This window comes from Hypanus sabinus, chromosome 8, assembly GCF_030144855.1.
Source record: "Hypanus sabinus isolate sHypSab1 chromosome 8, sHypSab1.hap1, whole genome shotgun sequence".
Classification (NCBI taxonomy): domain Eukaryota; kingdom Metazoa; phylum Chordata; class Chondrichthyes; order Myliobatiformes; family Dasyatidae; genus Hypanus; species Hypanus sabinus.
Genome location: NC_082713.1, coordinates 40,049,716 through 40,164,836, shown reverse-complemented (window position 1 = coordinate 40,164,836; position 115,121 = coordinate 40,049,716). Strand labels below are relative to the sequence as shown.

The 115,121-nt window shown below is 39.9% G+C and overlaps 2 protein-coding genes across 2 annotated transcripts; one reads left to right on the top strand and one right to left on the bottom strand.

Moving 5' to 3' along the window:
- Window positions 1–17,009: 17,009 nt before the first annotated feature.
- Window positions 17,010–78,296, bottom strand: cul4b (cullin 4B). The gene is made up of 20 exons (XM_059977001.1): window positions 77,699–78,296; window positions 68,494–68,609; window positions 67,674–67,777; window positions 64,947–65,016; window positions 61,990–62,063; window positions 52,982–53,144; window positions 52,810–52,899; window positions 50,310–50,392; window positions 49,876–49,943; window positions 49,535–49,653; window positions 47,377–47,569; window positions 45,489–45,593; window positions 43,338–43,448; window positions 34,068–34,153; window positions 30,211–30,318; window positions 25,270–25,383; window positions 20,550–20,655; window positions 19,809–19,981; window positions 18,586–18,738; window positions 17,010–18,338 (listed from the first exon to the last, which is right to left on the bottom strand). The coding sequence occupies exons 1-20, from the start codon at window positions 78,087–78,089 to the stop codon at window positions 18,243–18,245; spliced, it is 2,523 nt and encodes an 840-aa protein (XP_059832984.1). The 5' UTR covers window positions 78,090–78,296; the 3' UTR covers window positions 17,010–18,242.
- A 3,991-nt stretch (window positions 78,297–82,287) lies between these two features.
- On the top strand, window positions 82,288–114,725 carry mcts1 (MCTS1 re-initiation and release factor). The gene is made up of 6 exons (XM_059977002.1): window positions 82,288–82,425; window positions 83,228–83,380; window positions 89,339–89,436; window positions 91,475–91,608; window positions 97,217–97,284; window positions 112,414–114,725. Exons 1-6 carry the CDS (start codon window positions 82,415–82,417, stop codon window positions 112,493–112,495), a joined length of 546 nt encoding a protein of 181 aa, XP_059832985.1. The 5' UTR covers window positions 82,288–82,414; the 3' UTR covers window positions 112,496–114,725.
- The last annotated feature ends 396 nt before the right edge of the window (window positions 114,726–115,121 follow it).

Sequence of the window (115,121 nt, the reverse complement as noted above, 5' to 3'; positions counted from 1 at the left end):
TTGAGGAGTCTGATAGCTTGGGGGAAGAAACTGTTATATAGTCTGGTCGTAAGAGCCCGAGTGCTTCGGAGCCTTTTCCCAGACAGCAGGAGGGAGAAGAGATTGTATGACATGTGCATGGAGTCCTTCATAATGCTGTTTCCATTGCGGATGCAGCGTGTAGTGTAAATGTCCATGATGGCGGGAAGAGAGACCCCGTTGATCTTCTCAGCTGACCTCACTACCCGCTGCAGGGTCTTGCGATCCGAGATGGTACAATTTCCGAACCAGGCAGTGATGCAGCTGCTCAGGATGCTCTCAATACAATCCCTGTAGAATGTGATGAGAATGGGGGGTGGGAGATGGACTTTACTCAGCCTTCGCAAAAAGTAGAGACGCTGCTGGGCTTTCTTTGCTATGGAGCTGGTGTTGAGCGACCAGGTGAGATTCTCCATCAGGTGAACACCAAGAAATTTGGTGCTTTTTACGAACTCTACTGAGGAGCCGTCGATGTTCAGTGGGGAGTGGTGGCTCTGTGCCCTCCTGAAGTCAACAACCATCTCTTTTTTTTGTTCCCATTAAGAGACAGGTTGTTGACTCTGCACCAGTCCGTTAGCTGCTGCACCACCTCTCTGTAAGCTGGCTCGTCCTTCTTGCTGATGAGACCCACCACAGTCATGTCTTCGGCGAACTTGATGATGTGGTTTGAGCTGTGTGTTGCAGCACAGGTGTGGGTCAGCAGAGTGAACAGCAGTGGACTGAGCACGCAACCCTGGGGAGCTCCCTGTGCTCAGTGTGATGGTGTTGGAGATGCTGCTCCCGATCCGGACTGACTGAGGTCTCCCAGTCAGGAAGTCTAGGATCCAGTTGCAGAGGGAGGTGTTCAGGCCCAGTAGGCTCAGCTTTCCAATCAGTTTCTGAGGGATGATTGTGTTGAATGCTGAACTGAAGTCTATGAACAGCATCCGAATGTATGTGTCTTTTTTATCCAGGTGGGTTAGGGCCAGGTGGAGAGTGGTGGCAATGGCGTCATCTGTTGAGCGGTTGGGACGGTACGCAAACTGCAAGGGGTACAGTGAGGGGGGCAGCAGGGTCTTGATATGCCTCATGACAAGCCTCTCGAAACACTTCATGATGATGGATGTAAGTGCGATGGGACAGTAGTCATTTAGGCAGAACACTGAAGACTTCTTCAGCACAGGGACGATAGTGGCGGCCTTGAAGCACGTTGGAACAGTGGCGCTGCTCAGGGAGATGTTGAAGATATCAGTGAGAACATCTGCTAGCTGGTCTGCACATCCTCTGAGCACTCTACCAGGGGTGCTGTCTGGTCCAGCAGCCTTCCGTGGGTTATGATTCTGTGATGATTTAAGGTCGCCATCAACTTAGTACTGAAAGTAGATCTATACCATCTTCCCAGGATAGAGGAATTCTTTGCTAACCTTTCTGGAAGAAAATAACTACAGATGGAGATGAAAGAAGAGTAAAGTTCTTCTCACTATAAACCACAAGACAATAAGCTATAGGAGCAGAATCAGGCCATTCAGCCCATCGAGTCTACTCCGCCATTTCAGCATAGCTGCTCCAATTTGCCTCTTAGCCCCAATCTCCTGCCTTCCCCCCCCCCCATATCCCTCCATGCTCCAACCAATTAAGAATTTATTAACATCTTCCCTAAATATACATAAAGACTTGGCATCCACAGCTGCCTGGGGCAACAAATTCCACAGATTCACCACTCCTTAGCTAAAGAAATTCCCACTCCTCTCCATTCTAAAAGAACACTCCTCTATTTTGAGGCTGTGTCCTCGTCTTAGATACACCCACCATATGAAATATCTTCTCTACATCCACTCTATCGAGGCCTTTCACTATTCAATAGGTTCAATTAGGTCATCCCTCATTCTTCTAAATTCCACTGAATACAGGCCCAGAGTCATCAAACACTCTTCATATGACAAGCCTTTCAATCCTAGAATCCTTTTCGTGAACTTTCTTTGAACCCTCTCCAGTTTCAGCACATCTTTTCTAAGATGAGGGGCCTGTGACTAGAGTCCTTAATGAGAATGGCTTGGACCCAAATGCCGAAATATCCAAGGCTAGGATGGAGACGCAGATTCAAACTGGATTGAGAACCTGAGCACAAAGCAAACAAGAGACAAAATCACGAGCTTACAATTGAGCACCTAATCTCAGTTCAGGTGCTCCTTTACTGCTCAATCCTTGGAGCCCAAAACACAATTGCCAATTAGTGGGTCTGTCCTGAATCTTCAAAGGGGCCGTGCTGGCTATCTACACTCCAGGGAGTTAGAACGTCTAAACCTCAGAAGCTGATGGGATGGGTGAGTGTTGTTACAGGGCCCAAAACTGCTCACAATACTCTAAGTGAGGCCTCACCAGTGCTTTATAAAGTCTCAACGTTACATCCTTGTATTCGAGTCCTCTTGAAGCGAATGCTAACATTGCATTTACCCTCCTCACCATAGACTCAACCTGGAATTTAACCTTCAGGAAATTCAGCACAAGGACACCCAAGTCCCTTTGCACTTCAGTTTTTTTTTCTATTTTCTCTCTCTACAGAAAATAGTCAACCCTATTGTTTCTTCGACCAATGTGCCTGACCATACACTTCCCAATACTGTATTCCATCTGCCATTTCTTTACCAATTCTCCTAATCTGTCTGTCCTTCTGTAGCCTCTCTGTTTCCTCAAAACTACTTGCTCCTCCACCTATATTTGTATTGTCTACAAACTTTGCAACAAAGCCACCAATTCCATCATCCAAATCATTAACTTATAACTTAAGAAGAATTGGCTCCAAAACTGACCTCTGTGGAACATCACTTGTCACCAGCAGCCAACCAGAAAAGGCTCCCTTTCTTCCAACTCTTTGCTTCCTGCCAATAAGCCACTGCTTTATCACTGCTAGAATCTTTCCTGAAATACTATGGGCTCATAGCTTGTTAAGCAGCCTCATGTGTGGCACCTTGTCAAAGGCCTTCTGAAAGTCCAAGTACACAATATCAACTGATTTTCCTTTGTCTATCCTCCTTGTTATTTCTTCAAAAGAATTCAGGCAAGATTTTCCTTGAAGAAACCATGCTGACTACGGCCTATTTTATCATGTACCTCCAAGTACCCCAAAACCGCATCCTTAACAATTGACTCCAACATCTTTCCAACCACTGAGGTCAGACTATCTGGCCTATAATTTCCTTCCTTCTGTCTCTCTCCCTTATTGAAAAGTGCAGTGATATTTGTGTTCTTCCAGAACCATTCCAGAATCTAATGATTCTTGAAAGATCATTACTAATGCCTCCACGATCTCTTCGGCCTCTTCTTTCTAAGCCCTGAGATGTATACCATCTGGTCCAGGTGATCTATCTACCTTCAGACCTTTCAGTTTCCCAAGAGCCTTCTCTCTCATAATGGTAACTTCACACATCTCATGGCCCCGACACTTGAAATTTTCACCATATTGCTAGTGTCTTCCACAGTGAAATCAAATGCAAAATACTTATTCAGTTCGTCTGCATTTCCTTGTCCCCCATTACTAGCTCTCCAGTGTCATTTTACAGCAGTCTGATATCCACTCTCACCTCCTTTTTACACTTTATGTATCTGAATAAACTTATGGTATCCTCTTTAATATCATTGGCTAGCTTACTTTGGTATTTCAGCTTTACCTTCTTAATGACTTTTTAGTTACCTTCTATCAGTATTTAAAAGCTTCCCAGTCGCAAACATCCCACTAATTTTTGCTCTATTATATGCCCTCTTATTGGCTGTGATGTTGGCTTTGACTTGTTAGCCATGGTTGTGTCATTTTGCCTTTAGAATACTTCTTCCTCTTTGGGATGCATATATATTCTGTGCCTTCTGCATTGCTTCCAGAAATTCCAGCCATCGCTGCTCTGCCATCATCCTTGCCAGGGTACTTTTCTAATCAGTTCTGGCCAGCCTTTCTCTCATGGCTCTGTCATTCCCTTTACTTCACTGTAATACTGATACATCTGACTATAGCTTCTCCTTCTCAAATTTCAGGGTGAATTTGATCATATTATGATCACTTGCCCCAAAGGTTCTTGCAGTTCCTTAGCTCTATCCACAACGATTCAATACCTTCCAACCCAATGTTACCACTTTCTATTGATTTAATTTCATATTTTACCAAATAAGCCATGCCACTCCCTCTGCCTTCCTGCCTATCCTTTCAATATAATTTGTATCATTGGACATTAAGCTCCCAAGAATATTCTTCTTTCAGACATGATTTAATAATGACTACAACATTATACTTGCCAATCTTTAACTGTGCCAGAAGTTCATTTACCTATTCCATATAGTGCACTCATTCAGATATAACACCTTAAGCCCTGTATTCATCTTTTCTGATTTTGTCTGCCTTTTATGTTGCAACTCATCCTGTTGACTGTGATTTTGCCCTATCATCAGACTCTCCTTCCTAGAAGTCTCACTAAACTTTGCCTCTGTTTGTAAACTGACTACCTCATCTTCAGCACTTTCACTCCAGTTCCCATCTCCCTGTCAAATTAGTTTAAACTCACCTGAACAACTGTAGCCAACCTGCCCATAAGGTTATTTGCCCCCCCCCCTTGGGTTCAGGTGTAATCCTTTCCTTTTGTACTGATCATAGCTTCCCCAGAAGAGATCCCAATGATCCATAAATCTGAACCACTGTTCCCTACATCAGATCTTCAGCCACGCATTCATCTGCGAAATCATCCTACTCTTACTCTCACTGGCGTGCGGCACAGGCAGGAATCCAGAGATTACTACCCTGGAGGTCCTGTTTCTTAGCTTTCTACTTAGCTCCCTAAAATCAGGACCTCCTCAGTTTGTCTGACAATCTACCTCATCCAAGCCTGATGAGCCAAAACCAGTGTAAAGACTGGTAAACTCCAAAAGAGTGGCTGTTTGACCTGCACTTGAATTATTCTTATGGGCCCTTTCTAAAGAATCCCTCTTGCTGATTGGTCACTCCTCAAATCAGAAAAATGAAACTTAGCCACCCTCAATAAACACTCACAATGGGTTTTCTCTCCATAATAGGCTTATTTTTGGAGTAACATCTGTACCTGCACTCTAGGAGAAAGCTGTGGACCAGGTGCTGCAAGGCTGTCCAGATACTCAGTGTTACATGGAAGACATTATTGTTAACAGTAAGGATGACAAGGAACATCTCCAAAATCTCAAGACAGTGCACAAAGATTCGAAGATTATGGGCCTTGGAGCACAACGTGACAAGTGTGAATTCTTTAAACCAAGCATCACTTACTGTGATCACACCATTGATGCACAAGTTTTATATAAGTGTGCTGAGAAAATTCATACAGAGGTGGGTGTCCCAAGGCCAAGGGATGTGTCGCATTTGCAATTCTTTTTAGGATTTGTCAAGTACTGTCTCAGGTTCCTGCAAAACTTAGCTAATGTACTTTATTTCTTGAACTCATTACTGTGATCAGGAAGAAATGGCAATAGACAAAGTGCTTCATTTTGAGTACTGTTGGTGGAGGGGCCTACCTGGAGGAAGCAACAGCAGCCATGGCTCTGGCACTGGCACTGAGTCCGACCCTGTGGCTCAGAAGGGTAGGGAAATGAAGAGGATGGCAGCAGTAATAGACGCCTCTATAGTCAGGGGGACAGACAGGTAATTCTGTGGATATAAAACAGAAACATGGATGGTAGTTTGCCTCCCAGGTGCCAGGGTCCGAGATGTTTCTGAACGCATCCACAATATCCTGAAAAGGGAGGGTGAGCAGCCAGAAGTTGTAGTACATATGGGTACCAACAACATGGGTAGAAGAATGGAGGAGGTCCTAAAAGCAGAATACAGGCATTAGGAAGGAAGCTGAGAAGCAGGACCTCAAGTGTAGAAATCTCAGGATTGCTGCCTGTGCCACATGCTAGTGAGGAGAGGAATAGAATGAGGAGGCAGATAAATGTATGTGTGAAGAATTGGAGCAGGGGGCAGGAATTCAGATTTCTGGATAATTGGGTCCTCTTCTGGGTCAGGTGTGCCCTGTACAAAAGGGATAGGTTGCACTTGAACACAAGGGGGAGCCAATATTCTTGCGGGCAGGTTTACCAGAGCTGTTGGGAGTGGTTTGAACTAATATGGCTAATAATATCAGTATGATAGAGCTGAGGTTGAGCCAGCAGGTTTACAAGTTGATGATGGGTGTAACATGAATGTAAAGACTGACAAACCAGTAATTGGGTACAAATGCAGACAGAGCAAAGAGTTAAATTGTACCACAGAGGCAAAGTTCAAAAGAGTGAAGAACGCAAGTTTGAAGGTGCTATACTCAAATATGCGTAGCATTCAGAATAAGGTGGACGAACTCATGGTGCAATTAGAGATTGGTCGGTATGTTGTTGTGGGCATCACTGAGTCATAGCTGAAAGAAGGCCATAGTTGGGAGCTTAACATCGAAGGATATGATTTGTATCAAAAGGATGGGCAGGAAGGCATAGGCAGTGGTGCGGTCTGTTGGTAAGAGATGGAACTACATCTTTGGAAAGAGGTGACATAGTTTCAGAGAATGTTGAATCTTTGTGGGTGGAGTTAAGAAACTGCAAGGGTTAAAAAAAAAACACCATGATGGGAATCATATATAGGCCTCCAAATAGTAGCCAAGACATGGGGTTGAGATTGCAAAGGGAGGTGGAGAAGGCATGTAATTAGGGTAATGTCACAATTTTAATGGGGGACTTCAAGATGTGAGGGGATTGGGAAAATCAGGTTGGTGTCGGAATGCAAGAGAAGGAATTTGTTAAATACCTATAAGATGGCTTTTTAGAGCAGCTTGTCCTTGAGACGACTCGGGGAGAGGGTGTTGTGTAATAAACCAGACCTTAGTAGAGAGCTTAATGTAAAGGAACCCTTAGGAGATAGTGATGATAATATGATTGAATTCATACTGCAATTTGAGAGGGAGAGGCATAAGTCACAATTATCAGATTAACAATGGAATAAAGGGAATTATAGAGGCACGAGAGAGGAGCTTGCCCAGGTGGATGGGAGGGGGTCACTGGCGGGGATGACAGCAGAGCAGAAGTGCCTTAAGTTTCTGGAAATAGTTTACAAAGTGCAGGACAGATATGTCCCACAGAAGAAGTAGTTCTCAAATGGTGGAAGTAGGCACCTGTGGCTGACAAGGGAAGTTAAGGATTGCATAAAAGCCAAGGAAATGACATATAAGGTAGCAAAAGTGAGTGGGAAGTTGGGTGATTGGGAAGCTTTTAAAATTCACCAAAAGGCAACTAATAAAGCTGTAAGAAGGGAAGGATGAAATATGGAGGCAAACTAGCAAATAGGATAAAACAGGATACTAAAAGTTTTTTCAGTTACATAAAGAATAAAAGAGAGGTGAGAGTTGATATTGGACCACTGATAAAATATGCTGATGAGATAGTAATGGGAGAAAAAGAAATTAAAGATGAAGTTAATGAGCATTTTGCATCAGCCTTCATTCCCAGAGGTCCGTGAGTGTCGGGCAGCGGGAGTGAGTGCCATTGCTATTAAAAAGGAAAGAGTGCTTGGCAAATTCAAAGATCTTAATGTGGCTAAGTCACCTGGACCTGATGGACTACATCCCAAAGTCCTGAGAGAGGTTGCTGAAGAGATAACAGATGTACTGTTCACGGCCTTTCTTTTGGAAGAGGGCAGCAAGGCTTTGAGAGGAAGTGCGGCGGCGGCCATTTTCAAATTGTCCAATTGCGTCTCAGATCAGAGTTCTGAGAGGCGGGACTGCGCAGGCACGTGAGGAGGCCTGGGAAGGAGGGAAGATATAAAAAGAATACAGCCTTAAGAAGCAGGCAGCTTCGTTTGTGGGCAGTGGAGTGCGCTGAGAGCAGAGTGTAGGGCTTGGGCTCAGGGGGCTTGGGTGGAAGAAGGCACAGTAGGCTTATCTTTTAGTTCTTGTTATTTTTCAGTTTTTCAGGAAGTATGAGTGTGAGGGCAGCTTGTTGTTCTTGGTGTCAGATGTGGGAGGTCCTGGAGTCTCCGAGCCTCCAGGACGTCCACATCTGCGCCAGGTGCACCGAACTGCAGCTCCTGAGGGACCGAGTTAGGGAACTGGAGCTGCAGCTCGATCAGGGAGCCTGGTCAGGGAGAGTGAGGAGGTGATAGAGAGGAGTTACAGGCAGGTGGTCACTCCGGGGCCACAGGAAGCAGATAGGTGGGTCACGGTCAGGAAGGGGAAGAGGCAGGTACTAGAGAGTACCCCGGTGGCTGTACCCCTTGACAATTAGTACTCATGTTTGAGTACTGTTGGGGGGGGACAGCCTACCTGGTGGAAGTGACAGTGGCCGGGCCTCCAGCACAGAGGACGGCCCTGTAGCTCAGAAGGGTAGGAATAGAAGAAAGAGGACCATAGTAATAGGGGACTCGATAGTCAGGGGTTCAGACAGGTGGTTCTGTGGAGGTGATCGGGAGTCCCGGATGGTAATTTGCCTCCCTGGTGCCAGGGTTCGGGACGTTTCTGATCGCGTCCAAGATATCCTGAAGTGGGAGGGTGAGGAGCCAGAGGTCGTGGTACATGTAGGTACCAATGACGTAGGTAGGAAAGGGGAAGAGGTCCTGAAACGAGAGTATAGGGAGTTAGGTAGGCAGTTAAGAAGAAGGACCACAAAGGTAGTAATCTCGGGATTACTGCCTGTGCCACGCGACAGTGAGAGTAGGAATAGAATTAGGTGGAGGATGAATGCGTGGCTGTGGGATTGGAGCAGGGGGCATGAATTCAAGTTTCTGGATCATTGGGACCTCTTCTGGGGCAGGCGTGACCTGTTCAAGAAGGACGGGTTACACTTGAATCCTGGGGGGACCAATATCCTAGCGGGGAGGTTTGCTAGGGCTACAGGGCAGACTTTAAACTAGTAAGATGGGGGGGCGGGAATCAATTTGAGGAAATCATGGGAGAGGAGGTTAGTTCACCAGTAGAGCAAGTAAATAGACAGTGTGTAAGGGAAGAAAGGCAGGTGATGGAGAAGGGATGCGCTCAGCCCGAAGATGTAGGGGAGAAGAAAGAAAAGGATAATAAATTTGAATGCATTGTTGGGGATGAAAAGAGAGGAGGGGGTGGAGAGTAACTTAACTGTATCTATTTTAATGCTAGGAGCATTGTAAGAAAGGTGGATGAGCTTAAAGCGTGGATTGATACCTGGAATTATGATGTTGTAGCTATTAGTGAAACATGGTTGCAGGAAGGGTGTGATTGGCAACTAAATATTCCTGGATTTAGTTGCTTCAGGTGTGATAGAGTAGGAGGGGCCAGAGGAGGAGGTGTTGCATTGCTTGTCCGAGAAAATCTTATGGCGGTGCTTTGGAAGGATAGATTAGAGAGCTCCTCTAGGGAGGCTATTTGGGTGGAATTGAGGAATGGGAAGGGTGTAGTAACATTGATAGGAGTGTATTATAGGCCACCTAATGGGGAGCGTGAGTTGGAAGAGCAAATGTGTAAGGAGATAGCAGATATTAGTAGTAAACACAAGGTGGTGATTGTGGGAGATTTTAATTTTCCACACGTAGACTGGGAAGCTCATTCTGTAAAAGGGCTGGATGGTTTAGAGTTTGTGAAATGTGTGCAGGATAGTTTTTTGCAACAATACATAGAAGTACCAACTAGAGATGGGGCAGTGTTGGATCTCCTGTTAGGGAATGCGATAGGTCAGCTGACAGATGTATGTGTTGGGGAGCACTTCGGGTCCAGTGATCACAATAGCATTAGCTTCAATATAATTATGGAGAAGGACAGGACAGGACCTAGAGTTGAGATTTTTGATTGGAGAAAGGCTAACTTTGAGGAGATGTGAAGGAATTTAGAGAGAGTGGATTGGGTCAAGTTGTTTTATGGGAAGGATGTAATAGAGAAATGGAGGTCATTTAAGGGTGAAATTATGAGGGTACAGAATCTTTATGTTCCTGTTAGGTTGAAAGGAAAGGTTAAAGGTTTGAAAGCACCATGGTTTTCAAGGGATATTAGAAATTTGTTTCGGAAAAAGAGTGATGTCTACAATAGATATAGGCAGCATGGAGTAAAGGAATTGCTCGAGGAATATAAAGAATGTAAAAGGAATCTTAAGAAAGAGATTAGAAAAGCTGAAAGAAGATACGAGGTTGGTTTGGCAAATAAGGTAAAAGTAAATCCGAAAGGTTTCTACAGTTATATTAAACGCAAGAGGATAGTGAGGGATAAAATTGGCCCCTTAGAGAATCAGAGTGGTCAGCTATGTGTGGAGCCGAGGGAGATGGGAGAGATTTTGAACGATTTCTTCTCTTTGGTATTCACTAAGGAGAAGGATATTGAATTGTGTAAGGAGTGGGAAACAAGTAAGGAAGTTATGGCACCTATGACAATTAAAGAGGTGGAAGTACTGGCGCTTTTAAGAAATTTAAAAGTGGATAAATCTCCGGGTCCTGACAGGATATTCCCCAGGACCTTGAGGGAAGTTTGTGTAGAAATAGCAGGAGCTCTGACGGAGATCTTTAAGATGTCATTAGAAACAGGGATTGTGCCAGAGGATTGGCGTATTGCTCATGTGGTTCCATTGTTTAAAAAGGGTTCTAGAAGTAAGCCTAGCAATTATAGACCTGTCAGTTTGACATCAGTGATGGGTAAATTAATGGAAAGTATTCTTAGAGATGGTATTAATAATTATCTGGATAGACAGGATCTGATTAGGAGTAGCCAGCATGGATTTGTGCGTGGAAGGTCATGTTTGACAAACCTTATTGAATTTTTTGAAGAAGTTACGAGGAATGTTGACGAGGGTAAGGCAGTGGGTGTAGTCTATATGGACTTCAGCAAAGCCTTTGACAAAGTTCCACATGGAAGGTTAGTTAAGAAGGTTCAGTCGTTAGGTATTAATGCTGGAGTAATAAAATGGATTCAACAGTGGCTAGATGGGAGATGCCAGAGAGTAGTGGTGGATAATTGTTTATCGGGATGGAGGCCGGTGACTAGCGGGGTGCCTCAGGGATCTGTTTTGGGCCCAATGTTGTTTGTAATATACATAAATGATCTGAATGATGGGGTGGTAAATTGGATTAGTAAGTATGCCGATGATACTAAGGTAGGAGGTGTTGTGGATAATGAGGTGGGTTTTCAAAGCTTGCAGGGAGATTTATGCCGGTTAGAAAAATGGGCTGAACGTTGGCAGATGGAGTTTAATGCTGAGAAGTGTGAGGTTCTACATTTTGGCAGGAATAATCCAAATAGAACATACAGGGTAAATGGTAGGGCATTGAGGAACGCAGAGGAACAGAGAGATCTAGGAATAACAGTGCATAGTTCCCTGAAGGTGGAGTCTCATGTAGATAGGGTGGTGAAGAAGGCTTTTGGAACGCTGGTCTTTATAAATCAAAGCATTGAGTACAGAAGTTGGAATGTAATGTTAAAATTGTACAAGGCATTGGTAAGGCCAAATTTGGAATATTGTGTGCAGTTCTGGTCACCGAATTATAGGAAAGATATCAATAAATTAGAGAGAGTGCAGAGACGATTTACTAGGATGTTACCTGGGTTTCAGCACTTAAGTTATAGAGAAAGGTTGAACAAGTTAGGTCTCTATTCATTGGAGCGTAGAAGGTTGAGGGGGGATTTGATCAAGGTATTTAAAATTTTGAGAGGGATAGATAGAGTTGACGTGAATAGGCTGTTTCCATTGAGAGTAGGGGAGATTCAAACAAGAGGACATGATTTGAGAGTTAGGGGGCAGAAGTTTAAGGGAAATACGAGGGGTATTTCTTTACTCAGAGAGTGATAGCTGTGTGGAATGAGCTTCCTGTAGAAGTAGTAGAGGCCAGTTCAGTTGTGTCATTTAAGGTAAAATTGGATAGGTATATGGACAGGAAAGGAGTGGAGGGTTATGGGCTGAGTGCGGGTAGGTGGGACTAGGTGAGATTAAGAGTTCAGCACGGACTAGGAGGGCCGAGATGGCCTGTTTCCGTGCTGTGATTGTTGTATGGTTATAAGAATCACTTGATTCTGGCATGGTCCCAGAGGACTGGAAAATTGCAAATGTCACTTCACTTATTAAAAAGGAAGGAAATTACAGGCCAGGTAGCCTGGCCTCAGTGATTGGGAAAGTGTTGGAGTCTATTATTAAGGTGAGGTTTCAGGGTACTTGGAGATTAATGATAAAATAAGTCAAAGCCATGATAATACATTTTGGTAAAAGGAACAATAGCGTGGACTATTATCTAAATGGGGAGAAGTTTCAAACATCAGAGGTGCAGGGGGACTTGAGAATCCTCGTGCAAGACTCCCAGACGGTTAATTTACAGGTTGTGTCTGTGGTAAAGAAGGCAAATACAATGTTGCCATTTATTTCAATGGGAATAGAATATAAAAGCATGGAGATAACTGTGAGGCTTTATACAACACCTAGTCAGGCCACACTTGGAGTATTGTCAACTGTTTTGGGTTCCATATCTCAGAAAGGATGTGTTGTCATTGGAGAGAGTCCAGAGGAGGTTCACAAGGATGTTTCTCGGAATGAAGGCATTAACATGTGGAATGTTTGGCAGCTTTGGGCCTGTACTCACTGAAATTTAGAAGAATGTGGGGGAAGCTCATTGAGACCTACCAAATGTTGAAAGGACTAGATAGGGTGGATGTGGAGAGAATGCTTCCTCTGGTGGGGGTGTCTAGGACTAAAGGTCACAGCCTCTAAATTGATGGGTGACCTTTTAGAACAGAAGTAAGGAGGAATTTTTTTTAGCTAGAGAGTAGTCAATCTGTGGAATGCTTTGCCACAGACTGTGGTGGAGGCCAGGTCAGGTCCACAGGTATACTTAGAGTGGAAGTTAATGGTTTCCTTAGTGGTCAGGGTATTAAAGGATATGGTGAGAAGGCAGGTGTATGGGGTTGAGTGGGATCCCGGATCAGCCATGATGAAATGGTGGAGCGGACTGAATGGCCTAATTCTGTTCCTATGTCTTATGGCCTAAAGCAGTGTGAGGTGGCTTTCAAGAAGGTAAAGGAAATGGTGACATTAGACACTGTACTCACACATTATGATCCACATCATCCAGTGATGTCTCGCCTTATGGTGTAGGTGCAGTCATGTCACACATTATGAGTGATGGAAATGAATACTCCATAGCCTTTACATCACATTCCTTTACTGCTGCAGAGAAAATTTATGCACAGATTGACAGAGACACCTTCAGTTTGGTATTGTGTAAAATATTTCAACCAGTATTTGTATTGGAGAGAGTTTACCCTCATTACCGATCATCAGCTACTGGTGTCCGTTTTCAGTCCACAGAAGGGTGTTCCACTAACAGCAGCATGAATATTGAGATGGGCTCCATTTCTTGGGAGGACACAACTACAAAATTGAATTCTAGAGGCTGACTAATCATGGAAATGCTGATGGATTGTCTTGCTTACCCTGAGAAAAGGAAACATCTGAAAAATTTACAAACTAAAACACTCTTTTTGACATATTCTCCCCAATGCAAATTGAAAATCTTCCCTATTACAGCAGAGATATTCCAAGGGAATGCAGAAAGGATCCCACACTCTCAGGTCTATGTGGCCATACTAAATGGTTGGAATGTGCAGCAGAAATCCCAGTTCCCCCATTTTTACCATTTTTCAAGGAACTTGCCCTTGGTGGAAGTTGCCTTATGTGGGGATTGAGACTTATTGTACCATCCAGGCTGACAGCTAAAGGTTTAGAGGAACTATATGCCCGTCATCTAGACGTGGTCAAAATGAAAGTGTTGGCTTGAAGCTATGGTAGCCTGGGATAGATCAGTGAATGGAGGAGATTGCCATGCGCTGTTTGGGATGCCAACACGTCCAGAAGATGCCAAGAGCATTTGGGAGAAGAAAGAAGAAAGGTGTCCAGTGCTATCAGAACCATTTCCTGCAGTACCAGAACCAATTCCTATTAGTGCCACTAAAGAGCTCCCAGACCTGAGATTATTTCACAGTCACCAGTTTCCCCTGCCAGGCAGAGTAATCCCAATTGCTTGACAGAAAAGACACCCCGCAGGAGTAAGAAATCTTCCACAGCAATTAAACCTTTTGGCCTCAATGGGAGTTTATATATAAATATAATTATATACATATACACACAGTACCTATAAACAGTATTCGCCCCTCCTTGGAAGTTTTCATATTTTATTGTTTTACAACATTGAATCACAGTGGATTTAATTTGGTTTTTTTACACTTATCAACAGAAAAAGACTCTTTCGTGTCAAAGGGAAACCAGTTCTCTGCAAAGTGATCTCAACTAATTCAAATATAAAACACAAAATAGTTGATTGCTTCAGTATTCTCCCCCTTTAATATGACACACCAAATCATCACTAGTGCAGACAATTGGTTTTGGAAGTCATATAGTTAGTTAAATGGAGAACTGGTTTTGGAGATGTGTGCAGTCGGGGAGTTTTAAATGACTGGTAAAAATACACCTGTGTCTGGGAAGTCCAACTGCTGGTGAGTCAGTATCCTGGCAAAAACTACACCATGAAGAAAAAGGAACACTCCAAGCAACTCCATGGAAAGGTTATTGAAAAGCACAAGTCAGGAGATTTATACACGAAAAATTTCAAGTCACTGAATATCCCTTGGAGTACAGTTAAGTCAATCATCAAGAAATGGAAAGAATATGGTAGTTGTAAATTTGCCTACAGCAGGCCGTCCTCAAAAACTGAGTGACCGTGCAAGAAGGGGACTAGTGTGGGAGGCCACCAAGAGACCTTTGACAACTCTGGAGGAGTTACAGGCTTCAGTGGCTGAGATGGGAGAGACTGTGCATACATCTGTTGCCCGGGTGCTTCACCAGTCACAGCTTTATACGAAGTGTGGAAAAGAGAAAGCCACTGTTGGAAAAAGAATTCAGCAAGAGTTTGCCAGAAGGCACATGGGAGACTCTGAAGTCAGCTGGAAAAAGGTTCTATGGTTTAACAAAAGCAAAATTCAGCTTTTCGGCCATCAGACTATATGCTGTTTAGCGTAAACCAAACACTACACACCATTCCTACCATGTTGGCGGCTGTTTCATGCTGTGGGGATGCTTCACTCCACAGGCCCTGAAAGGCTTGTGAAAGCAGAGGATAAAATTAATGCAACAATATACAGGGAAAACCAGAAGGAAAATCTGATGTAGTCTGCAAGAGAACTGTGACTTGGGCAAAGCTTTGTTTTCCAGCAAGACAATGACTCCAAAACTGCACAGGATTGTTTTAAAATACAACAAAGTTAATCTTTTATAGTGGCCAAGTTTGAGTCCAGACCTCAATCCAATTGAGAATTTGTGGCTGGGCTTGAAAAGGGCTGTTCCCTCACTATCTCTATGCAATTTGACAGAGTTGGCGCAGTTTTGTAAAGAAGAATGGGGAAAAATTGCAGTGTCCAGATGTGCAAAGCTGATAGAGACCTATCCACACAGACTCAAGGTAATGACAAATCAGCATGTAGAATGATTGAATTTCTTGTTGAATGGTGCCATAACACCAATTTCTCACTCAATGTTAACAAAACCAAAGAGGTGATTGTTGACAAGAGGAAGAATCAAGAGATCTATGAACCAATCAGGGGATTGGTGGTGGAGAGGGGGAGTAACTTTAAATTCCTCAGCGTTATCATTTCAGAGGATCGATCCTAGGACCAGCATGTAAGTGCCACTACTTAACTAGAAGTGTGTGCAGATTCAGGATGTCATCTAGAACTTTGTACAGGTGCACATTGGAGGCTATCCTTACTGGTCATAACATGGCTGGGTATGAAATCACTAATGCACATGAAAAAGCCTACAAAAAGTAATAAATGAAGCCCATCATAGAAAAAGCCTTCCCCACCATTGAGCACATCTACAAAGCCCGCTGCCACAAGAAAGCAGCATCAGTTATCAAAGACCCCCCCACCCCCCCATCATCCAGTCCATGTTCTCTTCTCGGTCCCACACCACCAGGTTCAGGAACAGTTATTACCCTTCTACCATCAGGCTCCTGAATCAATGTGGATAACTTCACTCATCTCAACAATGAATTATTCCACAGCCTATGGACCCACTTTCAAGGACACTTAAACTCATGTTTTCAATATAATTAGCATGTCTTCTTATGCATATTAATAGCATCTGTGTAGTTTTTCATTGATTCTACAGTTCTTTGTATCTATGAATGCCTGCAAGAAAATGGGTAGTATATGATGACATATACATGGTTTTATAACAAATTTACTTTGAACTTTTAATATTGAAAATTGCCAAAATGATAGAATAGGATTATAGATCAGTTGCAGATAAGGGTGGAGAGATAAAGTTCAATCTGGCCCAATTTAAAGTGTTGGACTTTGGGCGATCAAATGTGAAGGGCAGGTAGAGTTAATGACAAAACCCTTAAAGTGTTTATGGGATCCTGGTGTTCAAGTCCTAGCTCCCTGAAAATGTTTGCACAAGTTTGTAAGGTGGTATTGATTATTTGCCTTTATTACATGAGGCACCAAGTTCAAGAGTTAGCCCTATAAAACTCCGATTTGGACTATTGCAGCCATTATAGGAAGCATGTGGAGGCTGAGGGGAGATCTAATACAAGTTTATAAAATGATAGACAGTTGTTAATCTTTTATCCAGTGCTGAAACGTCTTGTACCAAGGGACTTACATTGAAAATGGGAGGGTTAATTCACAGAAAATGTGCAGATTTTCTCTCACACCCACAAACTCAAAATGGAGGATATGGAATTTGTGTAAAAAGGAAGATTTAGTTTAACACAATATTGTGGGCTGAAGGCCCTGTTCTTATTCTGTTTGGTTTTATTTTCTATCCCATGATAACCCTACTTGCAACCAGTAGTAAAGTGGTCTTTCTAACAGAAATTTGTACCGTCAGCATTCTGAAGGAGAACCTGACTAATTTTCCCCAAACCAAATTAATTCATAGTTCCAGAGACTTTAGTTACAGCAGAATTAACAAACTCTTCCAAACCTCCTAATCACCTTGGAAGAGAAAGGGGAAATTAATTACACTTATTACACAAAAACTCTTTATTCAATATTTATTCAACACAAAAACCTTGAATATGGACCTCATTCACTTTCGGTAAGGGACACATATGTACATATATAACAATTTCATTTGGAAAAGCCACAGTAGTCTTTGTGCACCTCTGTTGCAAGCTTGTAATTACAAAGGCTTCTTGTTGTGCATTTGATGTTTAGTTTTCACATTCGCCAAAGAACTGAGCAGTTTAACAGACTTTTTTTTAAATCAGGTTCTTCCCCCTATTCCTCCCCTCCAAAGTAAAAAGGTTTAATAGTACAGGAAACGAGCAAGATTTTACACAACCCAAGCTGAGTAAAGGTTGAAAAAAAAACTATTTTTGCAGTCCACACCCTGATAAAGGTTATGTCCGGCCATAAATCTCCAAATGTTGCTGCATTCTCAGTGGTTAAATCTATTACTGTTGTGATAAATGATAAATACAACATGGCAAATGCTTTGGAAATTTCCAGCAGGGTCAAAATACAAAACAGACATCACTGCATTACAGACAATAGTTTATTACCCATGTTCCATTTTGGCACCTCCTTTGTTGTCAAAAATGCTGGCAAAAACTGAACAAAATCCATATTTGTAAAATAAAACATGTAAAGATAATGTTCACAACTAGGGATTGATATCGATTATTCCATTGCAATACTAAAATTAATGTTAAAATAAACTTTCAGAAATAGTGAGCAATTAGGCTTCTCTCAATGTAGTTTCAAGTGTGCATGACACTAGTGGGATGCCTAATGAGGTTAAGTAACTTTGAAGACTCGTGCTCATTTACAAGAAAAAGAGAAAAATAAAACAAGCTCTCCCTCCAATAAACATGGACACAACTCAAAACAATTCGACAATGCTGTGGCTAATCAAGAAGATAAAACTGATGAGGTGTACTGATGAGGTGCAGCTTAGAATTGCATCCGTTCTTCACAATTACCAAATGTTAGTTTGAAACAGGGGGAGGGGTCACACTTGGTTTTGGTGACCACTGCTACCTCAAACATGTTGAAGTCCAATAGCATTAGCAGAGATTCACAAAGTACTCTCTGGGTGGGTGCATTTTCCTTCAGAGAAGTTCTCTCCCATTTATTTCAGTAATGCCATCTTCCATATATTTCTCAGCAATACCAACTAAAAACTCATTTACTGGGATCAGCATCATAGCACTAAGCTATTGATCACCCAAATTTTGAAGTGCTTGATGAAGTTTGTCTTCATCTGAAATTCTACGCCACATAGTTGTATTGGTTGGTATTTTCTTTGTCTCTCTCCATGTAGTCCCTGTCAATTAAACTCTCAATTCTTTTCTTTAGATCAGCAGGCTGAAATAAAAAACAGGAAATGTTATTAATATGGCAGAAAATTATAGCATGATGGACTGTGCCTAACTCTGATTTCATTTAACAGAATTAATGGTTTCTCAACTGATGGCCTACAAGGAACATAACCTCATTTCCTGCATCCACCCACATAATGCCTAGTAATTCACAAACATGATTATCTCTTAACAGTTTGAGGGTGAAAAATTACGTTGACAAATCAATTAAGTAAAATATTCGTAATACATACCTTGACTGGAAATTTCAGCTGGTTATATACTTCAGATACAAGAAGATTGTGGCTCAAAGTTTTTCTCATTTTCATGATTCGCACAATAGCAGCATCTATTTGATACTGCCTATCTTGGAATACTCTCTCAGTGGTGCTGGCCTGCTCTTCAACCTACAAAAAAAGTGTTACAGTTGCAATACTTGACAGATAATATGATCAGGCTAATCTTATTAATACTAGAATTAAATGGAAGTAATGTTTGAAAAGGAAAATATAGTCAAGGGATATTAAAAAACGTTTACAAAAGCAGCGATTGAACTAAACTTTCCACAAGTTTCTTGTATTTCTATAGTGCCCTACATATGATAAAACATTGAAGATGGTAAGGAATTGGGATGGTTAAGAATGGTTTGATTTATCTTTAGGCATTGGCTATCTAAAGTGATGGACGAGATAAATATAAAATTTATTAATTCCATTTTGAAAGCTAGAAGTTTTTCTTTAAATTCCCTTTGAAATTGGGTTTTCCAAATTTTCCTAGTTCCTCAATTGGTTATGACAGTTTATGTCAATGCAGTTCTCAACATTTTGATAGTATCCTCAATGCCAAATAAATTAATTTTAATATGCCCAATGAGCTGAACAAAACTATTTGCATTAATATACAAGAGTTAAGTGGTAAATAGTGTGTTCTTTTACAAGGAAGAAATCTAATATAAATATGAATGTATATATTTAATAATGAAAAAATATAATTGTTATAAAAACCTGCCGGCATTAACTGTGCAGGCTCAAACATCCAGAATGGCCAGTTGTGAATTATAATGAAGGAACATATGCTACTACATACCAGTATTCAGGAAAAGTATAAGGAGGAAATAAAAAAATGTGATTAAAAATTCTTTTAAAAAAAACCTTTCACTTTTGTAGATTATGCGGAATGAGGGAAGCAAAAAAAAAAATTGTAAAGTTCTTTAGCAGAATTTAGTAAGTATTAACAAAAACAGTCTTGCAAATGGCTAAAAATAAGCCTGCAATGCTTCATTAATGGGATAATTTCTGATCTGGATCTGAGCCACTGCTTTGATATAGCATGATTAGGTGCCTTAAAAATACTCCATTCTCCAACATTAGCATTTCTTGTACCTCCAACCGTTAAAAACATTCACATCAACATTACACAATTAGTGTTTATGTATTTTAATTGGTAGCCCTCTCAAGAAATGAGGGGATTTGTGTACCGTTTCTTTCATCTGGATCTGGTTAATCTTGATCCTGAACAATTTATGTTTGAAATCATCATTACAGGTGAACTTATCATAGTCTTCTACATCTTTGCTTTTCGGAGTCTTGGTCAATACACGTGCTTTGCCACATGCCAATGACTGTAATGTTCTTCTTAATTCTCCATCCTCTGATGATAAAATTTTCATAATTAATAACTTTATACAATATTTGAGAGACATCTGTCCCTCCCACCTTCTCATAATTATACTTAAGACATCCTCCAGTATCTTGTGTAATTGGCCATTTTCTTCTGAGCCAAGACAGTGAATGAGAGCAAGCTTTTCAAAGTCACAATAATTCTGGTCTCATCTAATCTCAATATTAGAATGAACACTTAATTTCAAAAAATTCACCAGACAACAGAGAAAAAGAAATGTTTTTTTTCCTTTTACACTGCTCAAGTTAAATTATGTATTTTAATAAGCAGCCTCAACTCAGATCACCTAACCAGTATAAACCAACCAATTGTTTTTTATATTTAGAGCATATTTACAAGAAAACTGATTAATTATTCCAGTATTTAAATAATTGTTCTGTCACCCATTTTATTGGAGAATGACAAATACAAGTTTCTGACACTTGCTTTCTTAGAAATATATTTCTCCATTTTTTTTTAAATCCAGTTTTACAAAAGAATACTTCTGGACATCTTCTACAGCTACATATTTCATTCTGGGGAAAAAAAAAACACAAACCTATTCCAGTAGCAGTTTTAATTTCCTCCAAACTGAACTCTTCCCCTTCATTAAACATGAGTAGAACCAGTGTTTGGAAAAGTGACACTTGAAGCTCTTTCTTACCCTATCATAAAAGGAGAAAACATTTATAAAAATGCTATTTCCTTTATTAAAATGTTGTAACAGTTTATTCAATTTTTAACATATAAATTGAGTTATATAGGTTCAGAAAATGGATGAATTCAATCCTGTAATTTGCCCTGTTAAAATGAAGATAGAAATACATATGTAATGAATAATTATATGTCCTTAAATAGGCTAAATGTCAGTAAATGCAACTTAAAAAAATATTCACAGGATGTGTGCATTGTAGGCTTGGAAAGCACTAAGATGGCAATGGGCAATCTCCAGGTTCAAATTAGAAATGGTGCCATGCATTCTCTGCTATAAGGTAGAAAGTGCAAGTTGGGAGGTGCCGCTGAGTTTGGCAATGAGCCAGTTTCAGTTTTACAATTTTTCCATTTTTGACACGAGTCAAAAATTATCTTCATTCCACACTTCAAAACAAACGTCACGATACCTCTGGAAAAAATATTAAGGCATTTAAAGCAACTACTTGAATTTACAAGGAAGTGATAATGTGGAGATGATTATTCAACAGTAATTCTATAGATGCCTTCCTTCAAATATTTTCACGACCTTGAGTGCAGTATATACAGTTGGCCCTCCTTATTCGCAGGGGATTGGTTCCGGAACCTCCCGCAGATACCAAAAAACGCGGATGCTCAAGTCCTTTATTTAACCTGTCTCAATATGATGGTCTTTAGGACCCAGCGGAACACCGGACCTTATTTAACATGTATCAGTACAGTGGACTTTAGGACCTTGCGCAGCTCTGAATCTGCAGGGTTTCTGTTCACGAAAATAATCACGATCATGATTGAAAATTAAGTGGAAGTAAAGCAATCAGAAAGAGGTGAAGCGCCATTGGTCATTGGAAAAGTGTTAGACTACAGTCGGTCAACGATCGGAACAATTTTAATGGAGCATTTAAAAGGCCCTGCCCCGATGAAAGCTACAATTATTACTAAGCAACACAGTGGTTTAATTATTGAAATTCATATGTTTCTTAAGAGTTTTATATGCATAGAAAGGTAAAATATATACTATATACTAAGACAAACGTTTTTCTTACTGAGGCCACATAATACCGGATGTAGCTGTTCTGACTTCAAATCCAACTTAAAGACGGACACAGGAACAGAACTCGTTCATAACCTGGAGACTGCCTGTACTTTTAAATCATCTCTAGATTACTTATAATACCTAATACAATGTAAATGCTATGTAAATAGTTGTTATACTGTATTGTTTAGGGGAAAATGACAAGAAAAAACAGTCTGTACATGCTCAACAACTAGTGCTGGAGAGAAAACTTCCGGATTTTCCTGCTCCACGGTTGGTTGAATCTGCGGATAAGGAGGGCTGTTGTGATGGAAAAATAACTGGTTCTTTGATTCTCAATAGTAGAGGCCTGGACACACAGTTTTAATAATAAGGAATTTATTTACAAGGGGAAGTCGGGTCAACACAAGCAACTACAATATTCTAACAAAAAACGCTTAGGGTTAACACGTGTGGGGAAGGTCGGGTCGGCTGTACAGTACACAGAAAGCGGTGTGGGGACAGAGTACAGTTACACATACAAAGAACAAGGGAAAAGCACTACGACAGCTATCCCCCTTGACCTTGGATAGCTGCGGCTCCCTTACCAGGACAACCGATAGACCTTCCCAAACATAAATCAATGCACTTACCTTCAATGAGGTGGTCTGTAAGAGAGACCGAGACAGGCACATGTCTCACCTTTTATAGCATGGGGCTGAGCAAGATAATCCAATTAAAGTGGCCAATAATTTAGGTGTGCATTGATTAGTTGGGAGGGACCAAATGTTGATTGGCGTGTGGTGTGTCCTCCGACCAGCCAGACGGCAGTGCGCCTGTCACGGAGCCGGTATCTCTGGATACAAGTGCTGACTGTACTATACAGTTCATCCCAGGATCATTCATAGCTTTCTAAGTCTACCGACATGTTTTTCTGCAAGTCATCACTGGATAGTTGCAGGGCTTAAGAAGCTTTTTCATATAAAATAAATACTGCAATGGCATATCCTGTCAGGCACAGAAAATGTTGTAACTGTCAACTAGATTGTTTTGGTCTTTGCTAGAGTAAACATCATATGAAAAGAAGACATCTTGAGCAACAGCATTTGTGAATTACCTGCGCAAAAAGATCATGCACCTTCCACTTTAGCAATCCTTTTCTCAAGCGTTTTAATGTTAGTCAGTTACCAAGTAAACCTATCATTCTGGCCTAATAATGCACCTAAATGTAGTGCCTGCAGGCTTCCACTGAATCCATCAACTTTCAACACAATCCATCCTGACGGACCTACGTGGTTGAAACCCAAGAAACTGAATTGAGTTCAAAGTTCAAAATACTTATATCACTCTATACCACCCTGAGATCCATTTTCTTGCATTTCCAGTAGAGCAAAAGAAATTAATGAAAATCTGCCAAGTCTAACAAGCAACCAATATGTGAAAAGTGACAAACTGCAAATCAAAGATAAATATATATTAAAAATGTAGTTGCACAATAATACTGAGGTCTTGAAAGCAAGTCCATATGTTGTGTTCAGTTATCAGATCAGTGTTAAGATGAATGAAGTTATCCATGTTTGTTCCAACGCCCGATGGATTAAGGGTAATAACTTCCTGAACCTGGTGGTGGGATCTAAGGCTCCTGTACCTTCTTCCCGATGGCAGCAGCGAGAAGAGAGCATGGGCTGGATAATGGGGGTCCTTGATGATGGATGCTACTTTCTTGTGGCAGAGCTCTGTGTAGATGTGCTCAATGGTGGGGAGGGCTTTTCCTGTCTTGCACTAGGCTGTATTAACTACTCCTTGTAGGCTTTTCTGTTCTTGCACATTGGTGTTTCCATATCAGACCATGATACAACCAGGGTACCTTCCACTGTGCAACTACAGATGTTTTGGTTGTTTTAGATGACATGTCAAATTTGCGCAAACTTCAAAAAAAATGTAGAGCCATTCTTTGGAATGGCATTTACACACTGGTCCCACACAGATCTTCTGACATGATAACGCCAAAGGATTTAAAGTTATGACCTTCTCCACCTCTGATCTCGAATGTGACTGGCTCATGGACTCCTAATTTCTTTCTCTTGTAATCAAAATCAGCTCTTTGGTTTTGCTGATGTTGAATGAGGAGTTGCTGCTGTGGCATCATTCAATAGATTTTCAATCTCCCTCCTATATACCAATTTGTCATCACCTTTGATTCTAAGACTCACCTAAGACTGGTCAAATGCAATCCAATCATAGAAGGTTCTAAATAAGACTAAAAACATTTTTAGTCTACCATTGTGGGCTGAATTTGATCCAGAAGAAAGCTAGTGTCTACAATATTGCACAAGGGTTATATTGTATTAAGATGAAGATTAACTTTATTTGTAGCACGTACGTGGAAACAGTGAAATGAATCATTTACATCAACGGCCAACTTGATCAAAGACGTGTTGTGGGAAGCCTGCAAATATTGAAGAGCTTTCTGTGGCAACATAACATGCCCACAACTTACTAACTCTATTCTGTATGACTTTTTGAAATGTAGGAGGAAACCAGAACACAAGGAGAAAACTCACATGGTCATGGTGAGAATGTACAAACTCCTTACAGACAGTAGTGGGTATTGAACCCCATGCTTCCTGTTGCTAGTGTTATAAAGTATTATGCTAACGATTAAGACACCATGCCGCCCATCTATTAAACGTCTTATTAAAGATAAGACATTAGAGATAAAGAATAGAACTTCAATGGTTTTGTTGAGGTCTGGTATAACAAAAACAAATTGACCAAGATTATAAACACCCAACAGCTAAAATGTTGCTGCCTTTTTTTGGGTCAGGAAGTTGCAGACAATCCTCTCCTTCCCACCTCCTCTCAGGGCATTTCAGACATTTAAAATGAAATTAGCAATTGAACAATCAATACAGATTACATGAGTGAATCTGCAGATGCTGGAAATAAATAAAAACACAAAATGCTGGCAGAACTCAGCAGGCCAGACAGCATCTACGGGAGGAGGTAGTGATGACGTTTGGGGCGAGATTCAACTCAGACCTCCGTTGATACCCCTGCCCCCCCCCCCCCTTATCCCATCCCTATCTATAATTTTAGTCTGGTTCTCTTTCTCTTCCCCCCCCCCCTCACTATAATCTCCCTCCAGCCCTACCTTTCTTTCTCTTTTATTTCCCATAATTCTCCACCTTCCCCCTTGCCCATTTCCCTCCAGCCTATCATTTCCTAGCTCTCTACTTTATCCCTCCCCCCACTTCTTATCCCCCCTCAACCATCCCATGTTACTTCACTCCTGATGAAGGGTTTTGGCCCAAAACGTCGTCACTATCTCCTCCCATAGATGCTGTCTGGCCTGCTGAGTTCTGCCAGCATTTTGTGTTTTTAATCAGCACAGATTATTAGTTTAAAATTCTGGAACTGAGATGAAATCCTTGATATGATCCTTGAAATACCACAAAGCGAATACATAGAAAACAAATATGCTTCGAGCTCAAATTAACCAAATTAAACCATAAATAATTATTTCAGCAGCTAGCTTAATAACTTAATTAAAAGTCCAGATTTTGAAACATACCTCTTTAAATTCTGCTTTCAGTACGCAATGACCCAATGTTGACTGCCACTGTAACTTCCTACCACTGTGCTTGCCCAGATAAAAGGTCTTAAAAATCTCCTGAAGTTTCACCATCTACACAAAAAGAAAACCAGGAGTAATATTTGAGTAATACATAAAACCCTGCAAATCCATTTGTGTTCACATGGCAATGTATCTAGTAGTTTAGTGTGTGATGGAAGTTCACTTTCCACAGCCCAAGAGACTTATTGGTAACCTCAGCTTTCCAGCAGAGTATCCAAGGGTTAAAGAGTTGTTTCTGATTTAGTTAAACTTCCAACAAATACTCCTTGCTCAGCCTCTTGTAGTAAACAAGAGAATAATGAAGTTCTCATTGGCCTATTAGTTAATCAAGAGAAACAATGGGTCCATGCTGGACTAATTAAACATTGCATTCATCTGGCCTAATGAACATAACTGAAAGACATCACATGCAGATGTGTCAACTGGTAGCATAACAGCCAAATTTTTAGAAAACAGTCAGGATTGTTAGGAATGACAAGGTGGAATGACAGAAAGATCTAGAATTCATTCTTCAGCCTTCAGTTTCTGTGACAGATATCTCATTCATTTGCAAGCATTGGCATATCCTTTTGTTGTTAGATCTGTATCTGTTTTTGGAAATTCTTTGTAGTCTAAAAGCCTTCTGTAATTTAGAAACCTGTTGCAAGTCAGAAACCCTCAGAGTTTTAAGGATTATTCTTCTAAATTAAACATGTATCAGCCTCCAAATAGTGATTAACAGCTAAACTGCACTGTGGAGACTAAACAGTGTAGTAAACTAGTCCTTGAAGTGTTACGTACTCGTGACACATGACTGGGGTTGAAACTATACTGGACTTGAGGTAATGGTCTTGTGATGGTGGAGTGACATCATGTTCCCACCAGTAAAGATCATGTGACAGGTTTTTTTTTACAGGTTATAAAAGGAAGACCCCACCCTGTGAGGAGGGACAGTTTGTGGCTGGATTTGCCATGTTGACTTCATGCCACTGTGTGATTTAATGTGATGACGCAGTTTAGTTGAAAGATGAAGTTTTATCTAATGCCTAAAGATAAAAAGGTCATTGCCAGCAGTTTCTTTACAATACTGCTAGTTTGAGAATTAGTGGAGAGTGAAGATCGGAGTTCAGGAGTTAAAGATCGAGGAGAAACTATTTTCGACTGTGAAACGGGTTCGACCTGATTTAATCCTTATTTGAAAGGAATTCGTTGACTGTTCTCGTGTTAATCTCTGCAGGCTAGCAGAAGATTGAGGACAGTGTGATAAAGGAAAGGTCAGTGCCTTTAAGCCGTTTTGTTTCGTAAATTCTTCGTGGGAAAAGTTCGATGTCGTGGATCGAAGCAAAGCGACGTGAAAGAGAATTTAAATCGTCTTATAAAGTCTCTCCTTTTAAATGGACCGTGAGCATTTTGAACTTTTGGCAATACTACTTTAAAGAACTGTTTTTGCGATATCGCTTTAAGAACTGTTTAAGCTCCCGCACAGCAGCTGGTTCTGGTTATGTTAGTGTTTGTTTACTTTTGGGGGGTTTGTTTTCAGTGTTTAATAAAAATGTTATTTGTTATATAAACCCTTGCCGAACTCATATATTTATTGTTGCCTGAATACGTAACAGAAGGGTAGCTTAATACAGTATGATCTCCCTGAAGCAAGGATACTCATAAATACTTAGATTGGATAGGCTTAAAGTCTTCACTGAAGTTTAGAGCTTGCGTACAGTGAACTCTATCACAAATGCTGCTATGTCAGTTATTGGGAAGATCAGGTTGGTTTCCAAGGAAACTTGTATCTACATGGGTGAATGCTCTTGCTCTAGTTAGAGCGTTGTCATTGTATTTGACATTGAGGAAAAACAAATCCATATTTCAATAAAAGCAAAATTGCACTCAAATCATGTTTCTTCAATTCTCTGCCATTCTCCAACATTCATGAACGTATTAAATAATTTCAGATAATCTGGCAATAAACAGTTCAAAGAAACAATTTAAATTCTGTTCAATCATGATAATTACACCATGTAATTTTAAGTTAAATAGGCATTTAAATTAATGCAAATTTCAAAATCCAGTTGAAATGATCTGCAAAGACTACTGTACCCATAGACTACTAATGAATTTTTCAGCACAGAGACTTGGTTCATAAAAGCACTTACTGCATCACTAAATCACAACTAATACTCAAATGACTGAATGACACTCTGTAGGTCAAGTTCTACAGACTGGACAAGTCAATTTTCCAAAATATTTTTGTTCTATCTATTTATAATATGAGTTGTATACATTCAGACCAGGGGTTCTTAACTGGGAGTCTATGAACTTCAATGGGAAAAAAAATTATATAATTATGTTCGGTAACCTCCATCTGAAATTTAGTATTTCCTTCAATTACTGTTATGCCTTCACACTATTGTTTCTTTAAAAAATAAGATTTACTTTTAATTTGCCTATATTTTAAATATAGTCTTGCTATTTAATGTATTAAGGACATATATTACTATTGTCTATTAACACATTAAATAACCTTTTTATATTTTGACATCTCTAATTCAATATAAATTGGTTTCTTTTGTAATCCAGCATATTTTATATTTTTAAATATTTTATTTTTAGAAGGGGTCCAAAGGCTTCACTGAACTCCCAAAGGAGTCGATGGCATAAAGGTTAAGAACCCCTGATTCGGACAGAAGAGGAGACAAAACCTACAATATTAAACTACTTGCAGACTTCAGAATCAAATGTAGTTATTCTCCCTAACTTGTGTTCTTCCAGTAATATCAGTTCCAATTCAATTTGTAGACAATGCAAGTATTTGTAGACAATGAGTTGGTAATCATTTACCAAAACTCTCTAGACTCTGGGCAGGTCCTGGCGGATTGGAAGACAGCAAATGTCATGCCACTTTTTAAAAAAGGATGTAGGCAAAAGAAGGGCAACTATAGGCCAGTTAGCTTAACATGTGTAGTCAGGAAAATGCTTGCAGCTGTCATTAAGGAAGAAATAGCAAAACATTTAGAAAGGTGTGGTTCCAATAGACAGGCGCTGCATGGATTCAGAAAAGGCAGGTCCTGTTTGACAACTTACTGGAGTTCTTTGAGGACATAATGAGTGCAGTGGATAGAGGGGAACAGATGGATGTTGTATACTTGGATTTCCAGGTGGTGTTTGATAAGGTGCTGCACAAGAGACTTATAAATAAGATACGGATGCATGGAGTTGGAATAAGTGTATTGGCATGGATAGTGGATTGGTTAAACATTAGAAGGCAGAGAGTTGGTATAAATGGGTGTTTCTCTGGTTGGCAGTCTGTGGTGAGTGGGGTACCGCTGGGGTCGGTGCTGGGCCCGCAGCTGTTTACCACTTACATTGATGATTTGGAAGAGGAGACTGAGGGTAGTGTAGCAAAATTTGCTGATGACACTAAACTGAGTGGAAAAGCAAATTGTGCCGAGGAGGTGGACAGTCCGCAGAGGGATACAGACAGGTTAAGTGAGTGGGCCAAGGTCTGGCCCCAATGGAATACCACGTTGGTAAATGCGAGATCATCCACTTTGGAAGGAATAATAGAAGAGCAGATTATTATTTAAATGGTGAAAGATTGCAGCATGCTGTTGTGCAGAGGGACTTGTGAGTGCTTGTTCATGAATCACAAAAAGTTGGCTTGCAAGTACAACAGGTTATTAAGGTGGCAAATGGAAAGTTCGCCTTCATTGCTAGAGGGACTGAATTCAAGAGCAGGGAGGTCATGCTGCAACTATACAGGGTACTGGTGAGGCCACACCTGGAGTACTGTGTGCAGTTCTGGTCTCCATACTTGAGGAAGGATATACTGGCTTTGGAGGCAGTACAGAGGAGGTTCACCAGGTTGATTCCAGAGATGAAGGGGTTAACCAATTTGGAGAGATTGAGTCGCCTGGGGCTATACTCTCTGGAGTTCAGAAGAATGAGAGGGGATCTTAAAGAAACATACACATTTTTGAAAGGGATAGATAAGATAGAAGTAGAAGAATTGTTTCCACTGGTAGGTGAGACTAGAGCTAGGGTACATTGCCTCAAGATTCAGGAAGAGTGGTGAATCTGTAGGCTTCTTCACTAAATATATTTAAGATACAGTAAGATAGAGTTTTACATAGGGAAATTAAGGGTTATGGGGAAAAGGCAGATAGATGAGCTGAGTTTACGGACAGATCAGCCATGATCTTATTGAATGGTGGGGTAGGCTTGATGGGCCACTCCTGCTCCTATTTCTTATGTTCTTATGTAGTGTATAATTAAGAGGTTCAAAGTTCAAAGTAAATATGTCACCAAATACATGCCTGAAATCCTTTTCCTGCGGGCACTATCAGCAAAGCTATAAAATAGTCACCGTAACAGGATCACTGACAGATTAACCAGAGCACAGAAGACAATAAACTGTGCAAATACAAATATAAATAAATAGCAATAAATAAAGAGAACGTGAGATGAGATTAAAAAGTCCTTACTGTAAGATCATTGGTTGTTGGAACATTTCAATGATGGGGCAATTGAGTGTAGTTATCTTTTATTCAAGAGCCTGACAGTTGAAGGGTAGTAACTGTTCTTGAACCTGTTGGTGCAAGTCTTGAGGTTCTTGAAGCTTTAACCGATGGCAGCAGCAAGAAGAGAACAAGACCTGGGTGATGGTTATCTCTGATGATGGATGATGCTTTCCTATGACAGCATTTCATGTAAATGTGCTCAATGGCTGGGAGGGCTTTACCCATGATGTACTGGGATATGATGGGAATGCAGAAAGAATAACAATGAATTGGTGTGAATGGGTGCTTGATCATTAGGCGCCGGCTCAGAGAACTGGAGGGAAAATTTCTGCAGCATGTTACTCTATGATCAATTTATTCAAAATTAACATAATACACTAACCTCCAGAGGCAAATGAACTTCCATGGGCACGTATGTTGGCCAGTAACCCATTGTGAGGATGTTTACAGTCAGTTCAAGATTCCCAGGTATGTTCTGATTTTGCATGTACTGGGAAAAATAAAGAAAAGATTAACAATAATCCACACAATAGTTAGATCAAGATCTAAACTTCTTGAACACTGACATATCAAAAGTAAACAAACACAAGATCTCTAAACCATCAACATCTGTAATACTGTATCCATGAAATCTATGCTCTCTCAATTGCCATATCTTAAGTTATTACTATCAAGATCAGCATTGAATGGTTCTTACCTTAATTTACGATCAAAGCAGACAATCCTTATTTGCTCAAGTTTGCTCTGATAACAAATTCATATCCAATTTCATCCTGAATCACCACTTCTTTAATATTTTTGGGCCTTGGTATCCTATTTTGTGCACAATTGCACAGCTGAGGCCTAACTATTAATTTTTAAAGTTCAGCATGACCATTTTGAGTTCTGTACATTTATTAAGTAATTTCTCATATACATAATTACATTGATGATATTAAGACAATAAACATCACTTAAACAACTGTGACCCAATCAGCAGCAGGAGCAAGCCATAGTAACGAGGTTTCCTGCACTTTGTTTGGCAGCACTTGTTTAAAAGTACAGAAGGGACAATCGGAGGGGTCATTGTTGGGAGTAGGTCAGTGGTGAGAGGAGGACTATCAGGCTTTGGCTCTGGGTAAGCTTCTGTTAAATTTCCCTTTCTCCCCCTCTTACTGTACTTAGTGTAGTAAACAAGTGTTGTGTGCTCTTCATGCTGGGTGTTGGAGTCCTGGGAGACCCGGAGTCTCCCAGGGAACTAAGTCTGCATGACGTACATCCAGCTGCAGCTCCTTGAAGACTGTGTTAGGGATCTGGAGCAGCAGCTGGATGACCTTCAGTTTATACGGGAGAGTAAGGAAACCATCAATCGGAGTTACAGGGAAGTAGTCACCCCGAAGCTGCAGGAGGTGAGTAGCTGGGTGACAGTCAGGAGAAACGGAAAGGTGAATCGACAGCGCAGAGTACTCCTGTGGCCATTTCCCTCAATAAGTATACTGCTCTGGATACTGTTATGAGGGATGACCTCCCAGGGTAATGCCAGGACAAACCATTTACTGGCACTCAGCATTTATCTGCGGTGCAGAAGAAAAAGAGGGGAGAGGTAGTGATAGGACTCGATAGTCGGGGAACAGACAGAAGATTATGTGTAAACACAAAGTACACTGCAGATGCTGTAGTCAAATCAACACGTACAAAAGCTGGATGAACTCAGCAGGTCAGGCAGCATCCGTTGAAAGCCATTGATTTCAACGATCAATGGATCGTTGATCCATTGCCAGGATCCAGGGGCAGGGAGGTCTCAGATTGCGTCCACTACATTTTGGAGAGGGAAGGAGAACAGCCAGAAGTCTTGGTACATATTGTAAAGAGCAAAAGCAAAGAGGTCCTGAAAAGAATTGAGAGAGCTAAGTGAAAAGCTGTGAAGCAGGATGCCCTAGATTGTAACTTTTGGATTGCTGCCTGTGCCACATGCCAGCGATGGTAGAAACAGGATGATGTGTGGCTGAGATGCAGATACAGAGGACAGGGCTTCAGGTTCTTGGATCATTGGGATCTCTTTCAGGTGAGGTATGACCTGATCAAAAGTGATGAGCTGCACCTGAACCCGAGGAGGACCAATAAACTCACGAGCAGGTTTGTTAGAGCAGTTGGGGAGAGTTCAAACTAACTTGGCAGGGTGGTCGGAACCAGAGTGAAGGGACTCAGAATAGGCCAGAGGGTTTAAAAAAAAGCAAAGATGGCATCCAGTCAGACTATCAGGAAGGGCAGGCAGATGATAAGACATTACTGCAGCCAGCAGGGTGAATTGGTTGAATGAAAGACACTAGCAATATGCCAGATGTTGATGGGTGCAAGGGTAGAGAAATGAGTGCACTTACTATTACGAGGGAGAAGGTGCTCAAAAAGCTGAAAGTCCTAAGGGAACACAAGTCACTCGGACCACATGAACTGCACACTAGGGTTATGAAAGAGGCAGCGGCCAAGATTGTGGAGGCATTAGTAATGGACTCTGGCCTGGTGTCAAAGGACTGGAAAACTGTAAATGTCACTCCATCTTTAAGAAAGGAAATTACAGACCAGTTAGCCTGACCTCAGTGGTTGGGAAGATATTGGAGTTAACTGTTAAGGATGAGGTTATGGAATACTTGGTGACACAGGACAAGATAGGACAAAGTCAGCATGGCTTCCTTCTGGGAAAATCTTCCCTGATGAACTGTTGGAATTCTTTGAGGAGATTACATGTAGGATAGATAAAGGGGATGCAATGAATGTTGTATATTTGGACTTTCAGAAAAACTTTGACAAGGCAGCACACATGAGGCTGCCTACCACGTTAAGAATCCATGGCACTACAGGGAAGCTACTGGCATGGTTAGAGCATTGGCTGATTGGTAGGAGGCAGTGAGTGGGAATAAAAGGATCCTTTTCTGGTTGGCTGTCAGTGTCTAGTGGTGTTGGGACTGCTTCTTTTTATGCTGTGTATCAATGTCTTAGATGATGGAATAGATGGCTTTTTTTGCCAGGTTTGGAGATGATACTAAGACTGGTGGAGGGCTGGTTGAAGAAACAGGTAGGCTGCAGAAGGATTTAGACAGATTAGAAGAATGGGCAAGAGAGTAGCAAATGAAATATAATTTTGGAAAATACATGGTCATGCACTTTGGTTGTGGAAATAAATGTGCAAACTGTTTTCTAAACGGGAAGAATATCCAAAAATCAGAGATGCAGAAGGATTTGGAAATCCTTGTGCAGAATACCCTAAAAGTTAGCTTGCAGGTAGGGTTGGTGGTGAGGAAGACAAATGGAACGTTAGCATTCATTTCAAGAGGTCCACAATACAGAGCAGGGAAGTGATGCTGAGGCTTTAGAAGGCACTGGTGGGACCTCACTTTGGTTATCGTGAACAGTTCTGGGCTCCTCATCTAAGGAAAGATATGCTGGCATTGGAGAGAGTTCAGAAGAGGTGCACAAGGATGATTCCGGGAATGTAAGGGTTATCATATGAGGAACTTTTGATAAGTCTGGGTCTGCACTCGCTGGAATTTGGAAGGATGAGGGGGGAAAAATCACATTGAAACCTTTCGAATGTTGCAAGGCCTAGACAGGGAAGATGTGAGAAGGACGTTTTCCATGGCGGTGGAGTCTAGGACAAGTGGGCATAGCCTCAGGATAGAAGGGCATCCATTTAAAACAGGGATGTGGAAAAATTTCTTTAGCCATAGGGTGGTGAATTTGTAGATTTGTTTCTGTAGGCAGTTGTGGAGGCATGGTTGTTGGGTGTATTTAAGGTACAGCATGCTCTTGATTAGACACGGCATCAAAGGTTACAAGGAAAAGGCTGGGGAGTGGGACGGAGGAGGGGAACAAAAGGATCAGCTATGATTGAATGGTGAAGCAGACTCACTGGCCCAAATGGCCTAATTCTGCATCTATGTCTTATGGTCTTAAATCTATATTTTTAAAAAAATTAAATTTCTGATACAAAGCTAGAAGTTCAATTTTTTCAAAACTGAATCAATGGCCATAGAAGGACAACAAGAAAATTGGGAAGAAAGCAAGAAATAGATATAGTGAAGGCAGGAAAGGATAACACAAACAGGAACAGTACTATGGTATAACACAATCTAGACATGTGGATTCATTAATACAGAGAAAATACAGTAAGAACCTTAAAATAAGCTCCTGATATGTTTTAAGCAATCACGTGTTAAAACACATGCTTGTACAAAATGCGCCATCTAAATGAAAATGAAATACCTGTTTAAATTGGATCATAATATCTTTTGAGAGCTCCATGTCTCTGAACATTCCTTCCAATTTGCTGGTGAATGCAGCTCCACATTCTTAAAAACAAACAAAAATAGCAACAGATTAGCCAGTAGTAATAAACATGCATTGGACATGTGATCATTTCTAAGATTTAAGAGTGTTATTTCTTTATCTGAGATAATTGATTAGAATAATCCTAGGCGAAAAAGGATGAAACAAATTGTTTGGTATTAAGTCACCCAACATTGGTGGAATACTTAAATTCAGCTGGTTGTATTATTCATGAGAAGGATGTAAGGAACGTACAATATACACAGTGACTTGTTATTAATATAAATATCTAGTCAGTCAAATCATTTGGTATCAACTCAAGGCATACAAGTATACAGACATGATCAAGAGGTTCATTTGCTCAGAACAAACATCAGAATGGGGAAGAAATGTGATCTAAGTAACTTTGTGAAATGAATGTTGGTATCAGATGGGATGGTCTGAGTATCTCAGGAACTGCCAATCTACTGGGATTTTAATACAAACATACAAATGGGTACAAACGTACAATTAACAGGCCTTTTATTAGCTATCTACGGTACCTAATAAAGAGGCCACTATTCCTCCAACTAGAATTTGAAACATTTCATGTCCTAACTGATCAATGGCAGAGTTTCCATTCAATCAAATAAATTTGTATGCCAACTATAGAGAAACATTTTTTGGTATCAATTACACCACCTGATGACAAAGCAGTGAAGGATCTCAAGAAACCTGACACTATCAGCTCAAATGCTCACCTTTCCTTAGTCTATCCTGAAGCTGTGAGCAAGGGGATAATCCTTTTAGAGATTAAGGCTACATGTAAAAATCTAACCAACACCATCCAACTGGAGGTCAAAGGAGTTGACTCTTAAATCTCAGAAATGATTACACATCAAACAGCAGATTCTGGTTAATTGGGACACACTAAGAACAGTACATTTTGGCCCATTTAGCCAAAGTTTCAAGGAAATAATTAAAGAGGTTATAGAGACAAACCACCATTTAAATAACATCATTTATTTTAATTATTGACAGAGGAATTTCATCAGTGTACACTGATGTATTGTTTTGATTGACAGTGTGTGGCTCTCCTTTGGTGGAGGTCGACCATGGATGTTGTGTCCTATCTACCTACATTGTTGGCGCAGTGCTGGTGAGACCAATGCAAGAGTGGCAGCCTCGCTGCAAAGGTTGCATCTATACATAGTCTCAGCTCTGCAGGAGAATCAGTGTTCCTTTATATGGGCCCATTTGTCATTCCTGAAAGTAGCAGAATTTTCCTTGATTTGTTGTTTCAGAACGCTTCTGCTTCTGATGTGGTTGGTTGCAAGATCCTCCCAGGTCTCAGCATTGATCTCCAGTGAATTCACGTCCCATTTGCAGATATCCTTGTACGATGAGTGATTAATATGTTTGTGGCCTAAGGTAGAAGGAGTCAGTTTTAGAAAACCTAGCACATTTATTTTTCAACATAGTCCCCTCCTACACTTACACATTTAATCCAGTGGACGTGAAGCATACAAATCTTGGACCTCCAGAAAGCGTCCACAGCAGGGGTGATTGATAAGTTTGTGGTCTAAGGTAGAAGGAGATGAGTTATACAGGTCTCATTACATGCATGAGCAGTTCAACTCCATGAGTGATTATGCAGAAAGTTTGAAATTAATAACTCATGTCCTTCCACCTTAGGCCATGAACTTATCAATCACCCCTGATGAGTTAATAACTTCAAACTTTCTGCATAATCACTCAAAGAGTTGAACTGCACGTGCATGTAACAACTGTATAACTCATCTCCTTCTACCTCAGACCACAAACTTATCAATCACCCCTGCTTTGGACACTTTCTGGAGGTCCAAGATCTGTATGCTCCATGACTGCTGGACTAAGTGTGTAACTATAGGAGGGGACTAAGTTGAAAAATAAATGTGCTAGGTCTTCTACAATTGACTCCTTCTACCTTAGGCCACAAACTTATCAATCACCCCTTGTAGCACAATTGCAGGTGGCCAGCAATTCTCTTGCCTGAAGCCAGCTCATTGTGGAGGATCCCTTTTGGGATGCAGCCATCCTGCAAGCAGCAGACATGGCCCAGCCAGTGGGAGGCCAGCACGACAGAGAACCTCAGATACTCCCTCTCTCCACAAGATACCCAATGTGTGACAAAGAACCCTTAAATGAAAGGTGTTGAGGCTTCTCTCCTGTTTAGTGCATGTTGTTCAGATCACGCTGTTGTACAGCTGTGTACTGGTGACAAAGGAGTTGAACACTGCCATTTTTTTTTTGAAAGCCTGTAGTTTTCCCAGACTCTTGTCAGACGAGAGTTGTTGCAGCCTTTCCAATGCGCTCATCAATTTTTGAATCCAAGAATTTGCCAATAATGAACCCCAGGCATGTGAACTGATGAACTACATTCAGTTTGTAGTTATCAGTGCTAATGACTGGTGGTACCCTCACGACTTGTCCAAAGAAGTTTGTCAATTTCAGGCTGATAGACCAAATTCCTTGCAGGTCTGGGAAGAGTGATCCATCAAGCTCTGGAGGTGCTGCTGCAGGAGGGTTTTGCAACATCAGCAAACAGCTCGTCTCTGATCAGAGCCTTGCGTATTTTGGTTTTGGCTCTTGGGCAGGTGAGGTTAAAAAACACTGCCACTTGATCTGGTGTGGAGCTATATCCCCCCTGTTACAGTGCCAAATGTGTGCCTCAGAGGAAGGGCAAAGATCTCGAAGAGCGTTGAATTGAGAATACAGCCTTGCTTAATGCCACTGTTTATATCAAAGGGCTATGAAGAGGGTGCTGCACAGTTCCCTTCGTGTTGTTGAGGAAGGAGTTAATCATACTCTGTAGTTTTGGCAGGCAGCCTACCTTGGTGGGGATCTGATATAGCCTGTCTCTGCTGACAGAGTCAAATGCCTTGGTGAGATCAATAAATGCAATGCAGAGGGGCTTCTTTTCATCTCTGCACTTCTCCTGGAGTCGCTAGAGAGACAAAATCACATCCACATTTCACCTTCCAGCATGGAAGCCACTCTGTGACTTTGGGTAGACATGTTCAGCCAATTTCTGTAGGCAGATCAACACAATTCATGCAATGACTTTGCCAACATTCAATAGGGAGATGCCCCTATACTTGTGAGTCACTTCTCTCACCTTTTTGTAGAGAATACTGATCTTGGTCTCCATCAATTCCTGTGGTACAGCTCCTTCCTGCCAGCACTGACTTCATGTAGCGGGTGCAGTAGGGTAGTTATGCAGTGCTTGATCAGCTTTGTAGAAATCCCATCATTACCTGGTGCCTTCCCCGAGACCAAGCTGACTTGAGCCTTGCTGAGCTCCTCTCAGGTTGGCTCTGTATCCAGTTCTTCCATTGTCGACAGGCACTCAATGGTATCCAGGGCTGAGGTGGTGACAGTCTTCACTCAGGAGTAAAGGTCAGAATAACATTCTATCCATCGCCCCATCTGTTTGACCCTGTCTGTGATTATTTTCCTACAGATGGACTTGAAGGTAGCCATCTTGCTGAGAGAGGCTGAGGGCTTTCTTGATGCCACCCCACATACCCCTGATATTGCCCATCAGTGCTATAGATTGGATATCTTCACTGAGCTGCATCCAGTACACATTGGTACAATACCTGGCACTCTGCTTCTAGCCGCCCTGAGGATCCGTAGGTTCCTCGCAGTTGACGAATGCTTATACATGGCTAGGGCAGCATGTTGGCTTTAATGACAGGGGTCACCTCCGTGAATTTGGTTTTGAATCCATCATTTGCTTTCAAAGTCTTCTTCCCAAAGGCAGCTAAGGCTGTGCTATAGATGATATTCAGCAGATTGATAGATGAACAAAATATGTATAGACACCTCGTAGAGAGAGTAGACTGCCTTCAAATAGCGTTTTTGACAATTGCATCATTCATATCTTTATTTTCATTATTATCTCCAAATTCTTCATAGTTCCTAACTCGTTGGTTTCACTCCTGTCTGTTTCTGGCACTTCCAAGTCTGAATGCTTGAAACCATAGTGTGCAAAGCATTCTGAATTGTCTTACTGTTTGTTACTCTCGCTGCTTTTCAGACAGAAACACGCAAGTGACGCTATTTAAAAGCTCTTTGCTCTAAGCACAGTGTAGTGTCTAAATGGCCACACTATCAGCATGCAACCAATGCTAGTTAGAAAATGTTTGGCAACAGTTTCCTGCCCCAATTAAGTGGCATAGTGTCCCAAATAAATGAAGGGAATCCCAGCTATTTGATTATTTGATAGTTGTCCCAAATAATCAGAATCCACTATTTTATTTATTCCAAACATTATTATATCCTCAATGTTTTATTTTCTGTTTGCTATTCCCCTTCTTCCCATTATTTACTTTAAGGGTGGAGGGAAAAATAAAATTCTTGCATTTTCAATGGCCAAATATCAAAAGCATCATAATGACTTGGCACATAATTTTCCTTATTAAATTGAAGGATGAGAAATTTTCAGCGCACAACCCACCAGCTCCACCACGATCATCTGCAAATTTTAGAGCTTAACAGGTAGGTTTTAAAGCCTACAATATTAAAAAGTTAATTTAAAACCCATAGATTCAGTAGACAAGAATACACAAAATGCTGGAGGAACTCGGCAGTCCAGGCAACTTTTATAGAAAAGAGATGAAGGGGCTTGGCTGATTTTCTCCGGCATTTTGTGTATTACTTTGATTTCCAGCATCTGCAGATATTTTCATAAAATTTGAAATCAAAAATAGCCAGTCATGATGAAAATAATCTTTTACTAAACCAATGATTACATTCAAAGTTAATTTATTATCAAAGTACCTGTGTCACCATACACAACCCTGACATTCATTTTCTTGTGGGCATACACAGCGTCCAAGAAACACAAAAGAATCAATATATGAATGTAGCCAACAGGATGGACAAACAACCAATATGCAAAAGCAGCAAACTGCAAGTACAAAATAATTAAAAAAATAATACACAATACGAGGCGAGTCTATAGGTTTTGAAAACAGTTCTGTGATGAGGCAGGTGAAGTTATCTCCTCTGATTTAAAAGCTTGATGGTTGAGGGAAAATAACTTCCTGAACCTGGTGGTAAGGGTCCCGAGTCTCCAGTTCCTTCTTCCTGATGGCAGCAGTGAGAAAAGAACATGGCCTAGATGATGGAAGCTGCTTTCCTGTACAGCACTCTGTGTAGATGTGCTCAATGGTGGGGAGGGTTTTACCCGTGATGCACTGGACTATACCACTACTTTTTGTATGACTTTCTATTCAAGAGCAGGCTGTGATGCAACCATTCAATATAGTCTCCACACATTTTTATAGGTGATGATCCAAGTTTCAGATGTCATGCCAAACCTTTGCAAATTTCTAAGGAAGTAGAGGTGCTGCTGTTCTTCCTTCATAATGGTTTTACATGTTGGACCCAGAACAGATCCTCTGAAATGATTAATTTATGGAATCTGATGTTGCTGACCCTCTCAACCTCTAATCCCCAGTGAGGACTGGCTCATGGACCTCTGGCTTCCACCTCCTGAAGTAAATAATCGGCTCCTTGTTCTTGGTGACATTGGTTGTTATTGAGGCACTACCCAGCCAGCTTTTCAATCTCCCTCCTATATTCTGATTATCATTACCTTTGATTCAGCTCATAGTGGTGTTGTCAGCAAACTTAAATATGGCATTAGAGGTGTACTTAGCCTTACAGTCACAGGTATAAAGTGAGTAGAGCAGGGGGCTAAACACACAGCCTTGTTGCGAACCTGCACTGTTGGAAACTGTGGAAGAGATGTTTTTGTGAATCCAAACTGACTGGGATTTGCAAGAGAGGAAATTGAAGACCAAATTGCACAAGGAGGTATTGAGTGCAAGATCTTGGAGCTTATTAATTTTGAGGGGATGATAACACTGAATGCTGAGCTGCAGTCAATGAAGAGTATCCTGATATATGCACCTTTGCTGTCCAGATGTTCCAGCATTGAATGAAGAGCCAATGAAATAACATTTGCTGCAGACCTGTGTTGTGTTGATAGGCAAATTGGAGTGGATCCAAGACACTTCTCAGGCTTGAGTTTTATATGTTTCATCACAAATCTTTCAAGCACTTCATCACAGTGTACGTAAGTGCTATTGTTGTTAAGGCAGGTTACACATTCTTCTTAACACCAGTATAACTTAAGCCTGCTTGAAGCAGATGGGTACCCCAGACTGCCGAAACGAGATATCGGTGAACACTCCAGTCGCGGGCTGCAGGGTACATGTTGATGATAATTAGGCAGAGATTTCTTTAAACGAGCCTGTCTGAAGTCCCCGACAATGATTTGAAAGGCGTTGGGCTAGGTAGTTTCTTGTTTGCTTATGGCAGCATTCAATATGGGTGCCAAGGTAGAGTCGCAGTGAGTGTGACACTATTAAAACTCGGGGCATTCCAGAATGCGGAGTTCAATTCCGGCACTGTTCAGAAAGGAGTCTCTGTATGTCCTCCTTGTGAAAGGGTTATGGATTTTCCTCGGGCACTCTGGTTTACTCCCACAGTCCAAAGATGTACCAGGTAGGCTAATTAGTCATTGTAAATTATCCTATGTTTAGGTTAGGGTTAATCAGGGTTGTGGTGTTGCTGGGGTGGTGTGGCTCAAGGGGGGGGGGGGGGTGGTGGAGTGAGCCTACTCTGTGCTGTATTGCTCAATAAATACCGAGATTGCTTGGTTAACATCTGCCTTTGCCAGTATGTTAGCTGCAGTCAGGATCAGGGAAAGTCCCTTGTTAAGTAGAATGGTCAGCAATTCATCATTAGATATTCTAGGCTGGGGAAACAAGATTGCAACAAAACCACTGTGTCCAAACACCACAAAGAGCTTATCATGAAGCACAGACCCCACCGTTGTTTGCCTTTTCTGAATCAGCAGTCCAGTTAACCTTGGGTATGGAGAAGTTGTTGGGTCTTACCAACATCTCTAGCATGTTCTGAGTAAGCCATATCTCTGTGAAACACACAATGCAGCAGTTTCTCATTTCCCTCTGATACAGCAACCTTGCCCTAACAAGATAAGAGCTGAAATTTCATTCCCGTGTTTCAGTCTAGCTTGGACTCTTCCCCTCCTTCCTCTCTTATGGCCATGGCGATGTACCTTCATCCACTTAAAGGTGACTTAGCTGCATGCTTGAGAGTTAAGTCTGCCAAGTCCTTCAGAAGATCATGAAATCGCTAGATCTTTAAGACAGTTTGAAAGTATATTACTTAAAGGGAAATTATAGGCTAGAGATTGCAGTGAGAGCAGTTCAGAAGAACGCTTGGAAGTATAATAAACCATCTGCAACATGTTTACCAGTGTCATTTTTCCATTCATTATGCAGTGCAACAGATAACAGTACGTGATTAGGATGGATAATGAGTTAAAATTGCTAACGAAAGAGGTGATAAGATGGGCTGAAACGCCCAAGTTTTAATGCCATGGTTAACAATATGACTTCATTGAGTCTCACTTAAATTCACATACAAAGCAAAATTTGTTCGTGAAATCATATTTGAGCACAAATTTATAGGTTCACATTTAATTTCATGTACAGTATTGCATGAGTTTTGAAAAATTAAACATTATGGGTCAATTGCTAAAATTAATGGAAAATTCACATATTTTAGTTATAATTAAAAAAATTGGGAAAATATCCTCCTTTAACATCTAACCCAAGACATAACTTGGGCTTGACCTCATTAGCACTTATTGCTCATCTCTACGTGCACTCAAAGTTTTATTGAACACTCCTACTGCCTCATCATTTTAATATTTTAAGTGAAATGATTTCTATTGTTGAAAATGTTTTGACATGTTTTTCCTGAGTTCTCTGGCAAATGCTACAGGTGAGTAAAAAAGGATGCACATATTAATTTTGAATAGGTCATTAAAAATGTGCTTAATGGTCCAAACAGCAAAACAGATAATTTGTAGAATTAATTTGTATATCTTATACAAATAGACCAAAGTCAGCATGGTTTCCTTAAGGGGAAACTCTGCCTGACAAATCTATTGGAATTCTTTGAGGAAATAATGCGCAAGATAGACAATGGCAAGTCAGTGTATATTGTTTATTAGGATTTTCAGGTCTTTGACAAAGTATCACAAATGAGGCCGTTTGACAACATAAGAGCCCATGGTATTACAGGAAAGATACTAGCATGGATAGAAGATTGGCTGACTGGCAGGAGACAAGGAATGGAAATAAAGGGGGGGGTCTTTCTGGTTGGTTGTTAGTGACTCGTGGTCAGTGTTTTGGACCACTTTTCTTTTCTCATCATATGTTACTAAGTTGGATGACAGAACTCATCATTTTGTGGACAGGTTTGTGAACAATATGAAGATAGTTAGAGGGGAAGGTAGTGTAGGGGAGGAGGCTGCTTGCAGGACTTAAACTGGGCACAGAAGTGGCGAATGGAATATTGTGCAGGGAAGTGTATAGTCTTGCACTTTGTTAGGAATAAATACATAATCAGAGGTGCAAAGGGACTTGGGAGTTCTTGTGTAGGATTCCCTAAAGGTCAACTTGCAGGTTGAATTGGTGGTAAGGAAGGCAACTGCAATGTTAGCACTCATTGAAGGGACTAGAATACAAGAGCAAGGAAGTAATGCTGAGGCTTTATAAGGCATTGGTCAAACTGCACTTGGAGTATTGTGAACAGTTTTGAAGAATTAATTGCCCCAAATGGCTGTGGAGACCAAGTCATTAAGGATATTTGAAACAAAGGTTGACAGGTTCTTTGTTAGAATATCAACGATTATAGGGAGTAGGCAGGTGAATGGGATTGAGATAGATAACAAGTTATCCATGATGGAATGGCAAAGAAAATCAATGGGCTGAATGGCCTGATACAGCTGCTATGCCTACAGTCTTATCTTTTTAAAGCAAACAGATTCAGCTTCAGTAACATAGTTATAAATGTGGGCAACTAACTAAACAAAAGTGAGGACAATTTAAAAGTATATTAAAAGCAAAGATTTATCCATATTGCTAAAATTTTGAAACAAAATGGACTTCCCTATTTGTAGTCATTTACATTCATTTACTAAGACATTCTTGCTTCTGTAACATTCAGAAGTCTGAATTTCAAAGTTAAAGTACAAAAAATGAGTTACAAACAGAATGGGATTAAGCAAACTCATTTTAAAAAATGTCTTTTGGAACTGAAACATATATTCGAACACAACTTCTTCAAAGACAAACTCACCATGTTTCAATTTGGACAGCATCGATTTTTCTGCATCAACTGATGCACTTTTTCCCACCAACAGTCTCTTTGCCAAGTCCTTCTTGTAAAATGCCTCAAAAACATCTTTTCCTATTTTTTAAAAAAAAGACAAATTGGAATTAAAGCTTTAGTTCTTCTACTGTACATCCAGGATAAAAAGTCAGTGAAATTAGTTTAAAGCCTTCAAATTCACCCATTTTGAAATGAACATAAAGAAATTTACTGCTAAGCTAAAGGAAAGTGAAATCATTAGAAATTAAGGGTGCACATTTCTCTAACGTCGACTAATTTGTGCAGTAATTATCAAATTTTCAAACAAGTCATCTAACAAGCCCAAGCTTGAATCTGCTGCACAAATTAATTTTCTTTCTTCCACAATCCTGATTGAGAAGTTGCAGAACCCAGGCCTCTGTACCTCCCTCTGCAACTGGATTCTCCATTTCCTAACCGGAAAACCACAATCTGTGCAGATTGGTGATAACACCTCCTCCTTGCTGACGATCAACACCAGTGTGTGCTTAGCCAACTGCTCTACTCTCTATATACCCACGGATGTGTGGCTAGCCGTAGCTCAAATACCATCTATAAATTTGCTGACGATACAACCATTGTTGGTAGAATCTCAGGTGGTGATGAGAGAGCATAAAGGAACAAAATATGCCAACTAGCAGATTGGTGCTGCAGCAACAACCTGGCACTCAACGTCAGTAAGACGTAGGAGATGACTGTGGACTTCAGGAAGGGTAAGACAAAGGAATACATACCAATCCTCATAGAGGGATCAGAAGTGGAGAGAGTGAGCAGTTTCAAGTTCCTGAGTGTCAAGATCTCTGAGGATCTAACCTAGTCCCAACATATTGATGCAGTTATAAAGAAGGCAAGACAGCTGCTATACTTCATTAGGAGTTTGAAAAGATTGGTATGTCAACAAATACACTCAAACTTCTATAGATGTAGCATGGAGAGAATTCTGACAGGCTGCATCACTGTTTGGTATGGGCGGGAGCTGCTGCACAAGACCAAAAGAAGCTGCAGAGGGTTGTAAATTTAGTCGGCTTGCTTCCTCTTGGGCACTAGCCTACCCGGGACATCTTCAAAGAGCAGTGTCTCAGAAAGGCAGTGCCCATTATTAAGGACCTCCAGCACCCAAGGCATGCCCTTTTCTCACTGTTACCATCAAGTAGGAGGTACTGAAGCCTGAAGGCGCACACACAGCGATTCAGGAACAGCTTCTTCCCCTCTGCCATCTGATTCCTAAATAGACATTGAACTCTTGGACACTAACTCACTTTTTAAAAAATATATTGTATTTCTGTTTTTAGCATGATGTTTAATCTACTCAATATATGTATACTGTACATGTTTTATTTTATTATATTTTTTTCTTCTATATTATGTATTACACTGAACTGCTGCTACTAAGTTAACAAATTTCATGTCACGGGGAGAACATACCTGTGTCGTGACAATATGTCATTGACAATAAACCTGATTCTGATAATATGGATTCATTGCTGTGGATCAGTTCAGGAGCCTATCACCCTTTGATTCTTCACCCAATTTACTATTCAATCTTCAGGAGCTGGGATAAAACACTGGGAAGAAACTCAGATATGCTGGGGACTTCGGGAAGCGGGAAGAGAAGGCTAAAGGCAACAAAAGCTAGACCAATTGCATTCTCCTCATCTATATTTCCAAAATAGTAAATCAATGACAACAAGATGTGTGGCACAACGGTGTACTGGTAAGCACATCCCTTTACAGTACAGGCAACCCATATGTTCTCCCCGTGACTGCCTGGGTTTCTTCCACAGTCCAAAGATGTACCAGTTGGTACGTTAACTGGACATTGTAAATTGTCCCATGATTAGGCTCAGATTGCTGGCTGGCGTGATTTGAAGTGCCATAAATAGCTATTCCATGCTGTATCTCAATAAATACAATAAAGGTGAATAAATGTAGGAACTCCATGACATCCAACTATAATTCTGATTGCTGAGCCCTTGCCATCAACTTCAAGTGCAAGTAACTCTGCAGCACACCACAACATATATTTTTTTTAAAAATCACTGGTCTAATGATGGGACATGGATTAATTATAAAATAGAGATAAAAAAATTATAAACACACCATAAATGAATCTAAATATTATCATAATCTTATCCAGCATCTTCTCAAGCTCTTCATCAGTAGCTTCTTTATTCCCAGCTCGAAGCTTTGAATCCACATATTTAGCTGAAAAAGAGAAGAACACTGATTGTCTCTTGAAAATTAAATTCTCTTTTAAATGGGAGATTGTTACTTCATGTGAAACAAAAGGCAAAATCCCAATAGCTTTTGCAGCACTGTTGCTCCCATCTTCTCTATCTTATCCTACCAGATTAAAATTTCTTCTTTTTCCTCTCACGTAGTTATCCTGCTTTTCTTTTAACACTCAAAAATTTGGCTCAATTATTCTTTGTAGCAATACACTGCCCACACTGAATAAGTACAGAATAATGGCAGGAGAAGAGTCAACTTTCTCAGTCATTATCAGTGGAGCTTACAATTTTGGATTCCCATAGCTGTGGTCATTATTAGGCAACAGACTATATTTTGATTTGTCTGGTGTGCAATTCAACTGAAGACTGTCACTATCATATTGGAGGAAAATCACTCAATGAGGCAGACTTTTACAGTATTACTGTTTCATTAATGTTTAGAACTGGTCAACTGTTGAATATGTTTAAATGTTTAATGTGTTCCAAGTTTTGGTCTTGCTAATGATCTGCAACTTCAAGTTTTTGAATGTCTCAAAAGTTCATAAACAGTTTTAGTGAAATCTGGGACATAAAAGTTTGTTGTCAAATTTTCCATCATTTGCAGGTGGGTTCAGGTCACCCACCTGATGATCCTTTTAAATCTTTAGGCTAGCCACCTTGTAAAAGATCCAATAAGTTCTCCTCTACAAGTTTCTACTAGGAGGCTCAGTTCTTCTAAGGTTGTACTTAGGTGACTATACTCAACGGGACAATATCATAAAAATACCATTCATTCAGGGACATTATTTACTACTACTTCTTTTATATACCACTGTACAGTTCATTTATGAGTCATCATAAATGTCATTCAGAGGAATACCATAATCTGCTTTAACTAATGAAACCAGTGGTAAGCATTTCCACCCTCATTACTTTAAAATGATCCACTTATCACATTGCCAACCCTATTAGACACTTCTTAGGCAGCTAAACAATAAGCACAACTTTGATTAAGTTCAGAGCACATCACACAAACTCTCTAAGAAAGTTCTGAAAATGGCATAATATGAAATAAAAGGATAATTCAATTCAAGTGAACCATTTGATAACAACAGAATCATTCAGCCTTTAAAAAAACTGAAATAAACAATGGATTTAACTATACTGACTCCTATAATTAATGGATTGATTTCCTTATGCTTCAATATAAAAGCAGAAAATATGACATTACATGAAAAAAAAAGGAATTTCAAAGATGCACCAGTTTTTTTTTTATTACATGTAATTTCTAGGGCAAGATTTATACGATGTTTGATATGGTACTGGTTTAGTCTGATGGGAATCCTATACCCTACATTATAAAATTTCTCACAGGTCACCATAGTAATGTGAGAATGCATGGTAATGCAGTTAGCATGACACTATCACAGTTTGGGGTAAGTTTAGAGTTCAATTCCGGTGCCATCTATAAGTAGTTTGTAGATGGGTTTCCTCTAGGTGGTCAGCTTTCCTCCAAAAGTTCAAAGATGGACCAGTTAGTAGATTAATTAGTCATTGTGAATTGTCCTGTGATTAGGCTAGGGTTAAATAGGTGGCATAGCTTGTTGGACAGGAAAGCCCTATTCCACATTGCATCTTTAAATCAATAAAATAAATAAATAAATCCTGCTATGTATCTTCAAAAGCTATTATGAAATCAAGTTAGGTGTAATGCTTTAATTTTTGCTTATTATGGAAATAATTGGTCAGGGACTATTATTTTTTATAGATCAACATACCTATTAGTTCAGCTGGTTTGTTTGGTCGTTTGTTAATGAAAGTTTCAAAGGCTTCTTTCATTGCATTAACAAATTTTTCATTCTTCAGGAAGCAGACATCTACTACATGATCCACTTTGTCCTTGAAGTCAAGTAGTTCTTGAACCATTGTTTTATCTTTTTCAGGATTAATTACAATAGTACTACCAAATGTCTAAGGGGGGAAAAAATTAAAAAGGGGAAAAATACAAACATTAATTGAAAATATTAAAATGACCACATAATTTCACATTTTTAAAAAATCTCAACTTCAACCATAATGATTTGAACATGGTGCACAACTTTAATTGCATTTTGAAAGGACTGTTTCTACAACCTATGCCAATATTACAAATCTCAAGAGTACTATCTATATCCTCAAGAGCAACACACACACAACGCTGGAGGAAATCAGGTCAGACAGCATCTATGGAAATGAATAAACAGTCGACATTTCGGGCTGAGACCCTTCTTTAGGACTGAGAAGGAAGGGGGAAGATGCCACAATAAAAACAATTAGCTGGAAGGTGATAGGTGAAGCCAGGTGGGTGGGAAAGGCCGCGGGTTGGAGAAGGAGCAATCTGATGGGGTGGTTGGGGTGCAAGTAAAGATGTTTTGTGTAAGATCACTTTGGTGATGGTGGAAGTTGCTGTGATAATCTGTTGGATGTGGAGGCTGATGGGGTAGTAGGCAAGGACAAGAGGAACTATATCTCTATACAGTAGCAGGTAGTTGGGAAGAACACAGATGTACAGGAAATTGAGGAGGATGCGGGTGAGGGAGCATTAATAGAAGAGGGAGGGAAACCCTGTTCTTTAAAGAAGCACATATCCTCAAGAATTTTGTCAATGTAAACATCTTTCTAATATGGGCCATGATACAAATGGTATTTTGGAACTTGGACATGTAACTCTGTTCTTTCTTAATTTCTCTGACCAGCATCCCTATTCACCACAAACAAGTACAATGCACAGCTGAGCAGAAGTCCATGCATAACAACGAACCGAAGAAATCAGAATGGCATTCAATAAATGGAACCCCGACTTTATGATGCTTTTAAGGACATAACTAGTGCAATTTCTAGTATCTACTAAACCGCCAGTACACTAAATGCTTTCAACCAAGAGCAACTGATTCATACATTATGAAGTTAATGAAACTCTAGCAAACACCTGGACAAAGAAATCCTCCTTCGGCAACAACCTTAAAATTTATGATTTTTATTACTAAATCTCACCAACTGGCACATTTGTTTCCTCACATTTAAACTTCAAAAACATTTCTAAGTTTCAAGAAACCAATGAGATCTTCTCAATCACTGGACATACTGTAGAGCCATAACAAGAAATGCTTCTCAAAAAGGATGCTTCCTACCCAGTGAACATTTTGTTTTGGCATTAGCAGCCATAGTACTTCACTCAAGTTAAACACTTCTAGTAAAAATAAGCTCCTCTCCTTAAAACCAAAACCAAGAGCCAATCTTTTCTGAAGTACAATAATTTTTACTTGAGACCTGTGATGAAAAGGGCTCAGATATGTTTCCAGAATTAATGGGGTTCTCCTGTACATTTCCAAAATATTTTTGTTGACAATCTAATTTTAAATATACAGGATGTACTCCAATGAGCAAAACAAAACCCTAAAGGTCTTGACAATGTGGATGCAGAAACAATGTTTCCTTTTGTAGATAACCCAGATCTTAGGCTGATTGTCCCAATGAAGCTGTAAGTTCAGGTGTCTGAAAACAAAACAGTTAACTGAGACTTTCCCCTATTCCACTGCAAGCTTACATTGCTAAAACTGAAATGATACCAATCACAAATTAAAATCTGCACAAAACCTCAGTAAGTGTGCTACAATCGAAAAATGCACTCAAAAACAAAAATGGGAGGAAAGGTAAAACAAAAAAATACAAAATAAGTTGGTTAAAATAAAACAGATTTCAATGATATAGTTACAAATGGTAAAAAAGTTAATCATCTTGGAAAACTTACTCAACCACAAAATGGGAGAATAGAAGGTAGATTTGTTAATTTATCTCTTTCGTTATTTTATAATTTATTCACATACTCTTACAGCTAATTTTTTTCATCAATTTGAAATAAGCAAAATAATTTAAGAAAATAAATAACTAACATACCTTTATATACTCAATCCAATGTTGCAATAGAACCTGCACCCCACCTCGAACCCGACTAAAAAGTTGGTAGAGAAGAGAAAGATCTTGTATTCTATTTTCATCCAGAAGGCTGTTTAAACCTGCAGGGTATTACAAATAACTTTGCTTTGGTCTGGATAGGGCAAAGCACCAAGAAGCATTGAAAAATCCAAAATTTCTTCAAGAATTAAAGTAACAAGTTACAACTAACCTATCATCAAATTCCAAAAAGAATCTCAACAATTAAATCTAATTCATGTTTACTGGAGCAGAACTATAACCTAACAGTTTATACCAGCAATCAAGTTAAAAATCTAAGTTACCTTTCTGAAGAATGGCTGGTAAATGTTCTCCTAGAAGTTGTTTCTCCACAGTAGCTATTAGAGGCTTCCTGAAGAAAGTTAAACAAATCATAAAATAAATTATAAAAACAATTCAGGCCTACAGTTGCCTGCTACAATATAATAAACTTGCTACAGAACCCACAAAGATATTGACATTACTCAAACTCAATTCTCAAGCAAATATTGCAATTAGATTTAGAAAGTTAATTTGATTATATCTTTTCAGGGCAATCCAAATTATATTTCCTCGGTAGATAGCATTCTGAAACTAAGTTGATCGAAACAAAACTAAATCCATTTTTATAGGTAAAACATAAAGAAGTAAGTGTTTCAGAGATACTACATAGATTAAATTATATAGCACCATGCAACCAACAAGCAACACTGATTAACTGTTCAAAATCTGTACTTACTGTGTACTTTGATCTAAGTAAGTGATAACCCTATCTGCTTCTTCCTCCAAACGTTTATTAACATGGTGCAAATATTCCGGAACCTAAACACAATAATGGTGTTAATTTTAACTGCATATAAACTGCAAACAGGCAAGTTAATATTCAATACTGAAATTACATCAAAATTCTTTCAAGAATAGAAAATTGTTTATTGGAAAACAAAAGATCAAGACAACATTAACAGCATTGCCTTATGTCCATTGGTGGGATAAAAGCAGAAGCACAGATTGTGAGGGGGAAGCAGGATAAAAAATGTGGGAAACAGTACTGATTGAAGCACTATGATTACATGGATTTTTCTTCCACTTTCTACATACTCCATTAACTTTTTGCTCTTGGACGTTAGTTCCCAAGAGTAATGGATACTGTGCCACCGATTGTACTGACATTCTGCTTTGACCATTAACAATGATGCACCTTCTCCAATTGAACTTTATAATGCCTTTAAAACTAGTGATCTTGCCCAAACCTCTACAGTACGAGTATGATCCTCATTTACCCTTTGGTGTCTTCCCAAGCTCCTCCTGTACCTTCCAGAAATTCTTTTTGCTCTATACCTCTTATCCCTTCTTGGTCCTTATAGCCCTCTCCAAAAACATCACGAAGATATCTGCCCATAGCATTGATGTTGATTCCTTTTCCAGACTTTGATGACTTTTCAACCCCACTGCTCACTTTACTACTTGCTTACATGCTGATAGAATAAATCAGAATTCCTACCTATGCCAAATGTCATTATGTCTGCCTGTTTTCCTTTTCTCCTCCCCTGTAAGCCCCCAATGCCACCTGAATTACTCAACTGACAAGCATTAGTCACATTTTTCTCCCCAACCCCAACAACCACATCTGGAACTCCTCTCCCACCTTCACCACAATATACTTTTAAATTTCTATCTCCTACATCCAAAAAGCTCTGGCCTGGTCACTGGCTTTAACCATTTCTGAAGATGGACAAAGTTTAAATGCAAAACATCACATTGTTTTGTAATGTTTCTTCCTGCCAATAACTGATTTCACTCTACCCTGGCCAGATCTGTACTTACCCTATTGAATTCAATCTTTCTCCATTTAACATGCCCTGCCCTCACCTCATATACTGCCATTCAAACCACATTACACTTGAGTTCCTATTCTCCAATTGTTAAGCATATGCCTGCCTGGCCAACCTCCCTCTCCCCTCCCCCCCACCCCCCCAGAACCAGATCTACTCATGCCTCCTTCCTCACTAGCCAGTTAAGGAAGTTCCTATTAACATTTTGCAATAATTCCACCACTATTGTTAAAAGTATTGATATCAATATTAGGGTAAACGAACTCTCCCAAATTCACCATTCTTAAGCATCTCTAATATCCTAGCTAGTTTTGTCTTAATTCCATGTTTTTCGATTGCCGTTCCACTCTTAGCTGTTTTCTAGAATATTCGTATAGCTTGATAGCGTGTTTTCGCAATTTGAACCAAATGGATACTGTCCTCAAATCTGATTGGGTATTTTCTCTCTCTAGCATCAAAATACTTTTCCTTAATGAATGCTGTTATATTACTCCTTTTCACCTTTCCTTTCTTGACTGGACATATATCAAGGAGAACTAAGTGGTTAAGACTTTTTTTTTTAAAAACACATACCTTTTCATTAACATAGGTTTTAAGACTCCAGTAATAGTAGTGAATAATGTTCTCTTTACCTGTCCTATCAATTTATTTCACAATCCCGCTAAGTTCATTTGATAATCCTTTAACTTTCTGGATCCTGAAACACGTCTAGAATCTCCTCAAACTGAAACTCCAAGATACTCATCAAAATTTTTACTAACAATAACATCTGAGTGCTTTATCAATAATGTCAAATTACAGCCATTTTAAATAGACCAACCATGATTTTTGACAGAAGCTCTGCAATGTGATTTCAAAATGAAAATGAATGAGGAGGGCAATTTTTTTCACAAGGACATAAACTGGAAATTGCTGGCATTTCTCCTTCAGAAGTATTTGTTTTTTGTTCTACATGCTGGAATCAAAAGTTTTGCCTCTTTTGTTTCCCTCAATTAACAAAGTCTATTAATAACTTTGTTTATATGCAATCTCTAGTTTCTGAACACTTGACTTGAACAGGCCCCTATAATTTTAAATTCAAAAATCCACACATAACCTCTCACTACTTTCATCAACTGATCTTCCTTAGCCTTGCATACTTTTAATGCCATGTATTACAATATTGTGGAATGTGATTTTTGCATACTTTCCTGACTTGGGGAGGAAATGGACATCTGTAAAAGTGAAACCTGTTCATCACCCAAAAACCTGTACCTCTTGCTAAAGAGAAACAATTTAGATCCACAGAAAGATGTTGTGCTACAATTGGTAGCATGATTAACAGCATGTTCTTCAGCTGTGGTATATCAAATTTTTCTTTAACATGCACTTAAAAATGGACAGGCTAGCAAAAAAGATATTTCATACCTCACGTTCTTGCATTAATCTTTGACCTTCTGTAGCATACAGACGATTGGTTTCTTCCAAAAACCTTTGTTCAAATGAATCTTGGTATATCTGAAAAGCAAAACAGAACAGATGAAACAGTAACAAATGAAACTAACAGGATTAACTACATTTGAAAGGATTCAAATCTTACCTGCAAATCAGATAGCATACTCAAGAGACTTCGAAGCAAACTACGATCAATAGCTTCACCATTCCGTTCCCTCTCAATTAACAAAAGAATCCCATCAATAGTTTTATTTTGAACCTTCCGATCACTTATTACATGGGATCTAAATAATTCTAGGCCCATGTCCCTGCAAAGGAAAGCAACTCAAATGAATAAAAAAATTATGAAATTACCAATTGATTCAGCAAATTCAAATTCCCTTATAGATCACAGAACACCATCGCACAGAAACAGGCACTTCAACACACATCTGAATGCCAAATTCAACAGATTATTTTTTCTCTGTACATAATCAACAGCACTATTCTCTGCACAATAGAAAATTTCCTATAACTTCAATATGACTTCTTGACTCTTGTATTCAGTGCCATGACCAACAAAGGCAAGCATGCCATATTCCTCCTTTACCGTTTTATTAACTTATTTCATCATTTTCAGCGAACTATGGACTTAGACCCTAAGAACCCTCTATATATCAATCCCGCGATTAGCTGTATATTTTTCCCCTGGAATAAGTACCCCCTAAGTCACATCTGGTCAGAATAAATGTCAAGCATTTCTCCATACATATCTAGAACTGTAACTTAATGCAAGATTTTTTTTTTTAATTAGTTTTTCAAAACATTTTACAAGTTAAAAACCCCAAATCCCAATAAGGACCATTAAAACAGTGCAAAATTAAGCATACAATAACAATATACTACAAAGGAAGAGAATTTAGCAAAAAAAAAGCACCTGAATTAAAGACAAGTAAGCTTAGTGTCCTCCCCAAGTCCCACAACACAAGAAAAAACATCAGCAACTCCAGACCAACCACATCACAATATAGAGAGTATAAGTCAGGACAGCCAAACTCCCAGACTGTGAATACACTCAGCAACAGAGGGTAATAATGCCTTCTACCAGAAAAAAATAGAGCTGAAAGCAAGGGACCGAAAAGAAAAAAAAAACCCTAGTCAAGAGGAAGGTTATGAAAGTACTCGATAAAAGGTCCCCAGACCTTATGGAACTTTAGATCCAAATTGAGAACTGAATAATGAATTTTTTCGAGGTCCAAACAGGCCACGATGTCGTTAAGCCTTTGAGCATGAGTGGGTGGGGCAACATCTCTCCATCTGAGGAGGATCAAGCGTCTAGCCAGGAGAGAGGCAAAGGATAATATTTGGCATTTGGTCGGACCCAGACATAAATCTGTCTCGCCCCAAAAACCAAACAGAGCAATTAAGGGGTTTGGTTCTAGGTGCTGATTCAGAATACACGATAACATAGTGAAGACATCTTTCCAGAATTTCTCCAAGCTAGGACAGAACCAGTACATATGGATGAGAGAGGCCACGCCCCTCTTGCATTTATCACAGAGCGGACTAACGCTAGGGTAGAATCGAGATAGTTTAGATTCAGACAAATGGGCTCTATGAACAATCTTAAACTGTAAAAGGCAGTGGCGAGCACAAAGAGAGGTTGAGTTAACCAATTTGAGAACTGAATCCCAGCTCTCCTCACATAAGGAGATATTTAAATCCTGCTCCCAGGCCATTTTGATTTTATCCATGGGGGCCCGTCGTAAGGCTGCTAGTTTATCTCGGATGATTGATATTAAGCCTTTACCTAGTGGATTCATGGAAAGAAATAGGTCCATAGCATTTTTCGCAGGCATTCCAGGAAAGTTAGGAATTAAAGGAGCAATAAAGTGTCGGATTTGGAGATATCTGAAAAAATGAGCATTGGGCAGATTGAACTTAACAGAGAGCTGCTGAAAAGAAGCGAAGCGATTATCAATGAAAAGATCTTCAAAATGTCTAATGCCCTTCCTATACCAAACCTGGAATGCTGAATCATATGTAGTAGGTAAAAAAAAAGGTGATTATGAGCAATAGGGCTGGAAACGGAAAACCCCTGGAAACCATAGCATTTCCTGATCTGAGCCCATATACGCAAAGTGTGTCTAACAAGAGGATTAGCTATTGATCTGGGCAGACTACTAGGGAGTGCAGAGATAGATAATTTTTTAGTGGAGCTCAGCTCCATCGCCACCCAGTTAGGGCACTCGGGTTGGCCATGGAAGAAAGACCAGAAGGTAGCACAACGTATATTAGCTGCCCAATAATATAAACGAAAGTTAGGTAACGCCATGCCACCCTCTTTTTTAGATTTTTGGAGATGCTTAATGCAAGATTTTTAACCTACCATATATCTCTCTCAATGTGTATATGCAGAATACTTAAAAATAAATCACTTTGCAAATAATTATAAAGCTACTCTCTTATATGGCAGTAATTCAATTAAACAGTATTTTATACCTCTCACTCTGCACCATCGAATGTCTACTAGGAACATTCTAAGTGAACAAACCACCTCAGAATATATTAATCACTAAACTAAGTCTATAACACTACAAGCACACTGATTGGGTCCATGTAGTCCAACACTGAGAATTGATGTTTTATAGTTCATCTCATACCTATGCTTTCCACTTTCTTTAAAAGTCACAATCCACTGAAGAAACTCAAATATAGAATAAATGCAACATTTTGGTAAACCAAAGTAACATATAGCCTTAATTACAACTTCATTTTCTCACTTCCTAATGAAGACCAGACCCTCGCAATAGTGCCTTTCCACTCGCAATAGAAGTTTTCTGAAAGGCTGGCAGCTTTTTCGTCTTCGAACGCTAACCCAATAATAAATGTTGGCAAACTATAATTCCAAAGATATCACAGCCGAGTTTGATCCTTCCCCAATAGCCTTTAGACAGGGTCCAGATTACTCAACAGGACCTTAATTGATGTACAACCAGAGGTTCAAGGTCAATTATAGCATTCATTCTGCTGTATCTTGTAAAATCAGTTACAACATGCAAGAACCTAATTTGGGAAGCTTTGTCTGTCTAGTTTAATAATATGGCAAAAACTGTGAGCTAGTTGGAAGATAGATCTTCATTTTATTGCTAAATAGTAGTGAATTCAATATCAGATCACAACCATATAGATTGCTATTCTGGTAAATATTTCAAAGTCAAGCTCTTCTTTTAATATTCATACCAATAAAACACAAGTGGTCAATTTTAAAATATATAAGAAATGACTCTACTCCCTGCCCATGCCACACCCCACAGATGCATACAGTGGATACAAAGGCACAACTTCTGCAGCTTATATACCATGATTATGGGCTTCTTTCACAAAACAGTATTTGGAAAACTCCAAACAAACACTATATTTCTAAATTACCCAACTTCTTAGACAATGCAAAGTAAAAAAAAAATTAGGTGTACTACATTTTGCCAGAGCAGTGGAATGCAGTAATAAAAAGAATTTAAGAGTTCTTCACACAGGAAAATTCCTGTTCGTGTGGAAAAGAGCCTTAAGCAAGATGACTAGATTAAAGATGTTATTCCCTTCACAAGAACCTCACAAACACCACTGCTCATTCTTCAAGGGCAGGCAAAAGGTACAACAAATGATACAAGGCATCATACACTTTCAGGAAAATTTCCTTGACAGGAAGGAGAAACTGAACAAATTCTTATTTCTATTAGTGTAAATTCCGTGCTATCAAAAACGATAACGCCAAAAAATTGAATAACACTAACTTCTAGGAGGCAGCAAACATTTCAATTAATAAAAAACATCTGGGGAATCAACAATTCAATTGGAAACAATTCTGGTTCTCAATTACAACACAATTTGCTCTTCCATTTAGTGAAAGTGTTATAACATTCATTCTTTAATCGCTACTGACAATATCTAATTTGCTTATGTTTTTAGCTAAGCCATTTAATTTTTACACTTCAGATTTCCAACATGAACAGTATTTTGTCATTTGTGGTCTTTACTGTGAGCAACAAATGTACAATTTTTGGAAAATTATACACAGAAATAAAAAGCATCAACTACTAGGAAATTTCATAGAACTGCAATTTTCAGAAGGCATCAACGTGTGACTTGGATTTCTGTTGGTTAAACAGCAGGTTCTCCCACAGATACATCTGAATAATATGCTACCAATAAACTCCTGAAACTTAAAAAACTGTCTACCACATTAGAAAGGATCACTGTTGGAGGTTTTAGATTGTTTCCCCCACTATCCCTAATCTTTTGTGTGCTTAGAGAAACTGTTGTGCAGCTCTCTTTCTGCTCTCCGACGTGTAATAAGACGTAAGCTTTCAATTCACATTTAAAGTTATGCAATTTAAGTAGCTACGGACAAATTAAAAATTAACAGGCTTAGCTGAAAAACAAGTGCTGAAGTTTTAACATTCAGATGTACTTAACTCCATGTTACAAAGAGAGAACAAGTAATACTTTCAGAAACAAAAACTTACGAAAATTGAGAAAACTTACAAAGGTAACTTTCAATGTTGGTCTTTCTCTTTTCCCTTTACTTCAACCCAATTAAGCAATTCTGAAGGGAAGTTATTAGCATTGCAAATAGCACCTTCCTGTCCATTATAAAACTGCCCCAATTACAGTCACAATTTAAGGATGTTCATGGCACTCCTCCAATCCATTAAGTTTTCTTCTTTGTACAGAGCTGGTCAATGCATGGGATTAAGCTGTGAAGGATTACAGCAAAGACGAATTCTTCTCTCAACTTACAATCAAACATCTATGTTCCAGCATGGATCACAGGAAGTCAAACAGGAAAAGAAACCAGCCAATTTATAAATTAATTCAGTAACATGAAGATCAAATCTGTATTTCATAACTGAATGCTGGGAATGAAACTTGATATTCTGATATACAAGTACCACAGCTTAATGGTTTTATAAAATGGAACAACAGCCATAAAAAAAACCCATTAATACAAGAATAAAACTTTTTAACCCAGAAATAGGCCTATGAGCTTGGGTTAGATGAAATATACAGTATATGGAGAATACCCTTACTGGAATAAGGAATACTTCCCCTGAAAGGGAGCAATATACCTTAATTCTTCATTTACAGTATTCCCTTTGTGCAGCTGGGATCCAGGGATGCTGAAGCTTCAAATAGGAGTGACTTTTGCGCAGAAGGCATCAAACAACACCCGCTCTGGGATTAGGATCCTGTTGGACGCCCAATGATCTGAAGTTATAACCTCTTCACTAGTGTCAGCTGTAGCAAAGCACACCAAAACAGGAGCTTCTTGGCTCTAGAGGAGACCTCAATGCGGGCTCATACGGGTGGTGAAGAGGCAAGATGGCTCACAGGTCACAGATTCTTTGGATGAGAATGAACTAATACCTGCCAACATCAAGGAAAGTGCCTTAGAAATCTGACCAGCATTAAATGGCCCAAGTCAGGGTTGCAAATTGGTCAGCACTGCCAATCCTTCGACTGAATGATGTCTTCTAGGATGCGCCTGGAGCAACTTGTTTTGAAATGCTGGTTCCAAATAAGCAGCTGGTAAAACGTGCCAAACAAAATGCATCAGTACTCAATTAATTTGACTCAGGGGTCCTTTTCTTCCAGTTGGAAGAAGATCTAAAAACATGTTCAGGGAGCATTAGATACGAAGGATTCTTTCCTCTAAGTCCTTATTTTACCTATAAAATGTGGATCTTCAAAAATCAGGTGTTGAAATTATCTGCAATATACCTCTATTTCCTTTACTCAAAAATAACAAACATCTGCAAGAACAATATTCCAATGGGTCCAAGTTCTTTGACTTGCTAGAGAATCATCAATGAGGTATACCAAATTACTCTTTCTTGAAGAGCTCATGTATTACAATATTTTCACAAACCCTTGAAAATGCTGGCAGAATTTGCAGTGGGCCATAGTGTGGTAAAGCAGGAGATACTGAAGAAACCATGTGTGATCTCTAGTGGCCTAACACCCATCTGTCATTAATATGTAATTTGGAGCTTGAAACTGGCATGAACTAAGATTCCAAGGAAATCTAAAACAAAATTAAATCACATGCATGATTGAAGACAGAAAAGTGAAAAGAAAATTTTATAATTAAGTACTTACTTCAGACTCTTAAATAGGTAATGAGAGGAGTGGTGAGAACAGTGTCTTCATAGCACTGATGTTACATTTCAGTTTTTATTTTATTTTAAAGACACAGCACAGTAACAGGTCCTTCCAGCCCAACAAGTCTGTTTCACCTATTCGCCTAGTGAACCTAACTAGTCTTTGGAATGTGATAAGAAGCTAGACATCTGGAAGAAACCTGCATTGCCAACAGGGAGAAAGCCATTGTCAAGAAAATTAACTCTACAAAGAATTTCATTTTAGACCCAAAAACAAACCACAATACATAGCCAAAAAAGTGACTTTGAAATTATTTTATTTTCAGTTTATCAAACTAAAAGTATGATGACATTTAAAATCTGCCATTTTGTCTACAATGTGTTTTGTTTTCCATCTGTTAATGTGGTGAGAGAATTAGTTAAGTGCTTCAAAGTTATAAATATTATCCAAAGCAAACTTTGCTGCAGGACGGGATGAAGAAAATTATCAATCTGACTGCTTGTCAGATATGTTGTATTGATCTTGAAGCAGTCAACGGCTGCAAGACATTCATGCATATCAGGAAAACAAAGGATGGCTATAAAGCCTGGACAAAGAGACAGCTTAAATAAAAATATCCAGAGGGAAAGCGCTCTACAGACTACCTGACTTTAAAGACAAAATCAGAATTCTTCTGAATTATTTTTCAATTCCTTGACGTTGAGCAAAGTTCTACTAACTGTCTTTACCCAAACCACACCAAGTAATACAGATGCTTTGAACTGCAGATTCAATGCTGTTTTTCCTCTAATGCTCTAACCTACTTCCAGTATCATTTGGTGTAATTACAAAGAGTGTAATCACTAACAAAGCAATGAATAAAACCAAACAAAAACCACTGCAGTGTTAAAGGTGAATATTTTCACAACCAGACAAGAAAGCTTTAACTTACATATAATAAACAAGCTAATTCTCTCATGTTCTCAGCAAGAGGCCAGGCCATAAAGAGCAAAAGGCTCAGGTTTAACCCTCTTTGCTGTGATAAATGATCCCAGCTGGTGCAGCAGCAAGATTCAGGCAGTTTCATGTCATCAAGAGTTGAGAGTGGACCACAGGAAGATGATCCTGCTATTCACTGATTGTTCTTAGATATATACACACACATAGGCATTGTCTGCTGGCATCTTACTAGACTGTAACATACAGCTGCAGAAACAAACTACTTGATTTTATTTTTTAAACTGAAGTCCCCACATGAACTATCAAATGCTTCAATAAATCTCTGGTACCTGTGAAACAATTCACAAGAAATGAATTCCCCTACAATTTGGGGGTAGATGAAAACATGCAAAAATTTTTAAACTGTATTTGCAAACCCTTAATGACTCCTTAAAAGTATAATCACTAGCTTGGTGCTACCATTAACATTATGATCAAGTATACAGCAAGCCAATCAACTAAAAGCTAATATCTCCAAAATTTAACCTCAAGCAGTTATTTTGCATATGATGCATGATAACATGGATAATTTTGATCTGGTTTCCTTCAAAGTTACCCCTACCCTTCCTTTGGCTCACCCAGCTTACGCTATTACCTCCACCAGGGCAAGCTATTGCTGTGTAGTGACTAACCGGTCACTGGAATTAAATGCGTATAATACGTGTAGTACTTATTTTCTGTTATCCTATGAAAGATTGTGAAGATCATATTCTGGCTCATACAAACTGAAAAATAATGCAGAGATGGTAGAACTTTTAATTAAGCCAGAGCTCAAAATATCTAGAATCATTCAGAACAAATGTATATTGCATAGCATGGAATTTTAAATTTAAACTTGATCATTGACTTTTAATTCAGACCGCTCTAGGCAGACCTTGGTTTTACTTTTGGGATTTATTCATCAATTACCAAGTACCAAAAATAAACTTATTCAAAATTTAAGAGTTATAATTTCAAACAAGACAATTCAGCAAATGAGAAAAATAGTTGCAAACTATTAAACACAAGTTAAAGCAACACGCACAGCACACTGGAGGAACTCAGCAGGTTGGGCAGCATCCCTGAAAATGAGCAGTCAACGTTTTGGGCCAAGACTGAAGGGGGGGGGGGGGCAGGAGCCCTATAAAGAAGGTGGGGGGAGGGTGGGAAGGAGAAGGCTGGTAGGTGCCAGGTGAAAAACCAGAAAGGGGAAAGATCAAGGGGTGGCGGAGGGAAAGCAGGGAGGGAATAAGCAGGAAAGGTGAAGAAGGAATGCAAGGGGAAAGCACAATGGGTAGTAGAAGGCGGCGAAGCGTGTCTGGGTCAGGGTGTGATTAAAGAGTCGGAGAGAGGCGGATAAACACAGGTTGCTTGGGCATGGTACATCCGACAGATAAGCCTCAGGGATTGTTAAATTCCAAGCTGGAATACCCAGTGGGAATAGGGAACATTAGGATTTAAGAAAATAAGCCAAGTGGGCCCAATGTCTTCTTTTCTTGCATCTTCAGCACTGTGTTTTGCATTTAAAGCAATGACTCTATGCCACCCTGTAATTCTTGAAAAATTGTTGGTATATATTCACTTTCCTAATCAGTCTGCATCCTCTTCACAAAATTTATCATTCAAATTTCAAAAACAGATGATATTCCGCACACTTTTCTTATTGGTACTGCACATCTTAACTAATGGGAGAAACTGTTCATAATCCTGCTCTATTTGATACGTAATTCTGATACAAAATGATCCCAAGCCTAAACTGGACAAAAAAAACTTGCTGAGATACGGTGCACTGGTTCAGTCATCATTCTATCAACTTATCCAAATGGCCTCATTGCCGACTCCTGAGAGTACCTTATACCCTCTCACCCTTTGAAAAGAACAAAACAAACTTGCCATCAATCTATTGTATGCAGTTTCCAGGTGCTCATAAATGGTACCGGAAGTCCATTTTCTTTCCCATTTCTTAAAAGTGGTGGGTCCAATAGTAAAATACTTACTGTTCTAGTTGTAATTTATGAAATTACTTTGTTATAAAAATCAAATCTTTAAACTTACCAAATAGATGGTAGCATTGAATTTTGCAAAACATACGTTCTGTCCAGAAACAAGAAAATACTTCTAATCATGATCTGAAAACAAGAAACAAGCCAATAAACAACTTAATTTAAATTAATAATTAAGCAATTACATATATTGGAGTTCTTCATCATTATAATGCTTATATTATAGAACAAACTTGTAGCAGAGTCACAATTCAGAAATTATTTCTTCAAAATTAATGATGTCATTGCTCTGATGACGTTCAAATAAGTGGCAAAAGATACAATGTAATGGGACATAAATATGAATAAAAATAACCAGAATTCCTGGTGTGGCTCAACCAGTGCAGTCAATGACAAAATTGTCAGAATTGGATTTGTTTTGGAAGCACAGTAGCAAAGACACAAATCCACAAAGGATACAGATAAAAGTAAAAGATTAAAGATGAGCTTTGTCACATGTACATCGAAACATAGCAAAATGTGTCACTTACGTCAGGGATTCACTGGCACAGCCTGCATGTGTTGCCACACTTCTAGCCGCAAGAACATACCTTACTAACCTTAACTCGTATGTCTTTGGAAAGCGGGAGCAAGCCATACTAACCACAACTTGCACGTCTTTGGAATGTGGGAGGAAAGTGGAGAACCCAGAGAAAACTCAAACAGTCATGGGGAGAGTGTACAGACTCCTTACAGTGGCAGGAATTGAACACTGCTAGTGCTGCTAAGCCAGCCTTGAAAATGTGACCAGTTCTTTCAATAGGCTGTGCAAAGGTTGTCAAGGGAGTCACCATGATTATGTACCCAGGTCACGTTTGAAACCTAGATACTTGGTGATTCCAATAAAGTTGACCAGCAAGCATGGAATTCTATTCGAGTAAAAAAAAATACATAATAGGAAGTATTATATATGGTTAATTGGAGCATCAGCTAATCAGGGAGGTTCCTGATTTGGGACAACTTTTAAAGAACATAAACTAATCAAGTAGCCGGAATTCCCTTTGCTTATTTGGGTCACTATGCCACTTATTGGGATGGGGCTGTTGCCAAACAGTTCCCAACTTGTGTCAACTGCACGCACTCATTAGAAACTACACTGTGCTAAGAGCAGTTTTTAATATAGCGTCAATTGCACAAGCTTGTGTTCAGAAGCAGTGATTTTTGTCACGAATAATTGGCAAAAAAATAAGCAACAAGACAATTCAGAACTGTTTTGTACACTGTGGTTTCAAGCATTCAGGCTCAGAGATGCCAGAAATGGCTGGGGGGTGAAAAAGAAATAATTTGACTACCTCAAGAAGAACTGTGAAGAATTTGAAGGTTCTGAAAATCCTCTTGACTGTTAAAATAAAAATGAAGATTTGGAGGATGCAACTGTCAAGCCAGTCCATTACTTATACTAGGTGTCTGCACTAATTTGTTCATTTACAGTCAATCAAAAGAACATGGTATCTTACACTGAATGAATTCCTCTGATAATCATTAGGAACTAATACTACTGCAATTGTACTGGTGACATTCTAATTTGTTTTGTATTTGATTTAAATACATAATTTGTTATTCAATTAAACAGCAATTTCTTCCTTACAATTTTTTAAACTATTTTAATGAAACTTAGGCTAATTGGGGCAGCTGCTTAGCTGGGTCAAAATTTATTGGTCCTGATTAACCAGAAGCATATAATGGAAATAAAACAATTTACATTCCTTTGACATTAGTAGACAAACAGATCTTTCAAGGCATTGACTAGCAACCAGGCAAGTAGTTGGAGATTGAAAAGTCAGTAGAACATGAAAGTAGCATTAATGCTTTTAAAGTCAAAGCAGAAGTTGAGTGATCAACTGCTAGAAACAAATATTGAAGGACCAATTCAAAGAAACAATTAAATGACTTCATAAGGATAAAAAAGCTGCATTCTAACAGATCATAGAACAAAAGTTTGATCCTGACTTTGAATGATGCCTGTATGAAGCTTCCCTTGTGTCTATGTGGGCTTTTCTCAGGTGCCCCAGTTTCCTCCTATATTCCGAGGAGAAAGACTAATGAGTTGCCTTAAATTGCCCCTAATACAGGTGGGAGAAGAATCAAATGGAATTGATGGATATGAAAACAATGGATTGATGGATGAAGCTGGCAAGGACCAAATGAGCTGAACAACATCATTCTGTGGCAAAGACGGATTTAAATCTTTGAAAGAGTATGGAAGAGGTTTTTGAAACTATTATTTTTAAAGATTAGTCATGCAAAGGAAATGAAAAATTATGACATTGTTAATTATAAGGGCGAGAAGTATGAAAGCAAGCAAAAGTAACTGATAGAACCAACAAGTAATATTAACTCTACTCTAGGGAAGAGAAGCTGGCACATTATCCATGAAAATTAAAGGAAATTTTAAGGCTAATATTTAGATAATCGTGTATTGAGATTTCCTGTACTAAATGCTCTCATCAGCACAGCCAAATATGGATGTGCAAATCTGCTGCTCATACACTGGAATTGAAAGAATGAACTCATATCTGTAATAAAACTTATTGTTGGGAAATGAACTTAGATCAATTCTCATTTGAACTACCCAAGAATTTACCTCAATGCCTGCAAAATAAAAATTCCTTGAGAAGGTCTTAGATCTGTCTGATTTCTCTCTAGGACTACAAGTAGTAATATTTATCTTTTCTGTAAACATGTAGTTGGAATTAACTGTTCAATTCCAAGTACACAATATTACACAGAAGAAGATTTAAAACTCTCCTAGTACCTCAAGTTCAGCCTTCAAAAGAACAAATGGCTAATATTCAAATTCAACAAACTCCTAGGCACAATTACCATTACTTCAAGACATGTCAAAGAAGAAAAACTGAAAAACTGATGAATTTCAATAAAACTTCATTGCTGAATAATCACTTAATTACATATTCTTAACTACTTTTTTTAAAAACTGAAAAAAAATCTGAATTTTGTGGCCTTACTTACCATTTGTCTGCAATGATCCTGCCAGCATTTATCTATTTTCTTTAAAAAAAGAACACTATCCAAGGAATCCATGGAGAATTAGTTAAGGAAAACAAAAAATGCAGTTAGTTCTTAACAAATGATGGGACCTAATTTTCAGGCACCTACAAAGAAATATTTTCAAATTCATTTAAATCTATTTCATAACCCAATAAAATTGGAAGAGGAAAAAATAAAGTTCTCACACTCTTATATCAGCAGAAAAGGATGTCAGGTAGCCTCTTGTATTATTACTGGGTTTGTTTAGGAGCACCTTTGGTTAACAGCACTTTCAACTAAAGTTATATTCAAATTTAGAAAATTCATCTCAGGTGATAGCTGATGATAAAAAATTGGTTGTATAAAATACATGTTTCAGGAAATGAACCATCAGTTCTGAAAGTCAATGAAAACTCTTTCAATATTTATCAGTGCTACACTGGTAGCCATTGGGAAGGCTGAGTATTGAAATAAATGGAGGTAAAGAACCCAACCACATGTAGCAGAATACATATCACAGTATGAAGATATGCATAAAATGCACTCAAGTCTACTGATGCACAGGAGCACATACAAACAAAAAAGTTGCATAACTGTCTAAACTATTTTACTGATGGCAATTGAGGCAATAAAACTACAAAACTACTCTTAAACTCCTTGGTTCCATTATGAGTGCTTTCTGGTGCTTCAAACTGACATGTGGTACATACATGTACACCATTGGTAAGGGTCATTCAAAACAAATTGTTAAAGATTGAATCCTGAGTTTCCAAAGTCTGTCAGACTCTTAAATATTTGATAATAGAACTGAAGCTGGGGGAAATAGTTATTCAAAACATACAGTGGCATGCAAAAGTTTGGGCACCCCGGTCAAAATTTCTATTACTGTGATTAACTAAGCGAGTAAAAGATGACCTGATTTCCAAAAGGCATAAAGTTAAAGATGACACATTTCTTTAATATTTTAAGCAAGACCACTTTTTTAATTTCCATCTTTAATAGTGTCAAAATAACAAAAAAGGAACAGGGCCTGAAGAAAAAGTTTGGGCACCCTGCATGGTCAGTACTTAGTAACACCCACTTTGGCAAATATCACAGCTTGTAACCACTTTCTGTAGCCAGCTAAGAGCCTTTCAATTCTTGTTTGGGGGATTTTCGCCCATTCTTCTTTGCAAAAGGTTTCTACTTCTGTGAGATTCTTGGGCCGTCTTGCATGCACTGCTCTTTTGAGATGTATCCACAGATTTTTGATGATATTTAGGTTGAGGGACTGTGAGGGCCATGGCAAAACTTTCAGCTTATGCCTCTGGAGGTAGTCTATTGTGGATTTTGAGGTGTGTTTAGGATCACTATCCTGTTGTAGAAGCCATCCTCTTTTCATCTTCAGCTTTTATTTTTTTTAGATGGTGTGATGTTTGCTTCCAGAATTTGCAGGTATTTAATTGAATTCATTCTTTCCTCTACCAGTGAAATGTTCCCTGGTGAGGACACAGGAAAGGTTTTCTTCTGATGACTCTTCCATGAAGGTCATATTTGTGCAGGTGTCGCTGCACAGTAGAACAGTACACCACCACACCAGAGTCTGCTAAATCTTCCTAAAGGTCTTTTGCAGTCAAACAGGGATTTTGATTTGCCTTTCTGGCAATCCTACAAGCAGTTCTCTCAGGAAGTTTTCTTGGTCTTCTAGACCTCAACTTGACCTCCACCATTCCTGTTAACTGCCATTTCTTAATTATATTACAAACTGAGGAAATAGCCCCTGAAAATGCTTTGCTATCTTCTTATAGCCTTCTCCTGCTTTGTGGTAATCATTTATTTTAATTTTCAGAGTGCTAAGCAGCTGCTTAGAGGAGCCTATGGCTGCTGATTGTTGGGAGAAGGTTTAAGGAGTCAGGGTATTTATAAAGCTTTGAAATTTGCATCACCTGGCCTTTCCTAACGATGACTGTGAACAAGCCATAGCCCTAACAAGATGATTAAGGCCTGAGACCTTGGTAAAAGTTATCTGAGAGCTCAAATCTCTTGGGGTGCCCAAACTTTAGCATGGTGCTCCTTTTCTTCCCCACCCCACTCTAAAATTGTACAAAAGTAATACAGTACACTAATCTTGCTTAAAATGTTGAAAAGAATGTGTCATCTTTAACTTTATGACTTTTGGAGATCAGATAATCTACAACTCACTTAACTAATCACAGTAACAGAAATTTTGACCAGGGGTGCCCAAACTTTTGCATGCCACTGTAAATATCCAGCCAATTAATTCACAATGAAAACTATATAATGGAGAACATCCCCATGTTTTTTAGACCTTCACACCAACCAATAACCACTGTTAAGAGTAAATCACAGCAATATAAAGAGAGCCATGGAGAAATGGTGCAGGATATCATATGGAGGTGGCAGAAAGTTGGGTGCAGAGGGAGAGGGAGGTGTAAAAGGTGATGGGGAGGAGAAATAAAGGATTCCAGAGCTAGAGGATCAAGAGTTGCCGAAGAGAGATAGATAAATCAAGAGGAACTTTCCCAATGCCCACTGCCCCGAACAACAGAAAGCCATTCTTTGAAACTGAGTTTTCACACAGAAGCCAAATATGCAAATACCAATTTGTTACAAATTGATATAGGTTTCAAAATTTACAAGAGCCCAATTTCAGTTTTATTGCCTTCACAAGTACCTCTAGCGACATTCGTTAAGCAAGTTAAAGGATATTCTCTGAACTGGTGAATCTGAGCTTTGATATGATCCTCGCAGACTTGCCTCAGCTGCTTGTATAAATTTGCTGAAACTTTGTAAGAACAAAGGTTCTCCACAGCCTAAAAACAGAAAACATTATCACAAAATAATATCTAGTTAGCCCACACAATACAGCATTTAGGCACATACTATTTTTTTGAAGATGAATTTTCAACCTTTGCTTTAATCCAGAGCACATTTTATCAGGAAATCCAGGGTTCTATAAACATACATGGAGTTTGCAAGATGAGATAGATGCATCAGCAAGCTACCCAGCTATAAAAGCCATTAAGAAACATTATGCCTTTTAAATGCGCCTTTGGATCAACAATGAATTCCCTTCAATTAACTAAAATAGAAAGGAGGCAAAATAAAACCACTTTTCTTATAGTCAGAATGTTATTTTCTCTATAATTTTGTGAAGTTTTATTTTCACTACGCTAGAGTCTTAAGAACCAAAATCAGTTTTTTCTGATTGTCAAGAACATCACAGCCAAGTACCATTCTACTTTCTCACATACACTTTATTGGATAGTGTTCAAGGACTGTAGCTGTTTTTCCTCTTTGTATTCTCGATAAATTAAGTCAAAATATTGCTTTAATTTGCAATAAAGTGTAGATGGAATTATTTGTCAAGAATAGACAGCAATGTTGGAGAAAAAAATTACACTTTTTTGGAAATTGGCAATTTTAATTTTCCACACATCACTAAAGTTATTAAGAAACTTGGGGACATGTTTAGTTGTCACTACTCGTAAAATACCCATTTCATTGAAACATGCATCATGTTCATCACCTGATAAAGTTCCTCTAAATTGTATTTGATTGAGGTACTCTTCTGAATTGCTTCTACTGCTTCTTTCAGTTTTTGCCAAGTTTCATTGGTGTAATTATCAGGCAGTTTAGGTTTATCTGAAATTAAAAAGAGCTATATATTCATTTTTTTTGAAAGAGTTTGCAGATTCCAATACTTTAGGAGAAAACAGAGACAAAATACATAATAAACTTAATTTAGCACAGGATGAATCCCCACAGTACTTTAGCTGGCAATGAAAACTGATTGCAGAGATCCCTTGACATTATAAGCCTATTTTTTTTTTCAGACTCTGAACAGAGTAAACAGATACAAGGGTTTGTTTTTAAATCCACGAGTGCAAATAAAACATTTATATTAATTTGTGAACAATAGTCATTTCTGCTGACTTGTAAAAGGAGATGAAGAATGCCTGGGTTCAGTTCTCAATTCCTGCAAATCACTGACCACTCCTGCAAAGTACCCAGTTGTGAAAACTGTATAGAAAGCCAAGGCAAGATCAGATCTTGCACCAAACTATGTATACTCATTATGTATAATGTATCTTAAAGTGGATTCTGAAAATTTGTCACCTTGAAGAACTCAGAAAAAGGAAGAAAATATCAACAAATTAACAAGTTCTTTTATTCAGTATTATTTTCACCTGCAGCAAATTTGCCTAAAACATCAAAGTCAACACATATCCACCAAGTGTTTCTTTCACTATACACAAGAAACCTCACAAAACCAGGAATAAGTTCAGTTAATAAGGCCATGTATGATGTACAGTATTCCTTTTGTACAACAAAAAGCAAATATTAATTGCTTTTAGACAACTAAGATCAATTTTCTTGAGCAGCCATTAAGGCAACAGTAAAGCTTCAACAGCATGTGTTAAACTTATATTCATTCTGTAGTGTTAGAATCAAATTATGATTCTATGCAGGAAGTATCCATCAGATCCTGTGAACCTATATAGACTCTATTGTACAGCTATCCAATTACTATTCTCCATTTTTCCTTTTACAGGCATATATTTTTTCTCATTCAAATATTGATCAAATTTACCTCCAAAGGGCACAATCACCATTTTCATGAAATTAATTCAAGAATGCCAAAACCTGGTGCATAAAATCATCAACTATGTGTCATGACTTGCTCTCCTTATTTCATATGTTGTAATCCATCAAGACATTAATTTTTACCCCATCTCCCTCAGTGAGCATTCTTGTGTTTCCAGTCAGAAGTAACACTCAACTTCTGTTGCAAACTAAGACTTCAATTTACTCTCTCTGGTATGGTACGATATTGAACTGAGAAAGAACACTCCAGCTAAGGACATATCAGGGGATTTAAAAGAAAGTTCAACATAATATTGATGCTTTCACATTATCTTTGTTTATTTTAGCATGCAGGAATATCTTAACACTTAACTTATCTTGCCAACTTCCAGTTTATTTTATGCATAACACCAGATCTGTTCCTGATACTTCCAACCACGTCAATTAACTTACATTATATCTGACAATCTGTTGGAAGAACTCAGCAGCATCAGTGACAGGAAACAAAATGTTGACTTTTCTAAGCAAAATCCTGCATCACCATAGTGAGGCAAGCGTAGAGAGAAGTCGAGTGGAAAGCATGAATTCCAAGACAATTGATGTATGACAAGGGATACAAGTGTCGGTTAGGGGAGTCTGTGAAGTTGGAAGATGGTGGCAAGTGACTGATAGATGGATACAAAAAGATAAAAATCAGACAGAGCAACACACACAAAATGCAGGTCAAGTAGCATCCATGTTCAGTAATGAAGTTGACATTTTGGGTTTGACCAGAAAGGAAAAGGACATAAACCAGAATAAAAAAGGGGAAGGGTCAACCTGGCAGGTCATAGGCAATTTCAGGTGAGATGGAGTAAGGGAAGGAAGCAGTGAACCAGAGGGAAGTGTTGGGCAGGTGATACTTTGGATGCCAAGGCCTACTGTTGGATCAGATTCCTCCTCCTTCAGCCCATTGCCTCTTCCACCTATCAGGTCTCAGCTTCTCACATCATTCCTTCTCATCTTTCCTTCCTCCACTCACTACATTCACCCCCCCACCCCACTGCCTGCTTGTACCACATTAGTTTGCTTAATGAACTCACCAGCTTGTGCTCCTCCCCCTCTTTCTTGTGCAAGGTTGGGGTGGGAGTGGGCTGTGTGGGAAGGATGTGTGAAGAAGGGAGACAAACAGGAACTGGATTCTGATAGGGTGAGAATTTTTGCTCCTCATCTGAAGCTGTTCGATCTGCTGAGCTCTTCCAACAGATTGTGACTTGCAACAGATTGAAGATGACATGCTACTTTTCTGTGATTACTGTTTGCTCCATCATCAGTCCTGCTAAATGCCCAATTATGATCACTGTAGTCTTACTTCTTACATTTCCTTCTCATACCAAAATATAGTTAACACTTTTACACTTGCCATTTTTCTGCCCACTTCACCAGTCTACATGTTTTCAAGATTATAAGACCATAAGACATAGAAGCAGAATTAGGCCACCTGGCCCATCGAGTCTGTTCCACCATTCAATCAAGCCCTGATCCTTTTTCTCCCCCTCCTCTTTAAGTCCAGTTCCTTGTAACCTTTGATGCCATGTCCAATTAAGAACCTATGAATCTCTGCCTTAAATACACCCAACAACCTGACCTCCACAGCTGCATCTGGCAACAAATTCACCACCCTTTGGCTAAAGAGATTTCTCCGCATCTGTTTTCAAAGGGCACCCCTTGATCTACCCCCCTTGTACTAGACTCTCCCACCATGGTCCACATCCTTTCCAAATCTACTGTCTCGGCCTTTCAACATTCAAAAGGTTTCAAGGAGATCCACCCTCATTCTTCTGAATTCCAACGAGTACAGACCCAGAGCCATCAAACGTTCCTTGTATGATAACCCTTTCATTTCAGGAATCATCCTTGTGAACCTCCTCTGGACTCTTTCCAATGCCAGCACATCTTTTCTACGATGAGGGGTCCAAAACTGTTCACAAAAATGCATTACTGTCATCCTCAAGGTTTTGCTACATCATTCACAATATCAAAAGGTTTCATAAATATTCCAAGGGTGTGGAAGCTATGGAAAATAAAATGTAGGGATAAACAGTGTTAAAACACAACATATGGAAGATGCCTGAAATCTTAAGCAACTCACAGAAAATGCTGGAGGAACTCAATCAGGCAGCATCTAAGGAGGGAAGTAAAGAGTCAAAGTTTCAGGCTGAGACCCTACATTAAACAGGTCATTCTCAGTTTGGAAGCTGTGACTAGTGGAGGAAAGAGGAGATCAGTGCTAGGACTCTGTGGTTCACCATCTATATCAACATTTTACACAAGAAAACAAAAACTACACATACAGAAAATATGCAAAAAGCCAGAAACATTTTGTAATGCATGTAGCATCTGTGGAAAGAGAAACAATTAATGTCTCAGGACAAAAACTCTTCAATACAGCTGGGAACAAGGGGGAAAAAAAAACAAGATTAAGAAAAGCAATGAGATGAGTGTACAAAGGGATAAACAGACAATTTACTTCAATGCATTAGTCACAATTTTTTTTCATTCAAAACTTCTACTTTATAAAGGTTGAGATACACCAACTCACTCTGCAAAATAAACTAATTTTGAGATACTATTATCCAACATACTTTCAGTCAGATTGCACTTGCTACAGCATACTAGATGAAAGTAACAGTGCTTAAACACTGAAAGTAACTGTTGGGACTCACACACATCCTCCATGAAATGCCAAAGGCCCAGGACTTAATAACAGACTTGCAAATCTGAATTTGTCAATTCACCCTTGTCCATGACATCCAGTCTTGCTGGAATTCTGCAGAAAAACGTTGGGGGGGGGGAAAAAGAAATTCTCTTGAATCCTGAACAACATTACGAACACCCCATTGATTTCAATAGGAATTGTAATCTAAGAATTCAGCAGCTAAAGAGTAAGTTTTCTTTATCTGTTTTAATCATTAATTGCCAAGTGCATTTTAACTATGGAATTTAGAAAAAAATTTTAAATATGTCAGTTCATTTTAATAGTTTTTGTAGACATTTGTTTAATGTGTTTCTATTAGTTTACAAAAGTAATGCAGTTGGTAAAGCTAAGGTTCCAGATGAATAGGCTATCAAAGGTTTGGGGAATTATGCTACTAGTGAACATTACTGGACCCCAAAATACAAATGTAGTCCCAGATACTCATCAACCTACAAAGGTACATTGGGAGTGGAAGGGCATAGCCAAGAATACATTACTATTCAGTTCTATGCATGTTCTGAATTTTAAATCCCAAAGACATTCAAACTGATAGTTAATTAGCCACTGTAGATTATGCATGCGTAGGTGGGTAAGAAGTTAAATTCATGAATACTTGCAAAAGGGTAGGTAACAGAGAAATAAGCAAGGGAATGAGATTGCTCTGTGAACTATCACAGTTCAGCTCAACTGAATGGCCTCTAATGTTGCAAGGAGAAAAATGAAAAATATCAAAGCTGCCTATCTACATTTGTATATAATTAACAGGGGCCCCTTCATCTTTCTCCTTCATCTATCCAAAGCTGCTATTTCAGAAATAAAGTCTGCTTCAAATTATGAGCAGGAGTTTCCTTCTTGCATACCTGCAGTATGTAGATAAGTTTAAAATGCTCAGTTCCAATACTCAGAACCACATATTCAGACCAGGAATCTGAGAGTGAAGCACTGGTTTGTAATAATATTTAAATATTTAAATAGTTTTGTGGCAAGAGTTGGACATCATAATGTTTTTTGCCAGTTGTCAACCACAACTTAAGGTCTTTTCTTGGAAGGAAGAATCCTCTCAGTAAATAAACCTCTTAGCATAATGTGTTCCTATCCTGTTACATGGTTATTGCATACATGGGAAATTTTAATTTGCTTGAACACAATAACCATAAACAGTGGAAGCTGCAATTCTTTCAAATTTATGCTACACAGTGAACTATTTTAGTCACTGCTGCAAGGCAATTTGTAAAAAGGATTATTTAAAAATGAATAAGGAAAAATATTTTCTTGAAAGGGTAACCTGGGGTCCTTTATGTCCACCTAATTCTACAACTTTTCATTCAAAACCCACAATATTGCCAGTAATCCACTTAAGCTTTAGCACAAGTTGTATCTCTGGAGATAACACAAACCTTCTGATTCATAAACGAAATATTACCATTAAGCCAAATCCTCAACCAAGAAAAAGCCATAAATAAATAACGAAAAGGTCATTATTAGTGTGTATAGCTGCTCGGCTAGAAAACAAATTCCAGATGACAGATCCGTGCAACATGGTGTTGCAGTCCATCCTGTAGTATTATAGTTAACGAGCCTAATCCCACCTTCAGGGACCCAAAGTCAGTCAGTTAAAAGCAACATTATCATCTAAGTACATATATGTCACCACATACTACCATAAGAATCATTTTAAATGTGATAAAGGTTTCTGCCTTTATCATCCTTTCAGATAGTCAATTCCAGACCATTACCATCCTCCGAATAGAAACCAAATTCCTCATCAGCCCCCTTCATCTTTCCACCAAATATAATCAATTCACACTACTCAATTTTACCATAACACTTAAGGAAAAAAAATTCTCATTATAATCTACACATAGATTAAAACTCATCTTCAAAAAACAACTGCCCTTGGTTATCCTCACTGTCAACATCCTGACAAGTCTTCTTTGCACTATTTCAAATGCAATCACATCTTCCCTGTGAAGCATCAATGAAAGTAGTATTCCATAATCAAACCATGGCCTATCAGCTGCAGTTTTACAATGACTTTCCTCCTTGCATAGTCAATGTTCAAACAAACATGCCACTTTTGAGCATTTATGGAAATGCATCTTACCAAACCTCCTCCATATACATGACAATGAATAGCCTCATACTTCCTGTACATTCCTTTGCCTTCTTGACCTCCCCAAAATCCTTTACTTAACACTACTGTGAATTAAATTCCACTTAAGATATTTGCTGACCATTGGACCAGAATGTCTTATCAGAATGCCTTCTTTCTCTTAACCAAAAGACCAATTCCTTGAACATATGTAAACTTCTGCCATGTCACATTCAAGTTCAACTATTAACATATTTGGCACAAAATAAATGAAGTGATAAATTTCTCATTACAAATGTACCCATCAACTATTAACCTTCCTTCCCTGCATTGGAAGTCTAGTTCAGAACCAATTATCACTCATTTTGCATGGTTTTTATTTTGTCAAGCCTAGCAAGAGGGATGTTGCCAAAAAGGAGAAACACAATAAACCATGCCTCTATTCCAATGTTGCCCTTATTCTTTTCCATTATTACCTTAACTCTTATCAAATTCTGGTAAGTACTGTAAGTGTTCTGTTGCTAATAATCTTGCCTTCCCTGCTTTGTTAAGTCTTCTATCTATTGAATACAGCTTTCTTCCATGCCCTTAAATCTTTCACTATTTGCATTCCAGCTAATACACAAATAACAGGAATATTGAAAAAGCTATTTCTGCAATGATGATTTTGCACTTCACATAAATTTGCTGAAGTTTAATCTATCTCTCTTGGACAATTTGGAGGTCTGCAGCGTGTTCTCAGTGTGATTTGTTCGTTAATTTAACTCTGAACTTCAGCTAATGATCTTCCCCAGATATGATATTAGTCTCTTTACAAATATTGTCACACATCCCATTTTTAACCCCTTATTTGAAAGCTAAAAGTCAAGAGTATAAAACTGCTGTATTTCTTGTTTCAGTAATGATGGAAACACATTTCCACATGTCTATCAGACGATGGAGCTCATCTCATTTGCCAGCTGAACTCCCCATTAAGTAAAACCAGACAGTTGTGTTTCCTTTCAAACTTGTGTTTGCATTGTACCCTTCCCAGTTCCTTTCTGCCACATGATCTCCCAGCCATCAAACCATCTGCACCCTGATTTCTATGCGCACTAGTAAACAGCACCAGGAATAATGCAGTGATTGCTAACTTTGAAATCACACCCCTTGACCCTTTTCTTAATGTAATTAAGTCTGGAGATGATGTCATAGTATCAACCTGGAAAACTCCACCTGTTCACCACTCCTTTTGAGAATTTTTGCAGTTTCCAAGTAATATTCTTAAACCTGACAATGTACTATCTTGGAAACACCTATACACAAATGTTTATGTGCACTCAATTACTGCTATCATGCTATCTTTCCCCTCTCACTGCATAAGTGTGTCACCCATGGCCTTCAGCATAGCAGCAATTCTCAAAGTTGAAAGTAAATTTATTATCAAAACACGTATTGTATACATCACCATATACCATCTTGAGATCCATTTTATTGCAGACATTCATAGTCAAACAGGGAAATACAATTAAATGAACGAGAACGTGGATTGAGAAAGCACAACTCCCTCAGATTGTTCTCACAAACAGCCCAATTATTTTTAACCTGTTTCACAGTCACCCAGTCCTCTGACAAAACAGGTAACCTTCATTCTTTGTTACAAACAGTATCTTTTTCCCCCCAATACATCAATTTGGGCTCTACTCAAGTTCGCTTTTAGGACCTAATCCAATTTACAGGGCATCATACAGTTCTACGTATGCAGTTAACTCAACATTCTAAAAATATTTAATAGAAACATCTATTTTGTAGATATTCCTGATCATATCTCAAGTAAGCAACTTCCTGTACAAAAAAGGGACAACTCTATTATAGTACAATGCTTTGGCTTCCATTCATCCATTCCTGCAACTACTGAAGTGTTAACCAACGTAAACTGCTACTAGCAACAAGAATAATGAGAGAATTATGCTCAGAATAGCAGCAAGTCTGCTTCACTCATTTATTCCCTGAACACCATCACCAAACTGAAAAAGCTCTTTTACTCAAACTTCTGTACATTTTTTGGAAAAATAGTAAGAAAACCAACGAATGGAGTTGGGTTTTCATTTCATTTAGTAGAGATACAATTAGATACAAATGGTTATCATTTGGCCAATTATTCATGGAGTGATAATCTTTCTTCCCCCAAACACAATTCTCAAAATGCCAGCTACTGATAATTCATGCTCTAAAACATCTATAGTGAAAAATATTACCAATTAAAATGAAAAATAGTTCATTCAGTAGATTTCAGTAGTTTGCTCTCAGTATATGTAAAACTGCCTTTACTTTATCTTTCCATTTCCAATATACCAATTACAGATCCATTAATCCCTCATTAGACTCACATCAAAAGAAAAGTGTTTACAAATTACCACACAGAGAAGTAATCATACCTGGATCTCTTTAATGGCTCCATCATTTTGCCCATCTCAAGTTAGTCAGCATCCAATTTGAAATTAACCAAATTTCTATTTCCCTTATGCAAATGCCACCTTGAGAGTTCAGAAGATATCAACATGATCAGAAGTTCAAATTCCACCTTGCATTGTCATAACTATTCGCTACCAACCCTACAAAGAGGATGCTACCAATGTTGAAATGGAATAAATAACGCTCATCCCAGGTCAGTGATGAACACACCCAGGTTAGACTCAGTTGATATCCAAAATGAAAAGAAAAATTGAATGGAACAATTTATGAAATGGCTTCTCAAATAAAAGAAAAACCATAATTTCTACAATTTTCTGTATTCAAAATTAAGTGCTTAAGTTTGGTCAACATCATCTTACCCAAGATACAAAGATGTAAAGATTTGGTCCAGTACAGGTAAACAAACCTTATTCTTATTGTAGCTCAAATTCTTTCTGAGAACTTCAGCAGTGTCACAAACACAAATGACAAATATAACATTTTGTAATTAGAAGCTTAAAAAAAAGAAAAGAAAAATTGATGTCTAAATTTTCAACAAGGGAAACAAGCTGGTCTTCAGATGGAGCTGTTTTCTGTTAGGCTAAATTTTTAAATGCATATCAATTAGGTAGATAATAACTCGAATTCATTTTTTAAAAATAAAGCCAAAACTGTGTTGTGATGATTGCCTGGACACATACAAAATCTGGAAGTCAATCTGAACTATGAAATAAACTGTTTTGCAAGCCTGATTCTTGTTGATGTGTATAACTAGACAACATTTATGCATAATTAAGGTTCTTTAAATGAGCTGGTATAGGCCTAGGCAAAGAGCAGACCTGAATCTGCTATCACATTTTATTTTATTTTAAAACCTTATTATACCTTTAAAATTTTTAATAACTAATTTTTTAGCCGTCCCCGGCTTGCTGGTGGCGAAGGTGGTGGACTTGGTCAGACCGTTGGCATGCCCCGTTAACACGGAGCAGTTGCTGTTTTTCCTCTGCTCCTCCGCCATCATCACATCGAGTCCCACAAAGTCCAACGAGTCCTCGAACTTGACTTTCTTCTGGAGCTGGTGATTGCAGCAGGTGGAGGAGGAGGAGGAGGAAGACTTAGGGGCTGAGGAAAAGAGCTGGAGTTGGGCTTGCTGGGGTGTCTGGTGCTGGTGCTCAAACTCGCCGGCCTCGGCTAACTTTCGCTTCCTCGGACTAACATCAGCCTGTTGTCGCACCTCCTGCGGTGAATTTTGTGAAGAGAGGCCCGTTCGAAACATGAAAACTTAAAGCCGATGCCGTCCTATTGTTTCTCTATTTTCGAAAACAAAACACGCGCGCGCGTCACTCACACAGCTCTGCCAGGGAAAGCGGAAAACGAAAAAAAAAGAAAAAAAACACAATTTGGAACCGACTCGGCGAGATTTCGATCACCTGTTTTGTCAATAGAGTAAAATGGCGGCATTTCCGGCGCCCCGCGGCCTGCCGGGAAGCCTTCATCCTGTGACGTCACGAGCAGCCTCTTATTTGCCCGCCAAATGTCAGTTAAAAATCTCCAAAATTTAAGCCTCTGGTGGGTAAAAACAATCAGCTAGGTTTATCTCGTGTGTGTTTTCTGTAGATTATATTCTCAGATGTTTTCGAACACTAGACCATATCAAACATTGCTGTTGTCTCCCGGAGTTTGGTGAACTGGATCCTGGTTGAGGCGGTTCCAACGCAAGTAGTAATAGGTGGAGGGGAAAAAATATTCCGTTTGATATCTCGTAAGCAACCTTATTCCCCTGGTTGTTCACTCCCTCAGTGCTGCTACAGTTCCTCTGAGTATCCAAGTTTTACATTTCCCATGTTTATAGGGTGTTACCATATTAACATGTGAAGGTGGTATATTCAAAGTACATTTATTATCAAAGAATGTATAAATTAGACACCTTGAGATTTGTATGCTCACAGGTAGCCACAAAGCAAGAAAACTGAAGAACCCATTAAAAAAAAGACCATAACTACTGCACAGAAAAAAAGGGGAAAAAAAAACATACACATCATGAGAAGAATAGAAGAAAACAGCATTCTGAACCAGAATGAGTCCTTAAATAATACTTTCTACTTTCCTTTCCAGGAAACTGATATAACATTTTACTCTTAATTCTCATTCTGCCCAACATTGGCTTGATTTTTTCCACGCCTTTTATAAAGGCAGCAGAGAGAATGAAACATAGCTACCCCAGGTTGATTTCAGGGACATGGAGTTTGCCATATGAGAATCTAAGCAAATTCAAGGTAGAATAGTGAGAGATGTTCCTATTGAGCATACACTTTTGGTAAGGTGGGTGCAAGAATGCTGATTCCCTGAGCTGGAATGTCTTGAACTAGGTGACAACTTCCCAACAAGAGGCAGACCATTCAGGACAGAAATTGAAAGTTTTTTTCAACCAGTGATTGTGAACCTTCAGAATTCATATTCCTTATGTAACTAGGCATGTATAGTTATACAGTACATCTTGGAAATATGTTGGAATTCTGTCAACACAAATGAATCAATAGCATTAAAACACCAAAAAATACTTCATCAGCTCTTACATTGTGAAAAATTGTTATTGATTGTCTATATAATAGCAATATTCTGCACTTTAAAAGATATTTATTAGACAGTATAGATGTAGACTTGTCCTGCATTATTTTCACTATGGCTTGGTGTGCCTAGAAAGACGGGGTCCAAAGTTCAAAGTAAAATTTATTATCAGAGTATATACATACAATCCTGAGATTCTTTTTCTGCGGGCATACGTAGCAAATCTATCGAACAGTAACTGTAAACTGTAAAAAAAATCTACAGATGCAAATAAATGAATAGCAATAAATACCAAGATAAAAGAGTTCTTAAATGAGTGTAGCCATCCCCTTTTGTACAAGAGCCTGATGGTTGAGGAGTGGTAACTGCTTTTGAACATGGTGGTGCGAGTCTTGAGGCCTTCTACCTGATGGCAGCAGCAAGGAAGGAGTATGGCCTGGGTCTTGAGGATCTTGAATGCTGCTTTTCTACTGCAACGTTCCATGTAGATGTGCTCAATGGCTGGGAGGGTTTTACCCATGATGTACTGGGCTGAATCCATCACCTTTTGTAGATTTCCCGCTCAAAGGCATCAGTGTTCCCATATCAGGCCTTAAAGCAGCCAGTGAGCACGCTTTCCACCACATATCTTCATAAGTTTGCCAAGGTTTTTGATGGCATGCCGAACCTCTGCAGTCACAGTTTCAGAATAAGAAGTCAGGATAGAGATACAAAGACATTTCTTTACCTAAAAGTTGATAACTCTTTGATTTTTTTTTGTTTAGGAATGCTGTGGAGGCTCAGCTGTGGAGCATATGCAAAAAGTCATTACTAATTTATAGATATATGAATCAACAGTTGAAAATGCTGAATAGCTACTGTAGGCAGAACCACAATTTTTTTGCTTTCTTAATGTAAACTTTCTTTATTGGTTCTATTCTAAAAAATATACTGCATCTTCTTCAATGGCTCAGATTCAGCAAAACAGTCATGTCCAGTGCTTAACATAATAAGGTACATAAAGATTTGGGGATACCTTCCTCATTTTTGTGTGGTTGCTTCTGTTTAAAGAAGTATGTTTCCTAACTTTGTTTTATCCTTGTTAATTTGTTGTGCCATCTGCAATGATTCTTCTTTCTATTCCTGCTTAATCTTTTAAATTGTATAATTTATTATTTAGCAAGTGGAATGTTAGATTCAAAATTCAAGAATGTTTATTGTCATTCATCAGGACACAAGTGAACAAAATGATTGTTGCTCCAGATCCAATGTAGCATAAAAAACACAGTAAGCAGGAAGAACATAATAAAAAAAACAGAATAAATATAAAAACAAAAATTAGGTTTTTTACATAAACTGATTCTATGTATATAGCTTATGCTAGGCGCAGGAGTATTTGTGCATAAGATGAATGACAGGAAGTGATAATGTGGTGGTGTTGATCAGTCTGGTGTCTTGGGTGAAGTGACTTTTTGAGTCCAGAGGTCCTTGTGTGAAAGTTATGTAGCCTCTTCCTTGATGAGAGTGGGGCAGACAGTCCATGAGTCTGAGCAAAATGGTTATGTTACATTTCTTCTGTTTCTCCTCATTCTTACCTTGAAGTAAATGATTTCCCACATAAATTTCATTGACCATCCTTCCAACGATTTTACTACTATGTTTCAGACCTCCCAAGGTTTATTACCATTTTATCAAGCTGAGTTTCAAATGCAAATTTAAATTTTCTATTGTCTACACAAGTCAAGATCATTAATGAATTAAAACAAAAGCAACGACTCAAAAGATTAAACCCTGGAAATTACAAACTTCCTTCAGTCATAAAATCAACTATTCAGCACTACTCTGCAACCTTGACTAAATTCATATCCCATTTTCGATTGAATCCCATGCCATCAAATTTTCTACCATCTATTCTAAGATATTTAGTCAAACAACTGTTAAGAGTCCAAATACATAATAGAAAACATCCTCTCCATACATCTTTAAAGATTTTTGTAGCTACGATTGACCTTTTTAAATCTATGCTGGACTTTATATAACCAAATTCTCCTCCAACTGAACATTAGGAAGACATAAGCTATTGATTTTGGTCCTTGTCCCAAATTCCACTAGTCACTTACTTCATTCCCTCTTTCCAACAACTGAATGACTAACCTGAAATATTCACAACCTTGGTATCATAATTAAACCTGAGTTAAGTCCTGATAAAGGGCCTCAGTCCTAATCATCAACTGTTTATTCCTCTCCATAGATGTTGACTGACATGCTGAGTTCATTCAGCATCTGTGTCCATTGCTTAAGATCTGCAGAATCATTTGTGGATTATGAGGTTTGAATTTATTGCTGCTGACTCTGACAGCTCACCGTTACCGATGCCAGAACACAATCTACTCCATCACTGCCTCTTTTATCCATGACTAAAATCCTCCCCTACTGGTTCTTTCAACTGTTAGATTGTGGTCAACACAACTAAGGTGGAAAGGTGAGATACCTGACAAACCCTACTCACAGATCCAAATACCTAGGTTGGGAATGAACCCTGGTGTGTAAAGTTTATTCACCAGTTTGTCAATGTACGTGTACAAAAAAATAAGTAATTTGATACCGAAAGGGAAATACCAGATGCACTAGGTGGCTAGTGTGACTTCACCCAGCGAAAATTCGCATCGTGATCTTCTCCGGTTTATGTTGAACTTGTAACGCATAGTGACCAAAACAAAGTGTTATGCAATTCGATTTCAAGACTGTTATAACATCAAAACGACTGAACAGTGAGTTAGATCTGTCACAGGTCCACCAGATCTATTGATTCTTGTTTCGATCACTGTTCTTCGTTGTGATTATCCAACAGTTCTTTTCCCTGGGAAAGAACATACCGTACTTTGCACATTAAGTACTTTCATTACTTTCTGCTCAACACCGCCCTCCGAGTCCGCCACGGAGGCGAATCCACTTTACAGCAACCGCCGCGATTTGTTATGTAGTTACGACGTGCCGTAACACGTTATATTTCCCGTTGGGCCTCGTGGAGTTGGTCATTTTTACAGCTGCATAATGTTTAAGAAGTGAGTTGTTCAGCATTTATCCTTTTTTTTATTTCTGCACTCTGAAGGAATCGGTTTTGTGACTTTTAGTTCCTAATGCTTGATTTTTCGAATCGTTTCATTTTTGAATAGAATTTGAAAACATGGTAACGTGACAGCATTTGCGTTAAATATGTTCATTTCCTAAATGCAAAGAATTTGAATTAAAATTAGTATTTTCGAGCATTCTTCGTCTTTCTGGCATGCTAATGGTGCGTATCTTACGGACATATTCGTCTCATATCAAGAACGGTAAATTAATGACAAAGCTCTTCACAGGCTGTTATCTCTGTGTCGTATACTAAGTAGCTAACTATCGTTGGGAATATTAGATTCACCTCCTTCAGTTTTCTATGTCTTTGGATCAACAAGTCGTTGAGATGAGCTGACGTGTTATTTTGGGGTGCACCTGAGTCATAAAGATCTTAACTAGTTCTACCCCTGGCGCTGAGTAGCTGATACCATTGGTAGCGTTGTCATTGAGGGATATTGCTTGTGGGGACTACAGTGACAATAGTTCTTACTGTTTATTTTCATACTGTAATTCTGTTGCCCTGATGGCTCTATGTGGATGATGGATGAATACGGTATTGGTCTCCAGTTTGATGTCCTCAAAGATTCCTATTGACACTGAATGTCAGGTTGAGGCACCTGTTTAAGTGAAGCTCTGGTAGTTATGGACCATGACAAAAATAATTGCATTTGTTTGGAGAAATTGATTGTAACTATTATTTTTTCTAAACATCAGCAGTGAGAATGATTTACTTGTTTTCTACCTTTACAGGTTTGATGAGAAGGAGAATGTCTCAAACTGCATCCAGCTGAAAACATCTGTTATTAAAGGCATTAAGAGTCAATTGGTGGATCAGTTCCCAACAATTGAGCCATGGTTGAACCAAATCATGCCAAAGAAGGACCCTGTAAAAATAGTAAAATGGTACAATTTAGCGTTATTAGGTTAAATGTAAATAATTTTTTTTATTGTCATTCTCTTACTTTATGCCTTTTCTGTTTCAAAGTTGCTTGTGCACTTTATATTATGGTCATTTAAGTTTTCATTTGCTTACAACATAGAAGATCATTTGGTTCATTGAGTCAGTGCCAGCTCTTAAAGAAATCCCATTTTCCACTTTTTTTCTCCTGTAACCTGTTCTTCCTCGTGTGCCCATTCACTGCCCTGGATTCTTGCAATGTCCACTTACACTAGGGGTGATTTATAGTTGCCAATTAACTTAATAACCACCTGTCTTTGGGATTTTGGGAAACTGAGTCCCAGGCGATCTGTATGTGTGACAATAATAAACTAATTCCAATTCCATTCACAGAGAGGACTGACAGCACCAAAGGTCAAAATCAAATCTGGATTCCAGAAGCTTAAGGCAGCAACACAAATTGGTGTGACATTGTACTGGCCCCTATAACTTAAAATTGTGGAAACTTTTACAGCATCAGTTCTTGATGCTTCATAGGTAGTAGAGCACTGCTTGTGTCTCTGTCTCCAGTTGTAACTTAGGTTCAGTATTACATGAAAGGATGCCCAAGGAGCTAAATTGACTTATTTTTATACTGACAGGTGGGTGAACATTTTATAGTTTAGGTATGTAAAGGGGGTTTCTTCTTTTCTTCTTTGTTACTGTTAGGAAAGGGTTTCTTCTTTTTGTTAACTAGCAGGAATGCTAATTTACTGATAACGAGAATGGTATTCCTTTGTAAACCAAATGGGGATTAATGTTCTTTCTTCTGAGTCTGTAAGCTTTTGTTTACGGGCTTTTGGGCAGATCGGCGCGAGGGGGTCGATAGGACGCAATGCTGTAAGCTGGGCGAGGATCGGACCCCAAAGGGGAGGTCCGAGGCCGGGAGGTACTCCGAGGAGGGGGGGGGATGAAGCTAGGTGTGCTTGGTTGACCACTCGGAGGGTCCTGAGCTGCGAGTCGAGGAGTTCGGAGGGGATCGAATGGTGGCCAGAAGACTTCAGAAATTGAGCTCCAACAGTTGTGCACGAAGTGGTTTGGACTTTGATAAGTTTGGCGCCTTTTCTTTATTTTTCTCTTCATATATACTGTATCGTTATTAATCACTTAGTTATAGTAACCTTTATAAATTGTACTCATTTAATTGCTTATGGTGTACTGTCTGTTTGTGGGTGAGGCGGGGACATCACACAGCATCCACACCAGCTGATTACCCAGTTTGGCGGGGCCGAAGGCTGCTCCCCCTAGACGAAACGAGCTGAGCGAGCCTGAGGCGACCCAAGGGGTTACATTGTGGGGTGTTCGTCCGGGGTTGATTTCTGTGGAAGCTGTGTGATCACCCTCTTCAAATTGTGTCTGCGGCGAAGAGCTGGTGTGCCTTTGTGGGTGTGCGATTGCTGGTTATCACTGCGTGTGTGCTGGGTGGGGTGGCTGCTGTTGGTGGCCTGGAGGTCGTTCTTCGAGTTCCGACTAGTGCTGACGAAATGGTGGTGGGACCATGGGCAGTCCGTACTGTTTGGAGAGTGAGGAGTGACAGGTTGGGATGTTTCAGCAGTGGTGAGCTCCGCCCAGTTGTTGGAATAATGTCCAGCCCTAAAGGGGCGGAGGCGTGGGCGGAGCGGACCCCTCAGTTGTTGGGTGAGTGGCAGTGCTTGGCTGAGGAAAAGCGATAGGGACGGGTTGAAAGTTTGAGTAGGCGGGCTGGTGACTTTGTTAGAACTGTCGGGCGCAATTACCTCGAAGTGACCGCTGCCAATTCTGGGAAAGTGTGGGAAAATGCGTGTGGTTCGACTGGAAGTCAAATGCCGCAGCTGGGGGGCTTATCATATCCGTGGCAGGAGATTGGTGGGAAGTTTTTAGGGTATCCCTTTTTGCCTAGGGGGGCAGATAAATTGCTTGTGGTGCCAAGGGGATCAGTTGTTACGTTGATTCGAGAGGTGTCGGGAAACTTAGAGGAGGCCCAGTGGGGAAACGGCTTGGGGTCTCTGGGGGAGCACATTCCCAGCAATGTACCAATGAACTCCCGAAAGGAGCAGACCCCATTCCTGAAGGCTTAGAGGGACCAAGCGCACAGGTGTTGTTACGGATGGATGGAAGTCAAGTTAAAGCCATCCTCGGCACCGAGGCGCTGGTTCAGTTGCTGTACAGTTTGTTTCATAATCGTTATTGGAAGCATTTACCCTTGACGACATTGAGGGCACTGGAGATTTGGGGTACCAGTGCCGATGATTATCCAGACAACGGTTGTTGGTCAGTGAAAATGGAGTTCTTAGAGGCAAATGTGGAGGAGACTGAGGTTCATGAATCGTTAATGCTGATGTGTCCGGACCCTGTTGAGATGGGCAGCATTTCTGTTCTAGAGAGAACCAATATCCTGCTGGTGCGCATGGGGGCCTGCCCGGAGGAGGCGGGTGAGCGCTGTTTGGAGGCATTGTCGATGCACCCAGAGTTTCGAGCTGCTTATGCGGACGTGTGTAGCAGCATTGGGCCGATACCCAATTCAAACAAGAGCCAGTGGTGGTACGGCCTGGGGGAAGTATCTGAGGGTGAGACCCTCTTAGTGGACGCTGCAGAATACCACAAGGGAGGGGAGTTGACTGCTGAAGACACCTCGGAGAGAGAGAGGTTGTGGCGACTGGCCCCTACAGCCATGGAAGACATAGGCAGCGTGTCTGTGGATTATATTGCGTTAAAGAGGCGCACTGTCAGTGACCAGAATATGGCCCTGAGGGCCGAAGGGGCGATGGCCTGTCTGAGTGGTGCGATGTGTTTAAGGTGCTGGATCTGAGGAGTGGATGTTGCCAGATCCCGATGAGTGGGGCCGACAAGGAGAAGACGGCCGTTATAAATTCCCTAGGAGTCTTCGGGTCCGAAAAGATGCCACAGGGCATATCTGGAGCCCTTGCAACCTTCCTGCAGGGCAGGTGGAAGACCATAGGGGATGTGGAGGCGTTTGGAGTTTTGGTGTATGTGGATGATCTTTTGGTATTTGGACTTGCCTCAGGAGAATATGAAGTGAGTTTGTTGCAGGAGCGGCTGAGAATTACAGAGTTAAAGTGTTTTCTGGACATGTGCCAGGGCTGGCGAAGGTCGCAGCTCGTGAGTGACTGTCTCTACGGAATAAAGTTTGAAATGAAGACGGAGAGACTGGAGAAAGTGATCTGGAACCATTCGGAAGACATACAAGTTGGAGAGAATGAAGAAAGTTGTCTGACTGAGGGTAATAGCAAACTGAGAACCCGGAGAGGGGAGTTTGCGGAGGTGAAGAAATTACAGACAAATCTCAGAAGAGAGAAGCGGAAGCTTGAAGGGAACCTGAAGATGACCACCGACAGTTCAAATGAAGTGCAAAACCTGAAAGTTGATCTGGAAGAAGTCATGAGGAAGAAAAAACTGGAGAGAAGTGCAGTGAATACTGAACAGGAGGCTGAAGAGACTGCGGGAGCAGTGCAGGCCACGTGTTTCCATTTGGAGAAGATCAAACAGCAGCTACTGATCACAGAAATGAGGAAGAATACAGATTCGATGGATGATGTGCTGGATGTGTGGTACATGCTGCCTTTTGCTGACTTTCCCTCGATTGAGGAAGAGACCTTTGGCCCTTCTCCCATTGAGTCAGGTGTAGCGGGGAGAGTTAGCTGTGTGCAGTGTGGTGCATGAGTGAGAGGTTGAGTGAGGAGTTGGTAGTGGGCCCAAGGTATCCCCAGTTGTGTCCGAGCCTGAAGGGTTTAGGGGAGGGGGTACGGCGGTCTCAGAAGGGTTAGGGAACTCCCAGATAGTTGGCCTAAGTAGCACCTGAAAAACCGGGTGTGAGGTTTACTGTGTGGGGAGGAGATGTCACTGTTTATGCTTGGGTTACGGTGTGTTGGCAGGAAAGGTGGCGAGTTATTTAGTAGTCATGAGGGCATGACTTTTATTTGGTGGAGGTAGAGTGTAAAGGGGGTTTCTTTTCTTCTTTGTTACTGTTGGGAAAGGGTTTCTTCTTTTTGTTAACTAGCAGGAATGCTAATTTACTGATAACGAGAATGGTATTCCTTTGTAAACCAAATGGGGATTAATGTTCTTTCTTCTGAGTCGGTAAGCTTTTGTTTACGGGCTTTTGGGCAGATCAGCGCGAGGGGGTCGAGAGAGAGGACGCAATGCTGTAAGCGGGGCGAGGATCGGACCCCAAAGGGGGGTCCGAGGCTGGGAAGTACTCCGAGGAAGGGGGGATGAAGCTAGATGTGCTTGGTTGACCACTCGGAGGGTCCTGAGCTGCGAGTCGAGGAGTTCGGAGGGTCCTGAGCTGCGAGTCGGAGTTCGGAGGGGATCGAATGGTGGCCAGAAGACTTCAGAAATTGAGCTCCAACGGTTGTGCACGAAGTGGTTTGGACTGATAAGTTTGGCGCCTTTTCTTTATTTTTCTCTTCATATATACTGTATCGTTATTAATCACTTAGTTATAGTAACCTTTATAAATTGTACTCATTTAATCGCTTATGGTGTACTGTCTGTTTGTGGGCGAGGCGGGGACATCACACAGCATCCACACCAGCTGATTACCCAGTTTGGCGGGGCCGAAGGCTGCTCCCCCTAGACGAAACGAGCTGAGCGAGCCTGAGGTGACCCAAGGGGTTACAGGTAAATGGGTAGGATGTCATCGGGCTACTTGAAAAGCCTCCCACATTTGAATCTCGCGCTGAGTTGTTCTTCGTCAGGTGTTTTTCAGATGGAAGGAAAAATTGTTGATTGAGAAGTGCTTATATGTGGATTAGAGTGGAACAGAAGTCCAGAGCCCTCTGTTCATGCTCAGTAAGAATAGAATATTCTTAGGTAATTTTTTTCTTTTCCCAATATGGTAACACATGATGAGCAAAACATTTGTGAAACGTTAACTTCAAATAAAGCTCAGGAAATATCACTGATGCCTGAAAGCTGTCAATGATAATGCTGCCATCCCATTTGGAGGTAGTGTTCTAAGGAGAAGAAAAAAAAACTCCATGCCCATTCTTTTCATACTTTCTAAAGATTAAAGACTCTGCACATTATTTTCCCCACTAAAATGGAAATAACAAAAGGAATTATCTGCATTTTTGCACTCTTGTTGCAGGGCTTTAACCCAAACTGTCATTAATTCCTTAACCCGCACAGATTTTTTTGTTACTCATGTGCTTTGACATGCTGAACTAAATTTTATAAGTGTGGAGACCTGCATAAGTTTTTTCAGTTGTGTAATCAGAATGTAATTTGTAGCACTCTGTTCTGTAGGCTGATACCTTGAGAATTTCCACTGTAATCTAGCCTGATATTTTGTAACGTGGTGGTTTTAGAAAATTTAATTTGTTGGAAGATGTGAAAAGCCTCACTTGGTAATATTAATGGCGATATCTATCAATTATCTGAAGGTTGCCCTTATGCTATAATCAACATTCTCCATTCTTGCCAGTAAAAAAAATTTTTAACCAGCTGTTTGTCTCATTGTACCTGGCATGTTGTTCAACTAGATCATTTTGATGTAAGCAGACAATCACTGTGCTTCATGAACATAGAACATTACAGCACGAAACAGGCCTTCGGCCCACAATCTTATGCTGAATCATCTAAAAAGTAACTAAAAAACCCAAAAACGTATCCCTCCTACCTACACAATGTCCATATCCCTCCATCTTCCTCATATTCATGAGTAATTGTGCATTTTCTTTGAACTATTTTCATGTAATGAATAACCATGGAAACACAGTTAAACAAGAATAAAATAGTTATTCTAATCTTGAGCATCATAGGTAGGTAATAATTTTGGATATTACATTTGGAAGAGGAAAAAAAGTATTAAGACTACATTGCAGTCTGCAGGACAATGTGATTGAACTGGAAATGTAAAAAAAAAGAATTATTACTTTGACAACATGATAACCTTATACTTCATTTTCCTTCTTTCTCTGAAGCCATGAACATATTGAGATCCTGACGGTTAATGGAGAATTGCTGTTCTTTAGACAAAGGGAGGGACCATTCTTCCCCACCTTGCGATTACTTCACAAATGTAGGTTAATTGTTTTAATATTTAAATATTCTCAGAGAACTGATAAGGTCAAAATTATTTACTGAGTGGATATTTTACCTTTGCTGTTTCTGAGTTATTTTCAAACGCTATATCTTAAGAGATATGGAAAATAAATGCCCTTTTAGTTATAGTTTAATTCTTAAACCAACCCAGAGTTAAGAAGCTAGTCCTTACAGAAGAGACGATTGCAGTGGATTGATACACCATTATTCATTTTTAAGACCCAAGTTGTTACTCATGGAGTAAGGCGATTAATCTGACTTCTGTGTGTAACGTTTTGAAGATCTTTTTTCTAATTTAAAGTACGCAGATTGCAACAATAGTAAAGCGTAAAAGTAATTTACATGGTATCCCCCCAGGTTCCTAATGTAGTGAAAATTGTATTTTAAATAACATTAGTTTCATCATTAATTTAAAAAGATCTGCTTGCTTATGTTCTTGAGATAAAACTGGTAAGGAATTTTAAAATGTATTTCACTTCTTTATAGGCTTAAGCAAGCTTTCTGTTCTGACCGACTGGCTGTTTGTATATGCACCCTTATCACTGTCCATTGAATCTCCAGATAAATGCTTGTTCCTGTTTGGCAGTTGTGCATGACTCTTTGCAGTGAGTGCCAGATTTATGTGTATCCAAGGGCCTGTTACAAAAAATGTGTTTTATATTGATTGTCCTACTAGACAGATTTTAGTCTAATTTGAAGAACCAAGTTCCATGTTTCTCACTGCTTCCTTCATTGTCCCTTGCTTCCTCACTTAATACATCTCCAGTGCATCTTCCTATCTTGTTAGTACTCTGTCCCATTATTAATAGATTCTCAATAAGTAAAGTACTAATTAATATGGTAGGCAGGAACTGAGGCTGTAATCAGATTAGCCACCTGAATGATAGAGCAGGCTGGTGGGGCTGAGTGGGTTAAAAGTGTTTGTGTGTATGTATACAGTAATGAGCCCTATGCTTATCGGTAAAGTTTCTGTTGAGCTGGAGATAGACCCAGATTTCCTTTTAGGTCAAGATTATTTTATCAGCATCTATATATTTAATCCTATCTTTTGTAAATAAGGGCTCCAAATTTTCAAAAATGTTTCATATTTATCTCTTAAATTATAAGTAATTTTTTCTAATGGAATACAACCATAGATTTCTTTCTTCCAAGAATCTATACTTAAATGTGAATCCGATTTCCAAGTAACTGCAATAGCTTTTTTGGCTACTGCCAGTGCAATTTTTATAAATTCTTTCTGATACTTATTTAGTTTGAGTTTCGGTTTTATCCCTTCAATATCACCTAGTAAAAATAATATTGGATTATGAGGAAATTGTGTTCCTGTAATTTGTTCCAGTAAAGATGAAACAATTGGTTATTAGGGGGAAGAAATAAATATACATATTAAAATTATTACGAACTCCATGGAGCATGTGGAGATCTTCCAACCACCAGGCATTCTTTCTTTCTTTCTTTCTTTCTTTCTTTCTTTTTTTTCTAAGGGGCAGTTAGGGGGGAGGGGTTAAGGGGAGGGGGTATGGGTTATATACATTGTTTTTTTCATACTTTGTCATTTAAAAATGCAATAAAAAATTATTTAAAAAAAAAAAAAAGATTATTTTATCAGATCTATGGGGAGACCCCAGACAATAAAATTGGCTTCTCTATTTGAAAATGGGGATCATTTATTGCAGTGAAAAGCTCAGTGAATTTCAGTTCCTTTGATTTTTTTTTTAAGTGTGTCAACAATCTTTTCCCCTTTTGCAATGTATTTAAACAGCAGAAAAGATCTGAGTTTTGAGAATTGCCGGAGATCACAGGTATGAGTCAAACTTATGAGGAGAGGATGGGATAGAAGCTGGGTCAGCAAAAATTAATGTTTGTTGATTTCCTTCTGAGTGAAGTTATGGAAAAGCATTAATTAACTGTAAGTTAAGTACAAAATGAGATGAAGCCTTAATATTGTGACAAACAGTAATGTGTCTGTCATAAAACTGTTTTAATTTATTGATCTTAATTTCTTTTCATTACAGATCCTGTCATTTTGCCACAACAGCAGGTTGATAAAGGAGCTATCAAGTTTGTGCTCAGTGGTGCCAATATCATGTGTCCTGGTTTGACCTCCCCTGGAGCTAAGCTGTACCCAGCTGACATTGACACAATAGTTGTATCCTTCTGGTGACTCTTCAATTTACTAGAAACGTAATACAAATACTGTTCTGTAAAATTAAAGTACTTTTAATGAAGTTGTTGTACTAGGGAAAGTGAGTTGCAAACTGAGTAGTTTGCCAGATCACTTTCACAGCAATTTCAATATGTTCTGTTTAAGTCCTTCAAAATGTGACTTTGGGGGGGGTAGTCCTTCATGTAGGGTAATTTTAAACTTAATGGAATTGGTTTTAAAAAAATGCACCAAATCATAAGGTACATTATATCTAATTCTGAATCAATCTGCACTGTAGCCCTTCTGAATTCATGGACCTGTAAATACAAGGTTCACTCTACCTAAGTTATGATTATCTCTCAGTAATAGAAATTTCTTGGCTGGGTTGACTGAATAGATGGTTAGGTGAAGTGTCATCTCGCTATGATTTAGGAATTAGGGAACACAACCTCCAAATAAGATTCCAGCCATTAGGACAGAGATGAGTAGCAATTTCTTTAATTGAATGGTTGTGGAATTCTGTATATTTGAGAGTCATGGGTTCTAATTTGACCACATTATGAGAGAGTTAACAGATTGGTAGACGGAAGTATGGCATTGTATCTAGTGAGATGATTGACAGTGTGTTTAAGGGTTTATTCTTTTGAATAATTATGAATTTTTGAAATCTTTTATCTCTGCTTTGAAGCCGAGTCAGAAAATATATTTAAAGCTGAGATTTAATTCTGGAAATGGGGAAATCAAAGGTTATGGAACTAGGCCAGGAAATTCTACTGTGTAGCTGTCTAAAGATCAGAACAGCCAAGCTCTATGTGGGCTACCACTGCTATTTTTATCCGATTCATGTGTCATTCTTGTTGGTGCACGTTGATCAGCTGTTCAGCTTGAGTAACAACTAGTAGATTCTGTCCTCACTTGTCAATGATTCAAGTATTTTGCGGTGGGTTCTCTGTTTGTACATTTGAAGGGTCTTGATGCAAAATATCAACTGTCCATTTCCCTCTACAATTATTGCCTGGGGTGTGATTGAAGAATACACATGAATCAGTGGTATTGATAGGCTACTGTCGAGGTGGTAAGATGTGCAGAATAATAACCATAACCATTACAGCACGAAACAGGCCATCTTGTCCACAATGGCAAATGGAATTTAATGCTGACAAGTGAAAGGTGATACTTTACTTTATTATCACCAAACAATTGATACTAGAGTGTACAATCATACAGCGATATTTGATTCTGCGCTTCGTGCTCCCTGAAGTACGAATCCAAGTAAATATAATAAAAAATTTAAATTATAAATTATAATTAGAAAATGGAAAAGGGAAAGTAAAGTAGTGCAAGTTAGGTCTGGATATTTGGAAGGTACAGTCCAGATCCAGGTCAGGATTCATTCAGCAGTCTTGTCACAGTTGGAAAGAAGCTGTTCCCAAATCTGGCCACACGAATCTTCAAGCTCCAGAACCTTCTCCCGGAGGGAAGAGGGACAAAAAGTGTGTTGGCCGGGTGGGTCGTGTCCTTGATTATCCTGGCAGCACTGCTCCGACAGCGTGTGGTGTAAAGTGAGTTCAAGGATGGAAGATTGGTTTGTGTGATGTGCTGGGGTATGTTCACTATCTTCTGCAGCTTCTTCCAGTCTTGGACAGGACAACTTCCATACCAGGTTGTGATGCACCCTAGAAGAATGCTTTCTATGATGCATCTATAAAAATTAGTGAGGGTTTTAGGGGACAGGCCAAATTTCTTCAGCTTCCTCAGGAAGTAAAGGCGTTGGTGGGCCTTCTTGGCAGTGGACTCTGCTTGGTTAGACCAAGTCAGGTCATTTGTGATATTAAGAACTTAAAGCTTTTGACCTGTTCCACCTGCGCACCACCTATGTAGATGCAATCTGCTACTCCTGAAGTCAACAACCATTTCCTTTGTCTTGCTGATGTTGAGGGATAGGTTATTGTCTTCACACCATGCCACCAGGTTCTTAATTTCCTCTCTGTACTCCGATTCATCATTACCCAAGATACAGCCTACAATTGTGGTGTCATCAGCAAACTTATATATTGAGTTCCATGGAAACTTGGCTACACAATCATGGGTGTACAGTGAGTACAGCAGGGGGCTGAGTACACAGCCTTGTGGGACACCGGTGCTCAGAGGAGAGCTTTTCCCCTATTTTTACAGACTGGGTCCTGTCTGTGAGGAAGTTGAAGATCCAGTTGCAGATCTGAGTGCTAAGACCCAGGTTCCGGAACTTAGGAATCAGTTTATTTGGAATGATGGTATTAAAGGCAGAGCTGTAGTCAATGAAAAGGAGCCTTACATATGCGTCTTTATTCTCCAGGTGTTCTAAGGAGGAATGTCGTGCCAGAGAGATGGCATCTGCTGTTGACCTGTTGCTCTGGTAGGCGAATTGCAAAGTGTCGAGGTTGACCGGTAGGCTATGGTTGATGTGTGCCATAACCAATCGCTCCAAGCACTTCATAGCAATTGATGTCAGATCCACAGGTCGATAGTCATTCAGACATGCCACCTTGTTTTTCTTTGGCACTGGGATTATCGTTGCCTTCTTAAAACACGAGGGGATCTTAGACTGAAGTGGGGAGCAGTTTAAGATGTCAGCAAACACTCCAGCAAGCTCGCTTGCACAGGCCTGGGCCCGTTGCCTTCCTTGGATTTATCTTCAGGAAGGCTTTCTAATGTCTTCCTCGGTGACGATGAATCTCAATGCCACCAGGTCCAGTTCATCCAGAGGGGGCGGGACGCTCCTGTTCGAATCTTGTGTAGAATACGTTAAGTTTGTCAGGAAGAGAAGCACTACAGTTATTGATATTCCCAGCCTTTTCTTTGCACCCAGTGATCTCATTTAGACCCTGCCATAGTCTACAGGCATCCCTCTGGTTAGCCTGGGCTTCCAACTTGGCTCGATATTGCCTCTTGACAACCTTAAAGGCTTTCCGGAGTTCATGCCTGGATTCCCTGTAGCGACTTGTATCCCCGGACCTAAAAGCCACAGCTCTAGCCTTCAAAAGGGAGTGGACCTCATAATTCACCCAAGGTTTCTGATTAGGGAATACCCGGATCGTCTTGGGAGACACACAGTCCTCCGTGCATTTCCAGATAAAGTCCGTGACAGCTGAGGCATACTCATCGAGGTTAGCTGCTGAGTCCTTGAATACTAACCAGTCCACCGATTCAAAGCAGACGGAGGATCTCATCCGTTTCCTCTGTCCAACGCGACACCACTTTTGACACCGTGACCTCCCGCTTCAGATTTTGTTTGTAAGCCGGGAGGAGGAGTACGGCCTGATGGTCCGATTTTCCGAAGTGAGGTCGTGGGACGGAGCAGTAGGCATCCTTGACTGCTATGTAGCAATGGTCAAAGTATATTCGGGCCTCTAGTGGAGCAGGAGGCATGTTGGTATAACTTTGGCAGCGCTTTTCTGAGGCTGGCCTGGTTAAAGTCCCCGGCTATAATGAGCAAAGCCTCCAGATACCTGGTCTCAAGTTCACTGATGTTGGCATACAGTGTATTGACAGCACACTCCACGTCCGCCTGTGGGGGAATGTAGACCGCTGTCAGTATGACTGAGGTGAATTCCCGTGGCAGATAATAGGGACGACACTTCACCGACAGATGTTCCAGGTCCGGACTGCAGGAGCTTGTCAGTGCCACTGTGTCCGGGCACCACACAGTGTTGATAGGCAGACACCACCTCCCTTTGTCTTGCCCGAAGACGCCATGCGGTCCATCCGATGGATCGAAAATCCGTCTGGTCGGATGGCACAGTTGGGGGTGGCGGGGAGAGCCAGGTCTCTGAAACAGAATACACAGCAGTTCTGCATCTCCCTGCAGTAGGTGAGTCTCCCTTTAAGATCATCCACCTTGTTCTCTATGGCTTGCACGTTAGCTAGTAGGATGGTGGGCAGAGGCACCCTAAAGCCCCTCTGCTTCAATCTGACCAGCAGCCCAGCTCTTTTCCCACGCTTCCTCGGTAAATAGTGCATCTTTCCAGGTTTCCATCGATGCAGTGTGTTGTTGGCAGCTCTTTGCGGTTGGTGGACGCGTCCTGTGGGGATCGATCGGCAGGTCGCGTCGTCGGGCGCTCCAGGTTGGGCTGAGTGACGGGAGGCTCCACTGCCACTTCCAACTGCCGGGGGCTCGGGATGTTGATCAGGTCGGGCCCCAAAGCCGACACTTAATTCCGGAGGGCTGGGCTGCCGGTTGAAACAAATCCATGAACTGAGTCACATTTGCGGAGGCCTCTGCTCCAGCCAAGCCCCGGGCTCGATTTCTGAGGTCGGCAGTGGAGGCCTCACTACCGTCAGCTGTGGATGACCACCAACGGACCAGGCCTTGCCAATCGGGTCCAGGTGTGGTCCGGAGTTGAAGAAGCAATTCTGGAGCATCGATAATCTCCAGCTGGGTCAGTGGCTTCGCCAGGATGTCGTTGATCTTGCTAGATGTAGCACATTGGAGGTTTAGAAGGGTTTCTCGGGTATAGGATAGTGTAGAGGGCAGTTTGCTCGGGAGAGCACACACAGAGTCGCCAGATACCGGCGCCATCTTAAACCATCACACTGGGAGAATTAATAAAGTTAGGAGTTGTACAATTAATGTAGGGCCCAAAGCGAATATTGAGAAACGGAGCCACCTTGCTGTCCAAATCCAGGGATCTCAGAAGATGGTGACACTGTTTGAAAGTGGTGAAAAATAACTGCAGGATACTTGCTGCCTTTAGCCAGGGAACAGAATATAAAAGTAAAGAGTTTATGGTCATTTTTTATTGAGCATTAATTAGAGCACAATGGCCCTACTACATACAGTTTTGGTCACCACACGACTGGAAGGATTTGATTACACCAGCAAAGGTGCAGACAACATTCTCCAGTATTTTGCTGGGTTTGGAGTGTTTCAGTTATGAGAATAGACTGGATAATGAGGATTTGGTTTGCTTGGAGTGGAGGAGGTTGAGGGTGATCTGACATGCACAAAATTACAAAGGACGTAACAGGAAAACTTTCCTCAAGGCTGAGGGTATAGGATTAAGGTAAGAGATGAGAACTTTAGAAAAGATTTGAGGAAGAGCTTTTTAACCTGGAAGATGGTTAGAATGTGACTTGCCCATTTGAATGGGTCGTGGAAGCAGATGCTCCTGGGCCTGAGGCAGAGTCGTAACCCAAAGTGTTAAGACTGTTTCCCTAAATGCTGATGGAACTGCTGATTTTTTCCAGTAGTTTTATATTTCAGATGCCAGCATCTGTAGTCTCTTGTGTCTACATTTATGAAATATCTAGATGACCACTTGAATCACTAAGGCAAAGAAGGCCACAGACCAGTACTGGAACTAATGCAGATGAGTGCTTGATGATTAGCATGGAGGAGGTGGCTGAAGTGTCTTCTGCGTTGTATAACTTTGTTAGTTCCACACCGTTTGAAAATATTTTCTAACATTTAGTTCACTCATTGGAATGGGGGTGAAAATACCAGATTTCATTTACAGTATTATTCTCTTTGTAAAAATTACATGTTCAGATCTTGTATATGATTATTTGTAGATGAACACCTTTATTTTACTCTCTTAGTACCTGAACATTTTCTTAACTTGCAATTCTTAAGGCTATTATGGCAGAAGGCAAACAGCATGCCCTTTCTGTGGGAGTCATGAAGATGCCAGCAGATAAAATGTAAGTATCCAGTATTTCAATTAATTGCAACTCATTGGGACCAGTACATTTTGGTCCAATTAGGCAGCTGTCCCAATTAGCCAAAGTTTCATGGAAATAGCTAAAAATTCATTTTTTTTAAAAAGACAAACTACTTTTTAACCAAGTAACGAGCTGTGTATTTAAATGAAATACAGAATAAATTAGAACACTATCAGTACTACAACAGTATTATAAAACTATTAGTTTCTAATAATTATTGACAGAAAAATTAATCCAGTGTACCATGCCATGCTCTATTGATTGATTGTAAATGAAAAAAATCAGGGCAGACACCTAGTGTGACTATTGGACTGTTTTCAAACAATGCTTTCGATGATTGTATCCTCAAATAGTTCCTAACTAAATGTTTGAAACTGCAGTGAACAAAACGGTTTGAATTGGCTTCAAACAAGAGAAAATCTGCAGAAACTGAAAATTTGAGCAATACCCACAAAATGCTGGAGGAATTGCTGAGGGTCTTGGCCTAAAAAGTTGACTGTACTCTTTTCCATAATTGCTGCCTGGCCTGCTGAGTTCCTCCGGCAATTTGTGTGTGTTGTCTAAATTGTCTTACTACTTGTTACTTACCAACTATCAGTGACAATATTCACTACTTTGAACACAAACACACACAAGTGATGCTATTTAGTTCATTCTAAGCGTGGCGTCGTATCTAATAACCACTGAACAAAACTAACACTAGCTGTTTGGCAACAGTCTCTTGTACCAAGTAAATGGCCTAGAGTCCCAAATAAAGGAAAGGAACTTGGCTGTTTTCTTGATTAGTTTTCGTTCTTTGAGAGTTGTCCCAAGTAAGTGGCTGCCCCAATTACACAAAATCGACTGTATTTTGTTTTGATATTTGCTTACAATAAACAAGATAATGCTTTCAGTTATACGATAACCATTTATTTCTTGGATTCAGGTGTTGGTCAGAAAAAAGTAAATTAGTCTTTGTATTTCTTTATATTTTGAAGAATTTATTGCCTCTCCTTAATTTTCCTTGAGAAATTAGTGGTGATACCTTCTTGAAATGTTGAATTCCTTCAAATGAAGTTCTCTTGGGTAGGGAGTATTAAGAATTAGACCCATCAAATATAAAAGAACAGTGTTATTGTTCCAACTGGTCGGTTCAGTTGCCTACAATTGCACTCGCGTTGCAATATTACCTTGAGGCTTCAGGTTGTCAGCCTAGTGCATGGTGTAGAGTACCCTGCAGTAATGTGAATTGAGATGTGTGTGGGGCATGGGAGAAAAATGGGTTCCTTTGCTTTGCAACTGTATGGTTTCTATTTGCTGTTGGTTGTAGTTGTTCTGAAGTTGAAAACGCCTTGTATTGCAGAATTGAATTCATTATCAGTCCAGTTATAATGGTATGAGGAGGAAGGCCTAGATAGACAAGACTTCATAGAAGATTCCTCACTTATGTTCAGTGCCACATATCATACTTGAATTGAGTACTGGAGGAGCACTTACCCTGTGGCCTTCAGCAGCGTAAACATAACTTTCTTAAAAGTTACCACAAGCAGCAATGGGCTAATTGCAAACAGAGGTGAAGAGATGCTAGTTATCAAAACTGCATTCAATTATAGGTGGTTGTATAAGTTGTGAGGAGATGCAAAGAGGCTTTGAGGGCAGACAGGCAGACTTAGTGAATAGGTGAGGATATAATGTGGAAAGTATATGAACATCAACTTTGGTAGGAAAATAAAATGGAAAAGCGGATTATTCTAAAATCGTGATGCATTTAGACGGGCTCTTATTAGCAAATCACTCATAATTAATGTACAAATGTGATAATTGGGAAGGCAAGTTATATGTTAGTCTTCATTGCAAGAAGACTTCAGTGCAAATTTCCAGTCAAGATATCTTAGTGGAATTTTATAACTCCTGAATGGAATGCAGGGATATTGTAATTAGATCTTGTTTTCCTACCTAAGAAATCTGTTTCTTGCAATGAAAGAATGTTATAAAGATCCACCAAACTGATTTCTGGGAAAATGGAGTTTGTTTTGTAAAGGAAGATTAGGAAAACTGGGGTTCTGTTCCTCAGAACTGAAAAGAGTGAAAGATTACTTATTTTTGTATTTAGAAATACAGTGAGGAATAGACCCAGCCAGCTTTTCGAGCCCCGCCGCCCTGCAACCCGCAATTTAACCCTAGGCTAATCACAGGCCAATTTACAATGAATCATTAACCTACTAACCAGTAGAGTTTAGACTGAGAGAAAACTGGAGCATCTGGAGAAAACCCACGCATTCCAGAGGGAGCACATACAGACTTCTTACAGATGTCAGAATTGGGCTTTTACACTCTGATCTGTAATAGTGTCATGCTAACCTCTATACTACCATGGTGCCCAGTTATCCTATTGAAATGCACACAGTTTTTAATAGGTATATGCAGGCGACAATATTTTTTCTGACAGGGTGTGTCACAAATGAGATTGTAGCAAAAATAGTAATTTGGCCATTCAGAACAGAGATGAGAAGACACTTCCACGTTGAGGGTGGGAGGATAATGAATAATTGGTCTGAGGTTTGTGGAAGTTCACCTTTCAATAATTATATTATGTCTGAAGTTGATTTTTAGATATTAAGGTAATCAGGAGACTTGGTCCAGGACAGGAGCATTGGAAGAAGATTAGCCTCTTTAATGGAATAATGGAGCAAGAGCAAGGGATCAGTGGCTCAGTGGTTCCATTTAATATCAGGATGTGTTACAGTACATGACCTGAAATTCCTGCATTTCGTATATATCCATGAAAGCAGGAGAACCTCCAAAGAATGAATGGCAATAAAACATTAGATCACCAAAACACCTTTTGCCCCTTCCATGCACAAGCAACATCACTCCCCTCCATTCTGCCCTCCCCCCCCCCATCTTATTTCAGCTGGAAGCATCAACACCCGCTATATACCAAGTAAGTAAAAGCAAAGACCCCAAAGAGAGACCATGATCTACAGTTCAACAAAAACTAATTGTTTGTCGGATAATTTGATATGCCACAGGCGTGCCCTCGTCCGTCCCCCCCCCCCTTAACAAGGGATGGAGGGGTATTGCCCCTTTTCCACAGCAAGAGGCAAGATGGACGAAACAAAGCAGTTTTCTGATTGGACCAAAAAGATAGCTCCTATTGTTGATGTTTATTTTAATGATAAACCATTGAGTGAGAATTTTATTTTTCTGCTCTTTTTGTTAAAGAGAAAGGCCTGCATTTGTAAGCTTTAGGTTCGGAGTGTTGTAGATAGTGTGGAGGGCTGTCAGAGGTTACAGCAGGACTTTGATAGGATGCAAAACTGGGCTGAGAAGTGGCAGATGGAGCTCAACCCAGATAAGTGTGAGGTTGGTAGGTCAACTATGATGGCAGAATATAGTATTAATGGTAAGACTCTTGGCAGTGTGGAGGATCAGAGAAACCTTGGGGTCTGAGTCCATAGGACACTCAAGGCTATTGCGCAGGTTGACTCTGAAGACATATGGTGCATTGGCCTTCATCAACCGTGGGACTGAGTTTAAGAGCCGAGAGGTAATGTTACAGCTATTATAGGACCCTGGTCAGACCCCACTTGGAATACTGTGCTCAGTTCTGGTCACCTTGCTACAGGAAGGTTGTGGAAATTATAGAAAGGGTGCAGAGGAGATTTACAAGGATGTTGCCTGGATTGGGGAGCATAACTTATAAGAATAGGTTGAGTGAACTCGGCCTTTTCTCCTTGGAGGGACAGAGGATGCCAGGTGACCTGATAGAGATGTATAAGATGATGTGAGGCATTGATCGTGTGGATAGTCAGAGGCTTTTCCCAGGGCTGAAATGGCTAACACGAGAGGACACAGTTTTAAGATGCTTGGAAGCAGGTACAGAGGAGATGTCAGGGGTAAGTATTTTACGCAGAGAGTGGTGAGTGCATGGAATGGGCTGCCGGTGACGGTGGTGGAGGCGGATACTACAGGGTCTTTTAAGAGACTCCTGGACAGGTACATGGAGCTCAGAAAAATAGAGGGCTATGGGTAACCCTAGGTAACTTCTTGGATAAGGACATGTTCAGCATAGCTTTGTCGGCAAAGGGCCTGTATTGTGCTGTAAGTTTTCTGCTTCTGTGTTTCTAAGTCAGTGCTCTAAAAAAGAATACGGAATATTTTACGCTATCAAGGCAAAAAGAATGATTTGGTTGAGAGCACTCAGTCAGATGGTACATTAGGCTTGGGTTTATTTAGGAATTCAAGTAACAGTTAACTGCTGAAGAAATATTAGTAACAGTAGCTATTCAGTCCCTGAAGCTTTCTTTCTAGCACTCTCCCCATATACTTTTGTGGCCAAAATCTCCAGAAATGTCTCATCCTTGGACTGAACACAACTGAGCCTCCGTAACCCAGAGGAATACACGATTCCAAAGGTTTGCCATCTATCTCAGATCTCTACAGCCCATCCCTTATTCTGCAGCTGTAGCTCAGTCCATAGACTCTTCTGCCGAGAAGTATTTCCCTTGCATTCAACCTGTCAAGTCATAAGAATAAGACAGATTTAGGCTATTTGGCCATCGTCTGCTCCACCATCCGATCACAGCTAATGTATTATCCCTCTTAACCCCATTCTCCTGCTTTCTGCCTGTAACCTTACTAATCAACAACATATCAAACCCTGCTTTATATATACCAATGACTTGCTCTCCACAACTGCCTGTGGCAATGAATGCCATAGATTCCTCCCCTTCTGAACGAAATTCCTCCTCATCTCAGTTCTGAATGGATCCATTTCCAGAAGGCATTTTATAAGATTGTGGCGACCCACTTCCTAGCGCACTCGAACCGGCTCACAAATAGCCAGCGTGCCGGCATAAAGACCAGTCCCAAAAAGGTGCCAGGTCTGCTTCACCAACAAAGGGAAAAGCTCGCGCGGGACTGTGAATACAGTCTCCTACAGCATCCGCGCCCGGGGAGGGCGGGATCAGGGAGGCTTTAAAGCGAAGCTGCGAAGTTCGAATAAAGTCTTTAACTGCAGTTTACCGACTCCGTGATGTTATTTTAGCGCTGCGTGTAGCACACCGCTACAAGATGCCACATAAGAGACTTGACCATAAGATAAGGATGCATAGAGTTGGGGGTGATGTATTATCATGGAAAGACGATTGGTTAACTAATAGAAAGCAGACAGTTGGGATACATGGGTATTACTCTGGTTGGCAATCAGTGGTGAGCAGTGTGCCTCAGGGGTCGGTGCTGATCCTGCAACTGTTTACAATATACGTTAACAATCTGGAAGAGGGGGCTGCCCATTCCACGCACTCACCGCTCTCTGCGTAAAATACTTACCCCTGACATCTCCTCTGTACCTGCTTCCAAGCATCTTAAAACTGTGTCCTCTCGTGTTAGCCATTTCAGCCCTGGGAAAAAGCCTCTGACTATCCACGCGATCAATGCCTCACATCATCTTATACACCTCTATCAGGTCACCTGGCATCCTCCATCCCTCCAAGGAGAAAAGGTTTACAATATACGTTAACAATCTAGAAGAGTGGTGTACCTAAGTTTGCTGAGGACACTTAATTGAGTGGAAAAGCAAATTGTGCAGAAGGTATAGAGAGTCTGCAGAGAGACATAGATAGGTTAAGTGAGTGGGCAAAGGTCTGACAGATCGATTACAATGTTGGTAAATGCAAGGTCATCCACTTTGAAAGGAAAAATGAAAGAGCAGATTATCATGTAATTGGTAAAAAAATTGCAGCATGCTGCTGCGCAGAGGGACTTGGGAGTGCTTCTGCAGGAATCACAAAACGTAGGTTTGCAGTTGCAGCAGGATATCAAGCAATACTGTAATTGTACAGGGTACTGGTGAGGCCGCACCTGGAGTACTGCGTGCAGTTCTGGTCTCCATACTTGAGGAAGGATATACTGGCTTTGGAGGTGGTGCAGAGGAGGTTCACCAGGTTGATTCCAGAAATGTGGGGGTTAGACTATGAGGAGAGATTGAGTCACCTGGGACTGTAGTTGCTGGAATTCAGAAGAATGAGAAGAGATCTTATAGAAATATATAAAGTTATGAAAGGGATAGATAAGATAGAGGCAGGGAAGTTGCTTCCACTGGTAGGTGACACTAGAACTAAGGGAGGCAGCCTCAAGATTCGGGGGCGTAGATATAGGACAGAGATGAGGAGGAACTGCTTTTCTCAGAGAGTGGTGAATCTGTAGAATTCTCTGCCCATTGAAGCAGTGAAGGGTATTTCAGTGAATATATTTAAGGCAAGGTTGGATAGATGTTTGCGTGGTAAGAGATTTAAGGGTTATGGGGAAAAGGCAGGTAGGTGGAGTTGAATCCATTTCCAGATCCGCCATGATCTTAGTGAATGGCGGAGCAGGCCCGACAGGCCAAATGGCCTACTCCTGCTCCTATTCCTTATGATCTTATGGCTTTCTATTCTGAGGCTGTGCTCTCTGGTCCTGGACTTTGCTACTATTGGAAACATCTTCTTCATATCCTGGCCATATCCTCTCTATTCTGGCCTTTCAATATTTGATCGGCTTCATTGAGATCTCCCCTTTCTTCTTCTAAACTTCACTGAGTACAGGCCCAGAGCCACCAAATGCTCCTCTAAGTTAATTCTTTCATTGCTGGGATCATTCTCATAACTTTTAGGGAATCTTGCACTGGGACTCCCGAGACCCTGCACCTTCATTTTCTGAATTTGCTTCGTTTAGAAAATAGGTTACACCTTTATTTTTACAGCTGATGCAGATCACTCTGCAAGCATGATTGCCTTCCTTGCTGTCCATGACATCCATAATCTTGTGTCATCCGGAAATGTGCAGATCCAATTAACCACATTTTCAACCAGGTCATTGATACAGATGAGAAACAACAAAAGCACTTATCACTGCGGCACTCCACTAGTCACAGGCTTCTACTACCTCTCTGGCTTCTCTCACAAAGCAAATGTCTAATCCAATTTACTACCTCATCTTGAATGCTGAGCAACTGAACCTTCTTGAACAGTCTCCCATGCGGGACCTTGTCAAATGCCTTGCTAAAGTTCAACATACACTGCCTTCTTCCACTTTCCTGGTAACTTTTTCGAAAAATTCTATAGGATTGGTTAGACATTAACTACCACACATGAAGCCCAATGATCCAAAAATTTTGTGCCCTCCCTCTTACACCAGCTCCTTAACCATATGTTAGACTGTATGATCTTCCTATTTCTGGCCTCACTTGCACATGGCATGGGTAGCAATCCTGAGATCACAACCCCAGAACTCCTGTCCTTTAATTAGCACATAACTCTCTGAACTTACTTTGCAGAACCTTGTTACTCTTCCTACCATTGTTAGTGGTATCTATATGGACCACAACCTCTTGCTGTTCAGCCCCCACTTAAGAATGTTGAGGACTCAGTCTGAGATGTCCCAGACCCTGGTATCCAGGAGGCAATATACTATTCAGGAATCTCATTCTTGTCCACAGAACCACCTTTCTATTCCCCTAATGAATCCCGTTCACCACAGCATGCCTCTTCATTCGCCTTCTCTTCTGAGTCAGTGCTAGAATTGAATTTTGGTTTATTGTCATTTAGAAACCACAAATGCAATGCAGTTAAAAAATGAGACAATGTTCCTCCAGAATGATATCACAAAAGCACACGACAAAACAGACTACACCAGAAAATCCACATAACGTTTAGCAATCCCCAACCCAGAGTCCGGAGAGGCTGCTGCGTATTAATATCGTGCTACCATCTTAGCGCGTTCCCTGGAAAGGAGCTCCAAACCCACCAGACAAAACAAGACTACCCAGACACACCAGGTCAGGAGACCAACTCTACCACCCAACAAAACCAAAATCTAGAGCTACAAGATCTACACAAAACCATATAGTTATATATAGTTACAACAGTGCAGACAAAACCATAATTGATAAAAACAGACCATGGGCACAGTAAAAAATAGTCCAAAGAAGTTAAAAAACTATAAGTTCAAAAGAAACCACCACACAGTTTCCACAAGTCCTCAGGGTCCCAATAGACTTGTCATCCCACGCAGCCAGCAGAAGGGAATACCCCCGCTATGGACTTCCAGGGTGCTGCCGGACTCAGCCTCGCAGACGCAGCACACAATGAAAGCTCCGTTGGACCCAGCCTCGCAGACACAGCACATAGTGAAAGCGCCCCAACCGCAGCCGACTCAGAGTCCGTCGAACCTCCGAGCTTCCGACCATCCCCTTTGGCACAGCCTCTCTGAGCACCATCCTCTGCCGAGTGCATTAAGATGCCCCCGCCAATGGCCACAAGCAACGCAACCCAGAGGGCCTGGTCTTCCCAGCAGAGTCCCGGACCTCACAGCAGCAGCAGCAATGAAGAAGGCCTTCTTGGAGATTTCCAGATGTTCCTCCGTGCTCCCACGTCCGTTTTTCATCAGATTAGGACTGTGCACGGCACCCCGCTTAACAAATAACAGATATCAGCTCTTGGAGTGGCTGCTGCAAGCTGCGTCGCGCTGCCATCTTGGACCTGGCCATTGTGTCTTTGGATACTGTTGGGGGTGATGGCTACAGGGCGACTGCACTGGCTGTTTAACCCCTTTCCCTCTTCCTGAATGTCACCTGGTTTCCAGTGTCCTGCACCTTGGGTGTAGCTATCTCTGTATATCCTATCTATCGCCACTTAGTCTCCTGAATGATTTGGAGCTCCTGCAGTTCCAGCTCCAGTTCCTTAAAGTGGAGTGTTAGAAGCTTGCAGGTATGGTCTTTAGAGAAACTGGAGGCCTCCTTGCCTTCCTACATCTCTCAGAACGAGCATTCCACTATCCTACCTGGCATCACTACTATTCTTAACTGAGCAACTATAAAGAAAGAACAATAAACTGTGGAGGTGGGGATTCTACCTACAGCTTTTTAGCCTTCTCTGTTTGAAGCCGCTCCTCGCTGAAGCCTTGAAGAACTAAAACCTAAAAATCTCCACTCTAGCTGACCACTCCAACAGTGTCCACTCCACCTGCCCTTGCCTGACTTTAATTTGTTCTTGCCAATCAGTCCTGAATGCTGATTGGCTGCTGCCCAAACTACCACGAATCAATATCTTTTCGACTCTAATCAGTGAACTTTAGTGAGCTACGTCTTCTCGGACTTACGGTCTCTGATTTGCTGCTGCTGAAAACTCCAAACTGCCGCAAATTGCTGCCTTTTCTGCTCAGTCGGTGTCACTGAGTGAGCTATGTCTTTTCATGTTCTCGTGTCCCATTGGCCACTGCTCAGAGCTTCAAACTGTCATGAGTTCCCTGGAACTATTCCAGAATCTAGTGATAAGATCACTGCTAATGTCTCCACAATTTCTCAAGCTACCTTCATCTGTTCCAGGTGACTTAACTATCTTCACCTTTCAGCTTCCCATGTGGCTTCTCCTTAGTGATGGTGATTACACCCACTTCTGCCCCCGACAGTATCGATTTCCTGGCATGTCAGTGGTGAATTCTACAGTGAAGACTGATGCAAAATACTTACAGTTCATCTGCCATTTCTTTTTTCCCCATTACTACTACTTCAGTGTCATTTTCCAGCAGTCTGTTGTCCACACTTGCCTCCCTTTTACCCATGTCTTAAAAAAAAAATTTATATTGTTTTATATTGTTGGTTAGTTTACCTTTACATTTAATTTTTTCTCTCTTTATTGCTTTTTTATTTACCTTCCTTTGGTTTTTAAAAGTTTCTCAATCCTCTAGCTTCCCAATATTTTCTTGCTATATTTTATGCTCTTTTTGCTTTAATGCTGTCTTTGACTTCCTTTCTCAGCCATGTTTGACTCATCCTCCCTTTGGAATACTGTTTCTTTGGGATAACTCTTCGTTGGTCTTCCGTATTACTCCCAGAAACTCCTGCCATTGCTGCTCAACCATCATCCATCCCTCTATTGTCCCTTTCCAGTCAACTTTGGCCAGCTCCTTTCTCATGCCTTTGTTGTTCCTTTTATTCTACTGTGAGACCGACCCATCTGATTTTAGCTTCTCCCTCTCGAACTGCATTCTGTCATTTGATCTGTGCCTCCTCAGAGTGTTTACCTTAAGGCAGTGCTTGCCAACCTTTTTTAGCCCAACACACCCCAAGAGCACTTTCATTCTTGCCAACAGCCCGCTAAATCACCTTCATATTTGCCAAAGCCCCTCTTAGGCACAATATACTTTCCAGCACCCCCACAGTGTAAAAACATGTCGACCATATGCTAACACGAGAAAAATGATTCTGCTTTAAATATTTATTTGTCTTTAAACCTAGCTTACACAGAACCTGTGTGCTGTTCAGCAGCTTCAATATCAGTGCAATCCTTGAGCTTGATGGTTTTGAGTAAGAGTTGAAATACCTTGTTCAAGTTGTGACAGCAGAAGCCCAAGTGTAACAATGTCCAAGCGGTTTCTGTTTTTTGTGAGTATGTGGTTCATTGCACTGAAACCTCTTTCAGCAAGGTAGGATGGAAATTAATGGAGAGCAGTTTGGCTCTTTTCCAAAGACCAGGAAACTTTGTATGACTGTTGCCACGTACCAAAAAAACTGACATTTTTGAAAAGCATATTTTGCTGCTTCAGCATTCTGAATTTCAATAATTTCACCTTGCAAGCTCTCTTCCTTGTTTGTCCACCTTGCAAAGAAATGGGTTGATTACCCAGTACGGAATTTCCAGATTGTTCAAATCTTTGAATCAGTACTGAAGATCCTTGTTCAGTGACTGCAGGTATAAGCAGTATTCTTGCATTTAAGAGATTGCCGTAATTTCCAAGCAGAGAAACTGTGAGAACATTTGTCTTCTAAAGTTTTGCTTATACATTTCCAATTTTTCATTAAAAGTGGTCACTTCACTTTTTGCCTGGAATAAATTGAAATCTTCTCCCTGCAGTTTCATATTTAGAATGTTCGTTTTGACATACAGATCAGTTAGGCATGCTACATGCCCACATACTGTAGAATTTCAATCTTGTTTCCCAAGTTCTTGTGGACTTTGAGGAAAAAGATTGAAGAAATACTTTTAAGCAGCAGCCTTTTGACAGCCATTGCACTTCAGTGTGAATAACCAAGTGTTCCAACTCTTCATCTTTATCTTGGCATAACTGGTGAAATATTCTGAAATTTAATGGATGAGCTTTAATTTTGTTGATAGCAGACATTACAAAAATCATGCTTGAATAAAGCCACTGGCTGAGGTTTTTGGCGCGAGATGTTGATGATGAATTACACAATGCATTGCAAATAGACTTGGAATTTCTTTTTTCATAAATGCTACTAAACCAACATGGTGACCTGTCGTATATGGTGCTCCATCTGTTGCAGAAGAAATCATGTTCTTAATTGGAATACTTTTATCCTCAATATACATTTTGAGCTTGTTGCAGATTTCTTATCCATTGATATTTGTCTTTAGCTTTTTACAAAAAAGAATCTTTTCATAAACGTCTCCATTTTAGATAAACCATACATATGCCTTGTTGTCTCGCATAGTTGACTCATCCATTTGTATCCCAAATTCTGTTTTTTGTAGCTCTGTGCATAGTTGATACTCAGCATCTTCACTCATTTCATCAATAAGAGTTATTACTCACAGAGGAATTGATTTCACAAAACTGGTATCCAATTTGAGAACAGTGGTGAGCACTTCTGATACAGCAGGCATTATTAATCTTTCCCCAATTGTATGAGATTTTCCACACTTTGCTTTCATTATAGAAATGTTATAAGAAGCAATGAGACCACTATCAAGCTCATTTTAGCTTTCTTGGCAAATTACTTGAGTGTGCAACACTTTTCAAATGCTTCTTTCATCTGCAGCTAAGTAATACCTTAAGTAGTCTTTTCATGGGGTCTTTTATGAAAATGTTCCTGCAATCGAGATGGTTTTCCTGGGTTTGCTAGACAGTGTAATATTATAAATAAGACTCATGGGGCATCACTGATCCGACGGGAACAGAATAAAACCATACTCCCAAGTATGTAACATTGTATCGTCACACTTCCTGCAGTTTCTTTTTCTTAACGGGATTAACATTCAAGGCTTCACCACCTTCAGACTCACAGAAATCGCACTATGTATTTGTCCATCATTAACAGGGCTAAATTAAAATAACAAATTAACACAAACTGCGAGTGCCCATCAGATGTTGACAACGGCAGCGAGTTGTCACGGTCAGTCAGATCTTGCGCCTCAAGTTAGGGTGCTGCTTACTGCCCACCCCGTCCCCCCAAGAATCTTGAATGCTTGCCCCCTTAGGACACATAACTGCCCCCATTGGGAATCACTACCTTAGGGGTTCAAACATCACTTCCATTCAGAGCCTCAAACAATTCTTCCAGGTGAGACAACACTTCACCTGTGAATCTACTGGGGTAGTCTATTGTGCCAAGTGCTCCCATGCGACCTTTTCTGCATTGTTGAGACCCATCATAAATTGGTGGACCAATTCGTTGAGTGCCTCCGCTTGTCAAAAGTGAAACTCCTAGCGGCTAGGCATTTTAATTCTCATTCCTATTCCCATTCCCATTCTGACATGTCGGTCCATGGCTGCCTCTTGGACCAAGATGAGGCTACCCTCAAGGTGGAGGAGCAACAGCTATATTTTTTCTTGGTAGCTTCCAACCTGATAGTGTGAATATCAGTTTCTACTTCTGGTTTTAAAAAAATCCCCCTCCCTTTATCTATTTCCCACTCTGGCCTCTTACTTCTTCTCACCTGCCTATCACCTCCCCTTAGGTCCCTTCCTCTTTCTCCTTTCTCCTGCGGTCCACTCTCCTCTCCTATCAAATTCCTTCCTCTCCAGCCCTTTATCTTTTCTCCCTAACTGGCTTCACCTATCACCTCCCCCCACCTTTTTATCCTGACATCTTCCCCCTTCCTTTCCACTTTGAAGAAGGGTCTCAGCCCAAAATGTTAATTGTTTGTTCATTTCCATAGATGCTGCCTGACTTGCTGAGTTCCTCCAGCATTTTGTGTGTGTTTGTTTACCTTGAGCTCCCTAATCAAATCTGAGTCATTGTATGTATTGTAGAGATGCACTAAGGTGGAAAATGTTACAGAAGCATTTCTAAAGATCTTTGAATGTTCATCAGTCCACAATAAGAGAAATTATTTACAAATGGAGGAAACTCAGTACCATTGTTACTCTCCCTAGGAGTGGGTGTCCTGCAAAGATCCCACTAGGAGAGCACAGCGTGCAATGCTGAAGGACATGAAAAAGAACTCAAGGGTAACAACGAAAGACCTGCAGAAATCTCTAGAACTTGCTAAAGTCTCTGTTCATGTGTCCACTATAAGAAAAACATTGAACAAGAATGGTGTTAATGGAAGGACACCACGTGGGAAACCACTGCTTTCCGAAAGAAGCATTGTTGCACGTCTCAAGTTTGCAAAAGGCCAGCTATATGTTCCACAGCATTTCTGAGACAATGTTCTGTGGACAGATGAAACAGAAGGTGAATGTTTTGGCGGAACTGTGCGCTGCTATGTTTGGAGGAGAAAAGGGCAATGCACACCAACACCACAACCTCATCCCAACTGTGGAAGAAACATAGCATCATGGTTTGGGGCTGCTTTGCTGCCCCAGTGCCTGGACAGCTTGCAGTCATTGAGGGAACAATGAATTCAAATTTGTTTCAAAACATTTTACAGAAGAATGTCAGGGTAGCGGTCTATTACCTGAACCTTAATAGAAGTTGGATAATGTAACAAGACAATGATCTGAAACACAGAATTAACAACAATTCAACAACAAATCAATAACAGAATGGTTCAAAAAGAAGAAAATTCATGTTTTGGAATGACCAAGGTATCCCAGAAATATTGATGAACCGAAACAGTTTTGTATGGAGGAAGGGCCTGAAATTTTACTTGCCATTGTAAGTAACAGCTTACAAGCTGATCAACAGCTTGTGGAAAAATTTGGTGGAAGTTATTGCTGCTAGAGGAGATTTTACCAGTTATGAAATACAAGCGTTCATGTACTCTTTCCAGCCTGGACTGTGAATTATTAAACCAATGTGTTCAATAAAGACATGAAAAGTACAACTGTTTGTGTGTTATTAGTTTAGGCAGATTGTCTTTGTCTATTATTGTGAGTTGGATGAAGATCAGACCACATTTTGTGAGTATGTTGTCTTAATGGTGCCACAGAAATCCACCCAACCCCCTCTGCTTACTGCTTACCTTTTTGATAATGATATGTTATTTTGGATATTTAACTCCCAGCTGTGACCTTCTTTCAACCATGATACTCATGCCCACATTATCCCTGCTAATTTCTAGCTGCGATATAAGCTCATTTACCATATTTCATATGTCATGTGAATTCAAATATAACACCTTGAGTTGTGTATTCATCACTCTTCAATTTTGTCTCCATGTTACTTTAAGCTAAATTCTTATCCTTCTCTAAATTTTCAGTCTTATTCTTTGTTCTGGAGACTGCAATAACTTCTGCTGCACTTGGTCTATACTTTTCCAAGTTATACATTTGGTTTAAGGAGATCTCATTTTTCTGAACTCGAGAGAACACAATCCCAATCAGTACAGTCTTGCTTCAAATGTCAAACCCACCACTCCTGGAATGTGTCTAGTGAATCTTTGCCAAACTCCCTGTATGACACATACATCCATTCTGCACAAAGTACTCCAGATGCAGTCTATGAAGGCTTTATACCATTGCAGTATTTTTTTCTATTCCTGTAATTGATTCAGTTTGCTTCCTTTGTTTTGGTACATTTTATTTCATGGGGTGTCATACCTTGACCTGAGCATCACCAGTTGAACTGTCTGTACTAATTGCCTCAGTTACTGCACCCTGGGCAGTAATTCGTTGTGTGCAATGTTTTCAGTTATGTCAATGTAAGAAATCTGGGGGAATGTTGATTATTTTAGAAAACATTTCATTGTAATTTTCTGATTGACTTGTGTAGATGATTAATGTATTATTGAACTGTTATTTTAATCTTAATCTGGTATGATTTTTACATCTGTGAGTTAGCTGAGGCAGTTGCGGCTGTATAAGCTATATGAATAGATGGATGGATCATGTAATTTCTATTCATGTACAAATAGTACATCCCTTTTGCTCTTTAAAGTCTTAACAATTGTTTTTTTTATACAGTGAGCAAGTGAACAAGGGTATTGGAATTGAAAACATGCATTACTTAAATGACGGTCTCTGGCATATGAAGACATACAAATAACAACAAATTCAAGATCGATTTCTGAAGGAAAAATGGACTAACAACTGCAAGAGATTAAGATATTTGAACAGTAAATTTTCAATGCGTTATTTTTCTCATACACCGGACATTATAGGAAAAAAGTTTTGTGTGCACCTGATGCCATTTTCTTTTTGTGTAAATCTGTACAAAGTACAAAAGGAGTTGTAATCATGGTGAAAAGCTACTTCTAGCATGTACTTCATTGACTTCCTTTGTGAAATCCAATCAATGCAGATGCCTTTAGCATGTACAGTTGGTTTATACAAATATAAATGCACATTTGGAATTTCTGAATGTTTACTGAATTAATACCGAGATGATATGATGAATAATTTTTAAAAAGATATTTCAGATCTTTGCATGTTGTAATTCCATCTTTGGAAGAAAAAGCTTTAATTTGACTTGAGAATTCTCTTACCAGTTTCATCCCACTTGAGGAGAAAATGGTGAATTCCTACATCTATATGATATTTAATGGTATGTATTACCTGAGAGTTGAAAAGTTTGAGCCTTGTTAACATATTGCAGCCAGGTAATGGTTTGGAGAATAGGTGAAACTTTCTGCTGTGAACTGTGATGCAGATTTATTAAAATATCAAATGCACAATATCAGTGAATGATTGTAGCTTTATTTTTTATGAACTCATAACCCTACTTGAATCGGATAATAACAAACGATGTAGTTGCAATTGCTAATTTGGCTAGTGGTCATTTTATTTTAATCATCTGACAGTACTAATAATTGCTTCTATGTTTCCTTTTTTTTAAAGAGTTTTCCTGTCTTTTTTTAAACCAGCTGATGATTGTGCATTGACAACATTAACATTTCTTATATGCTGAACTAATCATTAAATCCAGATTGCTGTCTTAGCATCTTGTTCAAGTTCTGTGTAGTATCTACCTAAATCCAGCTATTTGTCATATTCACGTTGAAGTATTAGTTGTGCCTCATGAATGGAGGATTTGTAATTGGCATAATATAACTGATAGGCAGTCATTCCATGCAGAGAATTAGAGGTGGAGGTTGAGTTTCTCATCCTTGTCAAAATTATAGTATCTGAGGGGAATAGTTCTTACAGCCATAGATTTTTGTTTTTGCAGCATTGTTTTCTGGCTCAAGTGGACATGCTCCATTCATAGCTGGGAAACTGACCACTTCCATTAACTGCAAAATCCTTTGTTACTTCCACAACTTTGTGAAGGAAAGGGTACCAGACCTTCGAAAATGTCTTGCATACGATGGATGCTTAATTTTCAATTATGTCGCAAACATCTAGACAAAATGTACAGTTTATAATGTTCATTTAGTGACTGGTCTCCAGGTAATAGAAGAACTGAAATAAGTGGTCCTCAAGACAGAAATATTCATTAATGCTCAAATGTTATATGACAGCAAAAATATTTTCAGATATATAGATTTCTGAGCAAAAACATTCATTCTTAAAAGGATTAATAAATCAGCCATGATAGAACAGTGGAGCAAACTCAATATCCCGAATGGCCTATTTGTATTCCTATGTCTTATAGTCTAATAATCTAATTAGTCCATCGTTGTTAATTGAAACAAAGGTAATGACACCTGCAAGGAAGCAAATGGCCCTGGAGCCCAATAACTAAATTCAGTGGCCCCAAACAGTTCTTCCAGCTGAAGCGACACTTCACCTGTAAGTGTGTCGGAGTCACCTGCAGAATCCGGTGCTCCTGGTGTGGTCTCTACATCAGTGAGATCTGACGTAGATTGGGAGACTGCTTCATCGACCATCTTCACTCTATCTGCCGCAAAAGATGACCACCCACTTTAAATCCACTTCCCATTCCCATTCCAATATTTCAGTTCATGGCCTCCTCTGCTGCCACAAAGAAGCTACTCTCGGGTTGGAAGACCAACACCTCATATTCCATCTGGATAGATCAAAACCTAACTGCATGAACATCAATTTCTCTAACTTTCGGTAATTTCTCCTTTCTCTTTCCTAACACTTCTCTCTTATTCCATTCTGCAGTTTGTCTCCTCTCCTATCCCTCCTTTTCTCCTCACTTCCCTCGGGTACCGCTCCTCCTTTCCTTTCTCCCATGGTTCACAAGAAACTTAGGTTTCTTCTTCAGCCCTTAACCTCTTAACCCTTAACCTGTCAGCTTTTCACTTCCTCACCCACTCATCTTCCCTCTCACCTGGTCTCAACTATCACCTGAAAGCTTGTACACCTTGTGTACTCACCTTCTCCCCCCCCCCCCCGCAAATGTCTACGGCTGCAACTTGGGTACCCCACTCACCTTCTCCCTCTCATAATCGCCAGCCACGACATAACGCCCCCTCCGACATATCCCCCTCTCATATCGCCAGCCACGACATATCGCCCCCTCCGACATATCCCCCCCCCCCCCCCGACATATCCAATTGGGGATCGCCTATTTTTTTTGAAGAAAAGGTAGTATTGTGGCGACCCACTTTCTGCGCAGGCGAACAGGCTCACAAATAGTCAGCGCACCGGGGGGGGGGGGTAATGTACCTCCGACGTCATTTCCGCCCGGAGAGGGCGGGCTCCAGGGATTTAAATGCCAGCGCCTCGAAGTTTGTATAAACTAGTCTCGAAACGACTTACCG

Excerpts from the sequence above, each read along its gene's own strand:
- cul4b (XM_059977001.1), bottom strand. The coding sequence starts at position 78,089 with ATGTTTCGAACGGGCCTCTCTTCACAAAATTCACCGCAGGAGGTGCGA. Across the intron at positions 62,064-64,946 it reads AGGATCATTGCAGACAAATG|ATCATGATTAGAAGTATTTT; the intron begins GTAAGTAAGGCC and ends TCTTGTTTTCAG. Across the intron at positions 25,384-30,210 it reads AAGTTCATTTGCCTCTGGAG|ATGGTGAAACTTCAGGAGAT; the intron begins GTTAGTGTATTA and ends CTTTTTGTGTAG.
- mcts1 (XM_059977002.1), top strand. Across the intron at positions 89,437-91,474 it reads CTTGCGATTACTTCACAAAT|ATCCTGTCATTTTGCCACAA; the intron begins GTAGGTTAATTG and ends TTTTCATTACAG. Across the intron at positions 97,285-112,413 it reads AAGATGCCAGCAGATAAAAT|TGAGCAAGTGAACAAGGGTA; the intron begins GTAAGTATCCAG and ends TTTTTTATACAG.